Source organism: Molothrus aeneus, chromosome W, assembly GCF_037042795.1.
Source record: "Molothrus aeneus isolate 106 chromosome W, BPBGC_Maene_1.0, whole genome shotgun sequence".
NCBI lineage: Eukaryota > Metazoa > Chordata > Aves > Passeriformes > Icteridae > Molothrus > Molothrus aeneus.
The window spans coordinates 9,537,343-9,681,521 of NC_089679.1; the positions used below are offsets into that span (position 1 = coordinate 9,537,343).

At 45.8% G+C, this 144,179-nt stretch overlaps 1 protein-coding gene and 1 long non-coding RNA gene across 3 annotated transcripts; one reads left to right on the forward strand and one right to left on the reverse strand.

The window, feature by feature from the left end:
* The first annotated feature begins 17,194 nt into the window (after nucleotides 1-17,194).
* Nucleotides 17,195-110,162, forward strand: LOC136568538 (hsp90 co-chaperone Cdc37-like 1). 2 transcript variants are annotated; one of them, XM_066568560.1, is made up of 7 exons: nucleotides 17,195-17,326; nucleotides 102,742-103,023; nucleotides 103,794-103,887; nucleotides 105,197-105,312; nucleotides 105,603-105,725; nucleotides 108,621-108,779; nucleotides 109,563-110,162. In XM_066568560.1, exons 1-7 carry the CDS (start codon nucleotides 17,225-17,227, stop codon nucleotides 109,659-109,661), a joined length of 975 nt encoding a protein of 324 aa, XP_066424657.1. In that variant the 5' UTR covers nucleotides 17,195-17,224; the 3' UTR covers nucleotides 109,662-110,162. The 2 variants fall into 2 exon arrangements, with proteins under 2 accessions (XP_066424657.1, XP_066424656.1); XM_066568559.1 differs by lacking the exon at nucleotides 109,563-110,162 and having other exon boundaries at nucleotides 108,621-108,917.
* LOC136568540 (uncharacterized) lies at nucleotides 106,557-120,614 on the reverse strand. Its single transcript, XR_010785241.1, has 2 exons — nucleotides 120,467-120,614; nucleotides 106,557-107,325 (listed from the first exon to the last, which is right to left on the reverse strand). It is a non-coding gene; the product is annotated as an uncharacterized lncRNA (long non-coding RNA).
* Nucleotides 120,615-144,179: the final 23,565 nt, after the last annotated feature.

The following is a 144,179-nucleotide window of genomic DNA, read 5'->3' on the forward strand; positions in this document are numbered from 1 at the left end:
CCAGTACAGTGTTAAGAGCTGCTGGGTCTCATTGGGGTAGGCAAAGCACCCTTCTGTCAACTGATGCTTGTTCAGGAATAAAATCCCGGGCTATCAGAGGTGATAAGCACTCTAGGCATCTGCTCAAAATTATCTACACACCTTGCCACCCAAGAACTGACTGTCTTAGGGCATGTTTCACTGTGGCCTCACCAGCAAGTAGTTTCCTCCAGAATGAAACCAGTTTCTATACACCTGGAAAAATGACAGAAATATTAGATAACACAATCAATCTGCTTATATAAGGATGTGCAAGAACCTTGGTATCTGGATTAACAAAGCCAGCCACATCAGCCCCAGAGGAGAAGAGGAAGGTATAATCTTCATGGCCCTTCACTGAATTCATTCCAGTATAGATGTGTTTTTCTTGTACCTGGACCCCAGAACTGGACACAGTACTCCAGGTGGGGGAGGGGTGTCTCACCAGTGCTGAGTAGAACAGAAGGATCACCTCCCTTGACCTACTGGCAACATCCTTCCTCATGCAGTGCAAAATGTCATTGATCTTTGACACAAGGATGCATTGCTGTCTTATGCTCAACTTTTTGTCCACCGAAATCTACAGATCCTTCTCTGCAAAGCTATTTCTTCATGTTGTCAACATCACTCTGAATGACAGCCCAACCATCTGGTCTATCAACCATTCCTCCCATCTTTGTGTCATCAGCAAACTTGCTGAGGGTACACTGTCCCATGATCCAAGGTCACTAACAGATATGTTAAAAAGTACTCACTCCAATACTTATGCCTGAGGTACACCACTTGTGACTGGCCTCCAACTAGACTTTGTGTCACTGATCACAACCCTCTGAGCGCAGCAGTTCAGACAGTTTTCAATCCACCTCACAATCTACTTAGATAAGTCATACTTCATCTGTTTGTTTATGAGGGTGTTAAGGCAGAGTGTCAACAGCTTTGCTCAAATGAAGATAAACAACATCCACTGATCTCCCCTCATCCACGAAGCCATTCATCTCATCATAGAAGGCAATGAGTGTTGGGGATGAGAGAAAATGCAAAGAAAATTCTAAATGCAAAAAAATAAATATATATCAGCGAAGAGAAAAGTACACTTATGCAGTGTTGTAGCACTGGGCTTGCAGGTGGTGTTTTTTCTGTTCTTCTCTTTCCCATGCGAGATTCCTTTTATTTTAATTTCATTACAGATAAACTGCCACCTTCTGATTGGTCCCTTGGGCCTCTGCTAATTTTGTAATACACAAAACATGTCTCAAGCATTCCATGCATGTGATGGTTTTCAGTCACAATAAGTCACACACTCATATGGCAGATTTTTCCAGCAAAATGGTTTTTTTTCACAGCATCCTCAGAAAACACACAAATTAGCAAAGCCTTTAGGGTTAACATTCTCTTGTTCTAATCTTGATTAGGATACCAGGTGTTTGGCACTGTTCCTACATCTCCCCCTTTTTTGTTTTTTTGCGCAAAGGGTTCATGGCAATCACAGTGTACATCCGTGTTGAGGTGTTATTGTGTCTAGGGTCTTCAAAGAGACAAGAGCCATTGTTGTTTGCTATAAGGTTGTTTATGGCATGAATACATCAGTTTTGAAGGCAAAGAGTTCAAGGTGTTAAAGTCCGTGCTAAAAACTTTCTGGCATAGAGTCCCAAGCAAGATCTGCAGCTGCAAGGCTGCTCTCTAGTATAGAGTCCCAGGTCCCGTGCAGGAACAGCAGCAGTAGCAGCAGCAGTTGTTGTTCTAGGCACAGAGTCCGATGTGTCGCTATTAAGAAATGACACAGACTCATCAGAAGACTAATTGGCATAATAATGTGCCTTATATTTGGAACTGCTCCTTTTTTTATAGACTGTTCCTATCCAGGTAGATTTAATTGATCATTTAATTAATACATTTCACCTGATTGGCTAATTAACAAGATGCACTTCTTATAAATAATCTTTGAGAAAAACAAGAAAACAGAGAGTAGGAAAACACCACCTGCAGGTTGTTTATGATAATAGGCTATCATTGTTTATCTTCAACTCCCTAAAGTCTCTCAGACCAATTCTGGGAAAACTTATCTAGTTTTCTCGCTCTCTGACCAGGTTGTCACATCTACACGATGTCCTGAGCAGCTGTAGAGTCCAGTGTTCAGAGCAACAGCAGCAGGGACCACAGTCTTTTTTTTCTTTCTTCTTTTCTTCTTGTTGTCGTTCTTCTTGTTGTCTTCTTCTTCTTGTCATGGTGTTGATGGTTATGGTTGTGGTGGTCATTGTAAATCGCACCCCGTTATGTTTTCATAAAACATCCAGTCAGCTAAAAACATGATTCGAAAACATTCTTTCTAAACCAATCTGAACTTGATTCTAATGTGCGGAGGTAATACAAAAGTAGTATAAATTCTTACCTAAAGAACTACGCATATAATATTATCTATTTATGCAACTATGCTATCTGTTTTCTTACTTAAAATTTACGTATATAGTTTACCTATCTATGTGAATAGTTCTATCTATTTACACATGTAATTTTATCTGTTTTACATGAATAATTCTATCTATTATAGTGGCAAGGTTCTGCTATGTTTTTTGTTATGTCTGGAGATAAGTTACTGAACTTTAAACTAGGCCTTAGGGCCTTTACGTGCTAACACAGTTTCTTAAGGCACTTAAAATGTATTTCTACTTACTTAAAACTATAACTTTTACTTCTACTTACTTAAAACTTAAACCTACACTTCTACTCCATATCCATGTGGCTTAATAGATCTTAATTTCTCTAAAGGCTTTAATTCAACCCCTGCATTTCTTTCTCTCTCTGAAGGATTCAGAGAGACTTCTGACTCATGCACTCCAACACACCTGGGCTTTTGTCTTGGTTTGAAAGACAGGTATCAGCTAAGGAAAGCAGGAGCCTCCCTTGGAATAGAAAATATGACCCCCTTCCCTCCAAATTATTATAACTTTGAAATTAGGGGCTTTCAGGCAAAGATATGGGAAAAGGAATAACAGTTCTTTACTAGTATGTATAACAAGGCAAGCAAACAACAACTATGGCAGCAACAACAAACAAGAACACAAAACACAATAAACAGTCTCTTCCCACTCTTTAAGCAATTTCCCCTTTGGTGTAGTTATGGTCGCAGCCGGCAGGGGTGCTGGCAGGCTCCTGGGTAGGCAGGGCAGGTGCAATGACTCCCCCCTCGGCTGCAGGGGGCGCTGTGGCGTGAGTCCGGCGGTCTTTTCTCCACATGGACAATGGGGGACGCAGCTGGCAGAAGGAATGGAGAAGGGACTTCCTTTATGAACCCCCAGGGGCAGCCAAACCTGGTGCTCTCTCTGGATAGCAAAAGGAGCTGTAGCAGGGACCTTGGAGTAGCAAGCTGGGAAGGAAGGCATGAGCAAAGTCCCGAAGTGGTAAATGAGATGTATCAGAAACTCGGCAGCTGTAGCTGGAACTGCGGGGCATCTGGGCGGGCAGGCAGGCAGGCAGGGGGTGCGAGTTACAGTGTAGCAAAGAAACCTCGGAGCAGTGGCAGAGAAAACAGTAGGGCCTGGGCAGTGGCCACCCGGCTCCTGAACACAGCCAAGAGAGAGACAGCCCCTCGGACAGGGAGGGTGAAAGGAGCTGATCAATATTTAACTCATGTAAGCATGAGTTAACTATTAAGAGTCAGCAAATATTAATCACAAGCCTATGAAGCGGGATGCACCTTATCCTTGTCAAGATAAGACGAACAAAACCTATTATCAGCATAAAACACTGAACCAGCCAGTGAAGGACTGAGCATGCTTCAGAAAGAAAGGTGAAAAGGAAAGAGTGAATGTGAGAAAAGAGGCTCACTCTTTAAAATTTTTAAAGGTATAATAAGGGATAAAGGAAAACAGCGCTGGGTGCATAGCCGTAGCCAGATGCACACAGTTGACTATAACAACTCTTCTTATATACTTTTTCATTGCATTGGTCAAATGCATATTCATGAAGATTATACATATTCAAACATTACTTTGAGTTTACATGTTCTGGAAATTCTTTAGCTTAGTTCAACCCCTGACCTCATTTTCTTAGAGTACGTGCCACTGAAGCAGAGAAAGACGACTCTTCAACTAATTAAACTTGAAAAGTGGTATGTTTATTACAGCGCTGGGCACAAGTGGAATTATTTCCAAAGGCTAGTGCTCCTGCTCTCTATTTATCCAAAAGGGTTTTACATATTCAAATGGTTTCCAGGATGGTTTCTATGATGCTTATTACATAAACATTAGCTCTTGCCTAGTATTTTAATCAGCTGAATATCCATTATGGCTGCCCAATTGTCCTCCTTAATTGGGTCGGTGGGCTTCTAGGGAGGAAGTAAGACATCTTCCTCATGGTAAACTCTTCACCTGTGTCAAGTTGGCAGGGCTCCTTGACTTGCTGGTCACAGTCCAAACCTCGTCTCATTCTTAGAAGTCAATGGTATTTATGGCTCCTGCACTTTTACAATATTTCATATAACACCTGTCATTCCCAACCTTGTTTCAGTTATCCCCACCTGGTATCAATTGATTTTCTTGTTAAGCTCTAATCACAGTATCTTTGCTAACTACATTTCTAACTTAACCCCTTGACTCACCCCAATGCAGATGTGATTTTGAGAGTCTTGTATTTCATTTCCTCACAAGGCCCCCTTGAAGCTATACACGGAATAAATAGACTCCACAACCTGATGTAGTTATGAAGTGGGTATGTATTGTCAGCGCCCAGCCCAAGCGAGATAGCTCTTGTGAAAACTTGTGCCTTGAGCCCTGGTTTGAGCCTTATCTTTATTCACAAAGGTGTTCCATACATATTACATTGCACAACCTTTCCATGCATATTCAACCCCTGTCCCCGCCTGTCCCCGTCTGGCATGGTAATTAGATCCATGCGCCTCTGAGCATGTGTTGTTCACAGTGGTGGTCACACTGGGGTCTTTTGGTGCTCTCTGAGGCTGAAGGCTGCGGTCTTCCTCATGACTGAACTTTTGAACTTTTCACCTTTACGTGTGCACTTTGGTCCCTTGGTGCTTATCTGAGTATGTCTGTTGATTTAGATCAGCTTGGAGACAGAGGAGCTCCTTTATCTAGGTTTGTTGCATTCCTTGGTCTTCTCCCTGTATTGTTCTTTATTGCAAGAAGCTTCAGAAATTTGCATTTTCCTATGCCCTTTGTACCATGGCAGAGGTTTCTTAAGTAAAAGGTTAAAATTCAACACACAATTCTACAAGCTAAAATTTAAATGCTTAATTCATATTGCTAATTTAAGCAAACCCCCAAAATCTCCATTTCACCCTGGTCTGTGATTTGACAGTTGTTGATAGCCAAAGGGTCGGTGGTAGATTCCTCCTTGCTCTTTCGGTGTTATTTTCCTAGTTCTTTTTAATGTTATTTTATCATACAGAGGTTTTAGCCATATTTACAAGTACTTTCAATCAATATTAGCTATTTCACTATTGCCAGTTAGTTACAAAAATAAAAGCATTCGTTATTATTTCACAACTACAATTACTTCTGCGAAAGTTAATGTTATGATATACAGCACATAGCCTTTATTTTAATATTTTGCGAATGCTGAAACTATAATATATAGTTATCACACTAAAATATACAATCTACACAGGGATTAGGGTATTAACCATAAAAGGCTGATAAATTATACTATATGAAAAGCAGTTAAAAAGCTTACAAACTGTACTATATCAAAATATTTTGCAAAAGCCAAAATATAACAGCGAAAGCAAACAACTACATAGTTAGTTATAACAGTGAAGAAGACTGCCAGGCTTCATTGGAACGACCCCTGAGGAAGACTTGGAGCCTTCCTCAGTGCAACCACCTGAATACACTGTGCTTGCACATCACGTATGCTAATGATATTAATGACTTCCAAGAAGTAATTTGTATAACCACTCCTATCCCAAGGAATGTAATGAATATGAATGAAATTTAACCATATATTGTGCTGTGTAAAAGTGCTGGGTGTGCGTGTTAGGAGGAGCAATCCCCCACGTACCTAGTGCAGAATAAAGCCAATACCCTCCCCACTGAGTCAGTCTCTGAGATGACTTTTACCTCAGCATTGGAGCGAATCAAAGGGGCTTGGGGATCCCAGCATTTTCCCCTGAGGCATCCAAGCAGACGGTGAAAGTCCTTTTTTAGGGAGGTAGGGTGTTAATAAGGTCCCAGTTCAGTGGTTGCTGTCACAAGCAAAAGCTCACCCCACAGCAGAAGCAGGACTGGACCTGGCTCTGGCGGCAGTAACAAATTTCCCCCACCCCAGGCAGCAGGTCAACTGTCCTCCTCCAAAGCTGAGAGAGAGAGAAAAGTAGAGCTGCACCCAACCCCTTTTCCCCAGCCCAATTCTCCAGTATCTCTGCCCTTCCCAGAAAGATCCCCCAGGTAAAAAGAGAGAGTAGCCAGCTGGACCCCTGTAGTACTCTCATGCCCTCTGAACAAAGAGAAGCAGTGAGAGAAGCAGAGAAAAGAATGATCAAAACAATTCTTATCTCATTTACTCCACCTGTGTTTGTGCTCATGTGGAATGTGTTCTGGAGATTGTTTATCCAAGGTGATTGCTTGATTGGATTCTGGTGGAATTCTTTATGTTAATTAGCATATCAGGTCCTAGTTGTGTCCTGACTGTCAGGAGGCAGTCACAAGTTTTCTTTAGGATTCTTTGTAGTATAGATATAGTATAGTATAATGTAATATAATATAGTTTTAATAAAGCAAATGTTCAGCATTCCAAAGCCTTGGAGTCAGATGACAATCATTCCCAGACATTGGGTCACCTGTGATCCTATAGACCCCTCCCTTTAGCTGTGGCCACTTCTTTTATCTCTCTTAAGTAGCTGGTCATTATTGTCTCTTAGCAACACATATGGGAGAAAATTCTTTGAGAGAAAAAAGGACGAATCCTAACCCCCAACAGCTTTGTCTTTTCTGAGGCGGTTGGTGCTTCAGATGAGTTGCCGAACTATAAACACTCAAAAAGTTTTTTAAAACTTCCCTCTGATACAAAAACCTATATGCATAAATTAAGTCTCTCAAACCAAAGTTTGGGGTTAAGCCATTGTACATCATTAGACAATTCATTCCATACAGTTTGTTCTGCTAGGTTTTGTACCTTAGTCATCTGCTGCTTTAAGGATTGGGTTAAATCTTGCACTTCACCATTAATATTAGTAGCAAAGGCACCCTGTAAACAGGCTTTAACATTTCCAGCCGCAAGTGGTTTGGTTCCAGTGGAGTGTTTTTGCCAATTGACAGGGGAGATCTAAAGGACACAGACACTAATGGAATGAATGGTCTCATTTTACTATGAATATTAAGGCAACAGAAAAGTAAAATGACACAATTAATAAAACAATGAGCTTACTATGCACTCAGCTTTATCAACAAGCAAAACCAAGCAAGGTAATGCACCTAATCATTACTACATGAGAGAAAGGATAGTGATTTAGAAAGATATATCATCAGTTGCCTAATATTTTACCATCATCCAGAGTCTGCAATTGCTGGGGAGTGTTGTTTCACAGCAAGGACCCAGAGAACCCTTCCAAGTAATTGGGAAAACCCACGCACTGCATCCACTTGCAGGTAAGGTCTGACTTTGCCCCAAAAGGGTGTCTAGCCTTTATAGGCCCAAATCGGCAAGTAAAAATTACTTGATTATATTTTTAGTGCAGAAACACCTGGGTCTGATGGAACACTTCACGATCAGTCAGGGTCAGGGCTTGGCCAGAGCCCAGGCCTAGGCTGAGAGGGTTTTCCCTGAAATATCCTACAAACAAGCCTCTGTTAATGTCAGTTGGAAAAGTTTCTTAAAATAATACATTTCTTACAGATAACTACACAAGGTTATGTGAAAGTCTTGAAAGCAGACCGTTTGGGGTTAAACAGCTAGCATCAGTGTCTCTGTCATCTATTTTTAGCTAAATAATACTGATGGTGTAAGTCACGTTGCCCAGGATTCATCTTGTAAGTCAGCTCTGCTGCTCAGGCTTTAGCACATCAGGGAGTAACACACAACCCCTGATGCTGGTGTTCCCAATTGCAGTGAAGTTTCAGGCGAGTGTTTAAAGCTTCTCGTTGATCTCCTAATCTCCTAATCACACTAGTGCTGCTTCTAATGCATCTAATCTAGCTAATACTTGTTGATCAATACTTGCTTGCATGGCCATTTGTGCCATAAATTTACCGAACATATCAGTGACAGCATGAACAGTTTGCACAGCTTTTGTAAGCACCGTCATTGTGATAGCAGCCGTAGCTTCTATTATTATGGCAGACACAATAAAAGCTATCAGCCATCTGATAAAAATGGGAGGATCAACAACGTGAGCCCAATATACCTGTTCTGCAGTCACCACGAGTATGATAAAGAGAAAACAGAATTGACTTCTTACAGTACTTTTGCTATCACTCTTGCTAGGTAGGCCAAGAAGGTGTTCTCTGGGGTTGATGCTACTCCTACACTATGCATCAGGATTTCAGTTCTTTGCTGCAGTCTCTTCAGCATCCCCCATGTTATCTCCAGGTTCGTCCACTTGCTGCTGGCTGGTATTGTGTGGCACCTCTTCCTCACTATTGAGTCTCTTCAGCTGGGGTATCGGGTTGTTGGACTGGTCTTTGTAGCTCATGGTACAGTTTTACCAGACGAGAGGTTAACCACTTTGGACCTGTAGGGGATAGAACACATGCATACCCTTTCCCCCAGGTTAGTAAACCAGCTTGGCCTTGCCGCTACACACCCAAATGTGGATCCTTATATAAAACTTTGGGAAATTGATTCTGTGCACTCAAACCTTCAGAGCAGTGTCACTCTACCGGGGATTGAGAGAGATGATCTGCATTCAAAAACTTTAGTGTAAATATTGCATTATCTAATTGTTCTTGAGGAGCAATATTCCCACTTTTTTGTTTTAATAACATGTGTTTAAGTGTTAAATGGCATTGTTCTATCATGGCTTGGACCTGGGGATTATATGGGATCCACGTAACATGGTTCACACCCCATTGGTGAAGGAATTCCTGAGTATTTTTAGAAATATAACCAGGGCCATTGTCAGTTTTTAGTCTTTGGCAGGCCCATAATAGCAACGTAACGTGTCCAATGTCTATGGATGTCTTTACCTTTTTCCCCGGTGTGAGCAGAAGCACATATTGGTGTACAAAATGTATCAATGGTAACATGAACAAACCTCAAATGACCAAAAGAATGTAAGTGTCCTAGGGTGACGTTATGATGCTTGTATCCCCAATCGTCTGTTCTGTTTATGCTGGATATTATATTCCATGCCTTCAAGACTGGCTGTGAGAGCGAAGGCGGGGAGAAGAGGAAGCATGGAGTTTGTTATCAGAGACTGCACTCACTCCTCCACATTCTGCTGGACTGTGTTGTCTGGGCACAGACAGAGAAGAACAGGGCCCTCCTTTGTTTTTTTGTTAGTTTAGCTAGCTGAGGCAGAGAAGTTTTCCCTGGACTGGTTTTCTTTCCCTTTTCTTGGAACTGTTCGAACCTGCTCTGGACTGGAACCCGGGGAAACACCAAGAGCTTGCACTTGGTAGCCTACCAGCACCTACTCTGGGCAGCAGCCTTTCCCAGTGCCGGAGGGACTGATAACAGAGCGACCACCCACAGGAGAGATTTTCTGAATTTGTCATCTCTTCAGAGCGGCGAATGAGTTTTGTCATCTGGTATTGTTCATTTTTTGTGCTGGGGAATGCTTTGCCTGTTTAAATAAACGGGTTTTTTTCCACTTCTCTCCAAGGAAATTCTTCCCAAACTGGTTGAGGGGAGGGCCGTGTGGGTTTGCTTTCTGGAAGGGCCCCTTTTGGAGGTTTTCTCCCGAATTTGCCCTAAACCAGGACACCACCCTTGGGCCTGCTTCCAGACAGCCCAGATGCATCCCCTACCCGCTTCAAACCTAGTTTAAAGCCTTCTCAAGAAGTTCTGCCAGTTCATGAGCTAAAAACCATCTGCCCTTAATGGAGAGATGGAGCCCATCTGGTTCCAGCAGGCCAGGTGCTGTAAAAGTTGCCTGTTCCAGATTACAAGATGTATTCTATTACCATCTGTATGGCAGTTGTCTTTTGTCAAGTGGGCAGTTTTGGTTATCTCTCTCTGAGTGATCACAATCACTCCTCCCTCGGGAGGGGACATCTGGTGATAACAGGCTATTGAATGTCACTGCATGACTGATGAGAACTATAGAATCCCATTGTAAAATGCTCTGCCCAGAGGGAGGATCCAAGCATGCATTCCCACCCAGATATAATCTGGAGATTCTGGAATTACTGCACAGCTTCTCCACTGGATTTTCCAGAGGAACAGCAGCTGCCTCTTCTTCCACTGGATCTTCAGAGGAAGAATACACCCTTTGCTACAGTATCCCTTCTCCAGCAGAACCACACCTGACACTCCAGGAGGACTGCAGTGACATTTCCAATTGGACTGCTACCAACACCCTGACCAACAGGGTGTCAGGTTGAGTTCTGACTCTGTCACTGTTGTTCTAGTGTATTGCATTGTTTATTTTATCCTTTTATTTTCTTCCCTAGTAAAGAACTGTTATTTCCTGGTCCCATATTTTTTGCCTGAGAGCCCCTAATTTAAAATTTATAGCAATTTGGAGGGGTGGGGAGGGTTTACATTCTCCATTTCAGGGGAGGCTCCTGCCTTCCTTAGCTGACTCGTCTTTCCAAACCGAAACATTGCCCCCATGATCCAAGAATCTGAAATTTTGCTGATGACACCAACCCCTGAGCCACTTGTTAATAATGTGAGTTCTCCTATTTCTTTCATCATTTTTCTCTGACACCAAAGGGACTGTGCAGAACACTCCCTGTCCCCCTGTTCTATCAACCACTTGACCTAGTGCCCTAAACTCCCTTTTAATCGCCTTGACACTCCTCTTTTCAATTTCATCACTGCCAGCCTGGAATATCAGCAGTGGGTAATCATCAGAGGGCTGAATTAGCCCAGGAAGTCTCTCAGTGATATTTCGTACCCAGGCCCCAGGAAGGCAGCAGACCTCTCTGTGGGATGGGTCCGGTCAACATATGTGGCCCTCTGTTCCCCTCAGAAGGGAGTCACCCACTACAATTATCCTTCTTTTCTTCTTGATGTTAGAGGTGGTGATTCGTCTTAGAGATGAATCATAACTGGGAGGCTCACTGGGCAGATCATTTTCTTCTAAATCATCTGGCTGGCTCTCTAGATCCAGGGCCACATACCTATTCTGAAGTGGCACCTGGCTAGGGGATGGGGGTCAGGAGGAATTTTTTTATTACCTCCCTGAGCAGGGACCCATTTCCACTCCCCTTCATCTACAAGATGTCCTTCTATTGTGTCAAACCATAACACTGCATAAGAGAGAATTGTCTTCATAGCCCTCTGCAGGACCTGCTCCAGGAGGTCCATGTCTCTGTTGTACTGAGGAGCCCAAAACTGGACTCAACCCTCCAGGCGAGGCCTCACCAGGGCTGAATAGAGTGGCAGGATCACCTTCCTCCACCTGCTGCTAACATTCTTCCTACTGCACCCCAGGATGTGATTGGCCTTCTTGGTCACAAGGGCACTGCTGGTTCATGGGCAGCTTGTTGTCCACCAGGACCCCCAGGTTCTCCTCTGCAGAGCTGCTTTCCAGCAGGTCACCCCCAAGCTGTACTGGTGCCCAGGGTTATTCTTCCCCAGGTGCAGAACACTGCACTGGCCTTTGTTGAATTTCAGACAGTTCCCTGCCTATCTCTCCAACCTGTCGAGATCCCTCTGAAGGGCTGCACAGCCCTCTGGGGTATCAGCCACTGCTCACAGCTTTCTGTAGCCAGTAAACTTGCAGAGAAGGCATCTACCCCTTCAACCAAGTCATTGATGAAAAAGTTAAACAATACTGGTCCCAGTATTGAACTTTGGGGGACACCACTAGTGACAGGCCTCCAACTAGACCCTGTGATCCTGATCACGACCCTCTGGGATCTTCCATTTAGTCAGTTCTCAATCCACTTCACTGTCTGCCCATCCAGTCCATACTTCCTGAGTTTGCCTATGCGGATGTTGTGAGAGATGAGGAGAGAGCAAAGACTGCTAACTGGCCCTCCATCTTTACAGAAAAATTCCATGGAACTCTGAAGAAGAAAACACAGAAACATCTCCTTTTTAGCAAAAGCGAAACATTTTCCTGTATGCTACAAAACTGATTCAACATAAAGAACCATTTCTCACACTGATGGAACTATCACATCTTGCTCTGTATCAACACCCAAATCTGTGACTGTGAAGCAAAGCTATTTCCCTAAAAAATTTTTCAGAGTCACTTATCCAATAAAACAGGCTCAATGATAAATAGACCACACACACCTTGTGGTGGTGCATTCTGCCCTTCCCATTATGAGCTGGTGAAACTCAGAAGACCAAAGGAAACTAAGCCTCTGTGAATAAAACGGATCGGACCCAGAAAAGTTCAAAATATACCCAAAAAACATAATTAAAACCAAACAAGGTTAGATGTTGGTGCCAAAAAATTTATATACTTTATTTAATAGTAAAAGAGGCAGAAAGAAAGAAAGAAAGAAAGAAAGAAAGAAAGAAAGAAAGAAAGAAAGAAAGAAAGAAAGAAAGAAAGAAAGAAAGAAAGAAAGAAAGAAAGAAAGAAAGAAAGAAAGAAAGGAGTGAAAACCACATTCACTCTCCTGTGAAAATTTTAAAAGTTTAATGAAAGACAATAGGAGAAAAGGACCATAAAGCAAAGGTTATTATGGCTGGGTGTGTCTTGGTACTCAGCCAAGACCACACCATCACCTTTGAGGATACTCCTTAAATACTTTTTCCCTTATATCAGCCTGTTGCATATTCATAGACCCGTATGCATATCCATAAACTAGTTTACATATTCCAGGAACTATTTTACATTGCCCCTGCTTGGGTCCTCCTTTTTAGAGCATATGTGTTTCTTGGCTGTGGTTTTGGCTCCTTCTCTTTATCAGTTCCAGTTTGGGCCTTGGTCCATACTTTCTTCAGATGGTGAGTGCTGATAGTTGGCATATCTGTAGCAGGTGTCCTCATCCTACGTTCATTGGATGTTATCCCATCCAAGCAGGCATTTTAACACAAGCATAGCTATTTCACTACTATGTCTAAGCTTAATTAACAACAGAAATAAAAACTATATCTTTATAAAAAAGTTACTTTAACACTACACATATGAATTCATTTTAATATTTTTGAAAAGCCAATATTATAATATGTATCTATAACAGAAAGAAAGAAAGAAAGAAAGAAAGAAAGAAAGAAAGAAAGAAAGAAAGAAAGAAAGAAAGAAAGAAAGAAAGAAAGAAAGAAAGAAAGAAAGAAAGAAAGAAAGAAAGAAAGAAAGAAAGAAAGAAAGAAAGAAAGAAAGAGAGAGAAAGTTATTTGTGCATGGGGATGGGGTGACAGGGAGACAGTAACAGGGGTTACATAGAAACATATCGCCCTTCCGGGGGTCCAAATGACATCTCCTTGCTCCCCTACATCTGGTCTTCTTGGTGGTGAGAGTCCCCTGCGACTGCCATGCTGCCACCGAAAAGTATAGAATCCAATGGATTAAAATATGTTTTGTCCAGGTGGGAACGCCCAGGTGCCTCCCTTGACACTGTGGCTCTGTTGCATCATGCTACAGTGCTCTGCTGCAGGGTCTGGGGACCTCTTTGGGGAGGGCCTTTGATGGGCCATGACACCCCCTCTGCTGTCCTTCATGTGTCTTTTCCCGGGGTGAAAGGGCCTCACAGCTGAGCTAGTCTGCTCAGCGGAGGATGGGTGTTCACTGCCTTAGACCAGAGGCTTTGTCACCCCACACCCAAAACCTCTCCTCCTCCCCCCACCCTTTGACATGAGGGTCTGTGAGAGCCTGGCAGCTGATAGCCCTGGGGCTGCAGTCTCCACCCTGAAGGTGCTACACTTGATCCCTCTGTGAATGGATTCTTTTCCCCCCAGCCCAGACCTGAATTGCTGTCTTAGCTTCATCAAGTAGTGGAGGTCAGAAGGCCTATTCAGGGTGTGGTGGTCTTCTCTGCAGCTTTTGTAATACAGTTGTGAAAAGTGCATATTATATGGCTCTACACAGATATTTACTATATGTATTATGTTGTATTGATTAGTAGTGCTGTATTAACATTTTAATAGTATGGTAAATGTAGTTTTGTAGTTAAAAAGTATCTTTTGTAGTTAAAATAGGACCTATGTATGTGGGATATTCTTTTAAGAAAGGAATGAGGTACTCGCACCAGATAGCAGCCACAGGACACCTAAATCTTTCAGAGAAAAAGAATTTATTGCTCCCTTATCAGAAGAAACTAACTTCTTCCCGCCTTGCTCATACATGAAGATGCCGTTAGGATTAAGAGAAAGAAGTTGATACTGACCAGACTGACTCCTTTGTTTGAATGGAATTTATGCATCATGCATGAGGTGTATGAGTATGCAACAGGCTATTGCTTTTAAGGGTTAATCCTTTGTTAATGGGTGTCCTTTTTTCAGGCTTGTTGCCCAGAAAAAGGTACCTGGACATCCGTAACTCTTTGTTTCTGTTGTCTCATATTGTCCTAATCTAAATTGTCCAAATTTTTATTACTCTAATTTTACCGCTATTTTTATAACCATTTTATTATCATTAAACTTTTAAAATTTTAAAAACAAGTGATTGGCATTTTTCACACAGTTTTGCTATAATAGGCAAAGGTCCTTCATGAAGATTTTTAAGCCATAAATTATAACATTCAGTCTCCAATACCCCCTTCCCCCCAGGCTGCACTATGATCTGAGAAATGCTCATTAGGCATTGGCCTTGACAGCACCTGGGCTGAGCTCCTCTTGAGCTTATCAGAAACACTGTCTATTCCCAGGAACTTGTACTGTCTAAGGAGCTCCTATTTTTTAACAAACAGCCTTGGAAAATTATTTTTCTTGCCTGAATAACCCAAATGGATTAACATTTTTGTTATCAAACTTTCAAAGAAAGTTACTGTTGGGAGGAAAGTGTTGAAAGTCAAAAATGTTGTAGATTCAGTCAAGGGACCTTGCATCTGGGAATGCCAAGGTCTGGGAAATAACAGTGTGGGAAACCCCACATATTAAGCCTACTGCTGTTTGTCCTCTGTTTTGAGAAGTAGAATTTCTTTGTAGAGATAATGTAGGTGTTTGCAGAGACTTGGAAGCATTTTCATGGACATGCTTGAGCTCCCTGTTTTGGGAGAAAGAAGATCAAGTTCGGAGGTCATGCAAAGCATAGGGGAGATCACAGCATGGTGGCAAACTACATGTGCACAGGCCACTGATAAATGGGTGAAAACAGCAGCCCCTGCCTGGTAGCATGGACTGATCCTAACCATGCCGGCATTCCTGCTTGTTTGTCTCCACCTGGATGTTGCTTCAGGATCCTCCAGTTAGCAAGGTAATGAAATAAATTTACTCTTCGCATTTCAGCCATGGTCTTGTGGTTGTTCTGGCTGCCTGCCTGTATTGTGTAAAATGTTTTTGTGATTTGTGTCAATTGGCAATGGAATCAGCAAATGCTTGTATCTGCTGTGTCGGAAGTGGATGTGTTCCCTGGGATAACTACAAAGAACGGTTTTGAAACTTTCTGATCGATTAGCCAAATTAAGCATCGAAATAGAAGAAGTATAGTAAAGAGATGAAGTAGCAAGACGACTGATGCTTAGAATAAAATAGAGGAAGTTGTGGTAAAGCTAAACGAATATTGCAACAAAGCGACTAAATGCTTATCTATAATAAAAAGCGTGATGCACTTGATAAAAATCATGTAGCAGACACTGGTAAGGCCTCCCTCCAGACAACCACAAGAAGGACAGGAAGCCAATGACCACCTGGAAGGATTATGAAATTGCTGATCCCAGCTTATTGATATTTGCTGATTTGGACTAACACAAGCACACTGGAAAATGCTTTGTAGGCTTAAAAACAGTATATATACTCTGGTGAACTTGTAGTGGTGTGTGCCATTAGTGGAGTGGTGAGTCCCCAGCCACCCAGTGCTGCTTGCTTTCTTTCTTTAAAATGAAAGATATAGAAATAAAATTCGGTTTGGCTATCGAAATTTTATATCATGTATCGACTCACACAGTTACCGGCTTGAACTGCAGCCAGGATGGAAAATTCCCGTGACTAAAGCAAATTCTCTTGTGACCCTTTAAACAGCAGTCTTAAGTGAGACCCTTTGAGCTGTTCTGGACTGCAGCAGGCTGTAAACAGTCATCTCCTTCTGAGTAGGACACCTAGCAGAGCCAGTGAACTCTCAAGTTTGCTATACTTAGAGGACCACTGATGAATGCTGACAAAGGAGCCTGGGCTTATACCTCCAATCCTCAAGGCTCAACCCTTCGCCCATTTGAGAAAATGCAAAAGCATCCAAAGTGAGCACTGAACTAGAGGGAAATTTTTCACAGGTATTTAACTTGTACATACTCCTTTAGGTCTGTGTGCATGCAAGTGTTCATATGTTATAGTAAATGTACTAGGAATGCTTCTCTCCTGGATTCTTGAGTACTTTAGATTTTAAGTAAGTTAGGCCTGTGAGTTACTGTTGTGCTTATAGGAAATTCTATATGAATATTTTGTTAAATTGTTTAACTTAAGCTATTATTTCAGTGCTGTTATGTTCAAGTGCTGTTAAACCTTTAGGCCCAAACCGTTGGCTACATCTGGGGTTAAGTTTGTCAAGGGGATCCACACTGAACCTTGTGTCTCAATGGAAGGCTCTCCCTTATTCCTTGTTATCCTTACCCTTTCCCCCTCCCCCGCCCTGCCCCAGCCTCCACATAGATAGTTTTTGGGTTGATACTGGGTTTAGATTGATTGATTTAAGTTTGTTTTTTCTCTGTGTGCTGTAACCTTCGAGTAAATAGTAGAGTGAACCTGGACAATGAACTTTGTAGTGCTTTCATTTTTATATTAAACCTGCTTTTGCCCATACCATTGCCGGTGATTCTTTAGGTGACTTTTAAAAACTAATTTGCGATACACCTCATGTCAGCTGGAATCGAGACTCCCCTAGCTCGGAGGAGACAGGGTCGGCTCTGCCTAACGTCCGCCGTTGGGGGTAGTGTGTAGAGTCATTTCCGGGGAAGCTCGTAACGACCTCAAGCAACAGGAACATCCGGTTCAGGGTTGGGGAGGCTCGGTCAGTATTGTGTAGTTTGTGGTGAGGATGGCGTTGTGGTTTTCCTCCCTTCAGGGTCTTGGTTCGGTTGAGGAAGATGAGGAACGGGAATTCACTCTTACATCTATTCAGCGCCTGTCGGAATGGCAGGTACATTTCTCCCCGTACTATTTGTCATTCTTGTTCTGCTGAGTTTGTATGGGAATTCATGAGCTCCTTCCTTCCTCCGGCAGGGGAGCTTCAGCCGCATGTACCAGGGGCATGGGTTTCCGTTGCTAGACCAAACTTTGGGTGGAAACACATGCGACTCCCACCGCTGGGGCATTCTGTATTGCCAGAGCCTGCAACTGCAGGGTTTGTGCCTGATTTCAGCGCTCCGGGTTCTTGGGGGAAGGGCTTTTGACTATCAGTTTACAGAATCAATTCACGGAGAAACTAATCTGTTAGGGGCTCATACACGTGTAGTTTCTTTGTGCTGTGTGGTGTAAAATATAAAATGAAACCACTTAAGAGGTGCAAAGATGTGAGTCTGAGAAGTGATTAAAGTTTTTTTTATTTTTCTTAAATAATCACAAATCTGGTGCATCGGTCTCCAAACTCCCTTTGAAAGTAGGCTCAGCTGTCACATATGGTCAAATTGCCAAGCCAAAATGACTTGAATACTTTTTGATGCAGAAGACATCTGGGTTGATTATCATTCATCCCATCCGAGTAGAGCTAGAGCTTGGCCAGAGCCCGAACTCTAATTGGTGGGTGTCATTTAACACATTTTAAAACAAGACTCTTAAAAATAAGAGTTATGAGTAATAAACCTTAGGGTTAAAGACCAATCAAACCATCAAGTATTCAAATCCCTCCGAAGTTTCCTTCAGGATAGAGATTCTTCAAACACAGCAAACTTCTTCTTCAAAGATCTAAAAGTGGTCACAGGCAAGATTGTGAGCCTGGATCTGGACACTGAGAATGTGAAGGTGGAGGAAGTGCAGCTGAATGAACGACTGATTACTTAGTATGAAATTGAAACCCAAAATAAAGAAGTTAATGTTACAGCTGGACTCTCTGCTGGAGTACCTCTGTAATAATAACTGAAGAAAACCATGAAACTAGCAGTCTGAATAAAGAAAACATATGAGTATTTAAGAAACAAAAAGCAGGATCCCGAAGAGACACGTCTTGTAGGTGATCACACAAAGAGAGAGTAAAACACATGAAAGCTGGCAGTAAATACCACAACAATACCTTTGTAATAATTCTTATCACAAAAATCAGAGAATTCACATTATATAATAAATTTATCAACAGGAAGTGTTTGAGGAAGTTAAGACAACCCCTTTTCTAAGCATTCATGTAATATTAACAACAATCACTATTTATCGGTATTACCTATAGAAAACAGAAATAACAAAGGTTACAAACTTGCTACCAACAATCCCCCAAACTCTGAATCATTGGGGAATCAGCTGATGACCCTGCAGGTAGGATCTGCTTGACGTTTCCCAAATGCTCTGTCTTCGGAGACATTTTGGGTTGTTGAATCATTACTAATACTTGTATCTTTACATGGTGGTTTCACTCACTGGGAAGCATTTTCCATGGTAAATGATTTCCATCTATGTCATATTTGGAATAACACTGATTTGCACAGTGTTCCCCTTTTCTACATCTTGGACAAAGATTTGGTATTTCTGCATTTTCTGTGGAGTTGCCTTGTTGAAAGGTTACTTGAAAAGCTGTGGGAGTTTTTTCTAATCTTTGATCTGAAGCTTCCATGAGTTTTCCAAATTGTTCTTCCAAGACATTTGCTTGAACTGCTGCTCCATGTGCAGGAGTGCTTATCCTGCTGCAGATTTCTATCATTTGAGGCAGGGTTGGTGGTGGACCAGGCAAGGCACTAATTATGCGCTTACATTGTTCATTGGCATTTGCAAAAGCCAAGCTTTGAAGCAGATGTGGTTGTGCTGCTTCATCAGGGCATTGTCCCTCCACTGCTTGAGTAAGGCGATCTATGAAGGAGGTGAATGGTTCAGATGCTCCTTGCTTTACTTCTGTGAAAGTGCCCTCTGGGGTTCCAGTGGATTGAACTAGCAAGATGGCTTTTCGAGTTGCTTCTTTAATATCTGTTATTACATTTTGAGGCAGATCTGTAGCTTGAGTTTCAGGTTGGTTATGAAGTGGATCGCTGCCTAGTCGAGCCAATGTGAGCTGCATTTGGACCTCTAGCATAAGATACTATTAATCTTTCCAAAGCTCTTCTCCATTTGACCTCCCATAGAATGTATTGTGAGTGTTAAAATTGTGGTTGCAATATACTTGCAATCATAAGGTATGAAATCATAAACTTCAAGCATGCCTTTCAATAGTTGTTTGAAATAAGGAGAGCCTGAGCCCCTCTCTCTAAGGGCTTGTCTCAAATCTTTTTATTACTTCATGTGCCAATGGTAGCCATCTGGCAGGTATATTTCCTCCAAAATACCTCACTGGCATGGCCATCAATTGTGTTGTTGTCATGTCAGGATTCCCCTTTTCAGGTTCCAACGCTGCATTCATTCCTTCTCCTCCTCCTGTGTGAAAAGCTGATGGTTGTATATGCTGTACATTATAATTATTGGAAGGTGTAATAATAGAAGCGACCAGTGGTGGCGCTGTAGCAGGAGGTTGAGAACCTTGTTCACAAGATGGCTTTGGAGGAACGATGTAAGCATTGTTCACGGAAGTACCTAGCGCGCCGCCATCTTGTTGTACGGAAGAGACACATATAACACCACCATCTTGTTGTACGGAAGACGCATGCAGCACGCCGCCATCTTGTTGAGCATAGAGCGCATACGCACAGTCTCTGCGCTGGCATAGTAAGTCTATGAAACGCCCGCGGGATAGCACCATGGTATGTGACTGAATGCCCGAAGGAGGTAGTTATCGGAGCTGCCGAAACTTCTGGGGGAACCCTCGTGTTTTGTGGTTCTAATATTGGTAGCGAATGTGTCGGAGCGGCTGCGCTAGCATCTCGTGGTGCATGTGCGTTCGGGGGGGCCGGTCCACCCGCCCCGCCTATCCCGCTTGCTCCAGGCTGGGGCACGCCGGACACCCCGTGTGGGGGAGTCGCCTCGCCCACTTCAGGAGGCTGCGACTTCTCGGCCACCCGCTTCGGGGGGGGGGGGGGGTATGTCGCCCGTCCTGGGCTGCGGGGCGTGTCTCTCCGCCCCGGGTTGTTCTCTGCCCACTGGGGTCTGCAGTGCCGCTTGGCTGAGTCCGGGAACCGAGATCGTATGTGCAGCTGCTGGCTGCGTAGATTTCGTAAGTTGCGAAATTTGCATATCGGCCGCTTTCTGAGTACAGGCGGGTTCCGCATCGCCCCCCTCTCTGGTCCTCGATATTCCGTGGAGTCCCCGATCTGTGGGCAGTACCCTCCCAAGGCTGGGGGATTCTTGGACTGCCTAGGCTGCCCCCATCTCCGTCTGGGTAGCTATCTGCGATTTTTCAAGTGGCAGTGAAGCTGTGGGCACTGGCAGAGCTGACGAAGCCACTCCCCCTTCCTGCGCACTCACCGTTTTTTTCTGTGAGGAGTTAGTGTCGCTGGAGGTATTTTGTGTATGTTTTATGTTGATTATAGATTCATAAACTGCTTTACTTGCTGGCAAAAGTTTTGCAGCCGTGGTGTTTTTAAATGTGGCTTCATCATATAGTTTTAAACTGACAGAGCCTCACAGATGGACTGAAAAGCAATTCTATATCTGCAGTTGGAAACTTTTCTCGGACCCAAGTTAACAGGTCTCACAATTCGTCTCTTGAAACAGGGATAGGATGATTTTAAACTATGGATTCTAATTTTTCTGTTGCTTCTTTTTGTGTCTTGGATGTTACATTCCCCATTTTTATACTGTTTTTGGCCGTGAAGGAAGATATAAAAAGATTCCTACCTGACTCAAAGGTCAGCTGATAACCTTAGTCTCACAGTCTCGCCTCTGGCCAGCAGACACGAACTTCAGATCCGAGCTGGTCTTGTCCCTGGGGATTCAGTTTTTCCAGCTTTTTGCTGCCACACACCAGCTTAACGCTGCTACACACCAGCTTAACGCTGCTTCTTCTGCATATACTGCTGATTTCTTCCTTCAGGAGTCCTGGCCTAGGAGCTTAGGCTTTCTCCTCACACGATGGGCACCATATGTTGGAATTTCAGGCTCTTTCTTGCTCCAAGGTCAGGGTGAATAATACTCAGGAAACATTGTTTTTGAAGACTCACTCTGAAGTTTATTATCCTTATCTATTACAAACTCACGAGATTTGAGTTCTCCCTAACAAGTCGAGAAAGTGCCCTAAAATGGTGTCTGTTCAAGGCTATTTAAGTCCCAATTACCCAATAAACAGTTGACATCTATATTATTTATGCTTCTAACCCAATTATGATCACCGAAAATCCACAATGTGGACATCTTTCATCCAATTAGAGAAAACCACCCAGATCCATAAAGAAGAAGAAAGAAGAAGGTGCAAAAAGACATCTAACCCATGCCCAAAATTCTCCATCTTGGCTCCCATATATCACCATATACCAAAACCCCAAATCTAAGTTTTTTCACCCTATGAGATCACACACTTCTAACCAACTACACACCCATAATCCCAGTGCTAATAATCAATTTTGGAAGCCTTCTCCACAGCCCCAGGTCAAATGCAGTGTTCTCCTGCGGGTCTGTGCCTTTCAGCAGAGAAAGTTTAAAATTCTCAGCATCCAGAGCTCCAACAAATCTTCAGGTGATGCAGTCAAAGGTTCTGCAAATGGCTTCACATTCTTTGCTGGAATCCACTTAGGACCATTCTCTGTGGAGACAAGCAAAACCTCTACCCCAGGTGATCAAAGAATAAGGCCCCAATATTTTACGGGATTCTGGATCCTTCACTAAAACGGGGGGTTTTTCTTTTTGTTGCAATTGTGAATTGCAATTAAAATGTTGAACAATTGGTGGGTTAGGGTCCATCAAAGAGCAATTCAAAAAGTTGAAAACAAAAAGGGCTTTCTGCAGTCTCTGGGCAGGGGTGCCATCTCCAGCTCCCCCCTTCTATTGGACTAAGAGACACTTGAGGGAGCCATAAGCCTGTTCAATGATAGATTGGCCTGTTGGGGAATGAGGACTCCCTCTTTTGTGCATAATTCCCCATAAGGCAAAAAAGGTAGCAACTCGACGGGAAGTATAAGCTGGGCCATTGTCTCTCTTTATTTCAGATAGTATACCAAGAGTTGCTAAAAGCAGCAAAGTGTCTACAGACATCTTTAGCTGTTTCTCTTGAATGGGCTGATGCAAAAAGAGCACCAGAAAAGGTATCAGTAGAGGAATGAATGTATTTTAAATCGCCAAATTCAGAAAAATGGGTAACGTCTGACTGCCAGACTTGGAGGCTCTGAAGCCCTCTGGGATTAACGCCTCCTGCAACAGAGGGAAAAGAACACCTTTGACAATCAGGACAAACAGCAATAATTCCTGAAGCTTGAGCTTTAGTAATGCCAAAGTGTCGAATCAAAGAGATGAAGCACTGACAAATGACTCTTCAACTAATTAAGTTGAAAAGTGGTATATTTATTACAGCACCAGGCACAAGTGGAATTATTTCCATAGGAATGTGCAAAGAATCACAGGCTCTGGCTCTCTATTCATCTAAAAAAGTCTGACATATTCATATAATTTCCAAAACACCTAATACATATTCATTACTTAACCCTGCCTACCCTCACTTTGTATTAAAATGTATTACAATTGAGTCCAAAGTTCTTTCACGCTTGCGCAGTCTTTCACTTGAAATGGGTTGGTGGGTTTTGAAATGGGTCGGTTGTCTTCTGAGGTCAAAGTGACCCTTTCCTTTTGCCTTGTTGGCAGGCTTTGGACCCCTTGGCTATAGCTCAACTTTCAGGGCCCAGGTGCAGGCCACGGTCCTCTGCCTTTTCACAATTATATCAGCATCCCATCCTGCTTCTTTAAACACAATAAAGACAAATATATTATTTATATCTTAGCCTTAACTATTCTATCTGCTAATAATTAACTACTTCTCATTACTTCTACTCTTCTTGGTATATTCTTAATTGTTTCTATCCCTCCTAACTAAATCTAGCTGAACTTTTAACTCTTTGAGTTTCTGTAAACCCTTGATTCTGAGGCAGCATTTTGGTGAAAAAAGGAATGGCTCAATTTAGCCTGTTCTATCTTATCAGGTAGAGCAGATTGCAGTACAGACATTGTTAAAACGTCAGCTTTCCTGTTCCCTTCAGCTAAAAATACGGGAAGGTCTGTATACTATTGAATATGCATAACAAAGTAAGGGGAAGTTCTATTTTCTAAGGAAAAAACAAGGAGCTGCAACCAATAAAAAAATTGTGAATTTTCGACCTCTTTCAAATCTGATGCTTCAGCTCTCATCGCAATTCCTGCAACATAAGCTGAATCTGTAACCAGATTAAAAGGAACAGAAAATTTTTGAAATGCTCTGTCAACAGCATCAAGTTCAACAATTTGGGGGGGATCCCTCAACTGTGGATACATCTGCTCTCCAGGCACTAGAAGAGGGGTCTCTCCATATTACCATTGATTTATGAGAGCAACCAGAACCATCTGTGAATACTGTTAAGGCTTGAAGTGGAACCTCACTCCTCTTTGGTTTTTCTATCAATTGAAATAGAGGTGTTAAAAGCTTATGTTTTGGAGGATGTTTTGAGATTTGTCTGCTGAATTCAGCAAAGGCCATCTGAACAGCCTCTGCTTCCTGCAATAAAAAGAATAGAACATGCTAAGAGGCAGGAAAATAGTGGAAATTTCCACTCCTGCAAGAGATGTGAGTCTCTGTCAGGCCTTAACAACTTGTTGGGCCATCATTTCATGTTGAGTACTGATGGTTTTTGTCATTTGGTGTGGTAAAAAAATCCATTCAATGATAAGCAAAGGGTCTGGTGCCTTGGAGTCCCTTTGATAAATCAAAGCATGGGGCTGTTTTGCCGAATGTAATATTATAAAAAAGAAAGGCAGTTCAGATGCCCAGTGTTTGGCTTGTTGGCTTACTAAGGCATCAGATACACATTGCAGTGCCTGCTGAGCTTGTAAAGTTGCCTAGGTGATAAAAGGTCTGAGTCTCCTTTTAGCAATTCAAACAAAGGACTTAGCTCTGCATTTGAAATTAGTAACAAGGAGGGCACCCAGTTGATTGTTCCCAAAAGTTTTTGCACATCATGTAAGGTGCAAATGTTTGTCTGAATTTGCAGAGCTTGGGGGGAAATTGAATGGACTCCAATGTGCCACCGCAAATACCTCCATGGGAGGTGTTTTTGTACCTTTTCAGGAGCTATGCAAAGCCCTACCTGATTTACAGCTTCAGTGACAAGAGCTAAGGTTTTCTCCATGACTTGCTGTTGTTCAGCTGCTACAAGAACATCATCCATATAATGATACAAAAAAACATTAGGCATTTGTTGATGAACAGGACTGAGGACTTTAGCAACACGTCACTGGAAAATAGTAGGGGAGTTTTTCATGCCTTGAGGTAAAACAACCTAGTGGTATTGCTGTAAGGGTGCTTGCATGATTGTGCTAGGAACGAAAAAGGAAAATTATGGAGCAACATCAGGATGTAAAGGAATATCAAAAAAACAATCTTTTAAATCAATAATAGTCAAGTGCCAATTTTGGGGGATCACGGTAGGAGATGGGAGACCAAGCTGTAATGCCCCCATGTCCTCCATAGCTGCATTAATTTTTAGAAGATCATGGAGTAAATGCCACTTGCCAGTTTGTTTTTTGATAACAAACACAGGAGGATTCCAAGGACAGATAGAAGGGACTATACACCCTTTCAGGAGTTGTTGTACCAACTCTGTTAATGTGCACAGGTTTTGCAGTGGTAGGGGCCATTGATCCACCCAAACCAGTTTTGCTGTTTTCCAGGTTAGTTTTAAAGTGTCTGTGCTTCAATGGCCCCCATTAAAAATCTGATTAAGTTCTAAAGCCCCATTGGGAGAGAACATCCCTCCCCCATAGCACCATCTACACTGGTAACACAAACAGTTTGACTGAGGCAAGGTGTTCCTCAGGGCCTTTGATCTATATCAAGTGCCAGCTTTGATAGCTGCAGCTGCTCCCTCCAATGCCTGAAAGTGCCTGAAGCACTTCAGCAAGGGACCATTGTGAGGGCCATTTAGCTTGAGATAACTAATGTCAGCCCCTGTGTCTATGAGACTGACAAGCGTTATCTCTTGTCCTTTTAATGTCAGGGTACATTGGCATGTGGGATGTTGTTCTAATATAGGTTGTACCCAGCATACTTGGGGTGTCCCAGTAGACCCAAATACCCCTTATCGCGTTACGTCTGTGAAGGGTACGTTCATGGTTTGGGGAAGTAAAATCAATTGAGCTACTCGAGTCCCTTGGGAAATGGTGCAAGGTGGTCAAGGTGTCCAGGCCATTATCATGATTTCATTGTCAGAGTCTATAACCCCAGGGAGAACAAACAGCCCCATCAAAGAGGTGGATGACTGACCTAAAAGCAATGCATGCATACACTGCCCTGGTAGTCTGAAAACTCCTGTGGGAAGCAAATGAACAGATGAATCAAGTAACGTTACTGTGATGGAGGTTGCCAGGTCCAGTCCTGCGCTCCCTGGTGTGTCGGATTGTAAATTGGTGATGGGCCAGTGAAGGCTGCTTGTGGGGGCAGCTGGGCTGAGGCTTACTGTGTTCTGCTCTGAGGCATTGGCTGGGGCATTTGTGTCTTCATGCAGTGACACCTGTGCTTCACCTCCAGTTTTCCGATATCAGATGCCCTTCAAATTCATACTTGGACCAACATTGATTAGCATCATGCTTCCCTTACTAATAACCTCTCATTCGGCATTATTATAAAGCAGAGGACTAGGGCTCAGGAGCTCAGTCCCTGGGTAGGGACCGGGTGCCCGAAGCTAGCTTGCTCATGCCAACGCCGCGGGGCTACCATCTACCAAGCATGGTGATTATCAGCTCTATAGCGATTGCAAGCTCTCAGGATTTCAGCTTTGCTTGCTAGGTAGTGGTGCCCTGGGCTGGAGGCTGCAGCAGACGGAGAGAGAGGAGAAGGAGAAGGCGCAGGCTGTTCCACGAAGATGGCTTTATTTGGGGAGGTCCGTGAAGGGTCTCTGCTCTTCTTCTTTCTCAACTAATGGGGTACAGTATGCTTCTTTTATAAGGTTGGAAAGGATCCAAGCTTGACCAATGGGTAAGGGGTTAACATGACATTGCCTTATAGGGTTACAGAGATAGGTTAAGGGGTGGAGGACAGGAAAACAGGAATTTTCTTTTGCTGTTTCAGCATTCCTATTGTTCATATTCTCCATGGTGCTTTTCCTAAATCTATGGGGTTTACTACAACTCCACTTTCTGTTTTTACAAAAAAGGCGTTCGTTATAGTTCTTTTGAAACAGCGAACAAGGCACGAGAACATAGCTAACACAATAACAACTACAAGAAGAATCAACAACATTCCCTTAATCAAGGATGCAGCCCATCCTGTTAATCCCCATTGCCCGAAAAGTTCATTGACCCAGTCTGGGATTCTTTCTACTTTCAAGTCCTTCACGAGATCTTTCAGTTTCTGGATGTTCACATGGATGGATTCCGAGCGTGAAGAGAGGTTGAAGCAGCACATCCCTTCGAAGTCTTCACAGCCGTGTCCATGGGCAAACAGCAGGAAGTCGATTGCTGCTCGATTTTGGAGCGAAGCCTGTCTTGTGATTTCTTCTTCCTTTAAGAGATCACTCAAGGCTGCAGATGTAGCGTTAGCTTGTTTACTGAGCCAGCACCCAAGGTGATTGATTTCACCGAGGGCTTTAGCTGCAGCTACCCAGGGTAAGAACAGGGAGACAGCAATCTTTTTTGGTTTGTTCCAATCGTATAATTTAGGATCACAATTTTCATCAAATTCAGTGTAGGACCTTTTTTGTCGTTTTGATTTGCTTTCTTTTTTCCAATTATGTAACAGAGTGATGTTTGGAGTAAGGGTAGAAAGTTTTCCAAGGGTACAGGGACCTCCCTGGAGTCGGGAGGGGATCCCAGCCCATACTCTGTCACCACAGATGAGAAACATTCCCTTGGGTAATACTTTGGGATGGAGAGAGGACACAGAAATCACACGAGCCGTGTAATTGCACCAATCGTGAGAGTTATAGGCTTTGTTAATTGGTGATATCTCTTTTCGATATGTGTTTTTGTTCTGGTCAATTGTCTGGCCAATTGTTTTTTGGACGTCTAAAGTAAAATTTGACACAGTATGTGGCCTTGGAGGACCCCAACAGATCCAATTCTTGGGGTTCCTCTCAAGCATCTGGCAGAATTTTTGTCCACTCATCCCAAGTATCAGCCACATTGGGTCTCTTACCTGTGGTGCGGAGGATCTCTGAGTTATAGACAGGCCAGTCATCTGCTACGAAGGGAATTCCTACTAGACATGTGGAAAGTGGATTATCAATGCTTCCCATGGACAAGCACATGTTGTCCTGTTTTAATGTTTTTGCTAAGGTTACCCAAACATTATGGCTAGGCTGTGGGCTAATCCAGCCGAAGGCACGCGGTATGGTGAAGAACATCCAGGCAGCAGTGAGGACAGCAGCAATGGAGATATTTTTCATCTTTGGGCAGGAATAGGGCTTCTGATAGGGAATATAAGCAGAATTTGTTATCTTTATGATGAGAGGGTTTTCTGCCTTGTTCTTTTCTGTGTTCCCCTCCTCTCCCCCTTTTTCTTTTAATTTCTAAGCTACACTATGGGAGGAGGAGTGGGTAGAAGGTTAGGGGTTTTAAGGGTTAGGGAGAGGGAATAACAGAGTTTTGTTTTTTGGTTTGGTTTTTTTTTTTTTTAAATACAAAAAAAACCCCAGTATAACAACATATAGTTCAGAGAACACTTTTGTGTTAAGGCTATCTATGGCCTGATGCAACAGACTGTTGTTTAGCTTTTCAGTTTTGTCTGCTGTCTTGTGATGGGGCGGTCTGTTCTTGCGTTTGTGGGTATTCGGCGACGTCTTCGTCTCCAGGCAGAGCTGGTTTGGTTTTGAGGTGGTCTTGTGTTTGCCTCAGGAGTGTTCTTGTCCCCATTTGCAGGAGTAGTGTTCTCAGTGCCTAAGTATGGCTTTATGTTTTTTCCTGGGTACCACCTCGGACCGGATGGTAGTAGCACGCACGCATATCCTCTACCCCAGGTAATCAACTGGTGAGGCCCAGAAATTTGGTGTGTTTCAGGGTCCTTCACGAGCACAGGTGGTTTCTCAGTGAGCTTTGCTTGGGTGGTATTTGCGAAGTGGCGAAGTATTGGTGGGTCAGGCTCTGATGCTGTACAGTTCAGGAAGTTGATGACGTAGAGAGCCTTGCAAAGTCTTTCCACTGGAGATGTGATTCTCGTGTCTCTGTTCTGTTGATCGAGGACTCTTTTGAGGGTTTGATGTGTCCTTTCCACGATGGATTGTCCTGTGGGGTTTACAGGTATGCCGGTCTTGTGTGCTATTCCCCATTCATTGAAGAACTCCTTTAACTTGCGGGAAGTGTAGGCTGGTCCATTATCTGTTTTAATCTCTTTTGGTACACCCAGGGCAGCAAAAGCGAGGAGAAAGTGTTTTATTGTGTGCATGGTATTTTCTCCTGCATGTGATGATGCAAATACTGCTCCTGAAAACGTGTCGACCGATAGATGCACATATTTTGACCTTCCAAAAGGTGCAAAGTGAGTTACATCTGTCTGCCACAGCTGGCAGCTATTCAGACCTCGGGGATTGACTCCCATCCCCATAGATGGTATCTGATAGTTCTGACAGTTCGGACACGTAGCCATGATAGCCTTTGCCTGATCCTTTGAGAGCTTAAACATTCTCATAAGGGCAGGTATATTTTGATGAAAAAATGCGTGTGACAACTTTGCCTGGGCAAAGATGTTAGGAACATTAGCAGTTTCTGCTGCCATTGCTAATGCATCCGCTTTTCTGTTGCCTTCTGCAACAAAACCTGGGAGGTCTGTGTGTGACCTCACATGCATTATATAGTACGGTTGCTTTCTGTGGGAGATTAGGTGTATTAATTTAGAGAGCAGTTGGTACAACTTTGGATTAGAGACCTCTTTGAGAAGAGCATGTTCTGCTCTCATCGCTATCCCAGCGACATACACTGAATCTGTAACCAGATTGAAAGGCTCGTTTTTAAACTTTTCAAAGGCTCTGACAACAGCTGCTAATTCTGCGATCTGTGGAGATCCCTCCACTATTTGTGTGTCAGAGTGCCAATCTTGTGTTTGGGGGTCTCTCCATGTAACCACTGACTTGTGGGAAGACCCTGAGCCATCTGTAAAGAGGGTTAGAGCCTTGAGAGGTTTTCTACTTTGGATTTGTTTTGGAATCAAATGGAAGTTTACATCAGGGTTAAAAAGTTTGTGTTTTGGGATCTTAACTGAAGTTTGGCCCGTGTAGCTATCCAGGGCAAACTGGAGGCTTTCATTGGTCTGGATAAAATCCTCAAAGTCTATAAGAGTTATTGGTAAGTATATGCATTCGAACTCACAACCTGAAAGAGAGCGAAGGCGAGTCCTTGCCTTTTTTATTAAATGTGCTATGACCTCCTGGTAGGTGGTAAGTGTCTTTGTAGGCTGGCTATTTGTAAAGACCCCTTCCAGTATCAACAAAGGGTCTCGAAGCTGAGAGTCCCATTGGAAAATCAGTCCATGGAATCAAGGTGCTTTTCCCAGGATGATGAACTGGAAAGGCAGACTGGGCTCGAAGCGATGGGCTTTGCGTGAAGACAGGGCTTCCTGGACTTTGGTGATGGCACCTCTGGCTTCTTCTGTGAGAGTGCAGGGAGAGTCCAGGTCCTTAGGTCTGCGAAGGAGGTTGAACAGGGGAGCAAGGTCCTCTGTTGTAATTCCTAGCAGTGGACGTACCCAGTTGATGGATCCGCAAAAGCTGTGTAAGTCCCTGAGGGTTTTTGGGTCGTCATTTATGGTGAGCTGCTGAGGTACGATGGTTCTTTCCCGGATCTGGACTCCAAGGTAAGTCCATGGCTTGGTGTACTGGATTTTGTCCTCACGAATCTCCATTCCTGCCTTTTCTATGGCTTCAATAGTCTTTTTAACTGTTTTGTCCAAGTAAGCTTTGTCTGAAGCACACACCAGGATGTCATCCATATAGTGATGGATGATAGCATCGGGGAATGATTTCTGAATGGGAGACAGGATGTGAGCCACGTACCACTGGCAAATAGTCGGTGAGATTTTTAGTCCTTGAGGAAGATAACGCCAATGATATCTTTTGAGCGGGGCCTCCTTGTTAAGAGAGGGAATGGAGAAAGCAAACCGTGGAGCATCCTCAGGGTGCAGAGGAATGCTGAAGAAACAGTCCTTAATGTCTATGATAGCAAGTGTCCAGCCTCTAGGCAGCATCAATAGGGAGGGCAGGCCAGACTGGAGGGGGCCCATGTCCTCGATGACCTCGTTGATTCTGCGAAGGTCGTGGAGAAGCCTCCACCTGTTTGTCCCAGGCTTTGGTAGAACAAAGACTGGAGAGTTCCAAGGGCTGTTGGACTCCACTATGTGGCCTTTTGCGAGTTGTTCTTCCACAAGGGTGTTTAGGGCGCGCAGTTTGGCTTTATTGAGGGGCCACTGTTCAATCCAGATTGGCTTGTGGCTTTTCCAGGTGAGACGAGGTGTTTCTGGCAGCGCGCTTAGCTCAGTGGCCCCAATTAGAAATCCTGAGTGGGAATACATAGGGAAGCTCCCCACTGGGATAGAACGTCTCTGCCCCAAAGGGTGATGGGGGCCCTTACAACGAATGGAAAGATGGTTGCCAGCTTGCCTTCAGGCCCTTCCACGAGGATGTTGTTCTTGCTTCTCATGGACACTGTAGCTCCGCCAATCCCTGAAATCATGCCTGCAACAGGTTGTAGATCCCAGTGTGCTGGCCATTCTGAGCGGGCGATGATGGTCACATCAGCACCGGTGTCCAGCATCCCTGGCAGGTGGGTCTTCTCACCTTTGCAGGTGAGGCCGCACTCGATGGTAGGCTTGGATGGTCCCACGACTTGTGCCCATGTAGCTGTAGGGTTGAGAGGAATCTGTTCCCTGTGATCCTTTGGGAGTAAAAAGGCTTGTGCTATTGGAGTTCCCTTTGAAAGAAAAAATGGTGAGTCTATGCAGTATACCTGGACGAGAATCTCTTGTCCTGGCTGCACTGTCAGCACTTCTGGAACAACGAAGATCTCCTTTGGGCTATTAAGAGAGTCACCTATAATTAAAATGTGCGAAGGACCACCTTTTGGCCCATATTTGCCTGTGGGAACACGGTGAACATTCTCATTATTAAAGTCAATGGACAAAGCAGTTACCAGTTGCCGGCGAGTTCCCATCTGGGTTGCCCCGTGGGTTGGGGCCTCTTCTTGTGGTCCGGAACGTCCTGGGATGGTGCGGGGTTGGGTCTGAGTGGCCTTTGATTTGTTGTCAGCGCCCGGGGCTCGACCGGGCTGCGCAAGAAGTTTCCTGGACGCTGCTGGTAGCACTGCTGATTCTGGGGTCTTTGGTAATTGTTACGGTGGTATCGGGGGTGTGATCTCTCTGGGCAGTCTTTATGTAATGTCCAAGATCCCCACAGTGATAGCATTTAGCTTGGTCTTTAGAAGCTATTACTGCATATGCCCCAGAAACTCCTTCAGCAATACCCTTAGCAACTGCTTGGGCCACTGTATTTTCAGTGGACATGTGGCGTGTACAGCATTCTAGCATTTGCTCTATGGTGGGGTCTGTATCCATGGGTAGAGACCTCAAAATGGCTTTGTATTTTTCATTTGAGTTACTCAAGGCAAGTTTACATAAGAGTTCCTTCCTTGCCTCTGTGCTCTCTATCTGTTTCTCCAGAGCATCTCTAAGTCTGTCCACAAATTTGATAAAACTTTCATCTATCCCTTGTTTAATAGTAGAAAAATGCATTGTTGGCATTGACTCATCATGCACGAGAAGTAAAGAGGTTTTTGCTGCGAGAGCGATGTCCTGCAGTGCCTCTTTATTCAAGGTTTCCAATTGGTCTGCTGGTTTCTGTAAGTCACCTTCACCAGCTAGTTGAACTACCGTAAAATTCGTCTTATTAGCATCCGCAGAATATGAATCTGATAATGTTTTTAAATGTCTTTTCCAATGCCTGTCCCATAACAAATATTCTGCTGGGGACAGAAGGCAGTGTGAAATATTTTTTACATCGTTGGGAAGTAAGACATGTGCTGAGAACATGGCTTCTAAGAAATTTCTAAAAATATGTGAGCTTAGCCCATGTTCCTTGGCTATATTTCTTAATTGCACTAGTTCCTTATTTGAGTTAGCTTTCCACGTCTTTATAGTGGACTCGCCACCATTCTGTCCTTGCTTATATTCTACTGGGAAAGCATTAATTTTCTGTGCCAGCTCCCAATCTCCAGCCTTTGTCGCTTCTATTTTAATAAGAGCCCATGGATCCGTGTGGATCATATCAGAATCAGATTCACTGCAAGAGCTTTGGTCCTCTGAGGAGGACTGAGGGGGAATTGCTATCCGTGACTTACGCTTTTTTCGTTTAGAAGCGTTTCTCAAAGGTTTCAGTGGCTGGGGGGGGAGACATGGCATGACCTGGGCAGGGGGAGGTGCCATTGGAGCTGGGATCGTAGCACAGTACGCACAGGACCGGGTGGGGGGGGTAGCACCGTGGGGGGTGTCTGGGATTCCATTCGGGTGGCATTGAGGGTGGGTGGGAGGTTTGGAGGATGCATGATGGGGGCAGGGGGGCTGGGCAGGGTGGGGGTGAGGGCATGGGGGTAGTGAGGGGAGGCAGGCAGTGGGACCGGTCTGGGCTGCTGCAGCTACACGGTGGTGTGGTGGGACTGTGCTTGTGTGAGGTCCCCTTGCTGTGGCAGGCAGGGAGCAGGGGGAGGGGGCGGGGATGGACACGGGCTCGGGAGCGGCGGGGGTGTGGCTCGGGGAGCCCGTCGAGAGGGGCCGGGCCGGTCGGAGCCGGGGCGGGGGGAGCAGGGGCGGCGGGCGTGGCGACGGGAGGGATGGTGGGGGACACCAGCGCGGGGTTGGGGGGGTACGCAGCGGAGGGGGACAGAGCCGACGCAGGGGTGGAGGGGGCGGCAGAGGCAGGAAAAGGGACCCCCGGGACCGGAAGCAAGGAGGAAGCCGAGCTGGGGGTAGGGGGGATGTGTGGAATTACAGATAAGACAGGATCCACGGAGTTGGGCAGCGCAGGTCCCGCAGGGGTGGAGGATGTGGGGGGGGAACTGTGGTGGGCAGCGTAACCTCTGCTTTAGGAGTAACGGAGGCGAGAGGGACTTTAGGACCGAAGGGGTGGTGTGAGATATGCATGTGACATTCTTTTGAGTCCTTATCGATCTTGTTAGTATTTGAAGAGGAAGTGTCTGTTAAGCCCTGCAAGATTTTTTCTCTGTTAAATCTTTCAACGGTTTTAGTTATTATATGGAATAAAGGCAAATAGTTAGTTACAGAGAAATCCTGGTTTGTTTGGGAGATATATATTGTGTTCCCGATCATATCCCAAAACGAATTTTCAATGACTGCTTTCTTATCAGTATCAGGGTATTGCGAAATAATCCAAGTTACAAATTTTTTAAGGTTAGTTTTTGAGATCTTGCCTTTAGAAAAGGAGAAGTTGTTAGCAGATAAGATTTCTAAAATAGTTAAATATATCTCTCTCTCGGTTTTACTTAGTTTTAATGTACTAAAAATTGTACCCATGTAAATGGTTAGCCCTTCCAGCAGAAAAAACGTGAAAAAAAAAAAAACAAAAAAAAAGTTTTGGAGCCCCGAAGTTATGCGCGCAATATTAGCTAATACTTACAGTTCCTGGGGTCCAAGATCTGCGGAAGGGGTCTGCTGCGTCAGTTCTCCTCGGAACTTTCTCTCGTTCAAATGTAAGTTTTTAGTGTTGAACTGACCCTCCTGGGGAAAGGATTTTCTAAAACGAAAAGTCCCTTCACAGAAGGAGCGGCTTCCCAAACAGGCAATCACAGAAAACCCCGGGGGGGCTTCGTTGCCCCTCGTTGGGCGCCACTCTAATAACCTCTCATTCGGCGTTATTATAAAGCAGAGCAATAGGGCTCAGGAACTCAGTCCCTGGGTAGGGACCGGGTGCCCGAAGCTAGCTTGCTCATGCCAAGGCCGCAGGGCTACCATCTAGCAAGCATGGTGATTATCAGCTCTATAGCGATTGCAAGCTCTCAGGATTTCAGCTTTGCTTGCTAGGTAGTGGTGCCCTGGGCTGGAGGCTGCAGCAGACGGAGAGAGAGGAGAAGGAGAAGGCGCAGGCTGTTCCACGAAGATGGCTTTATTTGGGGAGGTCCGTGAAGGGTCTCTGCTCTTCTTCTTTCTCAACTAATGGGGTACAGTATGCTTCTTTTATAAGGTTGGAAAGGATCCAAGCTTGACCAATGGGTAAGGGGTTAACATGACATTGCCTTATAGGGTTACAGAGATAGGTTAAGGGGTGGAGGACAGGAAAACAGGAATTTTCTTTTGCTGTTTCAGCATTCCTATTGTTCATATTCTCCATGGTGCTTTTCCTAAATCTATGGGGTTTACTACACCTTACGGCACTGAGGGCAAATACTGGGAGCTCTGGATCTAGCCTCTCCCTTTTGGAAACAGTCCTTTTTCAAATGCCCAGATTTCCCGCATCCGAAGCATGTTTGTGGGTCCCCTGGCATAATCTTCAAAGCTGCAAAGGCATTAGCTATACCAGCCCCCACAGCCTCATAAGTAACTGTGTCTGTATGCTGAAGTGTGCCTAGGCAATTACATGCCTCAATCATTTCCAGCAGGGTGGGTTCCTCCTTAGGCAAGGACTTAAGCAGTTTTTTACAGTCCTCATTAGCATTTTCAAGAGCTAATTTTAAAAGCAGCACTTCTCTGGCAATGTCATTCTCAATTTGTCTTTCACAAGCTTGTTTTAAGTCAATAAATTGCATGTAAGATTCAGCTGGTCGTTGCTTCACATTAGTAAATACTTTTTGGGGGGCCACAGCATTGGGAACCTTTAAAAATGCCATACAAGCAGCTTTAATAATGCCCTCAAGGGCTTCTCTAGGAATGCGGGCTTGCCCCACAGGGTCTGAATGAGCCCCTTCCCCGGCCAGGTGGTCAATCATGAGAGCTGTGATATTCGGGTTTGTATGCCCTACAAACCTTACAAGCAAAGCTTCTAACCTCTTTTTCCACCGAGCATCAAAAATAGCATACTGAGTTAGGGTTAATAATACTTTCGCCAGTCTCTTTAAATCACGAGGGGTCATAACATGAGTTGACAACGTAGACCGTAAAAGATTAGCAAAACAGAGAGATCCCAACCTGTGTTCTGTAGCCATACATAGTTCCTTAATTTCCGAATAGCAAGGGGTTCCCACTGTGGGTTGTTTCCCCTGGCGCCGCAAATCCTGACTGGCGTGACTATTTTCGCTGCGATATCAAAATCTCCCTCCTTAAGAGCCTTTTTCTTTAACCGCATCCAGTTATCATGAGGGTCAGGAGGGAATAGATCAGTCTTATAATCTGAATCTATTGGTCCTGGATCAAAGGGGTCCCCCTCCTCCTCACTGCTAGAACCTCAGTCAGCGATATAAGCTGCTAACGACCACGAGACAGGATGCCTTCCCCTCCTTTGTCTGGGCAGAGGGGAGGTTAAAAGGCTGCAGCTGCTCTTCAGTATCAGAGGTGCCAGTTTCAAGAGGGCAGGGAGAGTCAGAGCAGGGTAGGGGGCCGGTGGTATTTGCAGAGGATACAGCCTGAGACTGCTCTTGCTTTTTCAATGTCTCAAAAATTATTCTTCAGGACAGGAGCATATGCATTGCTGGCTCATGTCCCGTGGTAGCAAAATCATAGGACATAACCCCTACATCATCCCAATCAGCAGTTCTAAAAATAGAGGAGGCAGTGATGTTCGAATGTTTAACAGCCACCCATTTTAGAATGACCTTCAAGTCCAGCTTTGGCAAGGATTTGCCATGTTTTGCAAGCAAAGCAAGCATTAGTTCCAAAACGCCTCTCTCTTCTTTAGACATATTTTGTCCCATGTTCCCCCTGGCTCACCTCCTTCTTCGTGGAGAGATTATTTTGGGCCCACTCCTGGTTCTCGCACCAGCACTTCCAGTTCTGGGGACTCACTGCAGTGCAGATAGGCTGGTTCTTGCTCCTCTCGCGGGGGCACCAATTAGCAATGATGGAGAGATGGGGACATCTGAGTTTGGATCAGAAGCCAATTTTTATTGAGAATACAAAGCGTTTATTTATGGTTTTACGGATATGGTAGTTATATAGGATTCTATGTTTGGTATCACTTTCCCATTGGTTACACATTCTTCATCTCAGCTGGTAATCATTACAAAGTTTCACAACATGTCTCTTGGTCACTTCTACATCAGGGAGCAGTTATGTGTCTGTCTCTCCCATGGTTTCTGCTTCATTAGGCCTAAGATATCAGGCTCCTTTATCAGTTCCATTGTACTCTCTGTTTTATCTCCCATAACAGTCCTACCAGATGGGATTTGTTACTGGATGTGTTGGTCACCAACGCAAGTGATCTAATTAGGGACATCAAGATTGGAGGCAGCCTGAGCTGCAGTGATCATGCACTGGGAGAGTTTGCAGTCCTGAGGGATGTGGGTCAGGTAAGAGGTAAAGTCAGGCCAGTGAATTTTAGGAAAGCAGACTTTCAGGTCTTATGGGAGATAGTCAGTGGGATCCCCTGGGAGACGGCCCTCAAGGTTAAGGGAATGGAACAGAGCTGGCAGATCTTTAAGGAAGTTTTCCATAGAGCGCAAGAGCTAACAATCCCCAGGATCAAGAGATCAGGCAAGGAAGGCAAGAGACCAGCATGGCCGAGTAGGGACCTGCTGGTCAAACTAAATGGCAAGAAACAAATGCATAGGCAGTTTAAGCTAGGTTGGGTATCCTGGAAAGAATATAGAGATGAAGTTTGATCGTGTAGGGAGGAAGTGAGGAAGGCCAAGGTGAAGCTGGAACTGAACCTGGCAAGGGATGCAAAGATTAATAGGAAGGGCTTCTACAGGTATGTCAGCCGGAAAAGGAAGGTCAAAGAAGGTGTACCCTCCTCGATAAACAGTGCTGGAAAACTGGTAACAACAGATGAGGAGAAGGCTAAGGTATTCAACTTTTTTTGCCTCAGTCTTCCATGTGGATGAAGAGCAGAATGGGGACACTTGAGGTTCCTGAATACACATAAGTGTATGGGACCCAATGAGATGAATCCCAGAGTGAGGTCCCAGATGACTGGAAAAAGGGAAACATTGTACCCATCTTAAAAAAGGGTAGAAAAGAGGACTTTGGGAACTATCAACCTGTCAGCCTCACCTCTGTGCCTGGGAAGATCATGGAACTGATCCTCCTAGAAGCTCTCCTAAGGCACATGAAGGACAGGGAGGTGATTAGTGACAGCCAGCACAGCTTCACCAAGGGCAAGTCCTGCCTGACCAACCCAGTGTCCTTCTATGATGTAGTGACTACATCAGTGGGCAAGGGAAGGGCTACAGATATCATTTGTCTGAACTTCTGTAAAGCCTTTGACGCGGTCCGCCACAACATCCTCTCTAAATTGGGGAGATGGATTTGATTAGTGGACTGTTAGATGGATAAGAAAGTGGTTGGACAGTACTGATGCCTTAAGTTTTAACTTTCATATTTCTCAGATTTTGCGCTGCCTAGGTGGAGCGGTGGCCGAATAAAAAGCAAAAACCCAGGCTAGATGAGTGTCCAGCCAACCTCCAGCCAGTAAGGCACTTCCCCAACACGAAGTCAGGGCCTTGTGCCCAAGGCGATGCCAAGCCTTGCGGACGTCGGCCGCTGGGATTCTCCAAGGTCGCAGGACGAAAGGAAGAGGCGACTCTCAGTCTCTTCGGGGTAGGAGGTTTTATTGGTAGGGGATGCGGGGGGTAGCGAGGAAGAAGCTGAGAGCCCCGAGGCAGGGAAAGCCTTGTGTTTTAAAGAGGGTGGGAGGGGTGAAAGATAGCAAATCAGAGAAGGATACATTAAGGATTGGCATAATCGGAGAACCAATCAAACACGGTTGTGGGGGGGACCCTGGCCCCTAACCCAATCACCCGACACCCTGGCCCGAACTTTCTAGAAAAAGAGGCAGGGGTGTCGAGTGACAGGCAGGCAGCCAGGGGTGGGGAACAAGAAAGATACATTTAGTAACCAAGACAACTGGGGAGGGGTTTGGGGATTGACACAAACTGGTAACAGGGCAGAACCTTCTGAGAGAACAATGGGGGGAAACCGAACAAACATAAAACACACCACAACATCTCCCCCTTTTCCGTTTAAAAAGAAAAAGAACGGTAATGGCAAACACCGTTCAAAATGAAGCTTCAGCCTGCTCCGCGTCGCTAGAAACCGAGCTGGAGTCTTCAGGATCAGAGTTCTCCGACGAAGCGGTGTCAACTCTTTCTCCTTCTTCTTCTGAGACTTCCGCTCGGCTGACGTCTGGGACGTTGATGGTCCTGGATATAAGTCTCTTTATGAGTCCCCAGACTACGGAGCAGGCGATCAAAACAATAAGTAAAACTAAAAGGGTGGAAAATATAGTCTTCAGGATGGACCCAGCCCAGCTTGACAGGCCCCATCCTTGAAAGAGGTCCCCCAGCCAGCCTGATGTCTGTTGTTTTATTTGGTGGACAAGGCCTTGCATTTTATCTATGGCCACCCTCGCGTCCTCGGCCCGAGATGACAAATTAAGGCAGCAGAGGCCCTCAAACTCCTCGCAGCGGTGATGATGCAGTAAAAGCAAGAAGTCAATTGCCGCGCGATTTTGGAGGGTCGCCTTCCTTGTAATTTCCTCGTCTGTGAGGAGGTCTGATAGCGTCGCTGACGTTAAATTGGCTTACTTAGCTACCCAACACTCCAGGTGGGCCAATTCACCTAGAGACTTGGCCACAGACACCCAGGGCAAAAACAGGGTGAGGGCTACAGTTTTTGGTTTCGACCAATGTTCAATTTGGGAGTCACAATCCGGGTCGAGATCTTTGAGATCTCTTTTGGAGCGAGCCGAATTCGGTCGTGCTCTTTTCATTTTCCAATCGCGAATTTGGGTAATGTTGGGTGTAAGCAGCGACAGCCGCCCAAAAGTGCAGATACCTCCGGCTAGACAAGCGGGGATGCCTGCCCAAGCTCGGTCTCCGCAAATGAAAAAGATACTTCGGGGCAGGGACAGCGGTTGGCTACCCAGGGTGGAGGCAAGTGGCATCCGGATGGTCATTCGACACCACTGGGCAGCTTCGTACTTGGGCCTTGATGGTTTGATCCACGAGTACCTGCTGTCCCAAGGGTTAGGGGCGAACTGAAACCAAATACAGAGGGAAGCATTGGCGGAGCCAAGCAAATTAAGCTCTGGAGGTTCAGACCTCAAAGGGGCCAGCCCCTTGACTCCCTCTCTCCAGGCATTTTGTGCATTGATTTTTAGAGGAGGGGTCTTGGATAAGAGGGAGGTAAGGGAAGTATTGAAAGGGGAGGGAAATTCATTAAGGGAGAGAGGGAACCCCACAAGGCATGACGACATCGGGTCCTCTGCTGAGCCCATATCTAAACATATGTGTTCTTGGCCGAGGGCGCTCGCGAGGGTGCGCCAAACGTTGGCCTTGGGCTGAGGGACGATCCATGGGCCCACTGATGGCATCAGGGTCCAGATGAGGACGGCTGTCAAGCAGGCTAAGATGTAGATATGGTCCATCGGGGGAAAACTAAAAACAAACAAGAGACAGACATAAGGAATGACTCTGAATCAGGTCCTGCCCGGGGCAGGGAGAGGGTTAAACTAGGAGTGGCTCCATCCCTGGGAGCTTCCGCCGCCGCCACCGCCAACATGCCTCCGTGACCTGTTCTACGTTTTCTGCTCTCAGAGTCTTCCCAGGGCGGAAGGGTTTGACCCACTTAGCGGGGATCCATCTCGGACCTGAGGGGGTGGACACGCAAGCGTAACCCCTTCCCCAGGTCACTAGATCGAAAGGCCCTTCCGTTTTCCAGGTCTCCGGATCCTTAATCAGGACAGGAGGCCTGGCCCTGGCCTGCAGCTGCTCATGTCTCCCGAAATGTCGCACGATAGGCGGATTTAGGTTTTCAAACGAGCAATTCAAAAAATTGATGGTAAAAAGTGCTTTCGTGAGACGGATATGGGGGGACTCCACCTTCACGGCCACTCGTTGCTGATCTAGAACTCTTTTTAGGCTCTGGTGGGTCCTTTCCACCACGGCTTGGCCTGTCGGGGAATAAGGGATGCCGGTCTTATGTTCTATTCCCCATTGTTGCAGGAAGTTTCGCAGCTCCCTGGATTTGTACGCTGGGCCATTGTCTGTTTTTAGAATCTTGGGGATGCCCAGGACAGCGAACGCTTGGACTAGATGTTTCTCGCAATCCACTGCCCTTTCCCCTGCGTGGGCAGAGGCGTAGACTGCGCCAGAGAAAGTATCCACAGAGACATGAACATATTGGAGACGGCCAAATGATGGAACGTGGGTAACATCCATCTGCCACACCTCACAACTAGATAAACCTCTGGGGTTAGCTCCCAAGGGTATAGCTGGGAGCTGGTGGGACTGGCATTGGGGACATGTAGCCACGATTGCCTTGGCCTGTTCGCGTGTTAGATGGAATTGCCGAACAAGGCCAGGGGCGTTTTGATGGAATCGCTGGTGGCTGATCTTTGCCTGACCAAACAGATCAGGGAGTGGGGCAGCTTGAACAGGAGCGGCAAGAGCGTCAGCGCGCCTGTTGCCCTCCGCGATGAACCCAGGCAAATCGGTGTGCGACCTGATGTGCATCACATAGAAGGGTTGCTCTCGGTGGGAGACTAAATTTACAAGCTTTGAGAGCAAGTTGAACAAAGGAATGTTTGACACCTCCTGTAGAATTGCATTTTCGGCTCTGGACACTACACCTGCTACGTAGGCCGAATCGGTAACAAGATTGAATGGTTCAGAGAACCTCTCAAAGGCTCTGACGACTGCGTCTAACTCAGCAACCTGAGGCGAGCCTTCCACCTCGGTGACATCTGCCTCCCACCGCTGAGTCTGAGGATCCTTCCAAGTCATCACTGACTTATGGGATGCTCCAGACGCGTCCGTGAAAACTGTCAAAGCTTTCAAAGGGGTTCTGCTCTGAACTGATTTCGTAGCTAGAGTAAATTCCTGATTAAATAATTTGTGGGCCGGCCGATCTACTGCAATTTGACCGGTGTAGCTGTCCAGAGCAAACTGAAGCATTTCATTTGTTTCAAGGAGGTGATCAATCATCTTTCTTTTTAGATGGCCCGAATTGAATTTTAAAGGAATGTGGATGCAGTCAAAGTCACAACCTGCCAACTCTCTGATCCGTGATCTAGCCTTTCTGATCAATTCTGCCACCAGCTCAGCTGGCTGCGTCATCCTTTTGGACCTGTGATGGCTGAGGAACACCCACTCTATGATTAAGAGGGGATCCCCCGAGCCCCGGTCCTTGCCCTTGATGGAATTGTCCCACTGGAAAATCACCCCATGGAGGTGTGGCAGCTTACCTAGAACAATGAATTTAAATGGCAGGCCCGGGTGATATCTGTGGGCCTGCCTGGCCGAGATGGAGTTTTGGATCTTCTCCAGCGCTGTCTGGGCCTCTGGGGTAAGGGACCTTGGAGAACTAAGCTCCTCTCCCCCTTTCAATAAATTGAAAAGGGGGGCTAGGTCTTCTGTTGGAATGCCTAGCCAAGGCCTTACCCAATTCAGGGACCCACACAGCTGGTGGACATCCGCCAGGTTTTTGATGTTAGTTTTAATAGCCAATTTTTGCGGAACAATGGTCCGCTTCGTTATTTCCAGGCCCAGGTACTTCCAGGGTGGCATCCGTTGAATCTTATCTTGCTGGAGCTCGAACCCTGCAACAACCAATGCATTGATTGTTAGGTCAAGCGCGTGGGTAAGTAGGTCGTTGGTCGGAGCGCACACTAGGATGTCATCCATATAGTGGTAAATAATGGTGTCTTTGGTGGCTGCACGTACTGGGGACAGCAAGGAAGCAACGTACCATTGGCAGATCACTGGGCTGTTCTTTAGGCCTTGTGGAAGGACCCGCCAATGATAGCGCTTGCTTGGGGCTTCACGGTTGATGGCAGGAACCGTGAAGGCGAAACGCGGGGCATCGTCCGGGTGTAAGGGAATTTGGAAAAAGCAATCTTTTATGTCAATAACGGCCAAATTCCAATTTTGGGGGAGCATCGTTGGGGACGGCATCCCTGGTTGGAGAGGCCCCATATCTTCAATGATGTTAATTTGGCGGAGGTCGTGAAGGAGCCGCCACTTATCTTTGTTGGGCTTTTTGATAACGAACACTGGGGAGTTCCATTCGGACATGGTCTCCACCAGGTTGCCTTTAAGTAGCTGTTCCTTAACGAGCTCGTTGAGCACCGCTAATTTTTGCTTGTTGAGCGGCCACTGCACTACCTGCACTGGTTTGTCTGATTTCCAATTCAGTTTCCAGGTAGGGCGCTCATCAGTGACCGCTGCCCGAAAAACCTGGGGAGCTGCTGGGAGGTCAATTCGGGCTCCCCACTGGGCCAAGAGGTCTCTCCCCCACAGGGGTTCCGTGTAATCTAATACGAATGGGCGCACTGAAGCCAATTGCCCATCCGGCCCCGTAATTTGTACGACGCTCTTAGATTGGCGTGCCAATTGTAAACCCCCGACACCTTGGACGTGGCCAGGCGCGTTTTGCAATTCCCAATGTGACGGCCATTCCCGGGAAGGAATGATCGTTACATCTGCCCCTGTGTCCAACAAGCCTTTAAGAGGCTTGCCCTCTCCCCCTTTCGAGATATGACAGGTGATATGAGGCCTTTCCCGCCCCAGGACTTGGGCCCAAGCTACTGTTGGATTTTGGAGTTCAGCCGGAGGAAACCCCAGGGCCCAAGTCATTTCGGGAACAGGGATCGCTTGTGCAATTACCTGTCCCTTGGGCAGGAAAGTGGGGGGTTGGACACAGTGCAGCCCCACGGCGAACAGTCCCGGGTCAGATGGCAGAAGACCCGGGATTATGTTCACCTCTAAAGGTGTGTGCTTAGTGTCTCCGACAACAACGTACTTACACCTTATCTGCCCCCAGTTTCCTGGGCATTCCAGGCTGACTGACACGAGTTGAAAATCGGAGTTCTTAAGATGTAGCGGCTCCGTCAGCTGCAGCCGGAAGGGTCTGAAAGCAGAAAAGGTAGTTAGCACGGGTCTAAGTTGGAGACATGCAATATATGACAAGTCTGGTGAGAATATGTCTTGTTTGGCAGGCGGCGGTCCCTGAGATCTCCCCTCCCTGCGTGGTGTTGGTTGTCCCGCCTTATTTTTATCATGGCGCAGGGGGGAACTGCGCTCAGATGTTAGTTTTTTGTCTGGGTCTTCCCCAGGAGTCCCTGCCCCTTTTTGAATTCATAAAATTCCCGCCGCAGCGGGCAGTCGGGCATCCAATGCCCGAGCTTTCCGCACAGATGGCAGGGTGATTTGGCGGCGGAAGGCTCGGGAGCAGGCGAGCGGCAGGTGGCTTCAGAGAAGGTGTCTTCAGGCGCTTCTTCTGCGGCGCTGACTCGGGGTGGCAGCTGTTTTTTCTTCTCTCCTTCCCTAGATGGCATGATCAGGACCTTCCGGGTGCAGACCTCGAGCATATTGTGCAGCGAGGGGGGCGGGTGCACCAGGAGGCTGAGGATGGCGTCCCTACACGCAGAGTTTGCATTCGTGGACGCCACTTCCTTCAGGATATGTTCCCGGGCAATCTCGTCCACCACTTGCTGCTCGACAGCTTTTCGAAGACGCTCGACAAAATCGAGGAAAGATTCCTCGGCGCCCTGAAAGATCCTGGAAAAAGAAAGGAGAGGAGCCGCCCCCGGCAGCGCCAGGAACGCCTTCTCGGCCGCCTGCGCTGACTCCCGGAGCGCTTCCTGGGGGATGGCACTCGCCTGCGAGTGCCCATCTGCCCAGTTCCCGGTCCCAAGGAGCTGATCGACGGCCAGGACATTGCCTGTTAGGTCCAGCCCCGTGTGGGGCTGTTCCCACAGGCTCGGGAGGGCCTCCGTCACTCCCCTCTTCCAGGCTGCCTCCCACATAGCCCGCTCAGTGGGATTGAGCAGGCACGTGAAGAGGCGCCGGATGTCATAGGGGGTGACATCGGCTTCGGTGAGTGTTGCCTGCAACACTCCCCGAAAGTATTCGCTGTCCCGGCCGTAATCCTTCTGTGCCTTGCACAGCTCCTTGATCTGCGAATGGTGCAGCGGGACCCATTGGCGCCGCACCCCACCATCTCCCTCTGGATGGTAAACGACCGGGGCTGCAGATGGTATCGCAGCAGACCCTGGTTCCCGACCCCCCCCCCGCACCCCGAAGCGTGGGAACCGGAGGGAGGAGCGTGGGAACCGGAAGAGAGGGAGGTAGGGGTGTGGCTGGGAACTTGGGCAGGGCGGTCCGATGTTGAGGGACCCTCCCAGGAGGCGGAGACAAGGGGTGGAACTTTTTGACTGGCAGGGGGTGGAGAGATGGGAGGTGGTATGGGATGGACCGAGGGAGGAGCCATGGGCGGGGATGTGGGAGGAGAAATGGGAGGGACTACTGAAGGGGAGGTTTTGGGAAAGGAGGAGGGACCAGGAGGGGGGAAGGATGAGGGGGTAGAACATTGGGACTGGCCGAATGGCAGGAAGGGGTTGGAGCTTGGGAAGAAGGGATTCTGGGGAGAAGAAGAGGGCTTTCCCGCCATTTCGGCCATGTGGCCGCCTCCATCTTGGGCTCCATAGGAGCCATTTTGGGGAATTGGAGGCGACTGGGAGCAAACTGGGGACTTAGAAATTAGGGTTTTGGATCTTGGGGTTTTAGAAACTGAGGACCTGGGGACGGGAACAGGGGAGGTAGGGGAAGACGAGGAGCCCCTAAGAGTCCGGCCAGGACTCTTAGGGCGGGGGGGCCGAGGATTCTGAAGGGGGCCAGGGGACGAATGGACACCCTGCGCGGGGCTGGAGCGAGCTGCACCCTTCAGAATCCCGGTTTTACGTTTATGGGGACGGGAAGGAGGGTTAGGGGTAGAGGGAGAGGTGGAAGAACTGGGGCGCGAACTAAAACTGACCGAAGGGTTTTCTGAGTTTCCTCCTGCTTTCAAGATAGATCGAATTTGTGAAATCCAAAAAGCTAATGGAGAAAGCGAGGTGTCCCCTGATCTAATCAAGTTTGATAACTTGGCATTTGCCCTCTGCCAAAAGGCAGGATCCTTGATTAGATTGGGGGAGACTTCAGGAAACTCAGAAAAAAGCCATCGGATTAATTTTTTAACTTCCCTTTTATCAACGGAACAACCCCCCCCAACTAGGATACCCACAACTTGGTAAAACAGCCCCTTCTGAGCTGCCGAAAGCGAAAGCTTCGCACCCATCGCTCGATGTTAGGTGGCAGCCGCGGTAAAGCCCCCCCGTTCCAGTAAACGCGAAAGAAAGAAAGAAATAAGGGTGCCCACCCCCGGCCCCTGTCTAGAGAAAAAGAAGAGTGGTGACAAAACACCAATAGAGGGGAAGGCGACAGGGAGAGTAGCAGAATACTCACAAAGTCCAGAGGCGACAAACGAAAAGCTGGAATGAGGAGGGTCCTGCGACAGGACGACTCCCGGGTGCAGGGAGCTGCCGTCCGAGGTCCCCGGGGAGCGCTACCTCTAGAGCGAGGTCTGCTCTACCTCGGGGTAGTTCTGCGGCCAATGGGATTATCGAAATCCCGTCCATGGGGTCCTGGTACTGGCGTCGAAGCTCTACTGACGATGGTGCCGGTCAGGAGCTAATCCAGAGAAGAGGGGGGGCCCCACATGGGCGCCAGAACTGGAGCGGTGGCCGAATAAAAAGCAAAAACCCAGGCTAGATGAGTGTCCAGCCAACCTCCAGCCAGTAAGGCACTTCCCCAACACAAAGTCAGGGCCTTGTGCCCAAGGCGATGCCAAGCCTTGCGGACGTCGGCCGCTGGGATTCTCCAAGGTCGCAGGACGAAAGGAAGAGGCGACTCTCAGTCTCTTCGGGGTAGGAGGTTTTATTGGTAGGGGATGCGGGGGGTAGCGAGGAAGAAGCTGAGAGCCCCGAGGCAGGGAAAGCCTCGTGTTTTAAAGAGGGTGGGAGGGGTGAAAGATAGCAAATCAGAGAAGGCTACATTAAGGATTGGCATAATCAGAGAACCAATCAAACATGGTTGTGGGGGGGACCCTGGCCCCTAGCCCAATCACCCGACACCCTGGCCCGAACTTTCTAGAAAAAGAGGCAGGGGTGTCGAGTGACAGGCAGGCAGCCAGGGGTGGGGAACAAGAAAGATACATTTAGTAACCAAGACAACTGGGGAGGGGTTTGGGGATTGACACAAACTGGTAACAGGGCAGAACCTTGAGAGAACAATGGGGGGAAACCGAACAAACATAAAACACACCACAACACCTAGGCGTGTAGCTCTGAGCTTCATATTAAGTGTCAGTAAGCTCTCTTCACAGGGTAGGTAGACAAAACAATCCTTCTCCAGCTTGAGACCAAGGACAATCATTACGAGCTTCAGGTCCAAAAGTTTAAACAACAAAGAACTGTGGAGAGCAAACAAGAAGGATGGGACTTCATAACCCAAGGCTATAATTGGACAATTAACCCCAATATGCAAATGGACCAAAACTTATAAAAGTGTGAAACCTCGTGACTGGGCATCCATTTTGTGACCATTTTGGGTCCATCTTGGGTGTAGCCCTGTCCAGGCTCTTGTACTGCCCAAGGTGTATCCTTTTAAGGCATTTTAATAAATACCTACTTTATTCTCTTAGCTCTGTCTAGTCTCTGTTCCAGGTTCAGCCTCTCAAGGCATCAGTACCATCCAGAGGGTAGTGGTCAATGGCTCAGAGTCCTGATGAACATCAGTGACAAGTGGTGTCCCTCAGGGGTCCGTATTGGGACCTGTGTTTTTTAATATCTTCATCAATGTCAGACTAAGGGATCAAGTGCACTCTCAGTGAGCTTGCAGATGACACCAAGCTGTGGTGCAGTTGACACACCTGAAGGATGGGGTCATCCAAAGGGACTTGGACAAGTTAGAGAAGTGGTCCCATGGGAATCTCATGAGGTTTAACAAGACCATGTGCTGGTGCTGCACCTGGGTCTGGTGCACCACTGCTATCAATCCTGGCTGGGGGATGAACATTTTGAGAGCAGCCCTGCTAAGAAGGACTTGAGGGTGCTGGTGAAGGAGAGGCTGGACATGAACTGGCAATGTGCACTCACAGCCCAGAAAGCCAAATGTGTCCTGGACTGCATCCAGAGCAGCGTGGGCAGCAGGGTGATGGAAGTGATTCTGCCCCTCTACTCTCATGACACCCCACCTGGAGTACTGAATCCAGCTCTGGGGTCCCAGCACAGGAAGGACATGGACCTGTCAGAGTGAGTCCAGAGGCCACCAAGAGGATTAGAGGGATGGAGCACCTCTCCTACAAGGAAAGGATGAGAGAATTGGGCTTGTCCAGCATGGAAAAGAGGCGGCTTGGGGGTGACTTAATTGCAGCCTTGCAGTACCTGAATGAAGCCTACAAGAAAGATAGAGGCTATTTAGAAGAGCATGTTGTGACAGGACAAGGGAGAATGGCTTTAAGCTGAAAAAGGGCCAATTTAGATTGGATATTGGGAAGAAATTCTTTACTGTGAGGGTGGTGAGGCACTGGCACAGGTTTCCCAGAGAAGCTGTGGATGCCCCATCCCTGGCACTGTTCAAGGCCAGACTGGATGGGGCTCTGAGCAACCTGGTCCATTGAAAGATGTCCCTGTCCACAGCAAGGGGTTGGAACTAGATGATCTTTAAGGTCCTTTCCAACCCCACCCATTCTTTGATTCTATGATCTGCATAGTGATTTCTTTCTGTTGCTCCTTGCTGCTTTCCCATTTTCTTTCACCACTCCTTGCTTCTTACTCATTTTCCTCTGCTTTAGCGTGGATTCTTCCATGAGTTGCAGGCCATTTGAAAGTGTGCCTTCTTCAACATGGCTTAACTACAGGGTGCAGTCTCTTCAGGGTGCAGCTGCTCTGGTGTGGAGTAATTCCTTTCAAGATTGCATCCCTAGCTGGTACCTACCTACATGTCTTGGTTTGGAAATACAGGTGTCTGCTAAGGAAGGCAGGAGCCTCCCCTGACATGGAAAAATGTAAACCCCCTCTCTTTGAATTGTTATAAATTTGAAATTAAGGGTCTTTCAGGTAAAACTATGGGAGCAGGAATAACAGTTCTTTATTAGAGTAGAAAATAAAAAGATAAAATAAACAATGCAGTAAACCAAAACAACACTGACAGAGTCAGAATACAACCTGACACCCTGTTGGTCCGGGTGTTGGTTGCAGCAGTTTAATTGGAATTTTGGCTGCAGTCCTCCTGGAGTGTCAGGTGTGGTTCTGTTTGCGAAGTGATCCTGTAGAAAGGGTGTAGTCTTCTGAAGATTCAGTGGAAGAGGCAGCTGTTCTTCTGGGAAATTTAGTGGAGAAGCTGTGCTGGTGTTCCAGAATCTCAAGATTATATCTGGGTAGGAATGCTTGGCTCCTCCCCCTGGGCAGAGCATCTCACAATGGGATGCTATAGTTCTTATCAGTCATGCAGTGACATGCAATAGCCTATTCTTAGTAGATGTCTCCCTGGAGGGAGGATTGGTTGTGGAAGAGATAAGGAAAACTGCTCACTTAACAGAAGACAACTGCCATACAGATGGCAAATAGAATACAATTTGCTTGGCAATTCAAGACACTACATTGTCTCCTTATACTTCTCCTCCTACCCGCTGCCACTCTTTCTTAAATGTCCTTGAGCAGAAGAACCAGATGCACCAAGTTTTGATTTGCAGTGGATTATTTACATCATCTTCAGAGCTGGCTGGAACAGCTATGACTAGCAAATAGGAGTACATGGCCTCTCCCTGCACACATCACTCCTGCAGCCCCCCTGTTACCAAACCCCTGTACTTCATGCCCAATCCATTGCATCCTTTATCTCAGTGAAATACATATTTAAGAACTGTTTGAACATATATCCATTATAAACTCTACTTTCAATGTCATCCCAATCTTAATATGCATACATTATAAGCTATCTTTTGTCCTGGATATACACTTAGTAAAACCCTATCCCTTGCCCCAAGAACCAGAGTACAGATTTTAACATCATATCAGTTCAGATTTTGATTATTTTAGCCCCTGTAATCAGCTTTGCAGGGGCAGGTGGTGGAATTTCAATTGTTACAGTGTTAATCCCTTTTGTCTAGTCTGCAAGGACAAAATATTTGTATATACAGACTCCTGAATGGTGGTTTATGCAGTGTGGAATGGTTCAAAAAATTGAATTGTGATAAATGGCAGAGTTGACAAAACCCAGTTTTGGCAGAAGAAGAAAGTAGAAAGTAATAAAATGGCTACTCTAAGAAAAACCCACTTTAAAATATCATGATAATGCTCATATTCCAAATGCAAAGGGAACTCAAGATCAGAAAACCAGATTTCTCTCTCTGTAAATTGATTCTGTAAACTGGTTTTATTGGGTCTGAATGAGTGGTTTGGGCCACTTTAACAATCACTATTAAAGGCATTGGCAGAAAGCAGGTTTTAATATTAATTTGTGAAAGCGTGATTTAACAGTTTGATGGCAAGGTTCACTCTATTACTTTACTACATAGATGAAGTATACATAGTGATTTGCGGAAAAAAAAACTAACTCCACAACTTTGTAAAAGTTTTAAAGCCAGTATGTTTATTACAGAGCTGGATGCATGTGGGGATCATTCCCCCTAAAGGACGTGCACACCCCTGAGAATTCCCAAACCTTTTTTATCCCCCCTTACTGGTACATATGCATAGACTTTCACAATAGGTTCATGCATATTCATTTTACTGGTTTCCCATTACAACTTGCAACTAGTCCTTGTACAGAGAAAACTCTCTGGTCATCCTGTCCATCTCTTCCCTTCGTTTCAAAGTTCAAGGGGCTCTTCTTGTCTCTTCAGCTTGGAAATTGCATTCCTTTTTCCTCGGCTGAGGCAGTTTTTGTGAGCGCAGCAAAGATAACAGACTAAACAAGTTCACTTATGTTAGCAAGCTACAGACTTAATAATTCAAAGCAGCACATTTCACCTAAATCTGAAATGGATTTCTACTCCACTCTGTTTCATTAGGAAAATCAGATTAGAATCAATTCAAAATGATTTAGACAGAGACTGGGGATGCAAAAGGGTAAGGGTGCAAAGGATACAAATACAAAAGAAAAGGTTGCAAAAGGATTTAGCAGCACTTAATCATTGACTAATTTAACATTAAAAAGGTGGTTCAATAGGATTTACTACAATTGTAACAGTGACTTAATTATAGATTCACAATAACACTATTCATACCATAATCAATTTACTCACATGCACACAGGCAGAGATATATACATCTGTATCTATGTGTGTAGAGGTACCTATAAAAAATGCTCCCTGAAGTCCAGTGAAATATTCAAGTCATATCCATTTATGTTTCTCAACCGACATGGGTTGCACCTCAAGGAGTGTCGGGGGGAGGGGGTATCAGCCTAGGTCTTGTCATCAGCGACAGTCTTTTGAGTATTGCAAACTTGAAGGTTTGTGAGCTCTGAGAGGCATCCCACTCAGAGGGAGGTGCTGGCACAGTCCACTGTGGTCCAGAATAGCTCAAAGGGCATCAGGACTCCTGAGGGTCACAAGATGGCTGCCTTTAGTCATCCGCAAAATTTCACAGAATCACAGAAACACAAGGTTGGAAGAGACCTTCAAGATCATTGAGTCCAACCCGTTCCCTGACACCTCAACTAAACCATGGCACCGAGTGCCACATCCAGTCTTTTCTTAAACACATCCAGGGATGGTGACTCCACCACCTCCTCGGGCAGACCATTCCAGTACTTTATCACTCTTTCTGTGTAAAACTTCTTCCTAATATCTAAACCTGTATTTCCCTTGATGCAGCTTGAGACTGTGACCTCTTGTTCTGTCAGTTGTTACCTGGAGAAAGAGACCAACCCCCACCTGACTACAACTACCCTTCAGGAAGTTGTAGAGAATGATAAGGTCACCTCTGAGTCTCCTTTTCTCCAGGCTAAACAACCCCAGGTCCCTCAATCATTCCTCATAGGGCTTGAGTTCCAAGCCCCTCACCAGCCTCGTTGCCCTCCTCTGGACGTGCTCAAGCATCTCAATGTCCTTCCTAAACTGAGGGGGCCAGAACTGGACACACCACTCAAGGTGTGGCCCCACCAGTGCTGAGTACAGGGAGAGAATGACCTCCCTGCTCCTGCTGGCCACACTATTCCTGATACAGGCCAGGATGCCGTTGGCCTTCTTGTCCACCAGGGCACACTGCTGGCTCATGTTCAGCCGGCTGTCATCCCAGGTCCCTTTCTGCCGGGGCACTGTCCAGCCACACTGTCCCCAGCCTAAAATGCTGCAAGGAGTTATTGTGGCCAAAATGCAGGATTGGGCACCTGGACTTATTAAACTTCATCCCATTGGACTCTGCCCATCCATCCAACTGTTCCAAGTCTCTCTGCAGAGCCCTTCTCCCTTTCAATAGATTGACACACACTCCCAGCTTAGTGTCACCTGCAAATTTACTAATGAAAGACTCAATCCCCTCATCCATGTCATCAATAAAAACATTGAATAGAACTGGCCCCAGCACAGACCCCTGAGGGACACCACTGGTGACTGGCTGCCAGCTGGATGCAGCACCGTTCACTATCACTCCCTGGGCCCAGCCATCGAGCCAGTTCTTAACCCAGCAAAGAGTGCTCCTATCCAAGCCGTGGGCTGCCAGCTTTTCCAGGAGTATGCTGTGGGAGACAGTGTCAAAGGCCTTGCTGAAGTCCAAATAGACAACATCCACAGCCTTTCCTGCATCCACCAGACGAATCATCTGGTCATAAATGGAGACCCGGTTGGTCAAACATGACCTACCCCTCTTAAACCTATTCTGGCTGGGTCTGATACCCTGGCCATCCTGTAGATGCTGCATGATGACACTCAGTATAAACTGTTCCATTATCTTGCTGGGTATTGAGGTCTGGCTGACTGGTCTATAATTAATAGGATCCTCTTTTCCATCCTTTTTGTGAATGTGTCACATTGGCCAGCTTCCAGTCATCTTGAACCTTTCCAGTGAGCCAAGACTGTTGGTAAATGATGGAGAGTGGCTTCTCAAGCTCATCTGCCAGCTCTCTCATTACCCTGGGATGGATCCCATCTGGTCCCATAGATTTATGAATATCCAAGCATTTCAGAAGTTCTCTGATTGACTTCTTTTGGATAATGGGGTGACCATTCTGTTCCCTCGCACCATCAACCCACCCAAGAGGACATTTGTTCCGGGGACAAGCTGTCTTCCCACTAAAGACTAAGGCAAAGAAGGCGTTAAGCACTTTTGCCTTCTCATCTGCACTTAGGAAGTTCCCTCCCTCATCCAGTAAAGAACAAAGGTTGGTCTTACCCTTCCTTTTACCACTGATATATTTGTAAAAACATTTTTTATTATCCTTTAGAGAAGTCGTCATTTTAAGTTCAAACTGAGCTTTGGCCTCTGTCTCAATCTCTCTGCGAGCCTCTCAGGAACCCTGGGCCAGTCTCGAGTCGGCAGACACCGGGGAGGGCAGCCCCGACACGGCCGACAGCGGGGAGACACTGTCTGTGCCCCGAGGGTACTGAGGGCACCTGGGCTGGGCGCCTGTGCAGCACAAGAGACACCAGAGACATCGGTAGAAGAGAAAGGGCCGACTCTTAGCAGGGGTTAGTCCAAGGTTTTATTCAGATCCCAAAGGAGCTCCTGCGCCTCAGGGGGCCTCCTGCCGAGAGCCCCGGGAGATCTCCGAAGGTCACATTTCAAGGGAGCAGGAAACCAAAAGCAGATAACATTTACTGACCAATAGGTATCTCTGGGGGACAGATACTGGGGGACAGGCATATCGGACAGCATATGGGACTAGGCCTGGGGGGCTGACCCCTGGCCTCTGGCAAATCACTCGACAACTTGGACCGAAACTTCTGGATGGGGGGCTGGGATGCTGAGTGATTGACAGAGAGCCAGGGTGGGGGTTTAGGGAATGATCTCATCCCAGGAGAGGGATAACACAGATAAAGGGAGGGGAGTACAGTCTGGGATAAACCATTTGGGAAAAATATAGGAATACAAAACAAAACTACTTCAAAATATTACAAAATATAAAAACGCACTACAACAGGCCTCCCTAATTTTTTTCCCTACATGCTCTAGCAGCCCCCCTAAATACTTCCTGAGAGACCTGACCCTCCTTCCAAAGATGATACATCCTCCTTTTATTCCTTAATTCCTTCAGAACCTCCTTGCTCATCCAAGCTGGATGTTTACCTCATTGACTTATCTTTCAGCACACAGGGACAGCCTGTTCCTCTGCCCTCAGGATCTCTGTTTTGAAGCACGCTCACCTTCCCTGAACTCCTTTGTTTTTCAGGGCTGCTCCCCAAGAAACTCTCTGAATAAGTCTCCTAAGTAAGCCAAAGTCTGCCCTCCAGAAGTCCAATGTAAGAGTCTTATTGGTGTTCCTCCTCATTTCACCAAATATCAAGAACTCTATAATTTCATGATCACCGTGCCCCAAGCAACCTCCAACCACCACATCTCCCACCAGCCCATTTCTATTTGAAAACAACAGGTCTAACATAGTCCCTCCCCTGGTGGGCCCACCCAGCAGCTGCGACAAAAAGTTTTCCTCCATACACTCTAATAATTTCCTGGACTGCCTCTTTTCTGCTATATTAAGTTCCCAGCAGATGTCTGGAAGGTTGAAGTCGCCTACAAGAACAAGGGCTGATGATCCTGAAACATTCTCTAGCTGCCTATAGAATAAGTTCTCCACCTCTTCTTCCTGGTTGGGTGGATGATAACAGACTCCCAGTAGGTTATCAGCCTTGTTGGCCTTCCCCTTTATTCTTACCCATAGGCATTCAACTCCATCTTCATAAGTTTCAATACCTATGGCATCCTAAGCCTCCCTAATATAAAGGGCCACCCCTCCACCACTTCTCCCTTTCCTGGCTCTTCTGAAGAGCTTGTAGCCATCCAGTGCAGTGCTCCAACTATGTGAGTCATCCCAACACGTTTCTGTGATGGTGACTACATCATAGTTCTGCTGTTGCACCATGGCCTCCAGCTCTTCTTGTTTGATACCCATGCTGCATGCATTGGTATAAATGCACCTCAGCTGGGCTACTGATTTCACCCCTAACTCAGGCTTACCATACTTGGGCCTGCTTCCAGACAGCCCAGATGCATCCCCTTCCCCCTTCAAACCTAGTTTAAAGCCCTCTCAACAAGTTCTGTCAGATCATGAGTTAAAAACCTTCTGTCCTTAACAGAGAGATGTATCCCATCTGGTTCCAGTAAGGCAGGTGCCGTAATGTTGCCCCATGTTCAAAGAATCTGAAATTTTGCTGATGACACCAACCCCTGAGCCACTTGTTAATGATGTGAGTTCTCCTATTTCTTTCATCATTTTTCTCTGACACCAAAGGGACTGTGCAGAACACTCCCTGTCCCCCTGTTCTATCAACCACTTGACCTAGTGCCCTAAACTCCCTTTTAATCACCTTGACACTCCTCTTTTCAATTTCATCACTGCCAGCCTGGAGTATCAGCAGTGGGTAATCATCAGAGGGCTGAATTAGCCCAGGAAGTCTCTCAGTGATATTTCGTACCCAGGCCCCAGGAAGGCAGCAGACCTCTCTGTGGGATGGGTCCGGTCAACATATGTGGCCCTCTGTTCCCCTCAGAAGGGAGTCACCCACTACAATTATCCTTCTTTTCTTCTTGATGTTAGAGGTGGTGATTCGTCTTAGAGATGAATCATAACTGGGAGGCTCACTGGGCAGATCATTTTCTTCTAAATCATCTGGCTGGCTCTCTAGATCCAGGGCCTCATACCTATTCTGAAGTGGCACCTGGCTTGGGGATGGGGGTTGGGAGGAATTTTTATTATTACCTCCCTGAGCAGGGACCCATTTCCACTCCCTTTCATCTACCAGGTGCTCTTCTATTGCCTGAGAGTGAGAGGCATATGAGTTCACTGACTCTTGGTGGGCCTCCCTTAAAGATGTAAGGGCTGAACTCCACCAGTCTATTTCCCTTTCACTTTCTGTGATACTCCTTAATCATTTAACTTCCTCCCTAAGCTCGGCCACCAGCAAACGGAGGTCATTCATCTGTTCACGCTGTAGGCAGGCCTCCTCCCCAACACCCTGAAACCACCAATAAGCTCAAACACTTCAGGCAGGAATGGGTCTGTACAGACGCATCCTTTTTGGAGGGCTCCACTTGGTCACATACACTTGTACCCACCATAGTTTTCAACCATGTTAAAACCAATTCTAGCAGAAAGCCCAAAATCAAGCAGCCAACAGAAACACCTCAAACAACACACAGCATACCTTACTAGCAATAAAACCTGCAACCCTGCCTGCTTGCCCTGCCTGCGCGAACTGCTGCACAAACTGCTGTGACCATGCCCCAGAGACGTACCATGCCCCTGTTTGCCCGCTCCTGGTCGCCACGCTCCGGGTTGCCGCGCTCCCCAGAGGCCTCTTATAATCAGTCACTCAGGAAAAAAGGAAGCTCCACCTCCCTTTCCTGAATGGCTCTTAAATGCCAAATGCCAAAATTTCCATCCTTGGGTCAGTAATTCCTACAGTTCCCAAAACGTCTGAAAATTGTTCCCAAAACTCCAGCAATGGTGGCACTGGAGTTTCGAAAACTCCATCAGCAATGGTGCCATTCCACTTGGGCTATGATTCAGGTAGAGAATGTTCCAAGGCTGTCAGAGGATGACTGATTATCCTTTGTTCCCTGCTTTGGTTGGGCAGCTGATGTTTCTTTTATGGTCAGTGTTGTTCCCACCTTAATCATGCCTGATATGGTCAAGGATGTTTCACTGCCCAACAGGTACAGTAAAGGAGCACTTCACCACTCAGATGGTTTGGTTAAGGATTGTCAGGAGCTCCTGAGATCGTAGAGCAAGCCTGATTGGGGGGACCACAGGTGGACACCAAATTGAACATGATCGGGCAATGTGCCCTTGCTGCAAAGAAAGCTAATGGTATCTTGGGCTGCATTAGACAAATCATTGCCAAACAGGTTGAAAAAGGTGTTCCTTCCCCTCTGCTCAGCATTGGTGAGGTCACAGCTGTGTCCAGTTCTGGACTCCTCAGTACAAGAGAGACTAGAGAGAGTCCAGCAAAGGGTCACAAAGATATTTATGGCACTGGAGCACCTCACAAATGAGGCTGAGAGAGCTGGGACTGTTTAGCCTAGGGAAGAGAAGGCTTCGGAGGGATCCTATGAATGTATGTAAATACCTGAAAGGAAGGTGTAAAGAAGACAGAGCCAGGCTCTTTTTAGTGGTGCCCAGTGATAGGACTAGAGGCAGTGGGCACAAACGGCAACACAGGAGGTTCCATCTGAACCTCAGGAAACACTTCTTTTACTCTGAGGGTGACTGAGCTCTGGAACAAGTTTCCTAGTGGATTTGTGGAATCTCCCTTCTTAGAGATAGTGAAAAATCATCTGGACATGGTCCTAGGCAACTGGTTTTAGATGGCCCTGCTTGAGCAGGGGTTTTGGACCAGATGACCTGTGGAGATCCCTTCCAACCTCAACCATTCTGATTCTGAGTCTGTTTCGTCCATAGTAGTAAATGGTGAGCAATCTCCCTATCCTTATCTCCACCTGTGATATTTTTCATGTTATTTTCTCCCCCTCTGTCCTGCTGAGGAGGAAGAGGAGTAAAAGAGTGCCTTAGTAGGCACCTAGCAGCCAGCCAAGGTCAATCCATCACAACGTAGTAAGAGCAAAGATTAACACCACTATTGGAGGTATCAATATGTTCATAAGTCCAATAGCTGTATAGCTATTTTCTGTTATTTATATTCTGTTATATATTTATATTCTGTTATATTGTTATATTCTGTTATATATATTCTGTTATTTGCCTTCCTTTTTGCTACTCTTGTCCCTCCATTTCTCCACTCCAGTGTCTTCCCAAATAAACAACCCATCCCTCATTACTTTTTCCCCACTGGTCCCCGTTTATGTCCATGCCCAAATTTTTTATTTCTGATACTGGTCCCTAGGCACTCTTGGCTTTATATGATATTACTGATATGATTACTCCGGCACTGTTGTCTTTGCAAATTTTTGCTCCCCAAAAGGTCCCCAATGCTCTACATCAGGTGTTTGTGAAGCCTGGCTGTTTCTCACATCACACCTCCTTAACCACCTGTGCAATTCAGCCATCCCTCATGGCACCACCTGTAACATTTGTCAGCTTCTCACACTCTTTTATCTGTTATGTCCAGCAATTGCTCATGTCACATCCAGTAATTTTCCATGTCCCATTATATCAGGTATGCATGACCAAGCTTTGGTAGCAAGGGGGCTACAGGGGTGGCTTCTGTGAGAAGCTGCTAGAAGCTTCCCCCATGTCCAATAGAGCCAATCCTTGGCAGCTCCAAAGATGGACTCACAGCTGGTCAAGGCTGGGACAATTAGAAATGGTGATAATGCCTCTGTGACAACATATTTAACTAGAAGAAGAAAAAGAAAGGATTGTGCAGTTGTAATTGGGACCATGTTGCAGTGTGATTTCCTGTTTCACCTATCCCAACCCCCCCAGGTGTGCCAACCTTTCCCCCTCCCCCTTTTGCCCTCCTACTAAGAGCTGTCCATCAATCTTAACATTCCAGCAAGGGCGTCATGTGGTTGGCAGAAGTTCAAAAGATGCCCCTCAGGTCCGGGCTCATTGGCCTGTCCAAGTGTCTATATCCCTTGAGCCTTCCCCTCCTCACACCTGGTTGGCCCTCACCTGTCCCTTCCCCTCCCCCTGTCCCCGGGGCTTAAAAAGGACACGAGAGCATGCGGCAGGGTTCTAATTGTGAGCTGTTACCACATTCAGAGGTCTACCATGCTGAAATAAAACTCTGGATAAAGACTCTACAATAGAACCCGCTCTTTTCTCTTCACTTTCGCCTGAACCTTTTCCACCAGAGGTAAACTGAGTTCCTACTTTGCCTGGATTTGTTCCAAGTACCTAGCTGCAGCATCCAGCCGGCCAAAGGTATCTCTGGGGTGAAACATCACAGCTGCAGCCTTTGGTCCAGCAGCAAGGGCTAGATGAAGCCAGGCACGACACACCCAGAAACATCGGGATTAATATTCTATAGGACCAGAGAAGAATGGAATGAGAATATGTGAGAGGAACAACTCTGCAGATACTGAGGTCAGTGCAGAAGGAAGGGACAGGAGGTGCTCCAGGCGCTGGAGCTAAGATTCCCCTGCAGCAAGTGATGAAGACCATGGTGAAGCAGCTGTCCCCCTGCAGCCCATGGAGGTCCATGGGATGCAGAGATTCACCCGCAGCCCATGGAGGAGACCCACACCAGAGCAGGTGGATGCCTGAGAGGAGGCTATGAACCTGTGGGAGGCCCATGCTGGCAGGGACCTGCAGACCTATGGAGAGAGGAGCCTATGCTGGAGCAGGTTTCCTGGTAGGACTTGTGACCCTATAGGGGACCCACACTGGAGCAGCCTGTCCTTGAAGGACAGCACCCCATGGAAGAGTGACCCACGTTGCAGCAGTTTGCGGAGGATTTTTGCCCATAGGATGGACTCATGTTGCAGCATTTCACAGGGATCTGTTGCTTGTGGAATGGAATAATGTTGGAGAACTTCATGGAGAAGTCTCCTGTGGGAGGGACTGCATGTTTGAGCAGGGGAAAGACTCTCCCTGAGCAGCAGGAGAAACAACATGTTTTGAACTGACCCCCATTCCCTGCTTCCCTGCACCACTGCAGGGGAGGAGGGGGGAGCTGGGAAGGAGGGAGGGGGGGAAGATGTTTGTTAAGGTCTTATTTTACTTCTCATTATCCTACTCTGTTAGTCTTGTTAGTAATAAATTCAGTTAATATTCTTGGTCCTGCTGGCCACACTATTTCTGATACAGACCAGGATGCCATTGGCCTTCTTGGCCACCTAGGCACACTCTTGTTCACATTCAGCTGGCATTGACCAGCACCTTGTCATGGTTTGATGCTGGCGCAATGCCAGTGCCCCCATGAAAATATATTCTCCCTTGTGTCTGCTGTGAGATGTGACCAAGACATAGAGCAAAGCAGGCTTCAACTTAGGAATAAAGGGGAAAAAACTTTATTAACTTAGAATATGTAAAAGAAACGCACACATAGAACTCAGAATGAAAACCTTCCAAAAACATTCCCCCTCCCCCCACCAAATTTCCAACACAGCACAGTGAGACAAAACCTTGGATTCTCAATCAAGTTACCACCCCTCAGATAATCAACTCTCAGTTCATCACCACCCTTCAGATAATCAATTCTCAGTTCATCAAGAAGAGAGGAGTCCCTCTTGTACCATAGGCTTCCCCTGGAAACACAGTTGAAACCTCTTGTGTTTCCATGTCACTCATGGCACCACCTGGAGAACATTTGCCATCGTGAAATCTTCCTTTCATGTACAGTGCTCTCATTACTGCACATGAATCAGAGCTGCTTCTAGGGTTCCCCTTTTTTAGGATGCTTTGCCCAGTTCCAAAAAAGCAACAGTCTCTCACTTTTGGGACACCTCTCTCCCCCAAATTTACCCCCTGGGGCCAAGGGGTCTCGAGAACAGAGATCTTCTTCTTCCCTGAAGACCGAGGGCACCACCACCCTCCTCACCCGTCGTCTCTGTTCATGCACTCCTTCACATAACATCACTGCACTCTCTTGGCTCCAAGCCATTGCCTCCTGCTAAATGCAGTCTCTGTGTCACAGGAAAAAAAAATGGTTCTGTCCATGGCTATACAAGAAAAGTCCAGCCAAAGGCCACTCCATCATCTCCTCCCACCTAGGATTCTTCTCTACTTCTTCTGACATCTTTCACTTGCATGAACTTTCATCACACTTGCCCATTTCCTCCTATTTCATCTCTATCTCTCTTCTCATTCAGATCCAGGAGGATAAGCATTTGTAAGGTTTCCAACATCCAAGAAAAAGGTTAAAATCTCAGGCTCTGCCTGTCCAGAACTCCCACGCTGCCCTGCTGGGCACCTTCTCACCGCCCCCCCTTCTCCTTCTCAGCTGGGCCATGCTGCCAGCACATGATATCAAATTTCAAGGTGGCACAAGCACAGGCACAGGCTCTCTCTCTCTCTCTCTGTCTCTCTCTCTCTCTCCTGGGGGGGGAGGGCTGCCCGATATCTCTCAGTGTTCCTCCACCCTTCCATCCTGCAGGAGCCTTCACCTCCCTTCTCTGTCCAAGGCTCCGGCCTACCTCACCCCGGCCGCATGGCTTCCCCTCCCCCACCCAGCCCGCAGCTGGGCGGGGGAGGTCCGACCTCTTTCACAGGCCAGAACCAAGAGAAAGTTCCCCTGGGCGTTCTCTGCTTTTAACCCCCTGTGTTCTCAGAGGCGTATCCATGTCCTCAGTGGCCACACCAGGTGCCAATATTCAAATCTCAGCACTGATTGGTTTGACCACAAACTCCCAAAAACTCACTTCCTTTTCAAACCAGGACACACCCTCAGGTCCTTCTCCACTGGGATATTTTCTAGCCAGTCTTCCCCCAGCCAGTAGTGCTGCATGGGGTTTTTGTGACCCAAGTATAGAACTTGGCACTTGGTATTGTTGAACCTTATACAATTGGCCTTGGCTCGTTGATCCAGCTTGTCCAGATCCCTCTGTAGAGCCTTCCTACTCTGAAGCAGACATGAAACAACATTGGGATTTTGAGGAACCAATTTAATTTTTATTTGTGCCTCAATTTAATCCAGATTTTATCCTATAAATCCATTTTCTGACATTGGGTTGAGAATTACTGCATGGTCTGAGCTCTAACATGTGGCACGTGTAGAAGGTGGCTAACATGCCTGAGGGGGTGGTGGAGACTGGTGACATTACCATTTCTAAGCCAATGACCCCTTTAGAAAATGGAGGGAAGTTTTGTCTCTGGGGGAGGTGTGGATGTGACAGCCTGGTCAGAGAGCGAGAAAACTAGATAAGTTTTCCCAGAATCGGCCTGAGAGACTTTAGGGAGTTGAAGATAAACAATGATAGCCTATTATTATAAACAACCTGCAGGTGTTGTTTTCCTACTCTCTGTTTTCTTTATCACAAAGACAGGAGTATTCCAGGGACTAGTAGAAGGCTCAATGTGTCCCTGTTGAAGTTTTTCCTGAACCAATTCACGAAAGGTGACCTGTGACTGTGGTCACAAGGGTTTTCAGGATGAAGAAGAGATGAGAATGTTGACTCCATGATCAGAAGGCTTGATTTATTATTTTATGATATATGTTACATTAAGACTATACTAAAAAGCAATAGAAAGGAAAAGGTTTCTTCAGCAGCTAGCTAAGCTAAGAATAGAAAAGAATGAATAACAAAGATCTGTGTCTCAGACAGAGCAAGAGCCAGCTCTGCCATGAGTGGTCAAGAAATCCAAACACCCACAGGAGACCAATCACGGCTCTACCTGTTGCATTCCACAGCAGCAGATAACCATTGTTTACTTTGGTTACTGAAACTGCAGCTTCTCACAAGGAAAAATCCTAAGAAAGGATTTTTCATGAAAGATGTCTGCGACATGTCACCTTTTTTTGTTTAGTTAAATTAAAAGGAAAAAGTGTATGTAATTTTCTCTGCTGTACTCATGCCGAAGAAAAAGACAAACACTTGACAGGTTATCTGTTGCCAATCAAACTCCACTCAAGTGCTCCTGTGGAATGCACTGGGAATTTCTTCACCTGTAGAACATAAAATTCTATCATATTACTAAAACAATTCTATAATATAAGAAAATGCAAAAACAATGCAAAGAAAATTCAAGTCCAAGCAGCTGAGTTTCAGGAAAAGTCCATGGCTTGAAGATGTTCCTCTTTGCCATATCTGAAAGTTTCTTTTGGTCCTGAAACAGGCTTGCTACAGAAAAAGTCCATCAATAGTTATCAAAAGTCCATTGACAGTCTTCAAAGAATTTTGAGAAAATTTCTGAAATGTCTTGCCACAGCCCTTTATTGAACAACTTGGGCTGAAGCCAATCCCTGGCTCCTCAATGCCTCTGAGCTGCTGCCAGCTCTTTCACCCTTTTTTATTCAATTTAATTTTTTTTTTTTTTTTTTTGTCTTGTCGGAAAGAGCAGCAGCAGAGGAGCCAGAGAGAGGCCCTTGGGGGCCCTGGCCCATGTGGAAGGATCAGGAACCCCAGACCTGGCCCACAGAAAGGTGGCCCAGGACCAGAAGGGGGAAGCAAAGCCCCCAAACCCAACAGGAGGCCGGGAGGTGGCCCTGGCCCAAGCAACCAAGGCAGACAGCCCAGGCCCAGTCCCCGAGGCAGGCTCTGCATTGGCACAGACCCGCACCCTGCTGCCAGTACAATGGCAGAAGGGGTGAGCAAACGCTTCCTTTCCCCAAAATCACCGAGGCATGCCGGCAATGGGAAGACAGAAACTGTCCCGAGAAACTTCATCTCAGGTCTGGGGATGTCTTTTCCCCACAGCAGACAAGCGATGCTCGCTTCCTGCTGTGCCCTCTGCCTCTGCAATGCAAATGCAACAGGTGTTCCTCCCATCTGCCTCACGGCACCACCGCCACCCCCTCTGGGCTGGGGACCAGGGGCAGAACTTTCGGGACCCACCTCCCCCTCGCCGCTGGGGCGCGCAAGGGGCGGCAGAGAGATTCGCATCCCCCAGGGGGAAACCCCGGACCAAACACCCCCCAACCCGCCAAAAATGCTGTTCTTGAAAACAGGCAGCCGGGCTGCACCCACAGCCAGCTGTCGGGCCATGCCTCCTCCACGGAAGGACAGGCTGACGCCCTCTTCCCCTGTCCCAGCTCCCCCCGTAGGGGCAGCCCCGGGACAACCCGAAAAACTCGGGGAGGAAGTCACGCTGGATGCAGGAGGCGCCGCTGCAGCTGCCGCCGGCTCCAGGGCAGCCTCTGACGCAGACACGGAGGACGGAGTTCCCGCAGGCGGCAGAACTGCTGGGGCGGGCAGCGGGGCCGCCTGGGGAGGCGGCGGGGGCGGCGGGGGTGGCACGGGGTCGGCAGCATCTTCTGCGCCGGACATCGGCCGCAGAGGCGCAGTCGCAGAAAGCGGCGGGACGGCTGGAGGGAGCGGTGGATCGCTGTTGCCCTGCAACATCGGCGCAGCCGCGGGAAGCGGTGTTTCTGAGGTCTCAGATGCAGACGGGGAAGCCGGCGGAACCGCGGCCGGAGCGCCCACAGGCTCCCCGGCAGAGACGGCCGCGGGAGGGGCCGCGCGGGGAACCGCCCGCACCCACGGGGCGGGTTGGGGCGGCGCTCGTGGCGCTGGCCAGGGCGGTGCTCGCGGCGCCGGCCGGGGCGGCTCTCGCGGCACTGGGCAGGGCGGCGCCGCCCACTCCCATCCCCCCTGAGAGCATCGGGAGGGGGGAAAAAACGGCTCCGTCTGAGCATGCTCCGAACACGCGGTAAAAAAAACTTCGGCTGCGGGCGAAACTTCGCCCCCCCACTGTGGTTCAGGGGGGCTGGAAAGCAGCAGATCGTCCCCCTCCAAAGGGTCTTCCCCCGGAATCGGGGGGAACGGGGCTTTGCCCTTGCAGTTAGCAATCCAGGGAAAAACAGCTGCTCTCCGTTTCAAGACTAGAAAGAGCTTCAAAAAGGTTGGATAAATCGAGGGGCATCCGAACCCCCGGTATAAAAAGAATTGGAAAATGGAGCCCATACACTCCCAGACAAACAAATCGAGGGCATATAGCACATTCGTAAAAAACCCAAAGAGCTTTGCCCATCGAAAAAACTCATAGAGATCTGTCTAAAACAGGAGAATTCTGTCCTCTTCACCCCATTTTTGCCAGAGGGCAATAAGTTTCTCCTCTGAAGGGGAGAATGGAACCTCATCCTCTAGGGGAGAAGTCCTCCAGATGAGCAGCCACAAACTGCGAATGGCCTCATCTTTAGGAGGGGAAAAACCAACAGTACCTTGTGACAGTGTCCAGGACTTTCTGGCTATCTGCACGGTGCTGCTGAGCTTTCTGAACATCTTCCTGGAGGCTTTTCAGAAGGTTCTCTTTGTGGTCAGCCTTGCTGTGAACTCTGTCCAAATTCGGATCTTCAGTTCTTCAGCTCCTGGCTAGAATCCACTTCTGTGGTCACTTGTGAAGCAACTATCAATGCCACACATTCAGGGCTTACCCAGTGCAGCAATGCTCCTCTGGTGGTCTCAGCAAGTAATGATTGTCCTCCTCAGTCGAGGGTCACCAATTGTGACTGTGGTCACAAGGGTTTTCAGGATGAAGAAGAGATGAGAATGTTGACTCCATGATCAGAAGGCTTGATTTATTATTTTATGATATATGTTACATTAAGACTATACTAAAAAGCAATAGAAAGGAAAAGGTTTCTTCAGCAGCTAGCTAAGCTAAGAATAGAAAAGAATGAATAACAAAGATCTGTGTCTCAGACAGAGCAAGAGCCAGCTCTGCCATGAGTGGTCAAGAAATCCAAACACCCACAGGAGACCAATCACGGCTCTACCTGTTGCATTCCACAGCAGCAGATAACCATTGTTTACTTTGGTTACTGAAACTGCAGCTTCTCACAAGGAAAAATCCTAAGAAAGGATTTTTCATGAAAGATGTCTGCGACAGTGACCAATTTTTCTTTTGTCAGGGGCCACTGGAGTACCCAAATTGGTTTGTCCACCAGCCACCATAAAGGCAGCATAGTATATTTTCCGCCCTCTAGCGCAGTGGCCCCAATTAAAAATCCGTCCCAATTTTTACCCCCCAGGCTGCCAATACATACCATCCCCAGAGACTGATCGGAACTGGAGTGACATAGGGCCGAACTGCAGCTGTCTGCCCATCCATGTTTCTGATCAGCAGAGACTGTTGGCTTACAAAGGTCTGCACTGCACCCCCCAACCCTTGGATGGCCGACCCTACAGAAGCCAAAGGCCACGTAGGAGGCCACACAGAGAAGGAGATGACTGTCACATTCCCCCCATGTCGATCAAACCTCGAAGCCAGGTCTTCAGCAGGCAGACACCTGTTAGAGTCAGGGTACACATCATCTGGGGTTGCTGAGCAGAAATATCTGCAGACCAGAAGACTTGTGGCAGTTCCGTGGATTCAAAGCCACCATTCCCACAAATCCGCTGGCCAGTCCTGGGGACACATGACTGAAAAGGCACAAGTTGAGCAATCTGTGTCCCTGCCGTAATAGTGAAGGGGGGATGGGCATGGAAACTCTGGCACAAATTTGACCCAAAAAGCCAGAGTCAATAACACCTGGGTGAACAAAGATTCCTTGGTGGGTGACACTAGATCTTCCCACAAGCAGTGCACTCAGTCCTTGTCCCAAAGGTCCGAACACGTCCAAAGGAACCTTACGTTCATGACAGGATTCTAAGATGACTGCAGATGCGGTATGTACATCCACCCTGGCGGAGCTGTGGGTGCTGCCCCCAAACTGACTGAGCAGGCCTGTGCCGGTGCCATGCCCTGAGGAATCACTTGTGTCAGAGCGCAGTTCCCCTGTGCGCTCATCCTCCCGTTTCCCAGGCCTGCCAAAGGCTGGCCATTGGCATGATATTTAGACTTGCATTGGTTTGCATAATGATCTGCCTGCCCTTAGGCACTTAGAGCACAGGAAATTGGTATTTGGTCCCGTTTGCTTGTGTGTTCCCTGCTTCTTCTTGCCCTTATTTTTGCCTTTTTTCTGTTGTCCACCCCCTGAGGATTTCTGGCCTGGATGCAAAGCAACTGTCAGAGCAGACACTTTGTGATCTACAGAACCTAGTTTGGCACATGCATGTGCCATGTCATGTCATCGGGTCGCCTGGAAGATCATCTATGATCTTCCAGCACTCACTTTTTGCGTTGTCCCAAGCTAACTGCTTGCATAAAACCTGCCTCAAGATATCATCCTCTACCTGTTTCTCCAGGACTGCTGCAATTTTCTCAACAAATGGCAGAAACGGTTCATCTGCTCCTTGAGCTATTGTCTCATATCATGGCTTGGGAGAGGCCATTTCTATAGTTCTTAGGAATGCATTAAATCCTACCCTTTGACTCTGCTGAAGAATGGCAGGGTCCCTGGTAGCCTGAAGACCAGGATTGGAAAAGGCCTGTTCTCCGAGAAGAACATCCATTCCCACGTAAAACCTAGGATCTCCCTGAGGCAATTGCCTGTTGTCTGCTGCAATCCTTTCAGCAACTTGCCTCCAGTTGTCCAGAAAAACCCTAAATTGCACAGGCTGGAACAATATTTGAGCTATATGTTTAATATCAAATGGAGCAATCAGGTCTGTGATTAGCACTCTGAGAACTTGCATAACTTGTGAAGAGCCAAGGCCATATTTTGCCACCTTATCTTGCAAATCTTGAACCACCCGCCGGGCAATCGCATCATGCCTGTCAGCTTGTCCTGTATTTGGGACAGCTTTATACACGGGAAAAGCTTGAATCACTCTTTGTGGTGGAACACTGTCTTCCTGAACCACCTGTGTCTCCACCACAGATGCTGGATTAATTGTTTGACTGACATCTGTGGCCCCTTCCCCCAGATCTGGTGTGGTGTCAGCTTCACAGCATGGCATTCCCACCCTTTCTAACAGGTTGCAATCCCCAGTCTCTAAAGCTCGCATCTTAACTGCTTCCCAAAAATGGCGAGGGTTCTTGGGGCGCACAGTCACCCGACAGGGGGTCAAAGTCCAGAGATTACTCAGGGACAATGACACCACCTGTTGGTGCCAGCGTTCTGCCACCAGTGCACGCCCCTGCCAGGGGGCTGGCTGTTGGCATTCATCGCTGTCGCTGTCCCCATCCAGGGATGGGGAGGACAGCCTGTGGGCAGCAGGAGGTGGTGGGTCGGCCGGAGGCTCTGAAGTTGAAGGACCAACTGCAGACTGCGAAGCCGAGGGGCTGGTTACAAGCCCTGCTGTGGGGGGGCTGGCTGCCGGTGGTGCCGCAGCCAGGGGCCTAGCTGTGGATAGCGCAGCTGGAGGTGTGGCCATGGGCAGCGACACTGCTGGCACTGCCATGGGGGCTGCAGGTGTGGCTGCCACCTGTGCAGCCTGCAATGGCAAAGCTGCAAAAGACATTAAGTCAACCAAGTCAGCCGCCATGCAGGAAGTAGGAGGAGGCAGTTGTTCCACAACTAAAGGGGGGGGGGCACAAAAGGGAGCACAGCTCCTGTTGTGTGATTTAGCGATTGGAGAGATGCTGCTGTCGTCTGTGCAGGTGCCATGGAAAAGGGGGGGAAAGCCGGCAGGGGGTGTGACGTTGGCTGGAACAAATGCTCACCGGCAGGTGCTGATGATGGGTGCAGCCAGTACATCTATGCAGGCTCCATGGCTGATGACAAGGGAGATGATGAAGCGACTGGTCCGGCTGTGGCGACTGACGACGATGGAGGTGGTTCTGCCCTTACCCATGGTGCAGGGGGTGGGGGGGGGAATCTGAGTTGGAAGAAGCAGCTCCTGCCGGCCATGAAAGAGTCGGTCCCCGGCTTGCAGGGGGGGTAAGGCAGGGCCGGCAGGCAGGGCCAAGCAGCTTGTGGGACAGCGCAAGGCCATCCTGCTGGGTGGGGCGAGACTGGACCAAACACAGACATGTCTGCTGCCTTCTGGGGAGCAGAGGCAGGCATCACCAGTAGCTGGAGTGGGGCCAGCTTTCGCAGCGGCTTGCCAGCCACTCTTTGTGGGGCAGGGGAAAGCCAATCCGCTGGGCACGGCAGCGACAGCTCTGGCACCACCAGTGGCGGTGGAGGGGCTGAAAGCAGCATAAACGGGGAGGGGCCGTCTCCTGGGTGCAGCTGGAACGTGGCTATCGCTCTCGGCGGTGCCAGTTTTGCAGGAGGAGGATATGTTGGTCTCACAGAATCATAGGGATGAGGATATTTCAGCAGAACATAATCTCTAGGCGAGAGATAGGTTCTGCGGGGGATCCCCACATCTCCCGCTGGTCCGCAGGGACCCAGAGAAAAGCCGGCAGCCACCCAGCCTGCCGATCCTCCCCCCGGGGTGTCAGCGCCCCCAGAGGCAACATCGTTGCCATCTGAGGCCCCCATTTCCATTCGCTTTCCCTCTAGGTGTGGCCTTGGAAGACACAGGACAGGAGTCCCCATACAGGTATGAGTTGAGGCACAGTGGAATCCCCATTAGTATCTTCTTCCAAGAGCCGGTAGCCCAATGCCTCCCCACAACTGCGGACTAAAAGCGGTGTCTATATCTACTGGCAAGTCATAAGATTTGGCCCAGGCAAGTAGAGTGCAGAGTGAATCATCTGACACAGAGACTCCAATAAAGGAAATCATGTCCTTCCACACAGAAACAATTGCATGTTCTTCCCTAGAGAGGTGACTCCCCACCGTGAAAACACTGACTCCCAACCTCCAGCAAGAGGTACTGACTGTCCGCTTTGCTGGGGAATTCGTTCCCGCCCAAGCTTTTAAGCTATCAGGGCAAAACCGCAATCCCAGTCCTTTCCAGGAGGACACAGGGAAAGGCCGTTACCTCTCCGGGGGAACAGAGGAAGTCCAGACACGGACGGGCTGCACGGGCGCCACGGGGTCCTGACGGAGTTCCAGTGGGGGTCCGAGACGTCCCTTCATCCCTCCTGCGATCCACAAAGGGCTGACCGATGCAACACACAGCGTAGTCACCAGATGTTGCTATTGAGTAAGAAATGACACAGACTCATCAGAAGGCTGATTGGCCTAACGCACGCTGTGTATTTGGAACTGCTCCTTTTTATAAGCTGTTCCAATCCAGGTAGATTTGATTGGCCATTCAGTTAATACATTTCACCTGATTGGCTAATTAACAAGACGCCCTGCTTATAAACAATCTTTGAGAAAAACAAGAAAACAGAGTGTAGGAAAACACCACCTGCAGACTGTTTATGGTAATAAGCTTTCATTGTTTATCTTCAACTCCCTAAAGTCTCTCAGGCCGATTCTGGGAAAACTTATCTAGTTTTCTTGCTCTCTGACCAGGCTGTCACATCCACAGGGGGAGACTTCGCCTGACAGCCAATCAGGGGTGAGAAAACTTCCACCACTGGGTTGAAAGTGCCTCCCCCTGCAGGCAGGGAAATCCCTGCTGCCCAGGAAAAATTTCCCTGACTAGCCAATGGTCATCCGCAAAGGATCAGATTATGGGAAGGGCCTTAGTACATAAAAGTTGTTAACTGCACCATAACTGGACCCCACTGTCTCGGTTTCTTAGAGGGGCGCTCATCTGGAGGTTCAGCTCATTCGGCCCCCTGCTTGCTTTCTCTCTGCGGTCCTGCTTCTTCCCTGCCTGTCTCCCCTGTCTGCACCTGTTCTGTCTACCCTGCTTTGCCACTTCCCCGCAACAGCCGCCCGTTGCCACCTGCAGCAGACTCCCGCTGCTTCCCTGCAACTGCCTGCTCATTGCGATCTCACCGCGATCCTGCCGCGACACTGTCCATGGTTCTGATTGCCGCCGCAAACCTGCAGCTTGTCCTGCCCTCTGCTCCACCTGAGTGCAGACTCACCAGGCATTCAACCGCCCATCAGCACAGGAGAGACACTGTCTGCCGACCATCGAAGCCATGCTCTCACGAGAGCTATACAGTCTCCCCCAGCAGGGAGCGCACACATGCTACCTGCCCATCAGATGCTGACGGAGCATCCTGGGGTTCTGATGGTAACGTTCTGACCCTGTCTTTCTGGTTTTCTGTCTCTCTTTTCCCCCTCTGTTTAATTTTCTGTCCCTCTGCAGTCGGGACCATACCTTTCCTTATCAATAAATGGTTCTCAGATGTAATTTGCCTTGTTTGTGCTTGATTTTGTCCAAGAAATCTGTTAAAAACACTCCCCCACTATTCCCTTATAGTAGAACATGACAGGGATCGGTAGAGAATGCTGTAATTGGTTCTGTCCTGTGCAAATCACACTTCTTCCTATTCAAATTAGACAAAGCTTTTCTGTCCCATCTGTCCATCTGCAGTAGTTTAGAAAGTCAGTTCTGAGAATGACAGGGGCAGTAGGGCCGGTGGCAGTAGTAGAGGGTACCAATCCTGTATATTTAAAAATTGAGGCTCCCTTCCAGTAGAACTAGACATGTCTCTCCTCCAGTTTTTTTATGGATGACTACACTTTATTGCTGCTAAACAATCTAGGGTATCTGAGGTGGTTTGACCCCAGCTGGATGCCAGGTGCCCACCAAAGCCACTTTATCACTCCCTTCCTCAAGTGGACAGGGGAGAGAAAATATAACAAAAGGGTCATGAGCTGAGATAAGGACAGGGAGGGGTCAATCACCAATTACCATCATGGGCAAAACAGACTAAACCTGGGGAAATTAATTACATTTATTACCAACCAATATAACCAATATAAGAGCAGGGTAATGAGAAGTAAAAGAAATCTTAAAAACACCTTCTCCCTACCTCTCCTTCCTTCATGGGCTTAACTTTATTCCTGATTCTATAACTCCTTCCTCCCAGCAGTGCAGGGAGATGGGGACTGGAGGTTACAGTCAGTTCAACATGTTGTTTCTGCCACTGCTTCTTCTTCAGGAAGAGGAGTCCTTCCTCTGCTTCCCTGTGGAGTCCCTCCCCCAGGAGACAGTCCTCCGTGAACTTCTCCAATGTGAGTCCTTCCCATAGGCTATAGTTCTTCCCACAAATTGCTCCAACGTGGGTCCCTTTGCATGGGGTACAGTCCTCCAAGAATAGCCTGCTCCAGCCTGGGACCCCCACAGAGTCAAAAGTCCTATCAGGAAACCTGCTCCTACCAGGATGCCTGGAGCACCTCCTGCCCCTTCCTTCTGCACTGACCTTGGTGTCTGCAGAGTTGTTCCTCTCACATATTCTCACTCCTCTTTCCTCTGGCTGCAATTACTTCTGTGCAATCACTTTTTTCCCCCTCAAATATGTTATCACAGTGGCATTGCTATCATCCCTGATTGCCTTGGCCAGTGGCAGGTCTTTCTTGGAGCCAGCTGGCATTGGCTCTATTGGGCATGGGGGAAGCTACTGGCAGCTTCTCACAGAAGCCACTCTTGTAGTGATGCCTTAAAGAATCTGGAAATAAAACAACACACTTTCGAGATAATATTAGTATAGGAGGTAATATAAAGGCTGGTCTTTATTGGCGGCCTCCAGGGGCAGTTATGGAAAATGTCCACAAAATGTCCACACACCCCCCACCCCGGGGTGAATACAGTTTTATAAGTTTAGCAAATTAGCATAACTGACAAAAATCCCAGAAAAGAGACAGAAGTGGTGAGACAATTTCCCCCGGTTCAAGCCCCCTCTGAATCCTGCCCCCACATTAGATAGGGACTAAACTGTGTTGATGAAAATGTGTCTCGAAGAGCTGGTTTTGACCTTGATTCCCAGAGAGAACCAAGATAGGATAGGGGCCTTGTACTCCCAGCTTGGAGCTCTGGACTGTGTTCCATCTTTCTGCCTAGAGAAAAGGTAAGGAAAAGTACTGGGAAAACTAGCTACAAATACACTAATAGGCTACAGAGCTACAAATATGTGTATAAGGAATACAGAGAATACAAAAAATTCATTCTGGCAACAGTAGCCCCCCTGCTACCAAAACCTTGCCACACAAGCCCAATACAGTATGATACTGACGAGGCAAAGGAGTGCTTGGCCACCCTACCAAGATAGTCCAATAATTTCAGTTATCCCCATCCCCTGCTAAGCCAGTGCCACACACACCCCCACACACCCACACATCCCAGTGCAGTAAATTCAAATCTGTTTTCAGAACAGTATGTGGTTCAGAGATGGAGATAGGGGAAGGCAATGGTTTAACTGAACTCTGACCTCTCCCCTCTTCTTGCAATTCCTTATCTCACAGTGCTAGATCTCTAAAGGGCGTTCCATCCTGCTGTCATATGTTCTTCCTTTTCTTTCAGAAACATCCAGAAGTCTCATAATGTAGGAAGGGAGTATGCAGAATTCCCATTCTTACCTGATGTTTTTCCTGAGTTTAACCATACTAGCAGATATTCAATATTATCCTTGGCCATGCTGCTAATCTGGCACTGTTCTTCTGGCATGCTCCCAACAGTATGGTACATATAAGTGTGGTGGTTTGACAGGAAATGTGTTTTTTGGGATGTGGTGTTTTGGGCCAATGGATATTCAGGCTTTAATATTGGCATTTAACCTGGCCATTTAGGACATGGACACGCCTCTGAGAACACAGGGTTAAAAGCAGAGCTCTCGCCTGGGAGGGTCCTTTTGGGTTTCCGGCGGGAAAGAGTTCGGGTCTCTCCCCCGGCCCAGCTGCTGGCTGGGTGGGGGGAAGGGAAAGCCATGTGGCCGGGAGAGGTAGGCCTGAGCCCGGGGGTGGAAGGGTGGAAGAGAGAAAGAGAGAGACCGGGAGCCATCGGGCAGCCCCCCTGAGAGACACAGAGAGAGAGAGAAAGAGCCGCTGCCTGAGACTGTAACCTTGAAACTCGATAAACATGGGACTGTGCCGGCAGCACGGCTGGGAAGGAGAAGAAGGGGGGGGTTCAGCTGGCCACTTGTAGGAGCTTTTAACCCCTTTTTGGAGAATGAGAACTTTACAGATCATTGACCTCTCCTGGAAGATAGAGTGGAAGATGAGGAAGGAAATGTGCAAGTATGAGAGAGGTCTGGGCGAGCGAGAGATAGTAGAAGAGTAGAGAAGAATCCTAGTGGGAAGAGATGATGGAGTGGCTTTTGCTGGACTCTTTTTGTATAGCCATGGACAGAACCATGTTCCTTGTGACACAGAGACTGCATTCTAGGGGGAGGCAATGGCCACAGAACCAAGAGGGTTCAGTGTTGGTGCCCCTCGGCCCCAGGGGGTGAAAAAATATGGGGGGGACAGGTGTCCCAAAGGAGAGACTGTGCCTTTTTTTGGATCGGGACAGAGCATCCTTAAAAGACAACCCTAGAAGCAGCTCTGGTCCGTGTTCAGTGGTGAGAGCACTGGACATGAAAAGGAAGAGGTCACGATGGCAGATGTACTCTGGGCGGTGCCACGAGTGACACAGAAACACAAGAGGCTTCGACTGTGTTTCCAGGGGAAGCCCATGGTACAAGAAGGACTCCTCTCCTCTTGATGAACTGAGGATTGATTGTCTAAAAGGTGGTGCTGGACCGAGAGTTGGTGATTTGAGGAATAAATGTATTGTGTTGGAAATTTGGTGGGGGGAGGAGGAAATGCATTTGTGAGGTTTTCATTTTCCCTGTGTGTGTGTTCCTTTTTATTTGTAGTTGTAGAGTAGTTAATAAAGTTCTGTTTTCTTTTCTTTCCTAACTAGGAGCCTGCTTTGCTTATTCCTGGTCACATCTCACAGCAGCTACCAGGGAGAGGGTATCTTCATGGGGGCACTGGCATTGTGCCAGTGTCAAACCATGACAATAAGTCACTCCTTGATCAACAAGGCATCCCACCAGGTTATCAGGTGATACCAGAGGGGTGATAGTAATTGTGTCTAACCATCAGAGCTTTTGGGCCATGGTATCCGTGCTGACCACCTTTTCAAGGTACCTCCCTTCTTGCTTGTAAATACACTCCAGCAGCCTAAGCAACTGCAATTGATTGCTTCCTTCTTCCCAGGCTTTCCATGAGGTTATTGCATTTGCAGGATCAGGCCACTGTTCAGCATATCCCTCCATCAGCCAACCTTAAAGCCTACTCCTTTGCATAGGGCTGTGTTTGCAAGTGGCATAGGTCCCAAATTCCTCAGAGCTCTGTTCACTTGAGCTATTGGCTGTATCCCAGCAGCTCTGGTTTCCCAGCACTGTCATAGCAACTTCAGTGGCATCTCAATGGGGTGGCAGCTGTAGGTGTCCTGCATTTCTACAATTTCATAAAATCATTAAGGTTGGAAAAGACCTCTAAGATCATCAGTTCCAACCATTAACCTAATGGTGCCAAGTCCACCACTAAACCATGTCCCTAATTTCACTCTGAGCAAAGGACTGCCTAGTACTCATGTTCTGGAGACCAATGCTCCCATTCACATATGTCTGCTTAAAAACTGTAACTTTCAAAGTCACTCCAATTATTCAAATCCCAGGCCGTACTAGGTCTGAGTGTTGCCTGTATTCTCCACCATTACTTTCATAGGCAAAACAGTCTCAGCTTGGGGGATTTTGCTTCATATAATTTATTGCCAGTGGACACAAACTTAATTACTGATTCAGTATTGAAGGAAGAAAACATAAACCACTCAGCACTTAGGGAAACACTTTTCCTCTCCCTTCCCCAGACTCAGCTTCAGTCAAGTAACTCTCCTTCCAAGTGTCAACTTGGTTTTGTCAGGTTACCATCAGTTCCTGTCTCAGTTTTGAGACAATTTTAGGAGGAAAATGCTCTGAAATGAACGTCTCCTCTAAAGAAGGCAGGTTTTGGTACTCCCTCCCTTACCATCACTCCCTCCCCCACCTATACGAAAGGAATTTATTGGAGGAAAGTGACAAAAACTGTTTATTTAACAAACAGAGTGCCTGTGGGGCACAGGAAAAAAAAAGAATAATGTTAGATATTAAACCTCCTTGCTACGGAGAAAGCTGGTGGATTCAGAGTTCTTTCATTAGCTGACTTCCCCTGAGGTCCGGAGCCGGGATGCAGTGTCCCATGGTGCCCTGCCAGTCCACAGCGTCTGGCTCTCAGCGATGGTCTGGTGTTCGAACCAGAGCAAAGCTGAACAGTTCCAGAAGAAGCCACAGAAGTCACCGGAGAAATGCTATTGCAGTCCCAGAAAAACTTCTTGCCTCAGCTAACAAAAAGAAGCTAGCTAAAAGCAAAGAATGTAACTCTCTCTCCAGTTTGAAGCCGAGCAACATGGGGGAGGATGAGAGCTTGAACACAAATCGTGCTGAAGAATTCCCCCGGCTCTCTTCCCCCCCCCCCCGGTCCCAGCTTAAAGCTCCAGGACCCATTTCTGCGCATAAAGCAGACGATAGAGGAATACAGTATTATCATAAAATCACCCCAAGACAGTTCCTAGCAATTCCTTTGATGCAGTGACAGAAGGTTAAGGTGGTTGCATAATAATTTATTTCTACTGTTCCTTGCTTCTTACTCTGGGTTCTTCCACAGGCTGCAGTCTTTTTGGGGATGTGACTGCTCTGACATGCAACACCTCCTTTTAAGGGTGCATCTCCAGCCATGTCCTTAGCAATGTCTTTTTCCATGTGTCCCATCCATTTGTCTTCCTCCAGCAACTGCTGCTCATGTCTTTAATATAGTTGAGCAGACAATGCCATGTGCTTCTCTGACTGGCTGAAGTTTTGGCGTGCAATGGGTTTTTTACATCAGTTTCAGAGTTGGCTGGAACTGGCTAACTGGCACAAGGCAGTTCATGGCTTCCTCCCATACAGATCACCCCTGCAACCCACTGCTAATGAAACCCTGAAATTTATACCTAATACACCCACAGTAAAAAGTGACCATTTTACAAGAGCTGGAGTGGAGGAGTTAAACATTTTTATGATTAAAAAATAAACACTGATATAGTGCATTTTTCCATAGGTGAGAAATCTTCTCTAAATAACTAAATTATAGTAATAGAACAAACTAGATTGGAAGGGATGTTGGGAGGTATTAAGTCCAATCCCCTGCTCAAAGCAGGTTGCTTGAGGCCTTGTTCATTTGAGTTCTGAATATCTCCACAAATAGTTTTCACAACTTCTTTGAGCCCTTGTCCCAGGGTTTGACAACTTTATTGGAAAAGAACTAAGTGGAATTGCCCTTGTTGGAGGTTGTGTCCACTGCTTCTCATCCTGTCCCTGTGCACCTCCTAGAAGGGTCTGACTCTATCTACTCTACATTCTCCTATTAAGCAATTGTTGACAACAACAGGATTCCTTTTGGGTCTTCTCTTGTGAAGGCTGAAGAAACCCAGCTCAATCATCATCTCCTCATATGTCACATAGAATAGAATCATAGAATCACTAAGGTTGGAAAAGATCTCTAAGATCATTGAGTCCAAGCATTACATTAACTAAGCACCACTGTGTTCACCACTAAACCATGTCCCCAAGTGCCACATCCACACATTTTCTGAATACTTCCAGAAGTTCCACCCAATTTGGTGTCATCTGCAAACTTACTGAAGGTGCATTCAATCCCCTCATCCAGATTGTTGATAAAGATATTAAACAGGACTGGCCCCAAAACTGAGCCCTGGGGGACACCACTAGTGAGCAGTTGCCAACTGGATTTAATTCCATTTGCTACCACTCTTTGGGCCCAGCCATCCAGCCACTTTTTTCCCTAGCAAAGAGTATACCCATCAACACTATAGAAGGCCAGTTTTTCCAGGATAATGCTGTGGGAAACAGTGTTAAAAGCTTTACTAAATTAGAGGTAAACATCCATAGCCTTTCCCTCATCCACTAGGCAGGTCACTTGGTCATAAAAGGAGATCAGGTTGGTCATGCCTGCTTCTCCTAAACCCATGCTGGCTGGGTCTGATCCCCTGGTTGTCCTGTACTGGTTGCATGATGGCACTCAAGATGATCTCCATGACCTTGCCTGGCACTGAGGTCAGGCTGACAGGCCTGTAGTTCCCTGGATCCTCCTTCCAACCCTTCTTGTACATGGGTGTCACATTGGCCAACTTCCTCTTGCCTGGGACCTCCCCAGTTAGCCAGGAGTGCTGATAAATGGAGATGGATATGATGGACAGTGGCTTGGCAAGCTCTTCTGCCAGTTCCCTCAGTACCCTCAAGTGGATCCCATCCAGCCTCATAGACTTGTATCTTGGTGGCACAGCAGGTCAGTAACTACCTCCTTCTGAATTATGAAGGGTTTACTCTGCTCCATGTACCCATCTGTCAGCTCAGGGGACTGGTTGCCCTGAGTATAACTGGTCTTTCTGTTAAAGACTGAGGCAAAGAAGGTATTTACCTCAGCCTTCTCCTTATCCTTGGTGACAATGTTTCTCCCCACATCCAATAAGGAATGGAGATTTTCCTTGGTCTTCTTTTTGTTATTAATATATTTGTAAAAACACTTTCTATAATCTTTCACAGCAGTGGCCAGATTGAGTTTTAGCTGGGCTTTCACATTTCGAATTTCCTCTCTATATGACACAGCAACATCCTTGTACCCTTCCTGAGTTGCCTGCCAATCCTTCCAAAGGTAGTAAACTCTGGGGTTTTTTTCCTGAGTCTCAGTGAAAGCTCCCTGTTCAGCCAGGCCAGTCTTCTTCCCTGACAACTCATCTTTCAGCACATAGGGACAGGCTGCTCCAGCACCTTTAAGATTTCCTTCTTGAAGAATGTCCAGCCTTCATGGACCCCTTTTTTATTAACGACTGTTTTGCAAGGGACGCTCTGAATCAGTGTCCTGAACAGGCCAAAGTCTGCCCTACAGAAGTCCAAGGTAGAAGTTTTGTTGACCCCCTTCCTTACCTCACTGAGAATTGAAAACTATAATTTTGTGGTTGCTGTGCCCGAGACAGCCTCTGACCACCACTCCAACCCTTCTCTATTCATAAACAACAGGTCTAGAGGGGCCCCACCCCTGGTAGGATCCCTTATCAGCTGTGTCCAGAAGTTCTCTTCCACACACTCCAAGAACTTCCTGGACTGTTTTCTCTCCACTGTGCTGAATTTCCAGCAGATGTGAGACATTTGCCAGCCACTTGTAGAATGCTTTATCTGTCTCTTCATCCTGGTTGGGTGGTCTGTAACAGACTCCCACCAGGAGATCTGCCTTGTTGGCCTTCCCCCTGATTCTGACCCATAGACACTCAACCTTTGTGGATGCGACAGTCTGGTTGGAGAGAGAAAGCCAGATAAACTTTCCCTGGAATTGTTCTGGGGAGTTTTGAGAAGGCTGAGAGAAAGAATTAAAACAATCTTGCAGCTGGTGTTTTGAACAGTTGTTTTCTCATAAGATGTTTACCAAAGAGTGTCTTCTTAATTAGCCATTGGTGCGACGGGGTGTTGATTAAATGACCAATCAGGTCCACCTATATCGAAATGGTGTATAAAAGAATAGGTTTCTAATAACTCGGATATTAGCCTCCTAAAGTAACATAGAGTCTTGTGTCGCCTCACTCCCGTTCCTGACTCAACAGTGACAAACCTTATCATCACTATCCTTGACCTCCATACAAACAAAACAGTCCCTAATATACAGAGCCAGAATTCCAGCAATGGCACCAGCCTTTGATCCACGTTAATCAGGTGGCTTCTCCTGTTCCTTTCAGTATTCTTCCCTCCTACTGAAAGGATTGAGGAAAAAAACACATGTGCTACTGTCCCTTCAACCAATCGCCCCAATGCCCTGAAGTCCCTTTTATTTGCCCTTGGACTTCTCTCTTCAACATCATCACTACTGACCTGGGCAACCAATAGTGGGTAATAATCAGAGGGCTGTACCAGATGTGAGTTTCCTAGTAATGTCTCTTACCTGGGCTCCAGGGAGGCAGTAGACTTCTCTGTGGTATGGGTCTAGCCAGCATATTGGGCCATCTGTTCCCCTCAGAAGGGACTCACCTACAACAATTACCCTTCTTTCTTTCTTCACTGAGGGAGTTGTAATGCATGAGATTGACTGACTTGCCCTAGACAACCCCCTGGATGGACCTTTGCATTATCATTTGCCTGGCCCTCAAGTTCCAGAACCTCAAACCTAGTGTGTAAGGGCACCTGGGAAGGCAAGGGAAGCCAGGAGGGGATTCACCTGCTGCCCAAGCAGAAACCTCTTTCCATTTCTTCTTGTCTCAGGTCACCTCCTTCTGCCTTGTGGTGAGAGGGTAGGGGATCCTCTGCTTATTGTGGTGTGTCCATCTATCTCAGGGATGGTAGACTAGCTCCATCAGTCTATCTCCTGCTCACACTCCCTGATACTCCTTAACTTTTCTACTTCCTCTTTCAGCTCTGCCACCAGGCTGAGCAGATCATCCACCTGGTTGCCCCTCACACAGATGGTAATTCTGCTGCCCTCTGATACCAGTGACAGGCTGTGGCACTGCCTGCAGCCCGAGTCCTGGATAGCCGCATGTTTGCGCAGGAGTTCCATCTGGGTCACCACATGCCTTTTGGCAAGGGCTTTCTGGCAAGTGGAAACCGTAGCTAGATTTCATCTGGGAGGGTGATGACCACGATTTGGCCTTGCCTCTTGAGTCAGTAGGGGGACTGTATGCTCCCTGCATGCCCTTCTTGTGCAAACTTCTGTGCAAACTGCCTTACCCACCCTGGCTAACGTGCTATGTGTTGTTTGCCTGCTCTGTTTGCCTCTTTCCTGGTCATTCATGCTCCCTTGAGGTGGATTTTGTACAGGTGGGGTTTGGCTGCTTTCACTCTTGGCCTTCCCCCCCCCCCCCCCCCCCGCCCCGCTCTCTGCTCTAGCTTTGCAGTTTTGCCAGTTTTCAAGAAGCTCCCCATGGTCTCCCAGTGTGATCCATCACTCAGAGTATGTCTACTGGAACAGTTCACCTTGGAGACTCAAAAGGTTGTTCCTTCTCACCTCTTACTAGGGTACTGTATATATTCTGTGGGCAGAGAGACTTTCTCACATTGCCAGAAGTCAAAAACTTCCTTTTTTCCCAGTCTTGGGAGTATCCATCCAACACCCATTTGAACATTGCTTATAGGTGTCCCTCTTTCTATATAGCTATAAATAGCATAGGTAGGTCATTAGAAAGACAGCATTATTTATGATGCTGCCTTAAAGAACCTGGAAATAAAACAATACACTTTTGAGATAATATTAGTACAGGAAGTAATATAAAGGCTGGTCTTTATTGGAGGCCTCCAGAGGCAGTTATGGAAAATGTCCACAAAATGCCCACCCCCATATGGGGTGAATACAGTTTTATAAGTTTAGCAAATTAGCATAATTGACAAAAATCACCAATTAGATACATAAAAGGTGAGGTAATTCCTCCCCTGGTTCAACCATCTCTGAATCCTGCTCCCTACTTAGATGGGACTCAACTTTGTTTATAAAAACGTGTCTCAAACAGCTGGTTTTGGCCTTGGTTCCCAGGAAGAACCAAGATAGGACAGGGGCCTTGTACCCCCCAGGGCTTGGAGATCTGGAATGTATTTTGTCTTTCTGCCTAGGGAAAAGGTAAGGAAAAGTACTGGGAAAACTAGCTACAAATACAACAATAGGCTACAGAGCTACAAATATATATGTAAGGAATACAGAGAATATGTAAAAGAAAAAAGCAAAAATCAGTTTGGCATCAATAAGAAGTTGTAATTTTTTTTCCAGATTGCAAGTAGTCAATTGTTCTTTAAAAAGAGATTTGCTGTGATGCTGAAACAAAGTTTGCATGTGCACTCTGATTAATCTGCACTGAAGTTTCCTCCAGATAAACGGTCACAATTTGCAGTATCCTTCCTATCCCTCTGCCAAAGATGCTCCCTGTCACTAACTTCAGAAAATTGCACTGGAAAGCTGAAAAGCTAATACATACATTTTATTTCTCACTTCTGGTGGGAAGACATAACAGATCATAGAATTATAGAACAGCCCAGGTTGGAAGGGACCTTGAAAGATTATGTGGCCCAAGCTATAATGGGAAAGGGAGCCTACATGAGATTATTTAGCACTCTGTCCAATAACATCTTGAAAACCCCCAGTGGTGGGGACTCTACTGTATCACTGGGGAGGTTGTACCAGTGATTGATTTCTCTCACTGTAAAAAATTTCTTTCTTATATTGAGATGAAACCTCTACCAGTGTAAGTTGTACCCATTGCCCCTTGTCTTGTCCATGTGGCTACTTAAAAAGAGAGTCTGTCACCTCTTTGTAGCCTGTAGATGGTTTAGAGAAAGAAGATTCTTAAATTGCTGGGCTTCTAGTGTAAATTTGTAGGCAATATAAGTACTGAGGTTTAAGAAATCACTTGTATCTCCTAGCCCTCTCAATATATTTGATATAAGGAAAGGGATGCTTACGTTGTGCCTTTAATGCATAGATTAAATTCCACTTTCACTCACAGTCCTGGCTAAGCTGCTAGGACATGCATTGTGCAATTGTATTGTGTTTATGTGGCAACATTTGGATAGTGGAGAGGCTGTAAGAGTGCCCTCTGTGAGAAGATACCAGGGACTGCCCTCATGTTCCATTCAGGTCCAAAATGGACCCGCTGCAGGCTAAAGCTGAGCCAGTCAGCGAAGCTGGTGGCACCTCTGTAAAAACATTTAATAAAAAGAAAAAAAAATACTGTGTAGCAATTATGAGAGAGAGAAGTGAGGAAAAAATGTGAGAGAAATAACCCTGAAGACATCAAGGTCAGAGAAAAAAGAAAAAAAGGAGGTGCTCCAGGCACAGGAGCAGAGGTTCCCCTGCAACCCATGGAGAACACCATAGTGAAGCAGATTGTCCCCCAGCAACTCATGGAGAGGACTACGTGCAGAGCAGGTATTCTCTACAGCTCATGGACAGGACCATGCTAGAGCAGGTATCCACACTGCAGCCTCTGGAGGACACTGCAGTGGAGCGGGTGGATGTGCCATGAAGGAAGTTGCAGCCAGTGGAGAGCCCATGCTAGAGCAGGGTCCTGACAGGAGCTGAAGCTCATGGGGGATGCACATTTGAGCAGTATTTTCCTGAAGGACTGTACCTCATGGAATGGAATCATACTGGAGCAGTTCTTGAAGAAATGCAGCATGTGGGAAGAAACCCATTCTGGAGCTGGGGAAAAATATGAGGAGAAAGGAATGCCAGGTAGGCAAACTGACCACAGAACCCATTCCCCATCCCTCCAGTGGTGCTCAGGACAGGGAGGATGTCTTGGGACAAGCAGAAACTTTAGACAAGCCCTGTCTTAGCTTCAGATTTTGGCAACAGTTTAAATGTAAGGAATCAGTCTGGTCTGCAAGTTCCAATGGTGGCAAATCAGGTATATTTATAAAAATGAATTATTTATTAAACAGACAAGAGATAACAGACAAAATATCTTAGAGTTACTTACGACAGTATAAAACTAAAGAACTACTACTAGTAGTAGATTACAGCATAAAATAAAACAATGCACTATATCAAGGTACCTATATTAAAGCTAGCAAAAGAAATAGTATTGATTAGGAGTCAAATGTAACTTATCACTGAAATGATGATAATGTACACAGATTCCTTCACTTAACCCCTGGCGAGTAACTGTGAAGCAGGCATCCCTGCTCAGGGGAGAAGCTCCACACATTTCCAGGAAAATGTATAGAAGATTTCTGCTTTGTGAAAGTTTGGTGTGGCTTCTATAGTTTGTAAAGTAAGGTGTCTGACAGTCAAAAATCTAGTTTATCATTCCCGATCTCACTTCAACAGTAAGATGTGTATTGTCAGCTAGGAGATGCCAGACCAGTGTTAACCCCATGGCACCAAAATAACTCACTACAAGATAGCTTATCCTGTTTGAGTTATCTGACCAGTTAGCAAACAACAGATTATCTCTTGTTGGGGGGGGTGAGATGCCCTGCTACAGAGGAGGAGACAGAAGAGTCAGGAACAATGGAGTGAAGTTGAGCTTGGGAAGGATGAGGGGAAAGTCCATTCAGTTTTGTCTGTTTTTCACAATCCTACTCTATTTTTAATTGGCAATAAATTATATTAATCTTCTCTGAGTTGAGTCTGTTTTGCCCATGGCAGTAACTGGTAAGTGGTCTTCGTGTTTTTATCTCAGCCCATGAGCTTTTTCTTATCCTATTTCCTTCCCCTGTCCTGCTGAGGAGGGGTAGTGATAGAGGTAACTTAGTGGACACCTGACAGCCAGCCAAGGTTTACCCACCATGTAATATTAATCCATGCTGGAAGTCAGGTAGTAATAGTTACTCTAGTATTACAATTTGACATCATAGAGTGTTACAAATAGATGTGGGGGTTTAGATAAGTCCCTGCTTTTTGCCCAGGCCTCCGGCCTCAGGCAGTAGCTTTATTGAGGCATCCAGCACCCCAAAACCCACTCTCGTTTGCAAGTTCTTTAATAATGGCTGATTCGGTCTATTATAGAATTAATTATTTATTTAATAGACACAAAACTAACAGACATAAGACTTAAAACAAACTAATACTACACAGGAATAAGGACAAAAAGGGAGACTAGTAGTAGGTATATACAGCGCAGGGCTAAAGGTACCTATTAATTTTACAGCTAGCAAAGAAATAATATTACTTAGGATTCAATGTATCTTACAATCCAGTTGTTGGTGGGGCACACATCAAGATCCTTTCCCTCAATTCCCAGGAAAGTAACCACGGAATCTTCATCCAAACTTCGTGAAGAAGTCTTGAACACTTTCAGGGTGTGTGTGTAGAAGGCATGATAACTCAAGTGTCATAGTTTGTAAATGTCTTGGTTTCGAAAGACAGGAGTCTGCCAAGGAAGGCAGGAGCATCCCCTGAAATGGGGAATGTAAACCCTCCCCAACCCTCTGAATTGCTATAAATTTTAAATCAAGGGGCTCTCAGGCAAAAATATGGGAGCAGGAAATAACAGTTCTTTAATAGGGAAAGGAAAAAAAATAAAAGGATAAAATAAACGATGCAGTACACTAGAACAATACTGACAGAGTCAGAACTCAACCTGACACCCTGTGGGTCAGGGTGTTGGTGGCAGTCCAATTGGAAATGTGGCTGCAGTCCTCCTGAAGTATCAGATGTGGTTCTGTTGGAGCAAGGGTGATCTGTAGAGAAGGATGTATTCTTCCTCTGAAGATCCAGTGGAAGAAAAGACAGCTGCTGTTCCTCTGGGGAATCCCATGGAGAAAACCGTGCTGGTGTCTCAAAAACTTCTGGATTATATCTGGGTAGCAATGCTTGGCTCTTCTCTCTGGGCAGAGCATCTCACAATGGGATGTTATAGTTCTTATCAGTCATGCAGTGACATTCAATAGCCTGTTATCAGCAGATGTCTCCTCCTGAGGGAGGAGTGATTGTGATCACTCAGAGAGAGAGATAAGGCAAACTGCTCACTTGACAAAAGACAACTGCCATACAGATGGTAATAGAATACATCTTGCCTTGCAACCTGGAACAGTAAAACAGTTTCTCAGGCAGTGTCACTATTGTATTAGGGACGGCTGAATAAAGCGACACAGAGTCCAAGGTCTTCTCAGAAGGCAACAGTGAAGTTTATTAGGCATCACATTCTTTTATAGACTGCTCCGAGAAAGCTGGACCTGATTGGTCTTCAATCAACACCCCTCACATCATTGGCTAATTAGGAACAACACCCTTCTTGTAAACATCTAAGAAGTAAACAAGTTCAAAACACCAGCTGCAAAGATTAAAGATTATTTTAATTCTTTCTCTGAGCTTTCTCAAAGCTCCCCCAGAGCAATGCCCGGGAAAGTTTATCTGACGTTCTCTCAGACCAGACTGCCAGCATCCACAAGTCAGAAATATTTATTTTCTTTAGTCTCTTCCCACATCTTCTCTCCAGACTAAGTTGTTGATTCTTAACTTGGGGCTTGAGCCATTTTGGCACCAGACAGAGGTGACCCCTTGCTGGGCTTTTCACCCAGGTTATCTCTTCCATATCTGCACCATCTGTGGTAGAGAGGTGGAGGACACATCCTGCCACATAAAGCAAATGCTTTCTTCTCAGAAGTATGTCTTGCATTGTGCTATTTTGACTATTGTTAATTTTGTAAAGTAAGGATAACCAGAGGGGAGAGAGGAAAATCCTTTCATCTACAAAAGAATTTTATGATATGCATCTGGAGATTTTATTACTGATAGCAATACTTGATACATGATTATATAAATATCTTTTGATTAGGGTTAGAAAGCTTGAAGTAGAAGTTTCTTTTAAAAATCATCTAGTTACACAGTATTATTGTGACGGTGATTGACGAAAGAGATGTGGACTCCACGGTTTGCGCACATGAAGCCATTTATTGATTCCCAAGGCTGAGCTTATATACCTTTTCAGCAGTTACTAAAAATAGCACAACTATAACATTTATGTAACTAGGTAACATTGCTTAATTCAAAGCCTCATACTAACTAGTGCAGGTATGCGTTATCTCATATGAGTTCTGCTTACCAAGCACATCGTACCAAGCACACTGCTAACTTCTGCATTCCTTCTTCAAGGTTCTGCTTTCTGTTGCCAAGGCTTGAAGCCTAGTAATGCTAACATATCCACTTCTCTCATGAGCTGGACAGTGCTCCCAGCTCGGCTTTCTAGCTGTATTCCTACATTATTCCCCCTCTCTTTTCCACCATTAAAATTTTCTTTGTGGATTTATCAGTCTCTGAACACATTGCAATACACATGGCAAGCAGATCATCATAAGCAATATTATGGCTAAAATATAAATTCCTGTTTTAGCTAAATGTTTAAGCCAGCCAGTAAGCCCTCAGCCCCCAAGTATATGTCTAAGCCAGTCACTATTATCTACTACTCTTAATTTGGTTAGGCTATCTTGAAGGGCCTGTATGTTAGCATGAATAGAGAGTTGTCAGAAAGGTTCATTCAGCATAAACCTTCAAAATCCTCACAACCATGTCCATGTGCCAAAAGCAAAGTCTATTGCTGCTCTATTCTGCAGTATAGCATGCCTCATACTATCAACATCTGTTACTAGGACTGTTAAAGCAGAGCTAGTAGCATTAGTTTGTTTTGCAAGCCAACAGTCAAGGTTATTTAAAGTTTTTAATACATGTGCCGTGCCTATAGATGGAATAATTGAGGCAAACAGGCAAACACTTGGGCTCCAAGGTTCCAGGATTCGATGTTATCATCGCAATCTGGGCTATACATGTGCGTGCCACGCTTTGCTCACACCAACCTGTGTAAAGATGGTAAGTCTTTCCAGAAAGAGTGAAAACATAGTTAGTTGCCCAAAAGTGCAAGGGCCTCCTACAGCCCTTCCTGGTATTCCTTTCTGTGGCGGTACCAGTTGTCGGTTTCTCTGGGTCTGGATTGAAGGCACTTGAGACAGTAATTCATGTTCAGACTCAAGTGTTCATTATTTCTTATCAGTAAAACAGTCTCATTACTGTGAGTTCAGCAGCTTTTCATTAGAAGGCACAAAATGGCTAACAATCTCTTCTTACAAGGGCTTTTAAGACTAAACTATCCAATTAAGAACTGACACCTAGATTATTTTCCCTTTTAACCCAATAACTGATCCCAAAGAGCCCACAATGCAGACTTTTCTGCCCAATTACAAAATGCCACCCAAACCCATGAAGAAGAAGGAAGAAGAAGCATGAAGAAGAAACCCAGGATGACACCCTGTGCCCTCCATCTTGCTTCCATCCACAACATACTAAAAATCCCAAAACCTAAATTGCTCACCAGGTGATACAATGACACTACTCTCTATAATCTATTTCACACTTTTGTGGATTCTAGTCTATCTTGAAGTCTAGGAAACTTTCTCCATGAATGAGGGTCGAAGTCAGTGCTCCCCTGGGGGTCAGGGCACCCCAGAGCAGACAGAGAAATATTCCTGGTGCCCTGGGTTTCCACACCTTTGCAGGCTCTATTTCCATATATCAAGAATATATTGTCTATTAACCCAATAGAAGCCACTCCAGGTAAAACTGGATGAGGCAGGGTATGATTACATCAGGAAGAAGCATTGGCATAAATTCCTGTGCCTGAAACATCGAGGTTAAATCTCTTATCAGCAAAGGGTCTGCTAGTATGATTTAGAAAGAAACCTGCAAAAGACTGTGTGGACCCAAAAATGTCCAATTCTTGAGGTGGTAGGGAAAGAGTAAAAAAGTCAGAATCTTTATTTACCCCTAATCCTCTGTCATTAGCAAAATTCCACCCACTGGTCTATTAGCCTTTTTGTGATACTTATCATTGCACCACCACATCCACTCAATTTGACCTGGGGCCACACAATCCCTGTGCATTGTCTTCTTGTATAAGGCATCCCATTCACCTTTTCCTAAAGGCATGGCTATTAGGCAAGTCTGGAAAGGATCACCTGGGGAAGTCTTAGAAAGGCACAGTGTAGATTCATTCAAAGCTTGAGCTAGCGTAAGCCATACATTGCGTTCTGGAAGGGGTGGCATTGCGACCACTTCTCCTTCATTGAGGAGTCCTACCAGAAGGACCAGTGCGAGAAAGCAGATCCGGGTCCCAAAAATACCAATGTGGAAGCCAGTCATGCTCCTTCCTGCAAACCAATTTAAAAATGACACAATCACCAAAAGAATAGCGCAAAGGATCACACTGTGGGCAATCCTGATGCCGGTATTCTGATTCACAATACCACTTCTTCTGGCACGTATGACACAAACACGAAGTCCACACTTGGTGGGAATAGTTTCTGCAAATAAAACAAGGAATAGGGTTATTTTCATATGTAAGTCCAAGTCTCCTTTGACTCCATCTCTGCCGTGTTTCCCAGAGGGAGACTTGTTCTTCAATTAGAGCTTCTACTATCTCTGGAACGAGTTGACTGTGCAGCTCACAAAGTGGGGAGACGTTGATGAATACCCTCGGGTCAGTTAGAAGCTGGTTCAGGTGGTTGCAAGCTCTCGGTGGATCTGGACTCAGCAGTCTGAGAAGGCAAAGCTGGGGGGGGGTGGGGGGGAAGTGCCAGGGTGATCAGGATCCCCAGGAGAGGTATGCAGGGATTCTCTGAAGGGTCTCATGTTCTTGTCTGGGATCGACCTCGGGCCGTTTTCTGTAGAAATACAAGCAAAACTTCTTCCCCATGTGACAAGGGGATAAGGTCCCATGATTTTACCTGTTTCTGGGTCCTTAACAAGGACTGGGGCTTTCTGTTTGACTTCTAACTGAGAGTTATTGCCAAAATGTCTTACAATTGGAGGGTTAGGGTCCATGAGGGAACAATTTAAAAAGTTAAAAACATGAAATGATTTCTGCAATCACTCTTCTGGGGTGGCATTCCCCATTCCCCCTTTCTGTTGTAACAAAAGTCACTTCAGTGAAGCATGGGCCCTTTCGATTATAGTCTGGCCTGTTGAGGAATGAGGAATCTCCATTTCGTGTGTTACCCTGATTTGTGTGGAAAAAAAATAAACTCCACAACTTTGTAAAAGTTGTAAAGCCAATATGCTTATTACAGCGCTGGACACGTGGGGATGGTTGTTCCCCCTAAAGGACATGCACACCCCTGGGAATTCCCAAACCTTTTCTATCCCCCCTTACTGGTACATATGCATAGACTTTCACAATAGGTTCATGCATATTCATTTCACTGGTTTCACGTTGCAACTAGTCCTTGTACAGAGAAAACTCTCTGGTCATCCTGTCCATCTCTTCCCTTCATTTCAAAGTTTATGGGGCCCTTCTTATCTCTTCAGCTTGGAAATTGCATTCCTTTTTCCTCAGCTGAGGCAGTTTTTGTGAGCGCTGCAAAGCTAACAGACTAAACAAGTTAAAACAGCATATCTCAGCTATGTTAGCAAGCTACAGACTTAATAATTCAAAGCGGCACATTTCACCTAAATCTGAAATGGATTTCTACCCTGGTAAATTTCCACTCTGTTTCATTCCTCCTTTCCTAGAAAATAAGTAAATTCTTTTACTCAATGCAAATCCCTACGATAATAGGTATCCCTTAATGCTTTACCATGTACATTTTATAAGGAGGTTAACACAGCCACTCTCTGCAGTATTCTCCAATTCCAAATTAGCAATATAAAAGATAACCCTAAACTTACTCCAACTAATATCAATAAAACTACAATGGGGTGACACAACTTATTAAAGATTCCATTTGCAGTTGGTGACCATCCAAAGATTACATCCCACCAGTGATGATCTGCATCTTGTTTCATTCTTTGCAGAATTCTGGTTATTTCTTTCATATCATGATTGACAGTAATAAAGGTTTTCTCTCAACTTTTTTGGATTTTCTTCCAGATCTCTAATAGGTCATGGTGTTTAATTAATTGTTTTACCAATGTGACGTCCATTCCAATAGGAGTAGGTGATAGCCTATGATACACTGTGTAATTGGTTTTAATTAACTGGTGGGATGTCACTGGGGCTAAATATGAAAAATCACATCCGATAATCTTAACAAAATTACAAATACAAAAATTAGAATGATTTCTACTAGGCAAAATAACATTGTTGTTATCGATTTTTACAATAGCACAAGCAGTTCTCAAGCATACACAACCTTTACCAGTATATACAAGCACAGTTGTCTGATCAGTGACTGGCTGAATCTCAAAGTGGCAAATACTCTGTTCAGTGTCAAGACACACATCTTGAGAATTAATAGTATTGCTTTCACAAATGAATCCCAGTTGTTCCCTAGTAGCACAAGATTCTAAGTTTACTGTTTGCCACTTTTCATTCACCTTTCATGCCCACACCCTATTTTCTGAGGGGTAGAGCACTGTTTTTTCATTATTTAATCCTAGTGCAATGATGAGGTGGATAACGTAAACAGTGGCGTTATGTATAGTAAGCACAAAGGCAGTGGCCACATTAGAAGCAGGATCATAGGTGAAATTTACCATAGTCCAGCAGGACTGCAACTTTCTTTTAAAATTAATCACATTATCCCAGACAATCTTTCGAATTTCAGCTGGAAAATCACCTTCAGCCCCTTCCCATATGATTAGAGCTGCTGTTGCCTGCATCCATAACTGTGCTTGTATACAACTGAAAGCTAAAGACACATTATCTTGAACCATACAAAGCGCTTTTACTATTAACTTGTGGTCTTGGTCCCTGGCCTTTTCCCACTTTGGATGTAGTTTTGAAATCTGCCACTGGCTAGTCCCTAATGCCAATAGAGATGACTATAAGGGCTGTTTCAATTTTGTTAGGCCACCTGCTGCAGTGGCCAGCTTGTTCATCAGTATTTCTGAATCAATTCCATTTAAAACTCCCAATCCTGTCCCTAATATCCCAGATAGATCCTTTCTTATTCTGCTCCTGAAGTATACCTGTCTTTGTAACCACGTTCTCCAGCCCTCAAAGGATGTCCTTAGGAAAGAGGAGCAGCCTGGTTGGATTTCTGAGATGTTAATTTGCATTAGCAATTCAACGTGTTTGAGAGACCACTCTGGATTGAACAACAGTTGTTGACCCATATTCTTCACTATGTATGGGCCTATTTTATATACTTTGGGTTCAAGTTCGGTTTGGGTCTGAACTGCTTGAGTATTGATGTGAGTTTATGAGATCTTGCCATTGTAAAAGGTATAGCATCTATTTTAAATTTAAATGATAGCCCGATAGCATCATGAGCCCAAAGACAAGTCATTTCTACAGGCTGTATTAATGTGAAATTACACCAACAATCTGATTCACTTGGGCTATCAGAAACCTTCCAGTGCCCATATACAGGAGGGGCTGAGACACTAATTTGATTTGGTCTCCCATGAGTGGTCTCCTTGACCACCCGTCATCCTACCCTCATTTCTTCTCCTCTGATCCCTTGAAGTGTCCACAGTTCCCATTCCTGCTACTCCTGCTCCTCATATACCTGATTCCTGTGTATTACTACAGTGGATAGGTTTAAATCTTTGATCTCAGAAGGTTGTCCCATGGATCCAGTATACTGATTAAAAGCCTGGGACCAAGGCCATTCAGCATTGGTTTCGATAGAGGTACTCTCTAATTCCAAGACTCCAATTATAATTATACGCAAAACAATTCTGTAAATTAAATTACAAACTACCCCTGGCTGCAATATACTCATTTTGCCTGAGTAAGTTTTAGTCTTAGTTCATTGTCTCCTGGTGTCACTTTCCAAGGGGCTTCTGGGGCCTTCTTCACTTGAGAGTGGTGGATCCAGGCATTTTGCTCCTTGATCTTGATTGCAGTGAAGGTGGTGAGAAGCACCTGGAATGGTCCTTCTCACTGTGGTTCCAAAGTCTTTTCTGTAAGAGAAATAACATATACGTAATCCCCAGGCTGTATGTTATGTACTGGCCCATCAAGCTCCCTGCTCCGAGTTCCAGCCACATGTTTTCAATTTCTCTGAGCTGTTTACTTTAATGAAATGTGGTCCTCTGTCTGAGGATATTGTGGCTGGAACTCTGAAATGTGGTATTATTTCTTGTAATAATACCCTGGTCACATCTCAAACCTTTACAGTTCTGGTGGGGAACGGTTCTGGCCACCCTGAAAATGTATCTATCAATACTAATAAATACCGATACCCCCCTTTCCTTGGGACTTCTGAAAAGTCAATTTGCCGCTGCTGTCCAGGCCCATGGCCCCTCCCAATCTGACCAAGTTTTGGTCTGGGGGTAATTTTGGGGTTAGTCTGGAGGCAAAGATCACACTGTTGGGTCACTTTGAGTAATAGTGGCATATAAATTGCTGGCAACGATTCTTTCATTCAAATAGATGTTCAGGGCATCTATTCCCCAGTGTGTTTTCTGGTGCTCCTTCAATAGTTACCTCACCTTTCGCTGCTTCCTTTGCCTCTCTATCTGCCAGCTCATTTCCTTCTTCCAATTCTGAGCTCACTCTCTGGTGTGCCTTAATATGCATAATTGCTACCTTTTCAGGCAGCTGAACCGCTTCCATAGCCAGAGTATCTCTTGAGCATGTTTGAGGTTCTTTCCTTGTGAGGTCAGCAGTCCCCTCTCTTTCCAGATGGCTCTATGTGCATGCACAACTCCGAATGCATACCTCAAGTCTGTATAGATGTTTATTCTCTTTCCTTTTGCCATTTCCAAGGCACGGGTCAGTGCAATTATCTCGGCCTACTGTGCAGAGGTGACTGTTGGTAAAGGTCCAGATTCTATTACCTCTCTGCAAGTAGTGACTGCATATCCAGCATGTCGCTTTCCACTGTCAACGTAGCTACTCCCGTCAGTGAACCAGGTCTCTGCATTGTCCAAAGGAGTGTCCTTTAAGTCTGGACAGCTGCAGTAAGTAGCCTCAGTAGTCTCCAGGCAATCGTGGTGTACTGTTTCTCCTTGATCCCACTGAGAAAAGAAGCTGGGTTCACAAGGTTAGGGACTACAGAGTCCTTTGCCCAGCACTGACCTCATACCCCAGGTAGATTCCCTTCTGTTTCACTACCTGTGCCTTTTTCTTTGATACTCTGTATCCTTGGGGCCCTAGGAAATTCAAATGGCTTACTCTCCAGGCCACACATGCTTCCCTCATCCGAGTGGCTACTAGAAGATCATCCACATACTGCAATAGCCTTCCTTCTTCTTGTGGAGCTTCCCAGGACTCTAGATCTTTTTCAAGTTGTTCCCCAAACAGAGTAGGAGAATTTTGAAGCCTTGAGGGCCTTGAGGCAACACAGTCCATGTGAGCTGGGTTTTGCACCCGCTTTTAGGGCTTTCCTATTTAAGTTCAAAAATTTTCTGGCTGGCTTCATGGATAGGGAGACAAAAGAAAGCATCTTTCAGATCTAAACTGGTAAACCAGGTTAGTTCAGGTGTCAAACATGTTAGCAAGGTGTATGGGTTTGCCACCAGCGGGTGAAGATCAGGCTTTTACTGCCTGACCCTAGCTGGTTGTTTTCCTTAACTTGCACAGGAGGTGCATTCTCTGCCCTCCCTGGTATGTTAGAGGCCATTAGCCCAGGAAACACCGGATCCATTATTTTCTTGTTAATTTCATCCTTATTTTCAATTTCAGTTTCACTAATTGTTAAAATTAAGCTTAGTATGTCTACATATTGTTGATCCTTTACCTCCAAAATAATCTCCCCATCTTTAAATGGGATCTTTGCTTCCAGCTGCTCCAACAAATCCCTACCCAACAGGGCCTTTGGAGCGGTGGGCATATACAAAAACCTATTAATATTTTGATGGTTTGCAAAGTATGCTTTTTTAGATAGGCCACTTGCCCCCTTACCATAACATAATCATCTGTTTTAGGCATCAAGGCTTTATTTGACACTGTGTATGTTGCCCACATGTCTACTAAAATTCCATTTTCTTAGTCTGAACATACTGTTATGGTTAGATGCTGGCGCAATGCTAGTGCCTCTATGAAAATATATTTTCTCTGGTGTGTGTAGCAGGCTCCATGGAGTTGGCTAGGGCCCCGTGGAGGGCCGAGACTTAACAGTAGGAATTGCTGAGTCATGATGAGATAGCCAAATAAGCTCCTGTCTTCTGTCTCTCGGACCCTAGCTTATCTCTGTAACCCCATAGATCACTTTCCCCTAACCCCTACTATTAGACAAGTTTGGATCCCTCTATACTCTATAAATAGGGGCTGTTTTAGCCCATTCGGCAGAAGAAGAGCCATAGCTGGAACCCTTCACAGACCCCTCAATAAACCATCGCTGTGGAACGCCAGGACCCTTCTTCTCCTCTCTCTCGTCTGCTTCTCCCCCTAGCCCTCCGGCACCCTAGCAAGCAAGCAAAGAGCTGAAATCATAAGAGCTGGTAATCACTAAAGAGCTGAAATCCACTAAGCTTGCTTAGGGTAGCCAGCGGCTACGAGCTGACTGGGTATTCTGGCACTCTGTCTCCAAGAGGGACTGAGTTATCCGGATAGGACTGCCTTGCTTGGGGCTAAACCTGATCTGAGGGCTGGGGCAGGGGGAAGACCCCCCCCTTCAGGTGTGTACCGTGAGATATGACTAGAAATAGAGCAAAGCAGGCTCCAATATAGGAATAAAGGGGAAAAAAAAAACCTTTATTAGTTTACAGTATATAAAAGAAACACACCCAGAATTCAGAATGAAAACCTTCTAAAACATTCTTCCTCCTCCTCCACTAAATTTCTAACACATCACAGTAAGACAAAACTTTGGATTCTCAGTTCAGTTACTACTCTTCAGATATCTAACTCTCAGTCTATCACTACTCTTCAAATAATCAATTCTCAGTTCATCAAGAAGAGAGGAGTCTTTTTTGTACTATAGGCTTCTCCAGGAAATGCAGTTGAAACTTCTTGTGTTTCTATGTCACATGTGGCACCACCTGGAGAACATTTGCCATCGTGACATCTTCTTTCTATGTACAGTGCTCTCACTACTGCGCATGGACTAGAGCTGCTTCTAGGGTTCCCTTTTTAAGGATGCTTTGCCCAGTTCCAAAAAAAGCACAGTCTCTCACTTTTGGGACACCTGTCTCCTCCTAAATTCACTCTCTGGGGCTGAGGGGTCTTGAGAACAGAGATCTTCTTCTTCACTGAAGACCGAGGGCACTAACTACTCTTTTCACTTGTCATCTCTGTTCACACTACTATTTCACATAACATCACTGCACTCTCTTGGCTCCAAGCTATTGCTTCCCCTCAAATGCAGTCTCTGTGTCACAGGAAAAAAAAAATGGTTCTGTTTATGGCTATACAAGAAAAGTCTAGCCAAAGGCTACTCTAGCATCTCTTCTCATTAGGATTCTTCTCAACTTCTTCTGACATCTTTCACTTTCACGGACTTTCATCACACTTGCCTATTTCTTCTTATTTTGTCTCTATCTCTCTTCTCATTTAGATCTAGCAGGATCAGTATTTGTAAGGTTTCTATCATCTAAGAAAAGGGTTAAAATCTTGGGCTCTGCTTTCCCAGAACTCTCTCAAGGCTGCTGGGCACCTCCTCTCCGCATCCGCCCCCCTTCTCCTCGGCCGTCAGTGCTGCCAGCACATGATATCAAACTTCAAGGTGGCAGAGGCACAGGCTCTCTCCCTCTCTCTCTCCCGGGGTGGGGGGGGGTGGGTGGGGGGGTGTTCTTCTACTTTTCTATCTTGCAGGGGCCTTCACCCCTCTTCTCTGTCTAAGGCTCCGGCTTACTTCACCTGGCTGCATGTAGAACCAAGAGAGCTTCCTCTTAAGAGTTCTCTGCTTTTAACCCCCTGTGTTCTCAGAGGTGTATCTATATCTTCAGTAGCCACACCAGGTACCAATATTCAAATCTGAGCACCTATTAGATTGACCACCAAACTCCCAAAAACTCACTTCCTTTTCAAACCAAAACACACACTCAGCTTTAATTTTTTATGCTGGGTTTCTTAAATTACTTGAAACCCTCTTTTCTAATAATTCAAACCCTGTACTTCTTTGCTTCTCGCGACTGGTTGCTGCTAAATTCCTTATAGCTTTCTGCCTATCCTTTGTTTCCTTAGAATAACAGAAATGACAAAGTGCCTGTCTTGGTCTCCTCCACCTAAACTCTGCTATTCAAAATCTCAGTCTTTTCCAGTTCTCTTCCTGCGCAATCTAATTCAATTAAAGCATCATTTCCACTGACACTCACTTTGCTGCCTTACAAAAGGCTGTACCTGCTACAGGAAAAACTCTGATATGCCCACAAACACAGGCCTCCTCCCCCCCCCCTCCCCCGTATCTCAAACTTCTCAAACTTCTCAAACTTACATGTGTCAGGGCTTAAGTTGCTGTGGGAGGGGAATTCCTGGAATTCCTTTAATTCGTTTTACCACAGTTAAACATAAATCACCATACTGTAGTTTTTCTGCGTAAAATGCTAGACTTATTGCAAACAAAATCCTAAAATCTCCACAAACACAACCATACAATCCTCCTGAGAATCAAATTACCACAATGCAGGGGAAGAACCAGACAAACTCACCGGGAAAGGGGTATCTCTCCAAGTGTCCACTTTTCTCAACACAACACAGCATACAATAATACTTCAGCATTTACCCACAGCATCTTCCTCTGGTCTTCACACACTCTGGACACAATCAAAATAACAGCACACAGTAAAATTCCAGGGATCAAGTCCAAACTACTGAGGCAGAGGAACCCCCTGAGTTCATCTAGCCACGGTTGAAATGTGCACAATCTGCACAAATCAGCACCTTTAAACACAATAAATGTTATCACCCACATTTCTCCACTTGTTCCACTTCTCCATGGGGCACTCCCTGCCCCCACAGCCTGCCTCAGGCCTCACCCAGCCACTTCAGACACAGGTAGAACTTCCCCCCCCCCCCCCCCCGGCACGCAGTGGGTATACTCACTCGCTTTCTCATGCACCATGCATTCACACCATTATAAACACAGGTCCGGACACCACAAACACACAAAGTTTGGGTTCACTCAACTCACCCCCAGAATCGCTAGCGGCCACTCTATTGTACAATGAACCCCTCTCCCCAGTTGCTCTATCAACTGGGGACCTCTGCCACCGACCGTGCTCTCTGCCGATGGCTGCCGGCTTCCTGCAAGTACAGGGATGAGACTGTGCACTCAGACGTCTCTGAGTGACTTATAAGCAGCCCTAAATCTCTCTCCCCCCAGGGCCCTTTGATATACATACCATCTATCCACACATCAGCCTGTCTCTGCTGGGGGCAATACGTGAGCGGAGCTCCTCCAGGGAAAATCCCGGGCGAGCCTAGGAGGTCCGCCCCCCCCTCCGCCCCTGTGAGGACAGAGACAGTCTCCTGGCTGACCTCGCCATAAAGATTTGCAGAAAAAAAACCTAAACTCCACAACTTTGTAAAAGTTTTAAAGCCAGTATGTTTATTACAGCACTGGACGCATGTGGGGATCGTTGTTCCCCCTAAAGGACATGCACACCCCTGAGAATTCCCAAACCTTTTTTATCCCCCCTTCTGGTACATATGCATAGACTTTCACAATAGGTTCATGCATAATCATTTTACTGGTTTCCCATTACAACTTGCAACTAGTCCTTGTACAGAGAAAACTCTCTGGTCATCCTGTCCATCTCTTCCCTTCATTTTAAAGTTCAAGGGGCCCTTCTTATCTCTTCAGCTTGGAAATTGCATTCCTTTTTCCTTGGCTGGGCAGTTTTTGTGAACACAGCAAAGCTAACAGACTAAACAAATTAAAACAGCATATCTCAGCTATGCTAGCAAGCTACAGACTTAATAATTCAAAGCAGCACATTTCACCTAAATCTGAAATGGATTTCTACCCTGGTAAATTTCCACTCTGTTTTAACCCCCCATAAGGCAAAGAAGTTTGCCACCCTCTGGGAAATATACGCTGGACCATTATCAGTTTTGATTTGTGAGGGGATTCCCAGGACTGCAAAGGCACTCCTAAAGTGACGGCAAACGTCTTTTGCTGATTCTCCTGTATGACAGGATGCAAACAAAGCACCTGAGAAGGTGTCAATAGAAGAATGAATGAACTTAAGTCTGCCAAATTTGGGAAAATGAGTAACATCTCTTTGCCAAATTTGAAGGCTTTCAAGTCCTCTAGAGTTAACACCTCCTGCAATGGAGGGGAAAGAGTGTCTTTGGCAGTCTTGGCACACAGCCATGATACTCGCAGCTTGGCATGTGGTCAAGTCAAAGGCACGGGTGAGTGCAGCAGCATTCTGGTGAAAAAATGAGTGACTGAGCTTTGCCTGGGAAAAGCGGTCTGGCAGTTGAACAGGTAAGGCAAGTAAATCAGCTTGCCAGTTCCCTTCTGCAATGAAACCGGGTAAAGTTGTGTGAGACCTGACATGCATAACAAAGTAGGGGTGCTGTCTGGTATCTAAAAGGAAAACAAGTTGTAACCACTGAAACAATTCCTTGTTGGGCACATCCTTTAGTACAGCAGCTTTGGCTCTTTCCACAAGTCCTGCAATGTAAGCAGAATCTGCTATTAAGTTAAAAGGGATGACAAATCGCTGAAAGGCTCTGACAACAGCTGCCAATTCAGCAATCTGGGGGGAACCTGAAACAGTAGTGACATCCGAATCCCATTGGCTGAGATCAGTGTTCCACCAAAGCTGTACCGACTTGTGGGTGCAGCCAGATCCACCTGTAAAGACAGTCAAAGCTTGTAATGGGAGCTCACTTCTCTTGGGTGGTGTTAGGAGATTAAAGCTGGTTGCCACAAGCTTGTGCTTCAGGGCATGTGTAGAAAGCTGTCCAGAAAAGTCAGTGAGGGCCATTTGAAAAATTTCAGATTGCTGCAACAGCCACTGTAAATAGACAGTAGTGAAAGGCAAACAGATCAAGCAAAAATCCACACCTGCAAGTGTGGTAAGTCTCTGTCTAGCTTTTACAATGAGCAAAGCAAACATCTCATGTTGAGTGGTGACAGTTTTTGACATCTGGTGGGGTAAAAAAATCTACTCTATGATCAGCAAGGGGTCAGGTGCTTTAGGATCCCTCTGAAATAGCAAAGCATGGGGTTGCCTAGCCGGATTCAGAACAATTAAGGAAAAGGGCAATTCAGGGGCCCATTGGGCCACTTGCCAATTTGAAATAGCATCAGCTACCAATTGCAGTGCCTGGCAGGCTTCTGGTGTGAGCTGCTGAGGTGACAGGAGATCTGGTTCCCCTTTTAGCAGATCAAACAAAGGGTTCAGGTCAGCATTTGATATTTCTAACAAGGAGGGAACCCAATAGCTTTTGAGCATCATGCAAGGTATGAATGTTTGTTTGAATCTGTAAAGGCTGAGGAGAAATACTCTGGGTCCTAATGCGCCAGCCAAGGCATTTCCAAGGGAGTTGACACTGGATTGTTTCAGAAGAAACACAAAGCCCTACTTGGGTTACAGCAGCAATGACAAGGGCTAAGGCCTCCTTCATGACTTCCTGCTTTTCTGCTGCAATAAGAATGTCATCCATGTAATGATATAATAAGGCAGCAGGCATTTTTAGGTGAATGGGTCTGAGGACACTCGCAGTAAACCACTGGCAAATAGTGGGACTGCATTTCATTCCTTGAGGAAGGACAACCCAGTGATATCTTTGCAAAGGTGCTTGCATGTTAATGCTTGGAACAGAAAAGGCAAATTTAGGAGCATCATCAGGATGCAGAGGACTGTCAAAAAAGCAGTCTTTTAAGTCAATGACTGTTAAGTGCCAATCTCGAGGGATCATGGTAGTGGATGGGAGACCAGGCTGAAGGGCTCCCATGTCCTCCATGGCATCATTAATTTTGCAGAGGTCTTGGAGCAAGTGCCACTTGATGGTTTGTTTTTTAACTACAAACACAGGCAAATTCCAGGGACTGGTAGAGGAGACAATATGTCCCTTTTGAAGTTGTTCATTAACAAGGTCGGTGAGTGCACGTAATTTAGGTAGCGGGAGGGGCCATTGATCCACCCAGAGGGGTGTTTCAGTTTTCCAGGTTAATTTCAGGGTGTCATACGCCACAATGGCCCCTATTAAAAATCAGACTGAATTTTGAGACCCCATTGAGAAAGTACATCTCGTCCCCATAATACCATGGGCACAGGCAGAATGAACGGCTTCACAGAGGCTATGTGACCTTCATGCCCTGTCACCTGAATTAGATGACAACTTTGGTAACTGCAACTGCTCCCTCCAATCCCAGTGAGAGCTTGGGGTACCTCTGTGAGGGGCCAAGTGAGGGACCACTTGACTTGAGAGATAACACTGACATCTGCTCCAGTATCTAAAATACAAGTGAGTGTTATCTGTTCCCCCTGTGATGACAAGGTACATTTGCAAGTGGGACGTTAATTAGAAATTATCTGCGCTCATAATATTTGTGGGGTCCCTGTAGAGCCAAATCCTCCCATCCTAGTATTGCATTCTGTTAAAGGGGATGACAAACTGTGAAAAAGGAATCAATTGTGCGATACATGTACCTTGAGGGACAGTACAGGGCGGAAAGGGAGTCCAAGCCATGATTTTAATTTCCCCAACAGAGTCTGAGTCTATAACTCCCAGGAGGACAAAAAGACCTAAAAGGGTAGTTGAAGACCTCCCCACCAGCAAAGCACTTTTCTGGGGTCCTGGTGGGCCAAAAATTCCTGTAGGGAGTAAATGAACAGAAGAGTCAAGCAATGTTACTGTGACTGAGGTTGCCAGGTCCAGTCTGGCAATGCCTGCAGTTGCTGGGCGAAGACTTGAGGCGATCCTGGATTGGGTATTCTCGGCAGCTGCACTTGCAGAGTTGACATCTGCAGTGGCAGCTGAGGCACTGGTGTCGGCTGAGGCATTTGTGTCAGAGCATGGCGCCAGCCTGCACTGCATTTCCAGTTTCCCTGGATTGGGCAACCTTCAGAATCATACTTACCAGCGACATCGGTTAGCAAAAGGACAACCTTTACAACACCGCAGACATACATCAGGGGTTTTTGCTTAGCTCCTTTCTGAGCAAAGCAGTCTTTTTTAAGGTGGCAAGGCTTGCCACAGCTGTAACAAACTGCCAAAGTTCCAGAGGCACCTTTGATGGCTGCAAAAGCTGTGGTCATAGTTTCATATTGATGGTCTATTGTCCCAATGCGGTTGGTTCTTGGTTAGGCAGGGACTTAAAGAGTGTTGTACAGTCTATGCTTGCATTTTCAACAGCAAGATTTAAAAGCAACATTTCACAAGCGTCTGCATTATCTATTTGACATTCGAGTGTTTGCTTAAGGTGGTCAATAAACTCCATGTAGGGCTCCTGAGGCCCCTGGACAATGGTTGTGAACGCTTTATGAGGTGTTTTTGAATCGGGGACCTTAAGAAAGGCTTGGCGAGCTGCATCCCAGGCTCCATCAAGGGCTTCCCTTGGGTAGTCTTGTGCCTGGGCAGCAGGATCAGTATATGGTCCTGTTCCCATAAGCTGCCTGATTGTGAGGGCTGCCAGGGTCTGATCAGCATGACCCACATAAGTTATAAGAAGTCTTGGCAGACCCTTCTCCCACTCCTTCTCCCATAAGCCATATTGAATGGGAGACAGCAGCAGCCAAGTGAGAGTTTTTAAATTGTGTGGGGTCATTTTGTGAGCAGCAAACACAGAATCTAGTAGGTTTGTAAAATACAGTGAACCAATACCGTGCTCTGTGGCTGCCCAATGGAGCTCTTTAATTTCTGGGAAAGACAACTGTTCCCAATGAGCAGTTTGTTTTCCAGTGCCCGAATATATTAATGGTGCCACAATTCTTTCAGCAATGTCAAACTCTCCCTCCCTTAATACTTGTTGTTTTAAGCGTACCCAGTTGTCATGAGGGTCGGGGGGATATAAATCAGGTTTTTTATCAGAATTGATGTATCTGGGATTAAAGGGATCCTCCTTGGGGCCCTCCTGTTCACTTTCCTCACTGTTTTCTGGACCCAAGCCAGCAGCAAAAGCCCCTACAGAGCGCGAAGGGCCCCCCTTCCTTCCCCTCATGAGAGATGGTACGGAGGCTGAGGGTCGTGTTTGCCATGGTGTGGGAGAAGGAGACATAGTCTCTTCAGAATGTATGGAATTTTGAGACTGCTGTGAAGGAGGGGCGAACAACTTTAGTGGCAGTCTCTTCAGATTTTAAAGAGCATTAAGTTTCTGCTGTAGAGGGAGAGCAGGTATTCTCTGCAGCCTGGGAGGTTTCATGAGCCTTTAAGGTCTCAAAACTCACTCGCCAGTAAGGGATCATTTCTGCAGCCGCTTTACTCCCCTTGGTAACAGAATCCCATAGCTTAATTCCCGCTTTGTCCCACAGATCTGTTGTAAAGACTGTGAACTCGATGATTCCTGGGATCTCAGCAGCTGCCCATCCTAATAGGACTTTTAAGTCATGTGAGAGTACAGTTTTGCCATGCTGTTGCAACAGCTTAGACATAAGTTCAAAAACATCTCTTTCCTGAGCAGATATTCCCTGACCCACTGTCCCCTGCAGCGGCTAACCTCCTATATCCCGGAGAGGTACCTCACCTCCTTTATCCAAAGGGGTTCATCACCGGCCGGCTTTCCTGCTTCCTCTCAGCAGCACTTAGTTCTGCAGGGCTTGTCGTCAGTCGCACAGCTAGGCGATCTCCACTTCCTCACAACGAGGGCACCATTTGATGACTACTGATGAAAGAGACATGGACTCCATGGTTTGCACACATGAAGCCATTTATTGATTCCCAAAGCTGAGCTTATATACCTTTTCAGCAGTTACTAAAAATAGCACAACTATAACATTTATGTAACTAGGTAACGTTGCTTAATTCAAAGCCTCATACTAACTACCGCAAGTATGCATTACCTCATATGAGTTTTGCTTACCAAGCACATCTTACCAAGCACACTGCTAACTTCTGCATTCCTTCTTCGAGGTTCTGCTTTTTGTTGCCAAGGCTTGTGGCCTACTAATGCTAACATATCCACTTCTGTCATGAGTTGGACAGTGCTCCCAGCTCGGCTTTCTAGCTGTATTCCTATATTACTGTAACCAAAAATTCAGTAAAATAAAAAAACTCCTTAAAAGCGATGCAACATTAAGAAGCAGGCATTCTTTATTTGGCCAGATGCATGTGGGGATAGCTCCTCCCAAAGCTGTGCACGCTGAGTACAGGGAAGTTTCTCTTTATATACTGTGTTTTACATACACATTCATTGATTGTCCTGGACTAAACATACATATGATAATCATTTCCCCGAAATCATTAGCATATTTTCCCTCCCCTTTACACATGCGTTCTGTCGACCTGGCTGAGTGGGCAGGGCACTGGGGCTGGTGAACTTTCAGTTCTCCTTACACAATGGGCATTGTGCAGTTCCATAGGCCAGTGGTTATGGTAGAATAAGCATTGTGTTAGCTCACCAGGTGTAGACAATTTATCATCTGGTAATATGTTTAGTCAGTTGTGAATATAATATTGCTTTTAAGATGCCTTCCATCTCAGTGTTCTATTTGGGAGTCAAAGTCTTCTCTTTCTATATGCTTCATAAATTCTGTTTTCCTTCCTTAAACAGCATGTTTTGTTTTCTACACAGAACTATGATCAAGGGATTGAATTAATCTGTCAAAACCAAGAAGAGTTTGTGAAGAGTTCCATAGAATCCAAATGGAATCTAGCAGAAGCCCAGCAGAAACTTGGTAGTTTAGCACTGCATAATTCAGAATCCATGGATCAGGAATATGCCAAAGCACAGACTGAAGCTTCAGAACTGAGACAAAGAGAAGAAGAATGGAAGAGAAAAGAAGCAGCCCTAATAGAGAGGGAAAGACAGAATCTATGGAATACAGATTCTTTTAGTAAGGAGGTATTTAATAAGGTATGTCATATAAATTTGTATGAACACAATTATAAGCCTTTTATATTTCATTTATTTCTCATCTTGAATGTTTTCTATATCTAGTGCAGTGCTTACTGTAAGGTGTTGAATGTTTTTCTTTCTTTTTTTGTCCTTTTAAAGGGGGCATATTACACTGATATAAGAAATATATGTGACACTTCTCCTTTAGTTTGGAATCAGAAATTTTATTTGTCCCTTCTAGCAACTGCTGCCTAAACCAAGGATGAGCAATTGTTCTTCACGTGAAATTTGCTTCTTTGTTATGCCAAATTCTCACATTTGAAACATGCACAATTGACCTCTGAGAACATTAATTTCTTAATAAAGATTATTTTAGCACAAACTGCCTTCATAGTAAATTCCAGTTTTGTTTTCAGCACTTAATTTGAATATGAATTATTAATGCATCATTTTTCTAATTCCACTGAGTTAGCTTTATTGGGACTGGACTGTATAGATGTTTCTCATCATTTATAGATCAGTAAGTTCCTACTAGTGTGTTGAACTTTGAGATAGATTATTGCTTAGAAGAAGAGTATGATAAGTAGTTTTTCACCCTATTATTAATTAGACAAGCTATGTTTTGGTAAACAACCTTCATAGGTACATTAAGTGTTGGCTACATATGTGTTTGCTGGGCTATGCTTAAAACTAGAACATTGCACTTTAGATAGTAATGAATTAAAATAATCTTATAGTTCAAAAAGGTAAATGTGGAGATTCTATGATAGCTTTTTTCTTATCTTTAGAGTTTTATTAGTAAATATAAAAGAAAAGAAGATGAAGATGAAGATATGTCTAAATCATTTATACAGAAGCATGAACAAAAGATTAGATACTTTGGTAAGTATGTTCCTTCCAACATTTTGCAGTTTAACCTCCTGTAGAATTTGTGTAGGTCTATTTATTTTTTATTATTATTATTATTCAAAATGGGTGTTAACAAATGAAACATCTGTCAAGTAGAGTATCTAGACTCTTGTTTCTCAGGACAGGAGATTTAGCATTATAACAAATAAATATTTCAAAGTAAAGGAAACTAAATCACCCAAGTCTTTAAATTCCTATGATCAATGAAAATTTCTTGCACCAGTATAGAACTGAAAAAATTTTTAAAGTAATGAAAATTAAATTCTAGCAACTTCTTCTGCTGTTCCATGAGAAATGATAGGGGCATTAGTGGAGATGCAATTCCTGCATGTAAAAGTACCTGGGATTGTCTGTACCTGCCTCCTATAAGTAGGTGGAGTTTTACTGTCTCATAATCCATGAGGGGGATGAATGATAAAAAGCAAATATCTGCAAAACAGCTGTTAAGACTATGTAGAGATGCAGCCACTTTTAATTTTAAAGATATATTTATATGAGTGATAGAAGGGTAAAACTTTGTATCTAGTATTGGCAAGCAGTGAAATATCACTAATATATATTTTAGGTCAATTAACTCATGTGAAGGACAATGGGGGCAAAGGTGATCTCACTGCTTAAATTCTGAATTCTGGCTTTCAACCTGCAGCTCTTTCCATTAAGGTAGTTTTATGCTACTTACTACAATTCAGTCTTCAAGTTAACTTTCAACCACTGAGTTTGGTCTCCTGTTTTGACCTTAATGCTAGAACTTGGTTATAAAAATAACTTTGTATTTCCTAAAACCTGGCAAACCATGCCAGAAGCATATTAGTTTTAGATCATGATTATGTTTTCATTTCTATTTGTCTTACTTGCAAGAACTTTAAGAACGTTTCTGTCAAATCACTGAGTGTATATCCATCAACTTAGACATGCCATCAAATTCTTAACAAATATGGATAGATACTACTTTGTTACAGTGTGTGAAAACCATTTACAATCAACTTGTTTTTAACACTGCCAGAGATACTAAAATATACTTAGCTGCTACTGTTAAGGTCTTATTCTTATTGTATCTTTACAGTTTGTGCATACTTGATTGACAATGGTCTTTCAGCATTGTGTGGTGTTTTAAAAACAACAAAAAATTTGAGTTCAGTTTGATTAGTATGCAGTTCTTCTGAGGTATCAATAAAGCATGAAGGAGATCATAGTAGTATGTAAATTTCAATAATGTCCTCACTGCATTAAATCATTTAAATATTGAATGTATTAATTAATGCTGTTGTGTTTTTTTAATTAGGCATGCTGGGCAGATGGGATGACAGTCAAAGATTTTTGTCTGATTACCCATATCTTGTATGTGAAGAAACAGCTAAATATCTCATCTTGTGGTGTTTTCATCTAGAAGCTGAACAGGTACTAGGAAGAACTTTAAACTGCTTAAAAGTATGCAGTTTCCCACTTACACTACAGAAAAGCTGTCCAAATTGATGAGCCAATTTAATTACTCTTCTCCATGTCTTCCCATAATGAAGGAAGCCTCAAAAACACATTACTACATTAGATCTAATCATAGCTAATTAAGTTTCTTTGTTTCTCAGCATCAGTTCTTTTCTCTTTAGGAATCAAATGTAAAGATTATGTTGAATTTTAGGTAGAGTTATACTTTTAAAGATATTTTCTCTAATTATGTACTTTCTCTCCAGAAAAGAGCTCTGATGGAACAAATAGCACACCAAGCACTTGTGATGCAGTTTATTATAGAAATGGCCAGAAGTTGTAATGTGGATCCAAGAGGCTGTTTTCGTCTATTCTTCCAAAAAGCCAAAGTAAGTCAGAATTTGTATATCACTGAGAAAAACTCTTATACCCTTACAAAGGATCAGTGTTCTGAAGGAGGTTGGAGGTTAAATATGTTACTGACTGAATCAAGCTTATAGGGAAGTGTTGTTTTGTTGGCAGTTCATTCTAGGATGAATGTTTTGTGTAATTCTGGTCTTGAGAATGGAAGTTCCATGTATTCTTGTTAGGCCAGAGGGAAAGCAGAACATAGCATGGGAACTACAGGAGTATGGAATAATGAAGCACCACCTAAATTACATTGGTAATGTGAATGTGTGAGGATCATGTTACTTATCTGTATCATGAATGTGTCTAAGGACTGAGTATCCTATTTTGCTTGTCATCATGCGTCTCTATGCAGTTCATGGCAGGGCCTAATTTGAAATCTGTTTCTCTTCAGTCAGTGATAGTTAGCTCTGAAATGCTGAGAGAGGGAGAGATGTGTGGTGAAGACTGGAGCTGTGGTTTGATTCAGGTTCTATATTAAGTTACACAAGACTGAAGAATCAAGTCAGGCTGATCTTAATGCTGCCCTAAGAACTTAAGCTGACACCCACTTTGATTCATGCTTTGCTTTTGAAGTGAGTGCTGCCACGAGTACCTTTTCTCTTAAGGGTATTCTGAGGTAGAATAAAGGAAGGGTTAAAAATATGTTTGTTTTGTTCTTGCATGTTCTCAGATGAATGAATATCTCAGTTCCTATACTTATCAAATGCCAAAGTCTGTCTTTAAAACAAAGCAAACAAACAAAAACCATCATACCTGAATTGTCGAGTTTTTCTTGGGTCTGGGGTCTTCAAAGAGGCAAGAGCAGTTGTTGGTTGCTATAAAGTTGTTTATTGCATGAATACATCAGTCTCAAAGGCAAAGAGTGTGGGAAATTCAGGACTCCTGGACAATAGACCAATATGATTAAGCAGAAGCCATTTATTGTTTACATGATGCACTTATTTATACATTCTAACTCTCTGTACACACTAGTCACCCATTTCTTATTGGTGCCTTTGTCTTGTCCACGCGTTCTGCATGCACCTCTCAGAATATGTGATTGGTTACAGTCCAGGTGCTTTGCCACCCCCCATTATCGAGGTCTTGTGGTCTTGGAATTTGGTTTCTCAGTTTCATCTTTCTTATTTTAGCACAGTTTATGTATTAGTAACCTTGATGAATTCCAGAGGGCACTGAGAAAATTCTGATAAGAGCAGTTACAAGCAGGATGGCTGGTGCACACTGTAGTCTAAGTTGTTCAGATACATTGCTCCACAAAGAGTTCTAAGTTTAAAAGTCCATGTTAAAGCTTTCTGGCGTAGAGTCCCGAGCAGAGGCAGCAGCAGCAGCTACCCGACACAGTCCCAAGCAGAGGCAGTAGTAACAGCTCCGTAACATAGAGTCCCAAGCCAAAGCAGCAGCCACCACAGCCCCACAGTCCTTTTCTTCTTTCTTCTTGTTGTAGTTCATCTTCATCTTCTTCTTGTTGTTGTGGTTCTTGTCCTCTTCCCAATACAGGGGGATTTTTATACGTAAAACAACCAATCAGCTATAAACACGATTCTAAAACATTCTTTCGATCCCAATCTGAAGTTTATTCTAATGTGCGAAAGTAGTACGAAAGTAGTGTCAGTTCTTACCCAAAAAACAATATATGTAATATTATCTATTGTCCTGGTTTAGGGCAAATTTGGGAGAAAACCTCCAAAAGGGGTCCCCCCAGAAAGCAAACCCACATGGCTCCTCCCCCAACCGGTTCGGGAAAACTTTCCTCAGAGAGAAGTGGAAAAAAACCTGTTTATTTAAACAGGCAAAGCACTTGCCAGCACAAAAAATGAACAATACCAGATGACAAAACTCATTCGCCACTCTGAAGAGATGACAAATTCAGAAAATCTCTCCTGTGGGTGGTCAATCTGTTATCAGTTCCTCCAGCACTGGGAAAGTCTGCCGCCCAGAGTAGGCCCCGGTGGCGACAAAGTGCAAGCTCTCGGTGCTCCCCCTGGGTCCCAGTCTGGAGCAGGTTTGAACAGTTCCAAAAGGGAAAGAAAACCAGTCCAGGGAAAACTTCTCTGCCTCAGCTAACTAAACTAACTAAAAAAGCAAAGAAGGGCCCTGTTCTGCCCCATCCGTGCCCAGACAACACAGTGGAGTTCTGTGTTCCAGCAGACTGTGGAGGAGTGAGTGCAGGCTGATAACAAACTCCGTGCTTCTTCTCCCCACCTTCACTCTCAGAGCCAGTCTTGAAGGCACAGAATATAATATCCAGCATAAACAGAACAGACGATTGGGGATACAAGCATCATAACGTCACCCTAGGACATCTATTTACGCAAATGTACTATCTGTTTTCTTACTAAAAATGTATGTATATAAGTTTATCTATTTACGTGAATAGTTCTATCTATTTACGCATTAGTTCTATCGATTCTAGAGATGCAAGCAAAGTTCTGCTATGTTTTTGTTATGTCTGGAACTGTTACTGAACTTTAAACTGGGCCTTAGGGCCTTTACTACCTAACACAGTTTCTTAAAGCACTTAAAATATATTTCTACTTACTTGAAACTATAACTTACATTTCTACTTACTTAAAACTTAAACCTACACTTCTACTCCATATCCATGTGGCTTAATAGATCTTAATTTCTCTAAAGGCTTTAATTCAACCCCTACATTCATTTCTCTCTCTGATGGACTCAGAGATGCTTGCATTCCAACACTGAATCCTCTTTTTAAGCTGACTGCTGCTAATATTGTTATTGACTTGTCCAAACCTCTATCCTTCAATGAGTATAATATGCATTACTTCAGGACTTCTTTTTAGCAGTATGTATGCTTACAACTAGAAGTAAATCTGGCTAAGATGAAAAGTATTTCACTCCTCTCTTTACAGGCAGGGGAAGAAGGCTATTTGGAAGCTTTTAAAACTGAGCTTGAAGCATTCAAATCAAGAGTGAGAATCTGTTCACAGTCTCAAGGCTTTCAAGCTATGTCAGTAGAGAATTCCAGTGTCTATACTGGTATTGTAGAAGGACTGGAGTCTTTGTCACAGGTAGACTTTTTATTTCCAAAAATGAATATAAAAACTCTATTACGAACAAAGTTTTGGCACACTCTTGAGAAGATGTACTTTTTGATATCTAGGAATAGGTCTCTATACTTGGAGCACTGCTAGTTCTAGTGTGCACTATTAACAGTATGGGAGAGACATTGTTTCTGAAAGCTCTCACAATTTATAGTGTCAAAAGGCATACATTAGTTCAGTGCCCTTGAATAATTGTGCTAAATAGAAAACTACATCATTAACCTCTTCAGGTACCAGAATTAAATATACTTTGAATCACAGGAAGTGAAATGAGCTTTCAACTGCAAATTACTAATTCCATTAATGGAAATATGCAGGTAATCAAATCTAAGGAAAATTTGCACTGTTATGCAATTTTGCCCTTGTTTTTATCTTTATCTTGGAACACTGGGGTGTTTGGTTTCAGTGTTAGTGATGATCATATCTGAAAAGAAAATTTTAAAAGCTTTTAAAAGCTGGATGTTAGGAAATGGGACACAATTTAAAGTACTTTGAAATAAATTTACTCAAGGTACTTGTTTGGTAAAATCTGGTAACTGAACCCTAAGAAAATTCACAATAAGGTCATAGTATGCTTGCTAAATTTAAAGAAGCTTTTGATATTCACATTATGATAATGATGTCTAGGGTTTTATTTAAGAAATTATATTTTTTACAAAATTATCTCATCTTAACAGACAAAATAGCTTGACTTAATTCTCTGTAAGTGTATGTATTGAGATTAAGCTTTCAATTCTTCATTTGTTGCAGAATGCAAATGATCTACAAGGTTGCATAAACAGAAGTGTCTGCAATTTAAATTCAATGCTACAAAAAGATGAAGAAGCCAAAATGATGGACACAGTATAGCACTGTTAAGACTGAGGCAAAGTACTCATTTTTTATTGCAAAGAAAAGAATGTGGCTATTTTCTTGACACATTTTTATTGGTATTGCACTTTTTTTTTGGTGTTTTGAGCATGGAGGGTATTTGGAGGGAGAGTAATCCAGAAATGATTGTAATAATGTTTGAAAATGTGCTGCTAGGTTTTTGGTTGTATATGAAGAAGGTTCTCATTGCCAAATGTGGAAGTGGATGTGTTTTATGCTACTAAATTTGCCTTTTATAATTTTGGGAATTAAAGTATGAAAAATAAATTCCACAAATACAATGTTTACACAATAGGTGATAGATTTCCAGTAGAAACTGCTATTGTTATTAGATATGGCTATGTGTTATTCTATGAATATTGGAAATCACAATTATACTTCTGCTATATTCCTGGTATAGCTCTTAAATCTGATTTTAACACAAATAGCAATAAATTGGTATGACATCAGTACTGCAGATCTGGATGGCATCAATGAAAACACTGGCTGTCTACTTCTTCTAAGAGGATTTAAATGTTACATTTTGCTTTCATAAAAACATTGTTTGGTGTTCCCCCCCAACTAACAATTGCTTACATATGATCTTTGGGTTGTATGGTCGCTGAGAAACTTTCTTTTTTTATTTTTTAAGACTTTTTTAGCTTAAATTCACTAAATTTTTAAACTATTTTTTTAAAGCTAGATCTGTAATGGAGTGAAAAACATTCGATAAAGAGAACAAAAGGGGACCATCAGGCACAGTGGGTGGGATGAGACTCTACTTTCAACAAAAAGCTTGATTACAGTCAGGAGCCAAGCACTTATAAGTCAGGTTTTGGCAGGTATTTCATACACTGCTAAACTAAAGTTCTTTTTATTAAGTGAATGTTTTATGAAATTACCAAGTATTGAGAAGTAGGAAGATCTTTAAAAGCCTTCCATTTTAGAATCTTACTTCCAAGTGGTATTCCCAGAACAAGTCTGGTGTCAGAGCCTATGCAATCTAAAATTTCTACCAAACTTTTCAAACTTGCTGCTTCTATAGCAACTCTGTCCATAAACATGTACTCTGTAGCTGAGATATTTCAAGGGAGAGTCTGTACCTTGAATGTCAAAATAAGTGTTTTCTTCACGTGTGTATTGGTTTGGCACGGCCTGGTTTTTGGCAGCAAGGGAGCCACAAAGATTGCTCCTGTGGGAAGTTGCTAGAAGCTTCCACCATGTCCAGCAGAGCCAATCCTTGATGGCTCTGAAGATGGACATGCTGCTGGCCAAAACTGGGCCAATGAGAGAAGTTGGTGATACGTCTGTGATGACATATTTAAGAAGAAAATCAAAACAAAGTCACAGGTTTTTTCTCCTAGTCAGAGAAGAGGAGGTGAGAACATAATAGTGAAAACATGGCGACACGAAGGTCAGTGGAGAAGGAGGGGCAGGAGGTGCTACAGGCACCAGAGCCAAGATTCCTCTGCAGGCAATGGTGATGACCATGGTGAAGCAGCTGTACTCCTGAAGCCCATAGGGGTCCACGGGGAATGCAGACATCGACCTGCAGCTCATGGGGGAGGTGCCTGGAGGAGGCTGTGATCCAGTGGAAGACCCAGTGGAGAACGGGGGCCCCTGCTTTCAGGCTAGAGCAGCCTGTCCTTGGACAACTGCATCCTGTGGAAGAATGATCCATGTCGTGGCAGTTTTGGGAGGACTGTCTGCCCGTTGGGGGAGTTCACATTGCAGCAGGTGCAGTTTGGCTGTTGCTTGTGAGAGTGGAACTACACTGGAGAAGTTCACGGAGAACTGTCTCCCGTGAGAGGCACCCCATTGTCTCACAGGGGAAGGATTCCTCCCCTGGAGCAGTAGAAGAAAATCTGATGAACTGACCAAAACCCCCACACCCTGTCTCCCTGCACTGTTGGTGGGAAGGAAGGAGGGGCTGGGGGGGGGGGGAAGAAGGTGTTTTAAGGGCTTATTTTACTTCTCATGATCTCCTCTGATTCTGTTAGTAATAAAATTCACTTTGCAACTTAAGCTGAGCCTGTTTTGCCCTTGAAATATTTCTCCTGTTTCTTAGCTAACTCATGAAGTGTTCATTAGGTTTTTTTCCCTCTGTTGCCCAGCTGTGGCAGGGTGAGCGAACAACTCTATCGAGGGTGCCTTGAGTTGGGCCAGCGTCAAACCACTACAACATGTCTTTACAGGAGTCTTTTATTTGAATGTTCATTTAGCCAGATCTTCTATTGTTTACTTGGCCCTCTGCTGCATTGCTCTGACCACTGTCTTGGTTTGAAAAGACAGGTGGGATGATGTAATTTTATCAGTGAGACTCAATGCCCCATTAACAGAAGATATCTCCCCAGAGGGAGGATTGGTTTTGGAAGAGAGAAAGAAAAACTGCCCAATTAACAGAAGATAACTGCCTCACCTCTAACAGATGATGATAGAATACAGACCCCCACCCACATCTTGCAACCCAGGACAACCACAACCACACACAGGGTTTGGAATGCATTTTAGAGTAATAGTTTTATTAACTCAAATAAATAAATTTATATAACTAGCTAGTTCTTATAGAGGCTGCACACAGTTGTTGACACAGGCAAATTAAATGTTATACAACACTAGCCTTTTTTTTCTTGTAGGCTCTAATTTTGATTTAGTGAAGTCTAAGTCTGTTGTAGTATACAGTGAGATAAATATTAGTTAAAAATTAGCAATAGATCAGCTGATGGAAACCCCTTTCTTGGCCCTAGTACTACTGTCTAGAAGACTTGTGTTTTATCCTCAGGTTGTTTGCTATTCTGTTTAGCTGTTGGGCAGACGAGGACTCAAGGAAACAGCAAATTCTATCCAGGATGTCAGCAAAAGAGGTTGTTTATAGACACAAAACCAGAATCTATATGGAACCAATTATAGTAATTGTATTAGATGCTGTCTTACACTCCTTCTGATATCAGGACCCCCAAGGTGATAGCATCAGATAGATCTCTGTTCTGGTGTGCAGCATGCTGCATAGGCCTGTCTATGGAGACTTGAGCTGATAGGTGCTTCCTCACTTTTACTCCATCATGTGCTGTTTTTATGTCCTTTCCTTATACAAAGAAAACAAACATTAAACATGTTTCTAGACCTTTGTCCAAGACCACTAAGTCCTCATGATAACAAATATCTTAGGTGTGCCACGGCAATAACTGTCTCAGCTGCAAACTGCAGATAATGAACTATATTTCTCTACTACTGAACCCAGTTAAGTATTTCACAGGCATTCCAGAAAGGAAGAGAATACAACAGGGCTTAACTTACATTAATATAGGATCATAGTAAAATTCCATTTGGAAGGGATCTCAGGAGGTCTTCAGTCCAATCTCCTGCTCAAAGCAAGGTCATCTCGGGGTTAAACCAGGTTGCTCAAGACTTTGTCCAGTCTGGTCTCGAAAGCCTCCAAGGATGGGGACTGCACAACTACTCTGGACACCTTGATCCCATGCTTGACCAGCCTCACACTGAAAAAGTTTCCTATTCAGTCAGGGCCTCTCTTGTTTCCACTTATGCCTGTTGTCTCCCGTCCTTCCACCATGCGCCCTGTGAAGGGCCTACCTCTGTCTTCTTGATAGCCTCCTTGTAGGTACTGAAAGACTACTTTTAGGCCTTCTTCTCTTCAGGCTGAAAAAGATCAGTTCCCTCAGTGTCTCCTCATACAGCATGTGCTCTGGATAATCTCAGTGGCCTTCCACTAGACATGTTTCAGCTGATCGATGTTTTTCCTGCATTGTACTGTGCCCTAAACAGTGTTCTAAATATGGTCTAATGAGTGCTAAGTGAGGGGGGATAATCACTTCCCTTGATCTAATGGCTACACTACTGCTAATACAGCCCAGGATTATTTTGATCACATTTGCTGCCAGGGCACACTGCTGGCTAATGTTAAGCCTGCTGTCTATCAAGAATTCCCAAGCCCTTTTCAGCACAGCTGCTCCCCAGCCAGGCAGGCATCAGCCTATATCTTTGTAAGGGGTTCTTCCTTTCCAGGTACAAGACTAGGTGCTTGTTGTTACAATCATAGAATGATAGAATCATTAAGGTTGAAAAAGATCTCCAAGGTCATTGAATTCAGATGTTAACCTATTGCTGCCATGTTCATCACTAAATCATGTCCTTAAGTGCATGTTTTTTAACAGTTCTAGGGCAGCCTGTTTCAATGCCTAATCACCCTTTAAGTGAAGAAAATTTTCCTAATATCCAATCTAAACCTTCCCTGGCAGAACTTAAAGCTAGGTCCTGTCACTTGTTGCCTGAGAGAAGAGACTGACACCCGCTTCACTACAACCTCCTTTCAAGTAGTTGTAGAAACCAATAAGATCACAGAATGACTAGGTTGGAAGAGACCTTTAAGATCATAGAGTCAAATCCATGCCATAACACCTCAACTAAACCATGGCACTGAGTGCCACATCCAATCTTTTTTTAAACACATCCAGTGATGGCGACTCCACCACTTCCCCGGGCAGACCATTCCAGTACTTTATCGGCGATGAAGAGAGACAGGGAGACTCCGATATGGTCAGAAAAATCCAAATTTGTTGTGGACTACAATGCTTATATACTATTTTAGGAAGACTAGCAATGTTTTACTACAATGATTGGGTTAATCATCACATAAACAAACTTATACATTTTACAAAATCTCTTGCTTGCAGAAGTTTTGATGTAATTTTCTTTTCTGGTAAGTCCTGATTTAATCTTCAGCTTAGTCTTGATTTAATCGTCAAAGTTCTGTTTGCCAAGGCATCCTGTTATCAAATCTCTTATGCTAACCAGGTCCAAAGTCCATCATCTGTCTTATGTGTCCCAATATCATTTTATCACTCTTTCCCTAAAATCTTTTTCCTAACATCCAACCTATATTTCCCTTGGTGCAGCTTAAGACTCTGTCTTCTGGTTCTGTCAGCAGCTTCTTGGAAAAAGAGACCAACCTCCACCTGACTACAACCACCTTTCAGGTAGTTGTACAGAGTGATAAGGTCACCTCTGAGTCTCCTTCTCTCCAGGCTGAACAACCCCAGCTCCCTCAGTTGTTCTCCATAGGGTTTGTGTTCCAAGCCCCTCACCAGCCTCGTTGCCCTCCTCTGGACGTGCTCAAACATCTCAACGTCCTTCCTAAACAGAGGAGCCCAGAACTGGACACAATACTCAAGGTGTGGCCTCACCAGTGCCAAGTACAGGGGAAGAATTACTTCCCTGACCCTGCTGGCCACACTATTCCTGATACAGGCCAGGATGCCATTGGCCTTCTTGGCCACCAGGGCACACTGCTGACTCATGTTCAGTCGACTGTCGACCAGTACCCCCAGGTCCCTTTCTACCTGGGCACTGTCCAGCCACACCGTCCCCAGCATATAGCGTTGCAGGGGGTTATTGTGGCCAAAATGCAGGACTCAGCACTTGGACTTATTAAACTTCATCCCATTGGACTCTGCACATCCATTCAACCATTCCAAGTCTCTCTGCAGAGCCCTCCTATCTTCCAACAGATTGACACGTTCCCAGCTTAGTGTCATCAGCAAATTTACTAATGAAAGACTCAATACCCTCACCCATATCATCAATAAAAATATTAAAAAGAACTGGCCCTGATGCCTTAAGTTTTAGCTTTCATATTTTTCAGATTCTGTACTGCATTAGTGTGTAACTCTGAACTTCATATAATGTGTTAGCAAGTTCTCTTCATTGTTTAATTAGACAAAACAATCCTTTTCCAGACTGAAGACCAAGGACACCATTGCAGCTTTGGGCCCAAAAAAAGTATAAACAATGGAAAATTGAGGAAAGCAATCTAGGAGGATGGGGCTTCCTAACCTGAAGCTGTAATTGGACAATTAACGCCAATATGTAAACGGACCAAAACCAAAACTTATAAAATTGTGAAAACTTGTGACCAGTCGTCCATCTTAGGTAGATCTACTAATAGTTCCTTTTTGTCTTTATTCCTTCCTATGATTAGTTTTAAGTCTTATGTCTGTTAGTTTTGTGTCTATTAAATAAATAATTCATTCTATAATAGACGGAATCAGCCATTATTAAAGAACCTGTGAAGGAGAGTGGGTTTTGGGGGGCTGGCCACCTCAGTAAAGCTACTGCCTGCTGCTGGAGGCCTGGGCAAAAGGCAAGGACTTATCTAAACCCCCACATCTATTTGTAACACAAAGGCAATCACTCACCACCTCCCACAGGTAGACCAATGACCAGCCAGTTCTCAAGCAAAAGATGGCTTACTTCCCTAAACTTTTCATTGCTGAGAATGGTGGCATATGTAATGGAATCTCTCTTTGATTAGTTTGGGTCATCTGTCGGGCTGTGTCCACTCCCAACCTCTTGTGCACCCCTAATCCATTCACCAGGGTGGCAGAGTGATAGACAGAGAAAGCCTTGACACTGTGCCAAGCACTGTTCAGCAGTAGCTATATTAGTGTTCTATCAGCAATTTTTTGGTCAACAATCTCAAACAGCACCATGTGAGCTGCTATGAAGAAAATTAACTCCACCCCAACCAGACATAGTACAGAAGAATATTGGCATACTGGATGGAGCAAGTTCAGCAGAAGGCCACCAAGATGATTAAGATGTGGTATTTTCTGGGGTCCCTGTCGTTGGAAGGAAAGATGAATCTGACTCCATATTTTTAGAAGGCTAATTTATTATTTTCTGATTATATTATATTATATTATACTATACTATACTAAACTATAGTAAAGAATAGAGAAAGGATACAGACAGAAGGCTACAAAGAACAAAAAATGAATCTTGTGACTCCCTCTCTAGAGTCTGACACAGCCTGACTGTGATTGGTCATTAAGTTAAAACAATTCACGTGAAACCAATCAAACAACCACCTGTTGGATAAACAATCTCCAAACCACATTCCAAAGCAGCAAAACACAGGAGAAGCAAATGAGATCATATTGTTTTCCTTTTTCTCTGAGGCTTCTCAGCTTCCCAGGAAGAAAATCCTGGGCAAGGGGATTTTTCAGAAAATATGATAGTGACATTAAGGGGCTGGAGAAAGAACATGATGTACAAGGATAAGGCTGAGAACTGGGCCTGCTGTAGTGCTGTTGAAGCCAGGCTGCTCTAAGAATATGGGCAAGGCAAGGTTTGTAGGGAAATGTAGAACTCCTACACTTGAAGTAGATTGACAAACAGATAAGGTCTAGGGCACATAAGTCCTTGTATTAGATCAATTGATAGAGCTGAAGACATACTGCTTTTCCCTATAAATCTCAACTCATATACACATTCATTTCACAGGGACTCCACTTCCCCAGCAGTCCCTTCCAATGCTTAACAATCCTTTCAGTTAAAAAATTCCTCCTGATGTCCAACCTGAACTTCCCCTGGCACTGCTTGAGTCTATGTCTTCTCATCCAGTCTCCAGGCTGTGACTCCATGGGCGGCCCATGGAGAGAGGTGCCAAGGTTGGAGCAGCCTGTCCTTGAAGGACTGCACTCCATGGAAGAGTGACCCACACTTCAGCAGTTTGGGGAGGACTCACACTGCAACAGTTTGCAGAGAACTGTTGTTCATGAGATGGACTCATGTTGGAGAAGTTCATGGAGAACTGTTTCCCTTGGGACCCCCAGAGTGCAGCAGGGGAATGACTCTTCTCCCTGAGCAATGGGAGAAAAATGGGTGATGAACTGACCATAACTCCCATTCCCTGTCTCCCTGCACCATTGGGGGTAGGAGGTAGAGCTGAGAAAGAGGGAGGGGTGTGGGGAATGTGTTTGAAGGGTTAATTTTAATTCTCATTATCCTGCTCTGATTCTGTTATTAATAAATTCACTTCATAGATCTAAGTTGAGCCTGCTTTACCCATGATGGTGATGCTGTAAGTTTTAGCTTTCATATTTTCCAGATTCTGTACTGCATTAGTATGTAACTCTGAACTTCATATAAAGTTAGCAAGTTCTCTTCATAGTTTAGTTAGACAAAACAATCCTTTTCTAGCCCAAGGACACCATTGCAGCTTCTGGCCCAAAAAGGTTTAAACAATGGCAAAGTGAGGAAAGCAATCTAGGAGGATAGAATTTCATAACTTGAAGCTGTAATTGGACAATTAATGCCAATATGTAAATGGACCAAAACTTACAAAAGTATGAAAACTTGTGACTGGTCATCCATCTTGCATCCACCTTGGGTCCATCTTGGGTAGAGCCACGGCTGGGCTGTTGTACTGCTTAAGGTGTATCCTTTGACGGCCTTTCTAATAAATACCTACTTTATTCCTTTAGCACTGTCTAGCCTCTGTTCCAGATAGCCTCTCCAGGCATCAATGGTATTTGATGACCAATCTCTCCTGGTCCTTATCTCAGCCCATGAACCCTTTGTCATATTTTCTCTCCCCTGTCCAGCTGCGGAGAGGAGTGAGAGAGTGGTTGTGGTGGGTGCTTGGCATCCAGCCAGTGTTGACCCACTGCAAGCCTCCTTTCACGTGATTGTATAGAGTGAAAAGGTCTCTCCTGAGCCTTTTTTTCTCCAGACATAACAAACCCAGCTCCCTCAGCCATTCCTCATGTGACTTACTCTCCAGACCCTTCACCGGCTATGTTGCCCTTCTCTGGACTTGTTCCAGTACCTCAATGTCCTTCTTGAAGTGAGGGGCCCAGAACTGGACACAGTTATAATTTCTTATGCCCAATCTAAATCTAGCCTCTTTCAGTGTAAAACCATCTAAATCTAGCCTCTTTCAGTGTAAAACCATTACACCTTATCCTGTCACTATAGGCCCCAGTGTTAGCATTCAGGAACACGTAATCACGGAATGAATATGTGAAGGTGCTTTTATGAAAGAGCTCTGGGTGTCAGGGGACACAGACCCAAATCTGACTCCTGTAGCAGGCCCAGAGTCTGCAAGGGCTCCCTGGCGGTCAGAAGCCCAAGATAGGAAATGCCAAGTCGTGGTGACTGGAACCTTAGAAGCCCCTCTCTTCCGTCTTTGGACCCCTGCTTATCTCTCTGTTACTCTATAGGTCACTTTCCTTTAACCCTTGCTATTGGACAATTTCTGATACCCCTGAATCCTATATAAAGAGCTACTTTTGCCCAGTTCGGGCAGAAGAGCTGTCACTGGGAACCTTCACAGAAGACTTCAATAAAGACGCTTCTGTGGAACCTCACACAGCGCTTCTCCTCTCTCTCCCTGCTTCTCCTCTCTCTCCCTGCGTCTGCCTGCCTAGGCACCTAGCAAGCTGAAGAGCTGAAATCACAATGAGCTGATAATCACTAAAGAGCTGATCTCATTTAAGCTTGCTAAGGTTGCCTGCGGCTAAGAACTGCTTGGGAGCTCAGACAGTCTGTCCTGAACAGGACTGTGCTATACGGGCCCTGTGCAGCCTGCTGGGGACAGAACTCCAGCAAAAGGCCGCAATACTTGGCGACCCAAACAAGAAAGGAGCCCTGGAGCAGCATTTTTTTGAAATCGTTACTGCCTTCGGATCCTTAAGACCCCCAAAGAAAAGCCTCCATTATAGCAGGACTCTTCTGCAGGGAGGGGGTCAGTCGACCCTCACAGCTGACATCTGAACGAGTGTTCGAGGAGACTGACACAGGCAAGACCACTTCCAGCAGACCCTTGACCCACACTGGGCTGAAGAAGTGTAAGTTTTAAAACAGCCTTAATCACGCGCATTTTTCCTTGGGTCCCTTTTTGGTTTTTTTTTTTCTCATTTTGTCTGCTGGTAGGGAACGGGAAAACATGGGATCAAAACTTAGTACATTGAAACGATCCCAGAATGAGAGAGATTTATACTTACTAATCCTAAAAATCCTATCTTCTAACAATTTTTCTTTCTCTAAAGGTAATATTTCAAAAACTAACCTGAAAAAAATTATAAAATGGATTCTTTCTCAGTTTCCAGATACTAACACAGACATCATTACTAAAAACTTCTTTTGGGACAAAGTTGGGATCATGATATATACCCTCCAAACTAACCAAGATTTTTCTGTAACTCAGTTTATTCCTATGTTCCACATTATAACTAAAGATGTAGAAAAAGCCAACAGAGTTAGCTCAAACCCCCTGCAACCTTCCCCTGCAGGGACAGACAACCTCCCTTCAAATGCTAATCACACTGATTATAATCTTTCCCTGGAATTCAGCCGTCTGAGTCAGGGGGGTGCTGCCTCTGCCGCTGTTCCACCCTCCCCCTCTCCCTGAGATGGAGCTCGCACCGCCCCCCCCCCCCCCCCCACTCCCTCCACGCCCGCGAGGTTCGCACGGTCGCCCCTTCCCCCGCCCCCCCCCCCGCCTTCCCCCCGGACGCAGCAAACACGAATTCCGCGGCATTCCGTGTGTTATCTGCGAGTGCAAAGGTGCCTGTTTCCACTGGGTCGGCTCCCCCCACCCTTCCTGCCGCTTCCCCCACCCCTGCAGCGGCTCCCCCCACCCCCCCCCGCCTGCCCCCGCTGCAGCTCCCACCACTACGGCTCCCCCTGCCTTCACCGCAGCCCCCCCCACCCCTCTTCTCGCTCCCCCCACCCCTGCCACCGGTGCCCCAATCCCAGCCCCCACCCCTAATGCTGGCCCCCCCACCCCCATCCCTTACTGCCTGACTGCCATAGCAGGAGGTCTCCCTGCGTGCCAGCACGCCGCAGCCACAGCACAACATGCTGCACCCGCGGCAGCCCATGCTGATCCCACCAGCCCCTCTCCTCCGCTTCTCCCTTACCCCCACCCACAGGCTTTCCAGCTGCCCACACACACTCAATGTCACCTGAATGGAACCTCTGAGACACCCCACGGTAGCACCCACCTTCAACAACCCTGTGCATGTTGTGCCACTCGTGGTGCAGCCATTCCAGCTCCACTGCTGCCTCCCTCTGGCCAAGCTCTCCCATGTGCTTCCTCACATCCTCCCCAGCCACAAAAAACCCTGCAAAATCCCGCTCCAACACGCTGTAAAAAGCATAGGACACTGCCTGATCACTCTCCTTCCTCCTCTGAGGACAGCAGTGACAGTGACTCTGATTCTGATACAGAGGACATTGATCCATGGGCGCTAATTAAGATAGAAGCAATCAAGGCAGGATACTGGCAGATGTCACAAAAAATTAATGCCTTCCCAGTAGATTATAAAAAGGGAAAAAGAGGTGGGGCCACTAATAGAAAGATGTGGGAACCTAACTCAAACAAGGAACTCATACAATTAAGAAATATAGCCAAAGAACATGGCAGAAGTTCACATATTTTTAGCAATTTCCAAGAAGCAATCTTTTCAGCACATGTTTTAGTACCCCACAATTTTAAAAATATTGCCCACTGCCTCCTTTCCCCAGCAGAATATATGTTATGGGAAAGGCATTGGAAAAGACAATTAAAAACATTCTACAAATGCTGATAAGCCAGATTTTACAGTCAAACAGCTGTCTGGGGAAGGGGATTTACAGAAACCCTCTGACCAAGCTGACACCTTACCTAAGGAAGCATTACAAGATGTGGCACTTGCAGCAAAAACCTCCTTACTTCTTACCCCAGAGGACTCTATCCCTACCCAACACTTTTCTAATATTAAACAAGGAGTAGATGAAAGCTTTATTAAATTTGTGGACAGAATTAAAGATGCTCTGGAAAAACAGATAGAGAGCACAGAGGCAAGAAAAGAACTGTTATGCAAGCTTGCCATGAGTAACTCAAACGAACATTTCAAAACAATTCTGAGGGCTCTACCCTTGGATACAGAACCTACCATAAAGCAAATCCTGGAAAGCTGTACACGTCATTTGTCCACTGAAAATACAGTGGCCCAAGCAGTTGCTAAGGGTATTGCTGAAGGAGTTTCTGTTACATAAGCGGTAATGGCTTCTAAAGACCAGGCCCACTGCTTTCACTGTGGAGATTTTGGACATTTTATAAAGGACTGTCCAGACAGGTTGTGGTGGTGTTCGCAGGGGTCTTAGGATGAGGGAAGAGACGAGAATGTTGACTCCATGTTTCAGAAGGCTTGATTTATTATTTTATGATATATATTATATTAAAACTATACTAAAAGAATAGAAGAAAGGATTTCTTCAGAAGGCTAGCTAAGAATAGAAAAAGAATGATAACAAAGTCTTGTGATTGACCGAGACAGTCCGGACATCTGGACTTTTGTTGCAGTGTGATGCCATTTCCTGTTTCACCTATCCCAACCCCCCAGGTGTGCCAACCTCTCCTTTCCCCTCCCCCTGTCCCTGGGCTTAAAAGGAGACAGGACCATGCAGTCTGTATTCTGTTGGGAGCTGTTGCAAGATTCAGAGGTCTGTCATCCTGGAATAAAACTCTGGATTAAAACTCTGCGGCAGAATCCTCTCCTTTTTCTCTTCACCGTCGCCTGAACCTTTTCCACCAGAGGTAAACTGAGTTTCTACTATGCCTGGATTTGTTCCGAGCGCCTAGCTGCAGCATCCAGCCGGCCAAAGGTATCTCTGAGGTGAAACACCACAGCTGCTGCCTTTGGCCCAGCAGCAAGGATCAGACGAGCCCAGGCACGTCCCACCCGATAATATTTGGATTAATATTCCATAAATTGGTGCCCAAAGGTGTGGCTGCATGAATCTGCAGCCCCAGAAGGAATTTCAGAACCTTGGAAAAGCTTTAAGGCAGCTTAGCGTCCACTGGTAGAGCTGTGGATGCATAGCTCTCCAGAGAAACTTTGGGACTGATCCCACAAGAAGTTTCGTGGAATGCTCAGTGCCTCTGGAAAGTGCAGCTCCTTTCTGGTGAGCGAATTTTCCAGAGGAGAATAGGGGAGCCCCTCCTGCCCGAGGGGTCCTATTCAAGTGAAGAGACCAGCCTGCCTGACTTTGCCAGCAACAGTTTCAATTTCAGTGAGTATTTCTGCTCCCTGGGGGGAGTAGAAGCTCAAATTCCATCTCTGCCGTGAGACTTGTTCTTTTTTGCTCTTGCATTTTAGGCTGTGCAGCCCTGCGGAGTGAAAGCGATACCCTGTTAAGCTTTAACTCACTGCGGCGTATTTTTGCCGTTTTTAGAATTGGCGGCACCGGCTCGGAGGAGCGGGACAGCTCTGCCTGCCCCTCCCTCCGGCTCAGCAGCACAGCGTGCTCGGCTCTCGGTGTGGGGGGGGAGCTCTCTCGGTGCGGGGGGACTGCTCTCTCTCGGTGCGGGGGCGGGGGGTGCTCTCTACATGCAGTGCGGGGCAGCCCCGGTTTCGGCTTGCCGCGCGGTGTCGGGGGGTGCTCTCTACACGTGGTGCAGGGAGCTGCTCTCTACACATGGTGCGGGGGGGCTGCTCTCTACACGTGGTGAGGGGGGGCTGCATTCTCGGGCGGGGAAGGCTTTGCCTGTCTCTCCACGCGGCGGGGCGGGTCCCGATTCCCTGCTCCTGCTGCTGCTGCCGCGGCAGTTTTAAAAGCAGTATATACAGCTGCATGGTAAAAGCTTTCATCTGATCGTTATCGCTTTTTAACGGTGGTCTTTTTAGAAATCGGTAGCTGATTTTGGCTTTGCATTCGGTCGGCAGGACTTTGTTCTGTGCCATTTACATCTAAAATGGGCTCGAAGTTAAGCACAGCACAAAAAGGAGTGTATTATCATATTGTTGGAATTTTAGTCAGTGAAAATGTGAAGTTCTCTAAAGGAAAATTGAAACAGTTTATAAGGTGGCTTTTTCTGCACTTCCCACAAACTTCTCCTGAGGAAGTCCACAATATTCAATTTTGGGATAAAGTAGGGCATGAATTGATAACCTTGGGACAGTCTGGGAATACATCTTCAGCTGAATTTGTGTTCTGGAGCTTACAAATTCGAACAGCCTTGTGTCGCGGTGAGGGAAACTTGGACGCTCAATACGAGTGTTTAGCAAGTTTCGTTTATTGAAGAGAGCATCAGACTTTTATGCACAACAAGTAATAATCTCATACATATTCTGCAAGCTAAGCAATCCATTGGCTATACTACAATATCAGCTCTTCCTCATACCTTAGGGGTTACATCTTTCTTTTCTCATGTCTCTCTCACTACTTGTTATTGTACCACAGCTATGCTCAAGGACACAGTGTTTTGCAGGTGCAGAGACCCAGATTAGCTGCATCCTCCCGATTCTTGGTCCAGGACATGGCCCCTGTCACGTAGCCATTCTTCCACAGCCTTGCTCAAACAAAGGGAATTGGAGAAAAGGCCAAATATCGAGCCATGTACCTCTGCTCTCCCTGTTTCTCCCCCTTCCAGCCCTAAACCTCTTACCCCTAAACTTGGTATTTTAAAGAGAGCAAATTCTGCTCATGTGCTGGGAAGTCGACTCCCTGAGCCCGTTAAAATGCCTGAGTTCCCTTATCCACAAGGCCCTGGCCAGACTGCATGGAAACTTCCCAAAACCCTGTGTCCCCCGCTCTGAAACCCAGAGCACGTGTTAGTTTTTCAGAGAGCAATGATGCCCAAAATGGCCCCCAGTCCCTAGGGGGTACACAAGATGGACGATGCCACGTGGCACCATCCCAAACCTGGTCGTCTTCTTCCCAAGATCCCCTTAAGCATCCCAAAATTCCTTCCCCATCCCCCTCTCCTCCTGTTCCTCGTGACACCTTCCCTCCTCCCCCCTTTCCTGCAGTACCCTCAGCTCCACCCCTCTACTCCTCCCAGGGGGCGTCTGCCGATGTGACATCACCAGGTGTCCCCGCCCCCTGTTCCCACAGTATCCCCGCCCCTTGCCAGCCCCCCGTCCCCGCCCCCTGTTCCCATTGCGTCCCCACCCCCTCCCTCTGTTCCCACGGTGGGGGCATGCCCACTGCACTTCCTCACTGCTGTATCTGTGATCCCATTGCTTCCAATTCAAAGGATACAGGGCAGGAAGCTGCAGACCCAATACAGGGTCCCACTTTGTCATTCGCTCCTGTTTCATATCAGCCTGCAGCACAAGGAGGAGCGGCCCCAACTGCTAATTGGAGCTCTTTTGAAAGACAATTGATTAAAGAGGTCTGTAAATCTCACCAGGAGTATGGCCCACACAGTCCATATTTCCGTGGCCTTTTAAATTCTGAATTGAGTAGGACTGTAGTAGTCCCACATGATTTAAAACAGCTTTTCTCATGCCTCATGACCTCTACAGAATTCAAATTATGGGAAGTAGCATGGAAACAACTGCTAAAAGAGGCTCTCCCAGGCTTGCATGCTGATCCAAACACAGCGAAAGATGCTAATGGCATGCCAATTACCATTGAGCATCTCTCCGGTGAAGGCCAATGGTCTTCACCCTCAATCCAAGCTACCGCAATTCCTGTAGAAACACTTGAGAAAGTAAAGGAAGCAGCTGAAAAAGCATTCTTTTCCCTCCAACCTGAGGGGCCTTTTGAGCCCTACAGTAAGATTAGGCAGCTACCATCAGAGCCTTTTCTGAAATTTGTAGAAAGGTTCACTAGAGCCATTGAAATACAAGTTAAAAAAGAGAATGCAAGGGAAGAAGTTTTAGAGGAAATGGCATTTACAAATGCAAATGAACAGTGTCGAGCGGCAATTCTGAGTCTCCTTCTAGAACCTCCCCCTACACTAAAAGATATGCTTCTAGTCTGTAACAGGAGAGTGCCTCTGATGAGTGTTGCTGAAGACACCAGACCAAGGCTGCTGCCAAGACCACCACAGCGTGTCGCCGTTGCTAGTCCTGCGCCCATTCCCTTAGCACAGCAGTACCCTGGGCAGCAGCGAAGACCACCAATGGTTGACCCCACAAAGCCATGCCTGCTTTGCAATAACCTTGGGCATTGGAGTAGCCAGTGTCCCCTGAAAAGGCAATTTGATGAATTTAGAAATGGCACGGGAGGAAAACTACAAGCACTCCCAGAGGGTCAACAACAACAAAAAAACTGAAAGGGGAGCGCCGGCCTGCCAGGCGTGCAGACACAAAAAGAGCAGGCCAAGGGAATAAGGGAAGCAAAACAAACCAGCGCGCGGTAATGTAAGTGAAGCAGATGCTTCAAAGACCACGTCTGCTGGTCCACTGTTGAGAGTGAAACAAAATAACCTTTGTTATGATTTAGGTGAACCTATGTTAACCACGTCTTCTGTCAATGAGCCTTTCAGGTTGCAGCTGACAGAATCACTCCACCTGAAAGACACTGACTGGCATTTTGTCTCTGTCAATCCAGAACAGAAGGGCATTTGGCACTGAATTCATTGTAAGTACATGTCCGGTTCGGCTGTCTGTCTCTGCCCGGACACGGGTAGGGTGGTTCTTGGGTGGCACACGATTCAAAGGACAAGTCTGGACTCTTCAGCTTTTCGATCTTCAGATTGTTTATTGTTTCTTATCTACAAAATTTTCTGTCTGCCCAACAGAGGTCTGATCTGCAAGGCAGCCAAGGGCACTCTGACCACCCATGGGGCGGTCATGTCTTTTTATACTAAAATCTACGTACATGATATTTACCTTTATTTTCCAATACTTTTCACCCATGTTAGCAAGTGCACCTTCACCATGAACCAATCCCCAAGTGCCAACATCACCACAGAAGATGGAAGACAAGAAGAAGAAAGAAGAAGGACGAGACACGCCCTGATCCCTCCATCTTGTCTCCATAACCCCCCTGTACCAAAAACCTTAAAGTTTATATTTCACCCTATAAATGTGTCCCTTTTACACCCTTCACTCTAAAGTGATTCTCATGTCCTCAAACTGCTGTCACTTCTGTGGATGGATCAAAATCAAGCCACCAAACACTCCTGGCAACATTCCAGGATTTCCAAGACCCCCAAGGGTTCTCTCGGTAACTCTGGACATCCGGAGTGATGTGCTGAGTTCCCACATCTCCCCCTTCTGTTTGCACCAAGAATACTTCTTTGGCAACCTGACTCATGACACGTCGCACACATAAAAAGATGCATGGGACGATGAGTATGAGGACTAAGAGTATTATTAGAATATAAAATCCCATTTTTTAAAAACCCTCTCCATAAGGGAGAAAGATCAAAAAATCCCGCCACATCATCAATCCATGACCCAGTGATTTCGCCGAGTTTCTTTATACTGTCTTTCATTTTTTGAATACTTTCATGAATTGATCTTGAAGGATCTGAGAGATTCATGCAGCACATTCCCTCAAACTCTTCACATCCATGTCCATGAGCAAGCAATAGATAATCGATTGCTGCTCTATTTTGAAGAGTTGCCTCTCTCACACTACTTATGTCTTTTAACATATCACTCAAAGCGAGAGAGACTGATTGAGCATGCTTTCTCAACCAACAACCCATGTGGTCCAGTTGAGTCAAGGCCACCACCGACGCTGTCTGAGGTGAGAAAATTGCTGCCGCAATTCTCCTTGCCTTGTCCCAGGTGTATACTTCATCATCACAATCTGCACTGTAATGTTGCAAGGACCTTTTCTCTTTATGTTTTTGCTCTCTCAATACTTTCAAATCTGGTGATAACATTGAAATCCTTCCAATGCTGCATGGACCTCCCTTGGCATTTGCAGGAATGCCGTGCCAAATTCTGTCCCCACAAATTAAAAACAACTCACGTGGCAATTGCACTGGGACCTGGATTGATCCTTTGGCTGTCATCTCGGTGTGATTGCACCAAGCTGATGCATTTCTATAAAACTTGTGATTTGGAGTGACATCAACACTTTTGTTTGTCCTTGACACATTCGAAATTTCAAATTTCATACATAGTTTCATTGTCGTGGACCCGAAAATTTCCAATTCCTGCAGTTCGGTAGAAGCCACAGGTAGAAGATGTGTCCAAGCACACCATTCATTCACAGGATCCTTGATGACCTGTGAAATCTCCATTGGAGAGTGCCCTGGAATTGGCCATTCGTCCACTGGCAACCCAACCATGCATGCTGTGAATGGTTTCCCTGGTTTTGAATGTGTCAGGCAGATACTTTCTAAGTTCGCTGCCTGGGCTAAAGTTTCCCAAACATTTTGTTTTGGTTGATTGATGGGTAGATTTGCTCCATTGCTTAAAGCAACAGATGAAAGAATGAGCATCATGAAGCTCATGACTTCATCCTTATGAAAAATCATTGTCATGTTCTCACTCAAAGCCCCAAAGGAAAAACCCCCAAAGTTTTTATTCTTTTTGTCCCTCTTCTGAGTCACTGTTCACAATTTGAGTTTCTTCCTCCGTCTGCGTGCTCGTTTCTCTGCTTTTGGGATCAGTGCTCTCTTGCTCTCTTGTCCGAAACGGCTTCACGTGTCGCGCTGACACCCACTTCAGACCTTGCCCTGTGGAAACACAAGCGAAACCCTTGCCCCAAGTGATTAGTTTGAAAGGACCCTCTATTTGTCCTGTCTCTGGATTTCTGATCAAAACCAAAGGATTCTCCCTTAGTTTTGCCTGAGAGCTGTTTGAAAAATGCCTCACGATTGGTGGATTGGGTTCTGAAGATGAACTGTTAAGAAAATTCAACACATACAATGCTTTGTTTAACTTCATGTGTGGTGTCGCCTCTGGGTCCCCCCTTTTCTGCCTGTCCAAAAGGGATTTCAGGGTATGATGTGTTCTTTCAATGATTGCTTGACCTGTGGGTGAATGTGGAATGCCAAATGTGTGTCTGACACCCCATCTTTTCAGGAATCTGAAAAAATGCATGACTCAGTCATGCTTGCTCAAAAATGTCCGGAAGTGTTTGTGAAATGGGCATTGTCAATCTGTCTGCCTGAGCATTCCCTTCCGCTAGAAATCCTGGAAGTGTTGTGTGCGCTCTGATGTGAGTGATGAAATATTCTTCTTCCCTGCTTTCTAGCACTGTCTTCATGCTTGCCAGGTAGGAATATAAAACTTCGTTGCTGACTTCTTTCAAGAGAGAACCTTCCAATCGTTTGACCACACCTGCAACATATGCAGAGTCCGTGACCAAATTGAGCGGTTGTTGGAACAACTGAAATGCTCGGACAATAGCTGCCAATTCCACAATTTGTGGAGAGCCTTGAACCGTCTTCACGTTTGATTCCCATTCCCCTGTCGTTGAGTTCATCCATGTGATTACTGACTTGTGTGTCTTTCCTGAGCCATCAGTGAACACTGTGATCCCGTCCAGAGGTTCTTCACTTATTTTTGGCTTTGCTCTGTAACATATCTGTGACTGCAACATTCTATGTTGCGGAAAGTTGATTGTGCAAGCTCCCGGAAAAGCTAACAACGCAATTAACAAATCTTTTGATTTCTGCATGGCCCAATCGAAATAATCTTTTTTCAAAGGTAGATAAATCTTTGAAAATTCTCGTCCCGCCATTGTCAGCAATCTTGTTCTCCCCTTTATGATGATTTGTGCTGCCATCTCCAAATCTGTCAGAATTGTCTTTGAAGGCCTATACGGTAAGAAAATCCACTCTATGACTATCAAAGGATCTCTCTGAGATGCATCCCATTGGAAGATCAAACCATGGAATTGTGCTTTCTTTCCCAACACTGCCAACTGGAAAGGCAACGATTCAACGAATCGATGTGCTTGTCTCTTCTGAATGGCATCTGTAACTTTCTCCAACTCTTTCTTCGCTTCCTCTGTGAGCGTTCTGGGAGATCGAATGTCTGCGTCTCCTCTCAAGAGATCAAGCAACGCTGGAATGTCATTGTTTGTGATTCCCAAAATCGACCTCATCCAGTTGATTTCCCCTAGAAGTTGTTGTAAATCATGCAGATTGTTGACTTTTGTGCTGATCTCCATCTTTTGAGGCCTTATTGTTCTCTCCGAGATCTTCCACCCTAGATATTTCCAAGGCGCGACCTCCTGAATCTTTGAAACACTGATTTCCAGACCTGCCTTTTGCACTTCTGCAATCACACAGTCACGAGCCTTTTGCAGCTCTTGTTGTGTTGATGCCGCAATGAGCAAATCATCCATATAGTGAATGATTTTCACCTTCGGGAATTTCTTTCGCGCTGGTGACAAGGCTCGTGCCACGTACCATTGGCAGATTGTTGGCGAGTTCTTGAGACCTTGAGGAAGAACCACCCAATGGTACTGCTGCAGAGGCGTTTCCTTGTTGATACTTGGAACTGAAAAGGCAAGCTTTGGAGCATCATCCGGATGAAGTGGAATGCTGAAGAAACAGTCCTTGAGGTCAATGAACACAAGCGGCCAATCTCTGGGAATCATCGAAACAGATGGAAGACCCAGCTGAAGCGGTCCCATGTCTTCGAGAACTTCATTGATCTTCCTGAGATCATGCAACAGCCTCCATTTGCCTGACAGCTTCTTTTTGATGACGAACACTGGAGAATTCCAAGGGCTGTTTGTTGGCTTGATGTGTCCCTTCTGCAACTGTTCTTGGACCAGGGTTTTCAATGCACTCAACTTTTTTCGCTCCAGGGGCCACTGATCCACCCAGACTGGATCATCCGTTCTCCAAGTCAACTTCAATGTGGCGAGTGCCGCAGTGACCCCGACTAAAAATCCACCTCGATCTTCGTGCCCCATTGTGCCAAAAGATCTCGTCCCCAAACTGTGATTGGCTTTTGCACAACGAAAGGACGAATGATTGCCGTCTTGTTTCCTGGTCCCGTGACAACGATGGCATTCTCGCTCTGCAGACACAGAGAAACTCCCCCTATGCCTGAGAGAGATCCCAAGGGTGCAATCAAGCTCCATTCTCAAGGCCAAAAGATGTAGGATATTACTGTGACATCTGCCCCTGTGTGGAGCATGCCTCTGACCTCTATTGTTCTGTCTCCACAAGTCAATTGACATGTGAGCGTGGGTCGATCTCGACCTATGTGTTTTATCCATGTGGTATGTATTTCAACATGTTCCCTCAAAGGAAGCCCTTCTTCATCGAAGATTGACATGACTTCTTCAATGGCGTGTGGTGGCAGAGCAAAAGCTCTTGCGATCTGAGTGTTTTCTGCCACGGTCAATGGTGGACGAAGTGCTTTTGCTAGAACTGTCAATTCCGTATTTTTGTCTGCGGAAACAACTGATGGATAAACAATAAGTCCAAGGATTCTGCTTCTGTCCTGTCCTATTATTAAGAAATCTTGTTTTTTTGTATGAATCTCCGCAGATCCCTGTTGGAATCTCCGCATGACTTTCATCCAGAAAGCAAATTAACTTGGAAGTTGCCAGTGTGCACTGTGCTCCTGGTGGAAGGAGGTCTGGGTCGCTTGAGAATCGACTGAGGAGTTTGCTGAGGGCGCCTGCTTGACGTTCCCCAATGACTGTCCTGTTGGCTGTTGTGTCACTGCCATCACTTATGTCGACGCGCGCTGACGGTTTGTGGGCGCGCTCCTTCTCCCATTTCCCGGAAGTGGTAAAGGATTCCCTTCCACGTCTGTCTGGGAATAACATTCCTTCACAGAGTGTCTTCTTCTTCCGCACCGCGCACAGAGTGGCTTTTCAGGTTTTTGTGTCTGCACTTGTGCGTGCGCTTGTGGACAATTCTTCAAGTGTCCAAACGCTCCACATTTGTAACATTGTCCTCCCGATGGATTGTTCTTCTTCTGAATGGTTGCAAGAACTTTATTTGTGTTTTCATTCTGTTGTTGGAGTACCTTTTCCAGCATCTTTTCAACTACCTTGTCCTTATCTTCTGACTGCCTCTCCGAGTTTCTTCTTAACTGTTCTTCCCATTCTCCTCTCAGCTCATCCCTCACGATCGACGCGACGTGCTGAGGTGTTCCCACTCTGCTGCATGCCTCCACCATCTCTGCCAAGGATGGCCGTCCTGGCATTGCGCTGATGACCCGTTGACAATCCGGGTTGGCATTGCCGAAAGCTAGACTTTCCATGAGAGGTTGCTTCGCCTCGTCAATCGTCACTTGTTGATCCACAGCTTGCGAGAGTCGATCTATGAATGATGAGAATGGTTCTGTGGGACCTTGCCTGACGCATGAGAATGGGACGTCCGGAACTCCCGCCGGAGCAATCTGCAAGATTGCTTTGCGTGCTGCTTCTTTGATGTCATTCAACACCCGTCGTGGAAGCTGTGCTGCTTGCTCCACTGGATTGTCATCTGGAGGATCTCCTGCCAACTGTGCTTCTGTGAGGTTTGCGTTTGGCCCACCTTGATAGCTGGCTCTCAACTCTGTGAGATATCTTCACCATCTTCTGTCCCAGATGAGACTTTGTGTGTCAGTGAGAATCATTGACACAAGACATTGAATGTCCCCCTCAGGAGCTGTTTGAAGAATTGTGAATTCAGACCGTTGTTCTGAATGGCCTTTGATAAGTTTTTGATCACTTCATGACCCAACCTTTCCCACCTTGGATTTTGACCTTGTGCATCATATGTCACTGGCATTATCATGTATCCTGATCCTCTGATCAGACCCTTTTCTTTTGATAACTCATTTCTAATTTCCTTCCAGTCTATTGGTTCTATCAGTCGTTCTTCTTCCTCCTCTGGAAACTCCATTGGCCATTGCCTGCACAATGGAATCGTGGAGGCCCTTGGTGATCCTTCGCTCCATGTTCTTTGCCTTGAGGTTTTCGGTCTTGCTCCTAAATCTGAAAAAGAAACTCGAGGTTCTTGTGAACACGTTTTTTTTTGCTGCATCAAAAGACTGCAGAAGATTTCTTGCTGCTTCCGCTGCCGAAAGCATCCATGCTGGAATTCCCTCTGATGCTGTAATGTGTATCATTTCTTCTCCTTGAGGCCGTGCTTCATCTGAACTGTCTTCAACTTCATATGATCCTGAAGTTGATGGAAAATTATCCTTTTGTTGTGTTGTTGTTGTTGTTGTTTTCTTTAATGTGGTTTTCTTTTTGTACGTCATTGGAAAAAATTGTTGCATTGTTGCAGTTTGGCCAACAGGTGATGTGGTGGCGCTGTCAAACATGTCCGACATGTCTTGCATTGCGGTCATCCCTCCACGAGGTGGCGCTGTCATCTGCCTTGACGACTGTGATGACGACACAAACTCGATCGGTTCCTGCTCAGCAGACTGCAACGCTTGCAATCGTGTTTGAGACCGAGTTTGCATGGCTGTTGACTGAGCTGGCATTGAGGGTTGAATACTTGAATGTTTCTTTTGAGTGGAAGAGGTTTGAACCACAGGGATTGAGGTTGAAGACATCGGGAACGGAGAGGGGGTGGAGCCCCGGGATGTCGAACCCCAAGCATGGCCCCTCCTCTTTGCCCGAGACGTCACAGGGGATCGGATCCGCCCCCGACCGCGCTCTGTCCGCACCTCCCGCGCACGCGCGCCTTCGGGAACGCCCCCTGCCTCCCCTGTACTGACGTCACTGTCTCCATCCCGCTCCACCTCCGAAATCTCCTCCCTATTGTCTGTTCCTGTCCCTCTCTCCTCCTCCTCTGACGCTGTATCCACGCCCCCCGCCGAAGCGCGCGGCCCTCCCCCTGGCGGTAACCCCTTTCGCGCCGCGATCTGAGCCGATCTCCGCGTCCAGACCTCCGGGTCTGATATCACCACCGCGCATCCCTTGCATCCCCCCACAGTAGCCTGCTGGAGCCCTGCAGCTGCTCCACCCTTGCTGCCCGTGACTGACGCTGCCGCATCGGTTTGAAAGCCCTCCCCGGCTGTCCCGCAAGCCTTGCCCCTCGCGCGCACTTTTGGCACCGCGCCAGTCGAGGCTGCCGCCACTCTCGACACTGCGCTCGCAAAAGCCGTACCAGAACCCGTGTCCCACATCGCCTCCGTGCCCCTCCTGCTAGCTGCCGCCGCCGCCACGCCGCCGCGCCTGCCGCAAGAGAGCGCATCCCCCCTTCCCTCTTGTTCCCTTTGAACCCCCTTTCCCGACTCCGCCACTTTTGCCACCTCCTCTCCCTCTGACTCCTGCAAATTGGGGTGGTACGCTCCTAAAGAGCGACCTGTCTCCTCGATGTCGCTGGGAGAAAACCTCATTTCATCAGGGAGTGGAATGGTATCATCTGTGCCTGAGTCGGAGCCTGAAGCCCCTTCACTCTCTGGGGTCTCAGGACGATTTGGGGTTCCCTTGGGTCTTCGGGATGGTGGGACTGAAGGCAATGACATTTTTCCTTGTCTCCCTTCCTCGGGCGCTTTTTCCCCCGGGCCAATCGGGATCAGAGCCAATCTCCGTTTCGAGCCTTGCTCTCCTCCCTCCGTCCCTGTGGGATTTGTAACAAGTTGTTGCCTGGCCGACCCCCTAAACTGAGTCTAAGTCGCCTCTAACATAATTCTTGCTGAAGACAGCAATCTCAAAGCCGTCTTATCATCATTGGTGGATAAAAAATATAGGTGTCTATTAACTTCTTGCCAAAGACCCACTTCAAATAACAAACGTGTCTCTGAGTACGGGTAATTACACCGCACCCACAACAATAGCTCTCTAAGTTTTTTCTTTGGGATCCCCTTAGTGTGTGTGTCTGCCACGCCCTGTAGGTCGGACAGAATCTCTATTTGTTCCTGGGAAAGTGTACCCCCCATGTTCTTAATTCTTGACCTTCTCACCGAATTTGTCATCAGAGCAGTCCGAAGGCTCCTGGTCACCGGCCTGCAGATCACAGGAGATGGATTCGGAGGCGCCTTTCCGATTCCGATCCGGGCTGTTCTGCTACAAACTTTCTTCGGCCGAAGTGGAGTGCGATGTTCTCAGTGGCTGCTGCGTCTTCAGACTCTCCTGGCTGCTTTGTGGCTGCTTTCCCAAGGAGTTATCAGCGCTCTCCTGGGAACGAGTCCTGCTCGGGAGCTGCCTACTCGGCGCTTCAAGGCTGCCCCTGTGCAAGAGGTGCACACCAGAGCTCACCGCGGCTCAGCGAGTGCCCGCCAGATGCTGCTGGCTCACCGGTCGCCGTCGAGTAGCCCCCCGGATCGCCCACCGGGTGCCCACCCAGGGACGCCAAATGTCGGGTTCGGCTGTCTGTCTCTGCCCGGACACGGGTAGGGTGGTTCTTGGGTGGCACACGATTCAAAGGACAAGTCTGGACTCTTCAGCTTTTCGATCTTCAGATTGTTTATTGTTTCTTATCTACAAAATTTTCTGTCTGCCCAACAGAGGTCTGATCTGCAAGGCAGCCAAGGGCACTCTGACCACCCACGGGGCGGTCATGTCTTTTTATACTAAAATCTACGTACATGATATTTACCTTTATTTTCCAATACTTTTCACCCATGTTAGCAAGTGCACCTTCACCATGAACCAATCCCCAAGTGCCAACATCACCACAGAAGATGGAAGACAAGAAGAAGAAAGAAGAAGGACGAGACACGCCCTGATCCCTCCATCTTGTCTCCATAACCCCCCTGTACCAAAAACCTTAAAGTTTATATTTCACCCTATAAATGTGTCCCTTTTACACCCTTCACTCTAAAGTGATTCTCATGTCCTCAAACTGCTGTCACTTCTGTGGATGGATCAAAATGAAGCCACCAAACACTCCTGGCAACATTCCAGGATTTCCGAGACCCCCCAAGGGTTCTCTCGGTAACTCTGGACATCCGGAGTGATGTGCTGAGTTCCCACAAGTACATGGTCATTGGGGACACCAAACACACACCGCATGAGATTGAAATTGCTCCAGGAATGAGAACATCAGATCCTGAGCAATTCGTTCTGGGGCTGCACTGTTTCCACCCACCCCTGTTTCTTCCCAAAGGACAAATTGTTGCACAAGCTATCCCTGTGCTGTTTTTGCCTGAAGGCACCGAAAAACAAGGGCCCACAGTTGCCCGGGTCCAAGTTATTGGGAAAGACAAACCCAAATTATGGTGTAATGTCAGTGGGGGTGGGGAGTCAAAACGCATTGAGATGCTTGTAGACACGGGTGCAGACTGTACAGTGATCCCAGTACAAGACTGGCCAGCACATTGGCCTTTGCAAAACGTTGCTGGTCACGTTCAAGGTGCAGGAGGCCTGCAATTGGCGAGACAATCCAAACGCATTATCCAAATCAAGGGACCAAACGGACAATTGGCAAATATCCGTCCATTTGTGTTAGATTATTCCGAACTTTTGTTAGGGAGAGATTTAATGACCCAGTGGAGTGTCACAATTGATATTCCAGACTCTCCACAGGATTTTTGTACAGCAGCCATTGAACAACAGTGCCCCACCCAAAAATTGAAGTGGAAAACAGACAAACCAGTTGAGGTGAAACAGTGGCCGCTCAGTAAACAAAAACTGAAGGCACTTGAGGAGCTAGTGGAAGAGCAACTGAAAAAGGGTCACACTGTGGAGACCACGTCCCCGTGGAACTCTCCAGTGTTTGTCATTCAGAAAGCTGACAAAAAAAGATGGCGGCTCCTCCACGACCTCTGACAAATTAATAATGTCATTGAAGATATGGGCTCTCCCCAACCTGGTATGCCATTCCCAACAATGCTTCCCCAGGATTGGAAATTAGTTGTTATTGATATAAAAGATTGTTTTTTCCATATTCCCCTACACCCTGACGATGCACCGTGTTTCACATTCTCGGTCCCCACCATCAACATGGAAGCCCCTATGAAAAGGTACCATTGGACAGTTCTTCCTCAGGGACTAAAGGTCTCGCCAGCGATCTGCCAGTGGTATGTCTCTTCCCTGCTTTCCCCAGTGCGTGCAGCTGCAGAAAAGGCCATCATCTATCATTATATGGATGATATCCTTGTGTGTGCCCCCAATGATGATTTACTCACACATGCGCTTGACCTAACGATCCATACATTGATTGTTGCAGGGTTCGAGCTCCAGGAAAAGAAAATTCAAAAGATGCCACCTTGGAAATATTTGGGCCTAGAAATTGGAAATAGGACCATTGTTCCTCAAAAACTAGAAATCAATCCAAAGATCAAGACCCTTGCGGATGTCCACAAGTTGTGTGGGTCTTTGAATTGGGTAAGGCCATGGCTCGGTCTGACTAACGAAGACCTTGCCCCTCTTTTCAATTTATTGAAAGGAGGAGAGGACCCGGGTGCTCCTAGGTCTATTACCCCAGAGGCACGGAAAGCTCTAGAAAAGGTTCAGATTTCAATGTCCACAAGACAGGCCAACCGATGTCAGCCTGACCTGCCATTCAAATTTATCATCTTAGGTAAGTTGCCACACCTCCATGGAATCATTTTCCAGTGGGAGGAAAAACAAACACCTAAGGCAAAGGACACACCTAAAAAGGGTCAGGACCAGAGGGACCCTCTCTTGATCATAGAATGGGTTTTCCTCAGTCACAAAAGGTCCAAAGAATGACAAAGCCTCAGGAGCTGGTAGCAGAACTGATCTGGAAAGCAAGGACCCGGATCAGGGAGTTAGCAGGATGTGACTTTGAGTGCATTCACATTCCAATTGAGTTAAAATCGGGTCAAAATTCTATGCAAATATTGGAACAATTGTTTTGAGAAAATGAAGTGTTGCAGTTTGCTCTGGATTCCTACTCAGGAGAAATTTCTGTAGTGCGGCCTGCCCACAAAATGTTTGAACAAGATGTTCAATTTACTCTGAAATCGAGAAGTGCTCAGAGTGGGAGACGTTTAAAAAAGGCTCTGACTGTCTTTACAGATGCGTCCGGGAGGTCCCACAAGTCTTGTATGACTTGGAAGGATCCTCAAACCCAGCAGTGGGAGACGGACATTGCTGAGGTGGAAGGTTCACCTCAGGTTGCTGAATTGGATGCAGTTGTTAGGGCTTTTGAAAGGTTCTCAGAACCATTCAATCTGATTACGGATTCTGCATATGTGGCAGGAGTAGTATCCAGGGCAGATCAAGCAATACTGCAAGAAGGGTCTAACATCGCACTTTTCGAATTGCTCTCAAAACTTGTAAAGTTAGTCACTCGCCGGGAGCAACCATTTTATGTGATGCATGTCAGGTCACACACCGACTTGCCAGGGTTTATCACTGAAGGCAACAGAAGGGCAGATGCTCTTGCTGCACCTGCAGTGATGGCCATTCTCCCAAATGTTTTTGAACAGGCAAAAATCAGCCACCAGCTTTTCCACCAAAATGCACCTGGCCTAGTTCGTCAGTTTCACATCACTCGAGAACAGGCCAAAGCGATTGTGGACACATGCCCAAATTGCCAACAACATGCACTCCCTACAGTGAGTATGGGAGCAAACCCTAGGGGGTTGAACAGTTGTGAACTGTGGCAAACAGATGTTACACACATACAGTCATTTGGATGGCAGAAATACGTTCACATTAGTGTAGATACCTTTTCTGGAGTGGTCTATGCTTCTGCCCACACAGGAGAATCATCTATCGATGCCATTAAGCACCTCTTACAGGCTTTTTCTTTCATGGGCATCCCCAAGGAGTTGAAAACTGATAATGGCCCTGCCTACAAATCCAAGGAATTCGGGAGCTTCCTGCAGCAATGGGGAGTAGAGCACAACACTGGCATCCTCTACTCCCCTACAGGTCAAGCCATTGTAGAAAGGACTCACCGTGATATTAAAAGAGTCCTGGACCAGCAACAACAGGTTCTGAAGGTGGAACCTCCCCACATCCGGTTGTCCAGGGCGTTGTTCACAATCAATTTTCTGAATTGTTCCTTTGGCAGCCTGAATCCGCCCATCCTCCGCCACTTTGGGGAGAGCAGTCATACGTTGATGTTACTAAAGCCTCCGGTTTTAGTAAAGGACCCTGAGAATTGGAAGACGGTGGGACCTTACAAATTGGTTACTTGGGGACGTGGATACGCCTGTGTGTCCACTCCCTCTGGGTTAAAGTGGGTTCCTTCCAAATGGGTAAGGCCCTATGTTCCCAAGGTCTCAGAGAAATCGACAGAAGTGCCCCAGGTTGCTAACGCTGCCTGGAGAAGGAAACGCCGCACGCGTTCTCTGGAGGAAATTCCATTTAAGCCTCCTATCTGGAATAGTTTGTAATATATGTTTGTCTTAAGTTTCCTTTTACCGGTTTAGATCCCGCTGTTCGTGTGCAGTCTCGAGACACCATGAGACCGACCCTGCTCCTCATCCTACTTGCGATCATTTCTCCAGCGATCTCCTGGATAGTCCCTCAGCCCAAAGCGAACGTATGGACCACCTTGGCCAGAGCCCTTGGACAAGATCACATTTGTCTCTCCACAGCGACAGCCTCTGACCCCCTGTCAACTTGCCTGGTGGGAGTTCCCTTTAAATCCTCAGAGTTCCCAAATGAAATGTGGAATGCTTTAAATGAAGTTAACTTACTCGCGCCTTCTCCTGGCCGCTATCCTGCTGACAATCCTTTACTGTTTTGGCAGGAGTGGGCGAGAAAGTTACCAGTGCCAAAAAGGGAGCCACAAGAGTTCCATCTCTTAGGCTTCATGAATGCAACCTTTTGCATTCACTTTAAATTCAATTCCCGGTTACCATATCAGGAAGCTAAACGAAACACCTATCCTGACCCTAGCAACCCACACTACACAGACAAAAACTGGTGTGAAAATTCAGTCCTAGTAATGCACTCATCAGGTGGTGATAATAAGCCTCGTGAACTCCCAAAAGGTATGTTTTTAATATGTGGAGACAGAGCATGGGCAGGTCTCCCGCCTCGTCTGCTCGGAGGTCCATGTACCTTTGGCAAGCTGAGCCTCTTAACCCCAAATCGAACAAACCTAATTCATTGGCAAACAAAAAACAACACACATACATTGGCTATCCAAAAAAGAGACCTAAGGCAATTAGACCCTGACTGTAATTTGGAAATTGTTCACTGGTCCAGACCTAAAACCACCGCAATTACAGTCCTTCTGCCGTGGATCTCAGCAGCAAAAAGCATGGGAGAATTAGGCCGATTGGAATGTTGGGTTGCAAAACAGGCAAACCTTACTTCTACTGCCCTGAGTGACCTCTTATCAGATGAGGAAATTACCAGGCAAGCCACCATGCAGAATAGGGCAGCCATAGACTATCTGCTCCTTCTGCACAACCATCACTGTGAAGAATTTGAAGGTCTCTGCTGCCTCAACTTGTCATCAAAAGCAGAGAACGTCCATGCCACGATCGACAAGATGAAAACCATGGTGAGCGACATCAAGCGAGAAACTGACGACTGGCTGAGTGGACTGTTCAAAGGCTGGGGACTCTCAGGCTGGTTGGGATCTATTCTGAAAACTGTAATTTTAGTACTGTTTATATTAGTTATTGTTGTTGTAGTTAGTATTGTCTTCGGACTAATCAAATGCATGGTTCTCAAGTTGATTTCAAGCTCATCTCCCCCTCCTGAAGTTTACCATTTGGAAGTCCTTAGAGCTCCAATGAATGACATGGAAGCCTCAGTGGAAAGCACTGAACCTCCTGTAGAGGAGGAACTGATTTACCAACCATGGTTTGGCAAGCATTTTGCACCACAAACCCAGTCCTCTTCTTTTTAAACAAAACTAGGGGGAGATGTTGCAGTGTGATGACATTTCCTGTTTCACCTATCCCAACCCCCCAAGTGTGCCAACCTCTCCTTTCCCCTCCCCCTGTCCCTGGGCTTAAAAGGAGACGGGACCATGCAGTCTGTATTCTGTTGGGAGCTGTTACAAGATTCAGAGGTCTATCATCCTGGAATAAAACTCTGGATTAAAACTCTACGGCAGAATCCTCTCCTTTTTCTCTTCACCGTCGCCTGAACCTTTTCCACCAGAGGTAAACTGAGTTTCTACTATGCCTTGACTTGTTCCGAGTGCCTACCTGCAGCATCCAGCCGGCCAAAGGTATCTCTGAGGTGAAACACCACAGCTGTTGCCTTTGGCCCAGCAGCAAGGGTCAGACGCGGCCAGGCACGTCCTACCCGATAATATAAGGATTAATATTCCATAGACTGTGATTGGCCATTAATTAGAAGCAACCACATGAGACCAATCACAGATCCACCTCTTGCATTCCACAGCAGCAGATAATCATTTTTTACATTTTGTTCCTGAGGCCTCTCAGCTTCTCAGGAGAAAAAAATCCTAAGGAAAGGATTTTTCATAAAGCATGTCTGTGACAACAGGTCACCCACCCTAAAGCCCTGTAACACCTATCAAAGACCCCAGAATCAGCAGTGCTACCAACCGCGTTCGGGAAACGCTTCATAGAGCGCGGTGGAGCCCTGCGCAAGGACACCAAATCAAAAGCCGTCCAGACACAGCCACGCACCATCCCAGGAGATTCCGGACCACAGGAAGAGGATCCAACACATGGCAAGAGACAGATAGGAACCCAGCGCCAGCTGGTAACTGCTCTGTCCATTGACTTTAATAATGAGAATGTTTATTGTGTTCCCACAGGCAAACATGGGCCAAAAAGTGGTCCTTTTAAAATCTTAATTATAGGTGACACTCTCCATAGCCCAAAGGAAATCTTTGTTGTTCCAGAAGTACAAACAGTGCACTTGGGACAAGAAAATCTCTTTCCAGCTGTGCTGCATGGACTTTCCATTTTACCTTTCACGGGGAACTCCACACAAGCCTTACTACTCTCAAAGAATCACAAAAAACAGCTTCCTCTCAACCCTATACAATGTGGGCACAAGTTGTGAGGACCATCCAAGTCTACCATCAAGTGTGGTCTTACCTGCAGAGGAGACAAGATCCACCTACCAGAGATGCTGGACACCAGTGGTGACGTGACCATCATTGCTTGCTAAGAATGGCCAGCACACTGGGAACTACAACCTGTTGCAGGCATGATTTCAGGGATTGGTGGAGCTACAGTATCCATGCAAAGCAAGAACAACATCCTTGTCGAAGGACCTGAAGGCAAGGTGGCAACCATCCACCCATTTGTGTTAAGAGCCTCCATCACCCTTTGGGACAGGGACGTTGTATCCCAATGGGGGGTTTCCTTACGTATACCCATTTGGGATTTCTAATTGGGGCCACTGAGGAGCGCACACTGCTAGATACTCCTCGTCACACCTGGAAACGCCATGATCCGATCTGGATCGAACAGTGGCCCCTATCTAAAGTAAAGCTGCGTGCACTACAAGCCCTCGTGGAAGAACAGCTTGCCAAAGGCCACATAGTCGAAACCACCAGCCCTTGGAACTCTCCAGTCTTCGTACTGAAAAAACCTGGAACGGACAGGTGGAGGCTCCTCCACGACCGTCGCAAAATCAATGAGGTCATCGAGGACATGGGCCCCCTCCAGCCTGGCTTGCCCTCCCCATCGATGCTGCCTAGAGACTGGTCATTTGCTATCATAGATATTAAAGACTGTTTCTTCAGCATTCCACTGCACCTCCAGGACGCTCCACAGTTTGCTTTCTCCGCTCCCTTTCTTACCAGAGAGGCTCCACTCAAAAGATATCATTGGCGTTTTCTTCCCCAAGAACTTAAGAACAGTCCCACTATATGCCAGTGCTACGTTGCTCACATCCTGTCTCCTGTTCGGAACTTATTTCCAGATGCAATCATCCACCACTATATGGATGATATCCTGGTTTGTGCATCAGAAAATGCTTACTTAGACAAAGCAGTTAAAAAAACCATCGAAACCATGGAAAAGGCAGGATTTGAGATCTGTGAGGACAAAATACAGTACACCAACCCATGGACTTACCTTGGATTCCATATCTGGGAAAGGACCATCATACCCCATCAACTCACTATCAGAGACAACCCAAAAACCCTGAGAGACTTGCACAGTCTGTGCGGATCCATCAACTGGGTACGTCCCCTGCTAGGATTTACAACAGACAACCTCGCTCCCCTGTTCAACTTTCTCCGTAGCAACAAAGACCTGGACTCTCCATGCACTCTCACAACTGAAGCCTGAGATGCCATCACCAAGGTCCAAGAAGCCCTGTCTTCACGCAAAGCCCATTGCTTTGAGCCCAGCCTGGCTTTCCAGTTCGTCATTCCGGGAAAAGCACCCTGATTCTATGGACTGATTTTTCAACGGGCCACTCAGCTTCAAGACCCTTTGCTGACACTGGAATAGATCTTTACAAACAACCAACCTACAAAGACAAATACCACCTTCCAAGAAATCAAGGCACATCTAATAAAAAAGGCTAGAACTCGCCACTCGCCTCCGCTCTCTTGCAGGGTGTGAGTTCACATGCATATACTTGCAACTGACCACTGGGGACTTGGAGTATTTGCTGCAGACCAATGAAAACCTCCAGTTTGCCCTAGAGAGCTATACAGGCCAAATTTCAGTTCATATCCCAAAACACAAACTTTTTAATCGTGAAGTAACCTTTCATCTGACCCCAAAATTAGTCCAAGGTAAAACACCTCTCAAAGCTCTAACCATCTTTACAGATGGCTCAGGGTCATCCCACAAGTCGGTAATGACATGGAAAGACCCTCAGACCCAAAATTGGGAATCTCTCATCCAAATAGTAGAGGGATCTCCAGAGATTGCGTTGTTAGCAGTTGTTGTCAGAGCCTTTAAGAAATTCAAAGACATACCCTTTAATCTGGTCACAGATTCAGCTTATGTTGCTGGTATAGCTATGAGAGCAGAACATGCTCTTCTCAAAGAGGTTTCCAATCCAAAGTTATACCAATTGATTTCTACATTAACAGACTTAGTCTCCCACAGAAAGCAACCTTACCATATAATGCATGTGAAGTCACACACTGACCTCCCAGGTTTTGTTGCAGAAGGTAACAGGAAAGCGGATGCATTAGCAATGGCAGCAGAAACTGCTAATGTCCCTAACATCTTTGCTCAGGCAAAGTTGTCACGTGCATTTTTTCATCAAAATGTACCTGCCCTTATCAGAATGTTCAAGCTTTCAAAAGATCAGGCAAAAGCTATTGTTGCTACATGCCAGAACTGTCAAAACTACCAGATACCATCTATGGGGACGGGAGTCAATCCCTGAGGTCTGAATAGATGCCAGCTGTGGCAGACAGATGTAACTCACTTCACACCTTTTGGAACATCAAAATACATGCATGTATTGGTCGACACGTTTTCTGGAGCAGTATTTGCATCAGCACATCTAGGAGAAACTACACAGAACACAATAAAACACTTCCTCCTCACCTTCGCTACCCTGGGAGTACCAAAGGAGATCAAAATGGATAATGGACCTGCCTATACCTCCCGCAAGTTAAAAGAGTTCTTCAGTGAATGGGGCATAGAACACAAGACAGGCATACCTGCAAATCCCACAGGACAATCCATCACGGAAAGGACACATCAAACCCTCAAAAGAGTCCTCAATCAACAGAACAGAGACACGAGAATCACATCTCCAGTGGAAAGACTTTGCAAGGCTCTCTATGTCATCAACTTCCTAAATTGTACAGCATCAGATCCTGACCCACCGATACTTCGCCATTTTGCAAATACCACCCAAGCAAAGCTCACTGAGAAACCACCTGTACTCGTGAAGGACCCAGAAATACATCAAATTTCGGGGCCTTTCCAGTTGATTACCTGGGGCAGAGGGTATGTGTGTCTTCGACTACCATCTGGTCCAAGATGGTACCCAGGAAAAAACATAAAACCATACCTAGGCCCTGCAACCACCACTCCTATAAACAGTGACAAGAATTCCTCTTAGTCAAACACAAGACCTCCTAAAAACCAAACCAGTTCTGCCTGGAGACGAACACATCGCCAAATACCCACAAGCAGAAGAGCAGACCGTCCCATCACGCGACAGCAGACAAAATAGAAAGCTGAACAACATTCTGCTGCATCAAACCATAAGCCAGACATAGCCTGAACACAAACCCATTCTCTGAATTATATGTTGTTACCCCTTTTTTACCCTAAA

Bases quoted from the DNA above. Each gene is read 5' to 3' on its own strand.
- LOC136568538 (XM_066568559.1), top strand. From the start codon at position 17,225: ATGGCGTTGTGGTTTTCCTCCCTTCAGGGTCTTGGTTCGGTTGAGGAA. The intron at 17,327-102,741 runs GTACATTTCTCC...TTTTCTACACAG, and splicing joins AGCGCCTGTCGGAATGGCAG to AACTATGATCAAGGGATTGA. The intron at 105,313-105,602 runs GTACTAGGAAGA...CTTTCTCTCCAG, and splicing joins TTCATCTAGAAGCTGAACAG to AAAAGAGCTCTGATGGAACA.